At 45.8% G+C, this 127,854-nt stretch overlaps 3 protein-coding genes, 1 long non-coding RNA gene and 1 pseudogene across 5 annotated transcripts; 3 read left to right on the top strand and 2 right to left on the bottom strand.

Annotated features, from left to right (window-relative positions):
- Positions 1-2,154: 2,154 nt before the first annotated feature.
- On the bottom strand, positions 2,155-4,923 carry LOC118025892 (annotated as a pseudogene).
- A 2,049-nt stretch (positions 4,924-6,972) lies between these two features.
- Positions 6,973-41,527, top strand: OGT (O-linked N-acetylglucosamine (GlcNAc) transferase). Of its 2 annotated transcripts, none has more exons than XM_035028740.1 (22): positions 6,973-7,224; positions 10,058-10,238; positions 11,107-11,350; positions 17,468-17,536; positions 20,847-20,963; positions 23,126-23,205; positions 23,772-23,967; positions 24,220-24,360; positions 24,954-25,054; positions 25,221-25,374; positions 25,460-25,561; positions 25,979-26,158; positions 26,827-26,985; positions 27,745-27,834; positions 29,481-29,606; positions 30,029-30,199; positions 30,314-30,430; positions 30,523-30,693; positions 32,764-32,916; positions 34,642-34,894; positions 35,154-35,277; positions 39,231-41,527. In XM_035028740.1, the coding sequence occupies exons 1-22, from the start codon at positions 7,188-7,190 to the stop codon at positions 39,403-39,405; spliced, it is 3,141 nt and encodes a 1,046-aa protein (XP_034884631.1). In that variant the 5' UTR covers positions 6,973-7,187; the 3' UTR covers positions 39,406-41,527. The 2 variants fall into 2 exon arrangements, with proteins under 2 accessions (XP_034884631.1, XP_034884632.1); XM_035028741.1 differs by having other exon boundaries at positions 6,974-7,224; positions 10,088-10,238; positions 39,231-39,466.
- A 4,887-nt stretch (positions 41,528-46,414) lies between these two features.
- Positions 46,415-53,022, top strand: LOC118025929. Its single transcript, XR_004683436.1, has 3 exons — positions 46,415-46,455; positions 52,545-52,591; positions 53,010-53,022. It is a non-coding gene; the product is annotated as an uncharacterized LOC118025929 (long non-coding RNA).
- Positions 53,023-54,916: 1,894 nt separating this feature from the next.
- Positions 54,917-67,338, top strand: GCNA (germ cell nuclear acidic peptidase). The gene is made up of 7 exons (XM_035028638.1): positions 54,917-55,051; positions 59,102-59,467; positions 60,698-60,773; positions 63,687-63,831; positions 65,217-65,355; positions 66,121-66,325; positions 66,589-67,338. Exons 2-7 carry the CDS (start codon positions 59,260-59,262, stop codon positions 66,833-66,835), a joined length of 1,020 nt encoding a protein of 339 aa, XP_034884529.1. The 5' UTR covers positions 54,917-55,051; positions 59,102-59,259; the 3' UTR covers positions 66,836-67,338.
- A 2,279-nt stretch (positions 67,339-69,617) lies between these two features.
- Positions 69,618-70,838, bottom strand: CXCR3 (C-X-C motif chemokine receptor 3). The gene has a single exon (XM_035028639.1). It carries the CDS (start codon positions 70,764-70,766, stop codon positions 69,675-69,677), a length of 1,092 nt encoding a protein of 363 aa, XP_034884530.1. The 5' UTR covers positions 70,767-70,838; the 3' UTR covers positions 69,618-69,674.
- Between the last annotated feature and the right edge of the window lie 57,016 nt (positions 70,839-127,854).

Consider the following 127,854-nt stretch of genomic DNA (forward strand, 5'->3'; position numbering starts at 1 on the left):
ATCCAAATAGTTTACAGTGAAACCTTAAATTATATTATTACAATATTCCATGGTCAATCCTATTAGGTGAAAATATATCAGAAAATGAAAAAGGAGCCTTCTTAACAAGGTACAATCAATGCTCCACCAAAATTAATTAATTACCTTTTCCCCTTTTAGTACAAACACATAGTACCATGATATTATGGCTTTGTGTCTTTCCTTGGTAATATCTCAATTCTGACTTTAAGAACACAAATAGAGAAAAAAGTGGGGATACAGATATGTTTGAATGACAAAGTCACGGGTTTGACTTAAGACTTCTACCCTTGCGTTCACGTGAGGATAAGTAACAAAGGAAGAAACATCTTGAATTACATCTTTCATCTTAGATAGAAACATTTTCCTTTAAGGCTGTGTAACTGGAAACATGTTCTGTACTGGGTAATCTCAAAACACTGTATTATAGCATTGTGCAATGAATACACATTCTGCATTTCAAAATAACTAAAAAATATTAGGGATAACCCCCCCCCACTACTGAATCAGAGGTAAAATGATTAACCAATGATTCCAAATTAACCAAGACTTAGCTAAATTAAAAAGAAACAAAAAACTTTTTTTTTTAAAGATTTTATTTGCCAGAGAGAGACACAGTGAGAGAGGGAACACAAGCAGGGGGAGTGGGAGAGGGAGAAGCAGGCTTCCCGCTGAGTAGGGAGCCTGACGCGGGACTCGATCCCAGGGCCCTGAGATCATGACCTGAGCTGAAGGCAGACGCTTAACAACTGAGCCACCCAGGCGCCCCAACAAAAAACTTTTTAAAAATGGCACTATATACGGTAGGCAATAAGACTTCCACATATCTGATATGGTTTTAGTATTTTTCTTATAATGCTTCACATTTTCCACATTTTTTGAACTAGAGTATTCGGTGGGGGCAGGGGTCAAATCTAGCACATTTTACTAGTGACTACATTAATGAAAAATATGAATCCAACTGCAAAACAATGTTCTCCTTATATCTAAATCAATTAAAAACTTGATAAAAAGTTTAATGTTGTAAGAGAATCAAATCTGTTTATGAAAGTGAGTTGTACAATCAGGTTCCACCCAAGAAATTGTTGATTAAGTTGAAGAAATTAAGAGAAAATGTTTGCCAAAGGAAAGCGACACAAAAATTTGCTACCATAGGAATCTAACATCATGTAATATTTCTTTAATAATAGTTCTAGTTCCATGGGTCTTTATATGTTATGCCAATTTGTTTAATGACAGAAAAGGCAACAATTTCTAAATTGGTGCATACATTTCTTTAAGATTTTTTAAAATGTAAGGTCATTAAAAAATATACAAACAACTAGATGAAAATGAAGGCAACGGAAAAATTCTCAACTTTTCACAACCAGAAAATTCGCACAATCTTAAAAATAGAGAAAAGAGCGTTATTAATTCACTACGAGATTAAAAATCATTTTCAGTGTTTATGTAAACTCTGCATTTTTGTCACATGTCTCTTTAACACTATCTTTTTGAAAATAAGCCATTTAAGGAGACAACAATTTTCATCCTAAAACTTTCATTCAACTTTACTTTGGGTTGAATACATGTGCAATGTGTTCTCAATGCATAGAAATCACAGCGGCCAGCAGCACAGGATGGTGGGGGGGGGTGGATTAAGGAGAATCTGATAATTCACATGGCAATTTTTTTTTTTTTGCCCATGGTGGATGATAATTCACACCTCTAAAATCTCAAGACTTTCCTTTTTAAAGAACCAAAAGCAAACTCAGGACACCTTGCTGACACTTCCCCACCTCTAAACAAATGGATTACCCTTTTCGTCAAAAAACTCTGAGAGTTGGGGCGCCTGGGTGGCTCAGTCATTAAGCGTCCGCCTTCAGTTCAGGTCATGATCCCAGGGTCCTGGGATCGAGCCCTGCATTGGGCTCCCTGCTCAGCGGGAAGTCTGCTTCTCCCTCTCCCACTCCCCCTCCTTGTGCTCCCTCTCTCGCTGTGTCTCTCTCTGTCAAATAAATAAATAAGAATCTTAAAAAACAAAACAAAACTCAGAGTTGTAGCAGCAAAAGATTTTAATAGCAATGGAAGTTTGTAAACTGGATTTCAAATTTTTTTCTTGAACACAAAGTACAAGATGCAGGGTTCTCCTCATTTTCATGAATGCTTCTCCTGTCACTAATCCTTCATTTTGTTTGGCAAAGGCAGTTTTTGAATTAAGTCTATTCTGGTATACAGAAACATAACAAAATGAGACAGGTATTACAAAGAACGCACCTGCATGAATCATGATACTCAACTGGTAAGTCTGACGGGGTGAATTGCAGATTCAGGCAACGAAGGCCCTGAATAAGACAAAGCTCTGTTTTCAGAGTCCCTGGTTGAATGTTTAATTAGATCAGGAATTGTCCATCCACACATCTGGTTGTTCATCAAAGAGAAACCTACTGTTTGAGTGCTCAATTCTAGTGTGAAGTGTTTTTACCATGGGAGCGAAAGCTCGAGCTTAAAAGATAACAGTCATCAGAACTATCCAGAACAAGAAAAGAACCATCTGGCACATTTACTAGATTCCCTTCTGCCTCCCAGCATGTGACTGGTTCCCAGTACCATCTTTATTTCACAAGTTTTTTTTTTTTTTTTCAGCAACTCTGTAAGGCTTGTCACAACCATAAGACCACTACTTTTCATTGAGTCATAAGCTCTTGCAATCCCAGGAGCGGAGTCAGGATCAAAATTCAAATGGTAGCACATACTTTTATTTTATTAAATATTTTTTTTTTATTTATTTGAGAGTGAGAGAGTGTGTGCACGGGTGGGGGGAGTGGCAGAGGGGGAGGGAGAAGCAGACTTCCCGCTGAGCAGGGAGCCAGACGCAGGGCTTGAACCCAGGACCCTGAGATCATGACCTGAGCTGAAGGCAGCTGCTTAACCAATTGAGCCACCCAGGCGCTCTGATAGCACCTAATTTTAGACACAAGGACATCTGTGCCGGTGAGTCCGCTGAAGTTCCTTTGGATTTGATTATTCTGCATTGGAGGTAGCAATGGTGAGCGTGGGGGGACACCATCATGTCTTGTTCTTGGGCTCTGCAATGTGATGCCTATGGTGTCAACAAGCCATTCACAGACTGATGCACAAAGATCTCTGGGGCAATGACTGTAGGGCTCTGGTCTACCTGACTTCCATTTTCAGAGAAAGAGTCCCCTGCCTCCCCCACGCACTTGAGAAAGAACTGCAGAGGGGCGCCTGGGTGGCTCAGATGGTTAAGCGGCTGCCTTCAGCTTGGGTCATGATCTCCAGGTCCTGGGATCCAGCCCCATGTTGGCTCCCTGCTCAGCGGGGAGTCTGCTTCTCCCTCTCCCTTTGCCTCTCCCCCTGCTTGTACTCTCTCTGTCTCTGTCTCTCTCTCTCAAATAAATAAATAAAATCCTAAAAAAAAAAAAAAAAAGAGAGAGAGAGAGAGAGAAGGAACTGCAGAAACTTCCATGGGAGAAGAACTAACCAGACAATAGTTAGATGATCCTTCCACCTTTGGAAGGATCCAGAATACCAAATACAGTATTGAGGTGTGTGTCCACTAATTACAGACACGTTTTCATTGAGGTGACATTGCAGGTCTCCATTTGGGGATTCTGAACTCCTTTATGAATTATTTTGTTCTTGGCAGACGGTGCCAGGCTGAAGACTGTGAAAATCTTTTCAAACACCATTCCGTGCTGGACTTGGATTGGAAGAAGGAACCAAAGCTGTGACTCTCGCCTCCTCCATTTTGATACCCCTCTCCTCAGAGTTCGTGGGTCAAGAGGCCACAGGGTAGGACTATAGTGATGATTGCTAAGGGCAGTGGACCTCATTGGTCTTTTTTTTTTTTTTTTAAAGATTTTATTTATTTATTTGACAGAGAGATAGAGAGAGAGAGAACAAGTAGGCAGAGAGGCAGGCAGAGGGAGAGGGAGAAGCAGGCTCCCCGCTGGCAGAGGGAGAGGGAGAAGCAGGCTCCCCGCTGAGCAGGGAGCCGGACGCGGGGCTCGATCCCAGGACCCTGGGGTCATGACCTAAGCCGAAGGCAGCCGCTTAACCGACTGAGCCACCCAGGCGCCCCTGACCTCATTGGTCTTTGAGCTCTCACATCTTTAAAGACTATGGGTGCTGAAGAGAGGAAAAGGTATCCTCATCTGGCAGAGCTCCCAGAGGGTGGGCTCCCCTTGTCTTTCTGCTTTTTGTTCTGCAGAAAGCAGCCCTTTTCATGTATCCGTTAAGCTTTGACTCTTTGATCCCCCCCCCCCTTTTTCATCTCCACTGGTGACAGCACAGCCGGTCATATCTCCACCTTAGCAGCTACCAAATAAGGAATCGTGGTTTCCAAACACTGGCTAGGGATGGTTATTGTCCTACCATGAAGTCAGTGTCTCGTCTACTTTGATTCAGGTTCAAAGATTTCTGGAAGGTTTTAAGACTACTTTTCTTCGTGATGACTAGTCCTCTAATCCGCGGGGGCTCAATCTCTTTCTGGAATGTTATTCCCGAACATCTGGAGACGCCTGCGGTGCTACATCCCTCCATGTGTGTTTCTCCAGCTTCCTTTAACCCTTGGAGCCATTTTCCAGCGGCGGCGGGCGGCGACAGCGGCCAGATCGTGACTCCCGCTCCGTCGCCCAAAGCCCGCGCCAGGGCTGCGAAATGCGTGCCGTTGTAAGCCGCGAAATGTGTGGCACTTTGCGGCACGGTAACCACAACCTAATACGCCATTAGCGATGTTAGCACGCAGGCAAAGTTTGGGGCTGGGGTGGAAGACGGGGCTGATTTATTTCAGATGATTCTGAATTTAGAATCGCTGCCCATGAAAGGGAGGGGGGAAAAATAACCAGAAATCAGGGCGGAAGAGAATACACAAAAGCCCCCTCTTCCATGCCCAGGTCGGGCCTCCAGCCTGAAGTGACTGTTCCCTCCCCAGATATTTATAGACCTTAATGTATTTTATCGCCTAAATAATACCCTTCCGTTTTATGCTCCAGGGGCTTTTTTGTGTCTGCCTAACTGGGCTTCAAGTTCCTTGGGGGCAAAGATCTCGTCTTGTTGATTTCTGTGTCCCCCACCGTGCCTTGCACGAAGGGGTGTGCTAGTAAATGTTACCTGACTGGCCAAAGAAGGTGTGTTTGTCCAATGAGTAAGTCCTTCAGACTAAACCTTCCGGGTGCTATGCCCGGAAGGTACCTGGAGGGGGTCTTGAGCCTTCAGCTGGGGTTTTTTCCTGATTGAACCACTGTGAGCCTCACCATCCAGCTTCTCACAGCAGTAAAATGTACCATAATATCCCCTGACTCTTCTCTCTCCCCATAAGGAAACTTAGACCACAAGTAGGGATATGCCCAATAGCCGGCCTGACAGGGAACATGACCTGACATTGAACAACAAAAAGAGTTTTACTTAATTAGCTAGCACCGGCTAATGAGTGAGGCCTAAACATCTGCCAGTGGAATCTGAGAAGTCTGTTCTAAAAGCTGAAAAGCTGAGTTTATTTGCCACAGATGGGGCACCTGTAATGAGAAGGGGGAGAAAAGGTCTTCCCAGTTAAATCAATCTGAGAGACGAGGTTGGTACCCAATTTCCAGAGAGAGTCTGTGGAGTGAACTTTGTCTTTTTCATTGCCTGTGACTATTAATCATCAGATGTGATGGGAGAAATTATCAACAGGAATTTTCTCTGTGCACATATCCGTAATTAACAGTTTGTGAACTGTGCTGAAGAAATTGAAGCAGAACTCGAGGGCTTAGGGTTTTTGTTTTTGGTTTTTTTTTTAATGTAGTCCAATGAAAAGGTAGTAGAAACGTTTTTGAAGAAATTCACTGACCTGTTTTCTTAGATCAAGGATGAGTTTTTGAAATAAAAAGGCTCTGAGAGATCCAACTTGTTGCCTCCATGGGCTTATAAAAATTTCTTGCTGACGTGGCAAGGTACCTTAAATCCTTTCTACAAGGAGGTATAAATTAATACTTACGTTACAAAATATCTGAACAATGGACTTCAGACTACAGGACGATCACAGGAGTTGATTTGTTCAGGGAAGTGGAGGCAAATCAGACTCAATCTGGATGTGTGGTTTTAGGTAGATGGCAAGTGAATTCATCTGTCATCGTTGAACTGCCTTGAGCTAAATGGAATCGTCGATCGTTAGGATCTGCAAAGCTATCTGAGGGAAGCGAAGTTACAACTCAGAAGAGAGTCAAGGATTTTGACGAATATGAATCATCTTTAACATTTTTTATGGTTGCCTTTGGAATGCAAACTCTCAGCATGAAGCATTTTGCCCTAAGACCGTGGGCAGAACTATGCTGAACACCAAAACGATTTTGAAATTTCGGACTATATGGCTACGATCTGAGATGTTGGGGTTCATTTAGCCCGGTGAAAGTATCAGGGTTTTTCATCAAAAGTGCTTAAATCAGTGGGTGGGATCAGAATTGAGACTCGTTCAAATTATAACCTTCTCCGCCATCGTTTTGAACAACAGCTCAGTCTTTGAAATATAAACATTGACATTCACTTGCTCAGACTGATCCATCGACCTTGTAACTATCAATTTTTTTACACGAATAAAGTTGATGGAATTTTTTAGACGCCTCTGGCATCGGTACTAAAAATCTCCATGACCGGCTAGGTAAGAGACCGTACAAGTCCGACAAAAATGTGCCCGTCGTGTAGACGGGTTTCTTTTTAACCCTCCGCTTCGCTATTGAAAAACTTGGCCGCTCCTGCCCCAGCCAGTGCCCTAAGCGCGAGTAGGGTTGACAGGGTTGCTCGCATGCGCTTTCGACACAATCGCGTTTGTCGCAATGAGCCCTGGGCGGAAGGTTACAGAAGAGCTGGCGACTTTGATTATAGTCATTTTGTCGGTAGCGCTGGTTACCGCGCTACCTCCGCGCTGGTACTTGATTGTAACAGAAAGTAGTTCCGGCCCGTGTTGTTTCGGCCGAGGAGCCGTCGCCGCCATTTCAAGACCGTGAGAGGTAGATGGCCACCCCGAGTTCCTAAGGTTCGAAGCCTGTAACTGCTGCCGCCGCTTAAGCCTGCCACAACACTGGTACGGCTGCCGCCCTCTTACTACTACTACCTCTAGAAACATTCTTGCCAGTAGCGGCGGCAGCGGGTCAGTTACCCTCCTCTCGTTCTCCGTCAAGAAGCTCCAGATGGCGTCTTCCGTGGGCAACGTGGCCGACAGCACAGGTACCGGTGTCCGTTCTACCTTGGCAGACGCCCCGTCGGGGTCTCGCGCCGTCCTCTACCTCTCATCACCCCCTTCCTTCCCCCCTAGCCATCCCCATTACGTCCGTGGCATTGCTGAGCTTTTCGTCGTCTCCCGGCATCTGTTCGGGTTTTCCGCTGTCGTCCGCTCCTCGAACATTTCCTCTTCTCTTGCTTGCTTTCTGCTTCCATTTTTGCTTTTTTAATCCCATCAATTTTCTAGCTTCCGACTCTCTCGGGACGCCTCTGCCACACGTGCGCGCTTGGAATGTCTCGGAATGGACTGCATTGGAATCCCTGCCCTTTCACTCGCCTTCGCAGTCGTTTTCTCCCCTAATTCAGCCCACCGCCCCCTCCTCTGCCCCCTCCCGGCCCCCCTCCAGCCCTTTCCCCTTAGCCAGATTTGGTTCTTCTCTGTCAGTCGGGGGGGGGGGGGTGCCATTCCGATGTAATCATGTCCTCACTTTACATCACCCGAGGACGAGCAGAAAAGCTCCTTGGTGTGCTGTAAGTAATCTCGAGAAGAGGGGCTACTGAGCAGCACCCCGCTGGGCAGCGCCTTTCTGGTGGTGTTTCGGTCGAGCGGCCCCGGTTTAGACTGGAAATTTCCAGGGGTTCCTTTTGCCATCGCCCAATTCCACCCGCTGCCCCCAGCCTGGATTTCCCATCCCGTCTTCCCTCCCCTCCCGCGGGGGAACCACACCCTTTCCTTCGCGAGGTTGCCAGCCCTGCGGTCCACTTCCTATCCTTGGGGGGAAACCACCCTGGTGCTGGTGCTTTGGCGTTGACCACCCTGCCCGCCGAGTTCCTGCTTTGTGTTACTTTCTCCCTGTATTCCTCCGCCGCTGCCTCTGGGTCTTCCATCCCCATTCTTTAGCTTAGTGTCTCTTTATTCATAGGGTGTGTATTTTTTTAAGTTTTCATCCTTGCTTGAAGAGTTTGTAAAGCAACTGGAGTGTAGCTGCACAAGTGCAAGGCGGTTGCCCTTTTAGACAATTCAGTCGAGAGCATTCGGTACTAAAAATACGAGAACCAAATTATAGGAGTGTCCTTCAGCTGCCTTTCCATATTGAGGCTATTTGGGGCGGAAGGGGGGGGGGGGGACTGGGCTGCGGTTCTAAGGTTTCCCACGAGGTTATTTTGTTGTTTCTCAGTTGAGATGTATCAAGGCTTTTATTATTTTCGGACATTGTGCAGGAAGTTATAGCCGAATCTTCCGTTGCATCTTAATCCGTGAGATTGTGGGTAGTGGGATTTAATAATTAGTGTTCCCCTTCCTTCCACAGATTCCTAAAGATGTAAGATTCTGAACTAGCTTGCCCTTTTCTGTGTGTTATTTTGTTTGAGGAAGTTGCCATTTCAAGTGTTAATATTACCTAAGGGGCTTTGAAAAGTTGATAGTGTCTTAAAATGAGGAGCTAGGAAGTTACAGAGATTTGTCTGAAATGTAATTAATTCACCAGTTTCTACTTGAGATACCACCTCACCCAGATTTGGATGCAAGTCTCTGTGCTTCTGTAGTGGTCAGCTTTACGTTCTCTCAGGACATTTACTTTGCTTTCCTGAGTATACAGATCACTTCTCAGCTCTAACGGTTGGGGAGCAGGGCTCAAATTGGAGCTTGTCACTGTGACCTTGGTAGAATTTAAGTAATTTGTACATGGTTTCGCATTCCAACCTCCTAATGCAAGTGCTATGATCAAATTCCTAGTAATGTATCATTGTTTAAGTAAGGGTTTACAATTGAGACTTAGGCAGTCTGTGGTTGTTTTTCTCCCCCTCTCTGGGCTTTAGCGATACCGTGTATCTTTTAATGTATCTGAATTAAGTCACACGGAGCGAAGTGCTTTCATTTGTTACTCGTTCTGCCCCACTTTATCGAATGGTCTTATATTTGAGCATTTCCCCAGTCCTTCTCAAAATCATTGCAGTTGTAGGTAACTGCTTAGTTTATATAGGGTTGTTTGCAATGTCTTAATCCTTTAGTCAGTGTCAGAGCTCTTGGAAAATGCTAGTCTTGAACCAGCGTGGGTGGGATTTAGCTAATTTGGTCTCCATTGTGAATTTGGGATAATAGAGGAGCAATGTAATTTTGGGTCTTTACTTAAAACGTTTGATGACCCTTTAAATATTTTGGCTCCTGAGAGACTAATTCATCTTGTTTATCAGCTGTTTTAAAAATAGCACCTTGATTTTTAGGGTTTTCCCCTTCCTATGCTGGTTTCTAGTGTATCCCTTAATAAAAAACGAAGTTGAGAAATCTACAAATGCAGCATTGTAATTTCAAGAGTTAAAAACACATCTGGTGCTCCCACTCAGATGAAGTGAGAGATTGTTACCAATATCCACCCCCCCCGCAGTCCAACCTGAAACATGGGACGGAGTATTACGTTTCCAGTAGGTCATTCTGACATTACATCTTTGTGACCTTGCAACTCACGTTGTATATTTTGTTTCTGTATGTTAACTAAGGTATAGGGAATAATGTTTGGTGACTCTTTAGATGCTACCTCTGACTTATGATTTAAAAGTCCAAAGTATTTTTGTTCACAAAATGTAATCTTATTTGGAAGTAAATGTTTCTATCTGGTCTAGGAAAGAAAAGTTAATGGTGAATTCTAAAAATGCCAAATCTGCACCTGATGTTTAACTTGGAGGTATAAATAACGCGCAGAACACTCACTCTAGTGCTTTACATAGTTTCAAGCGTTTTCATCTTTGAGTTTAATATACCATATTTTTACATTTTTTGGTTTGCATTTCTAACTTTTTGTTTTCCCCCCTCCTTCCCTCAAATGTTTTGATGATTCTCCAGAACCAACGAAACGTATGCTTTCCTTCCAAGGGTTAGCTGAGTTGGCACATCGAGAATATCAGGCAGGAGATTTTGAGGCAGCTGAGAGACACTGCATGCAGCTCTGGAGACAAGAGCCAGACAATACTGGTGTGCTTTTATTACTTTCATCTATACACTTCCAGTGTCGAAGGCTGGACAGGTAGGAGATGTGGGGGTACCTGCTGGTGATTGCTGCCTCTGGGTGCTGAGCTTAAAAAAATGATACTTAAATATTTGAATTTGAAATTTTTCCAGTACTGGGTTTCAACTAAGCCACCAACGCACATCTGCTCTTTTGCCCACTTGGGACATGCCCAGCTGCCAGTTTTTCTCCTTTCTTTTGTGGTGGTGTTTGTATTATCAGTATGACTAGGGACCTTTTCTAGATTTTTCCACCTACATCTGCCTTCTTAACTCTGTTCAGGTATACTAAGATTAATTTATTCCGTCTGAGCATCCTGTCTCACCTTTGTAAGGTGTGTCAGTTTGAGGAATGGAAATGCTCAGAAATGATGGTGTATATTGCTGTGGTAGGAGGGTGCATATGTGGTTCAAGTTGCAAATGCACAAATCCTTATGATATGCTACTGTCAGCTAATCAGTTGAATTAATCAAAAGGGAAGAATCTGTGTTCTTATCCTCTTAATAAATTGCCATTCTGGCTTACTTAGACATTTAAAGATGAGTGTCATTACCTTTTATCAACAAATGGAAAGTGAAGGTCATGCACATAGCGTTTTCATTCTTGATCTTAGTGTTCATGTCTTACAATGTGGCAGTTTGGTAAGAAGACTTTAGCAAGAATTTTATCTCATAAGAAAACATTCCAATTTGAAATCTGGGATACCTCTACTTTTGGAAAAGTTTGATTTCCAAAATTTTTCCTACCGTATGGCAGTTAAAAGATAATGTCTTGTTCTACAGTTAGCAGTAATAGCGCAGGAACTTCAGAAACTGAGTTGCATATGGGCCATACCTTCTCTCTCTAACACGCATACCCACGTATCAACACTTTTCGCTTTTTCCAGATCTGCTCACTTTAGCACTCTGGCAATTAAACAGAACCCCCTTCTGGCAGAAGCCTATTCGAATTTGGGGAATGTGTACAAGGAAAGAGGGCAGTTGCAGGAAGCAATTGAGCATTACCGGCATGCATTGCGTCTCAAACCAGATTTCATCGATGGTTATATTAACCTGGCAGCCGCATTGGTAGCAGCAGGTGACATGGAAGGGGCAGTTCAAGCTTACGTCTCTGCTCTTCAGTACAATCCTGTGAGTAACATTTTAATGGTTATTATTTCCCTTTACAAAAGCCCAGAAAGAAACAGCCTGCTACTTCAGACATTAAATAGGTTTTTGCATGGAATAAAGTTAAGAATTTAGAAATGTTTGTTGACTTAAAATTGTGAAATTGCTTGGACCAGGTCTGCATTATGTTTTTAAAAATTCGTTTTATCTAGCAAGGTACATTTAAAAAGCACAAAAATTACCCTTATAGCAAGAAGTTCTACATCTATTTTTATAATGCCTGTAAAAGTGCAGAACATATGACATTGTTTCTTTGGGTTGTTTTGATTAAATTTGGATATGTTCTGATAGGTATTTGTAACGGTTAATTGATTTTCAAGGAGTAGTGGATAAAGGGCCTTAATCTGTAATAGGAAATAGTTATAACAAGATGCCACTATGTGGATCAGTGACATGAAAACCAGGCTGTGAAATTTGTTCCTCAGTAGCTTATTCTTTTTTCGTTCAACATAATTAAAAGTGGTAGAATTGAGGCGATAGTATCCAAACCAGGTTTTTGATTAGTTTTTCAATTTTTTGGTCTGAATTGCAGATGTTTTCTGGTGAACAAGTGAGGCCTAGCTGGCAGAAGTTAAGGTCACACTGTGGTAGGGTCTCTGAAAGATTCATAAAAGACGTAAGACTGGCCCTCAGAACTTTTGATGTAGTTAGGGAAAGAAGATAGATATAAACTTAAGAGGTAATGATAGAAGGAGTGTAGGTCTCTAGAAAAAATGAGGAATACATAACCAAGCTAAGTGGTCAGCATTTAGTTTTGCAACAAGTCTGGAAGTGGTTAATAAGTAATTATGTTAGCTACCATTTATTGAAAATCCGCTATGTGCTCAGATACTACTGTGCCAGTTGTTTCAGATGTTGGTCTTACTTAATGCTTACGATGATCCTTTGGAGTAGATGGTATTATTGTCAGTTTTACCAGTTAAAAAAAAGAAGTCAGGGGTCATGTAACTTTCTTGGGATTACACAGGTAGTAATAGAGAAGTAAGATATTAAAACCTGAGCCTGAATATAACTTTTTTCTCTTGGTAACTGTTTTCTTCTTTTAATGCAAATGTAATTAACATACAGTGTTATATTAGTTTCAGGTGTACAATATAGTGACTCAGCAATTCTATACATTACTCAGTGCTCATCAGGATAAGTGTATCTTAATCCCCTTCACCTATTCCACCCACCCACCTCCCCCCTTGCAACCACCGCTTTGTTCTCTGTATTTTTAAGAGTCTGGTTTTTTCCGTCTCTTTTTTTCTTTGTTCCTTTCTTTTGAGATTGAATATCTTGAAAGTAGCCACAGAAGAGAGAAGAAATAAAAGATTAAAAAAGGCACCCATCTCTCAAGGCAGCTCTTGAGTACAGTTTGAAAACCATTGATCATATCCTACTATCCCTTAATCCCTATTTTACAGGTTTGGAAACTGCAGCTTAATTTAGTAGTTTGTGCAAAAGATCTGAAATCACTTTTTATCATGACATCTGTTAATGATTATTTTTCCAGTTAATTTTAAGAGTTTAATATTTATTATTTGTTCATTGCTTTTTGTACAGATACAGTGAAAAGGTCTCCCCGCTACTCTTCTTGGAGGTAGCCGATGAAACTAATTTCTTATATGCATTGAGTATCTCTGAAAGGATACATAATATGTAGATTTGAGTGGCTTTTTGTGATTTTTATTGCAGTATTATCTAGCTAGTTACCACCAAAAATTATGGGGGGAACCCTGTACTGCCTGCCACTGGGGCTTGGACCCTGTTCTTAAGAGCCAGGGCTCAGAGTTCACTTGTGCACCTAGTTGTCGGAGGAAGTCCTTACCCTTTATTAATCAGGGTTGGTTCCACCCTTCTCTTGTTGATTCAGTATAAACTCACTTGTGCCCTCTTATATAGCTATGGCTCCACATCTTGAACTCTGATCCCCTTGGCTCAGGTCTTCGATTGTTTACATGTGTAGCAGGGCAGTCACTGCTGCTGACCTTATACCAGACTGTAGGAGTAGAAAAACTGAAGGAGAAGGGAAAACTGAAGTGGGAGACAGAACCATGTTTTTCAATATCTAACCTGTTAACAGAAAGCTTGTCATTGTACCCTCCCAAAGAAGTAAAAATGGTCCTAAAATACTTCGTGGGGCTACCCCCTTAAAGACATTGAACCAGCTGTGCATTCCCATCTGGTTCTGTTTCTACTAGTGGAAGGTGCTGTTTTATTTCTGTGCCTTCACCAGTGTAGAGTGTAGAAAGGACTGTGCAGACTGCTTCGATTTCACCTTAAATATACTATACCAGTAATGTTTTAACTTGTTTCAGGATATCTAGTCTTAACTAGATTTCACTTACTGCCAAATGCCTTTGTCAGTTCAGTACTCACAGAGTCTTGAGTCTGTTCCTAAGTTGTGCTCTTGTTAGCAGTGCACTGTTGTCCTGAATCATAGATGTAGTTGGCCTTCTATGAAAAATAGTTAAAATCAGGTTATTTTGGTTTTGCAGCAGTGAAAAGGCAAAAGGTGATGGTAGTATTCTTGGTTATCTGTTTTCAGCAGTGTTTATCCTTTCCAGTTAATGACAGAAGTTATTCTGTGACTTGATTATAGAAATTTTAAGGCCTAGAGCTGTTTCATATTTTTATGTTCTGAACTGTCTTCTGTAATGTTGGATGATTTAATAATCTCACTGAAATTTTAATCCGTTGTATTTGAAGGTGCTATTACACCTGGTAGTCTACATGATGGTTCACTAGAGTTGCCTCCTACCCAGCAGTCCCTTTTATGAATTCTGTATAAAATTGTCCTTTGTAAAATGGCTGTAACCCCTGCTTGCTCTAAGGAGCTCTGTTGGTTGAAACGTTGCTTTGGCTTTGATTGTGGATGCATAATGCTGAGAGCTACTGGCATCCTGACCATCACATGTTATAGTCACGTTATTTGTTACTGTTGTGAGCTAAGCTGTGGAAAACCATATATTTCTAGTTCTCTCTGCTTTTTATTATGTTTGCTGTGCAAATGTCACATTTAAATATTTGAGTGCTTACTGTGTGTGCAGTGCTTTATTAGGAATTGGGGTGATGTGCTGGGGAGAAAAAGTTGAGGATTATAATATGAGATAGGACCTGACCCGTAAAGAGAAAAAGGGCGTAAGTTCTTTGGATGATTATTGTTAGAGAGTATTAAATCAGAAGATTTTCTTGAGTGGGTACTTATAACCTAAGCATTCTGTAGGAAGGTAAATAGCAAGTAGACTTCCTTGGCTGAAGTGGTGAGTCAAGTAGTAACAAGAAGTGAGTGTAGTAGAGGAGAGTCAATTTGAAGATTTAGAAAGAATAGAGGCTGAGGAGTTTAAATTTAAATTGAGAGGCAATTGAGAACTACTGTAGGTTTTTATCAACCTGATTTTACTTCATGTGTATGTGTGTATATAGATGTGGGTAGGGGTGGGGGCTCTAGGAACAAAGGCAGGAAATAATAAGTGCTGTTTTAGGAGGGGTGGTTATATAGGAAATTCTTACTTATTTTGAAGCAGTCTTAGGTTTTGACCTTTTGGGAGAATAGTGGTATCCTTGAATTCCCTAGAAATCTGCTGTGCGTGCATAAACGTTTGGATTCCCAAATGGGAGAATGGGATTTCAGTATTATATTTAATAGGAAATGTTTTACCTTTTTCTAAAACTGCCTTGTTGATTATCTTCTAGTGATCTTGAAGATAATCTATTTTTAACTGTGGGCATTGTGTTAACTTGATTTAGTATGCTTTAATGGATCAAGGTGATATTACTAAATGTAGGTGGGCACTGTCAGCACTTGGATGCCATCTGTCCACGAGTTTATAGAATTAGAAAGTATAGAAAGTATGCAACAGTTGGCTAAAATACATAGCCCGTTAGGGTCACTGTTGGAGAATTATTGCAAGATTTTGATTATTATGGCTCAGAAAAGGCATAGGAATTGGTAAAAGTCCAAAGATAAATAACTGCAATAATCAGGTATAGTAGAAGAGCTTGTATGAACAGATTGGATTGTACGGTTAATGGTTAGCCAAAACCGAAGGGTAACCCTTAAAGTTGAGGAAGAAAAATTATACAAAGTAGATAGCAAGATTATAGAATCATTACTTCTGAGTATAAATAGGGTTAAAAATGCTTAGACTCATTAGAGGAGGATAAATTTGTAGTAAGATTAATGATACCTGTGTTTTTTTTGAGGATTGGTATTAGCCTTTTGTACTTGAGGTCATGGGAGACTGTCATTCTCTCCCAAAACACCATTCATTGCTCAAAGGAGAGGACAGATCAGGTAGATCATGGTACTGAGCCAATATGGTCAACCATAAGGGTATTCTGTGGCAGCCTGTTCTTTGCTGGCTGACTTTTGGTTCACCTGATGGATGATAGTATACAATCACAAAAGCTGTTTATCAGTAAAATTAACCACCTGATTCTGGAAACCGTAATACAGTTGTGCGTAGAATAATATATATGATGATACTTCGGCACAGTTGGCAAAATTTCCCTTACTGGGACTTAATAAGGCTCTTTTCCCCCGTGGAACAGTTTGGAATGATAAGCTTACTCCCTATTGCCATTGTCTGTGCTTGTTGACTGATAGATTTGAATGACAAAGGCAAACAAGGACAAATAAAAATTTAAGCTCACTGTTCTGACGAGTCTTTCATACTGATGAACGGACTGGTGAGTCAGATGACTAACAACACAATTGTGCTGCTAATAAAAAGCAGAGTCAACTGCTTTTCATTATTCACCCACTCAATTCTAATGGCACTTAATACTAATGAGTAATCTAGTGGCAGGTGCCAGGATTGAAGCTTTGGTTGGATGGTAATCCTTCTGTCTAATACTGAAATGAAGTCAAGGTTTCTAAATAGGCCTGACAGCCTAAGGGTAGGTTTGCTGATAGCCGGTCACAGCTAAATACTTTTTTTTCACTGTGGAGAAGTTTTGGCCCTTGATACTGGAGTGATTCATCATAACCTTTGAACAAAATAGTTGAACAAATATTTGGTGCCTTTTTTTTTTTTTAAGGCAACTGACATTTAGGGAGAGGAGAAGCTATAGTAAGGTCCATAGTCTTTTTTCCCCCCCATTTTTAAAAATTTAAATTCAATTAACATATAATGTATTATTAGTATCAGAGGTAGAGGTAGAGTTCAGTGATTCATCAGTCTTACGTAACACCCACTGCTCATCACATCATGTGCCCTCCTTAATGTCCATCACCCAGTTTCTCCATCCTCCCCCCCGCCCCAGCAACCCTCAGTTTGTTTCCTGTGTTTAAGAGTCTCTTAATGGTTTGTGTCCTGCTCTGATTTCATCTTGCTTTATTTTTCCCTCTCTCCCTGTATGAGCCTCTGTTTTGTTTCTTAAATTCCACGTATGAGTGAGATCATAGGATAATTGTCTTTCTCTGATTGACTTATTTCGCTTAGCATAATACTCTCTAGTTCCAAGGCCCATAGTCTTTTATCTGAAACTGGTGGGATCAAATGCATTTCAAAATTCAGAATTTTTAGGATTTTAGAAAGATGGTAATACCATGTATAAAACTCAGGTGAGTCTGGAGCAGCACCTTCTAGTAAAACACATATATTTCTGCAGCAGAAGGTATGAGTATTCCCACTAAGTGGGATCAATAAATTCTGTAAATAGCTTTGTGTCAGTTCTGGTCAGGTTTAATCATCAGATAAGCTTTTGGAACTTCTTGGAATTGGAATTGAGGATGTGGGATTGTGGTTCTGTACTTTATTTTTATTTATTTTTTAAAGATTTTATTTATTTATTTGACAGAGAGAGAGAGCACAAGTAGGCAGAGAGGCAGGCAGAGGGACAGGGAGAAGCAGGCTCCCCGCTGAGCAGGGAGACTGATGTGGGGCTCGATCCCAGGACCCTGGGATCATGACCTGAGCCGAAGGCAGCCGCTCAACCAACTGAGCCACCCAGGCGCCCCTGGTTCTGTACTTTAATTTGTCAAGCAGTATCTTTAATTGGCAGAATAAAAGGACAGCGAGCTAGATGCATAAAAGTAATTTCAAGGTGTTTTTTGGTTGACAGTATAATTAAGGAGTATCTCTCGGTTTCTAGGATTTGTACTGTGTTCGCAGTGACCTGGGGAACCTGCTCAAAGCCCTGGGTCGCTTGGAAGAAGCCAAGGTAGGTGTTTGATAGAACACATTTAAACATCAGTGTTATGAAAACTTGTACTTTTTGCCAAGTCTTCAACTCTTCATTGAGCTATCTCCAAAAAACAGTCCTGTGAAACTGAGGAAAACTGACGGCATGAATCACCTCAGACTAGAGCAGGGCCAGGCTTTGGCATATCTGTTCTAAATCTGGGGGTAAAGCAAGAACCTGAACATTTTGGAGCCTTTCTGCTGAGCTAGATCATCTTTATAACAATGGGCTCCGTCGTGATCTTATGTGGGAATAAGTAACATTCCTTTAAATCTGAGGCTTGCCTGCTGGTGACAAGCAGAGCGCCTGTGATTTGGCTCAAGACTCCTATAGGATGCAGGTGCCATTGAAAATGCTGCTCTTCTAAGTCCTTTGTGGCTTGTAAGTGGAGAAGAATTTCATCCAAATGTTACCCTGTAATACTGGCATTTAAAATTCTTATTTAACCTTCCTCCCTTCATCTTCCTTACCCTTTTTACAGTGGAAGAAAGGCTGTTAAAATGATTGTAAATTCATAATTGGAACATCCTGCCCCTTGTCCCCCACTCCCTCCCCGAAGTTCCTTTTTCCTCTTTTCCAACCCTTAGTTGTCTGCCTTCTTTTCTTCCTTACTTCCTTCTTTTATTCCTCCCCGCCCTACCTCCTTTAAAAAAAAAAAGTCAGAAGGACAAAAAAGCTGGTTTGTTTGGGAAATGGACTGATCGAAAGAAAACTTGCCAAAGTGGAAAGGTGGCTTTTAGCATTCTGTGTTTCCAAATAATGAATTTGAACACCAGGTTGGGTTATTAAAGCTTTTGGTATAATTGTAAATTAAATTGACAAATGAAATTGTCTTGTTACAAGCCACCTTACGCAACCGCGCTGCAGGGGTGAGGAGTGGGGAGAAACCAGAATGCTTCTGAAACTCCCACCTGTTGCTCTGAGCCCCACGCGCATGCTAATGCGTGGAGTGTATGCGCAGCGTAGCTGTCTGTTTGACTGCTTTATCCAGGGAGGGCGAAGGCTTTTCAGCACCATCTAATGTTAAAAGGCACTAGTTTTAAGTGCATAGCTCATAAATTCTGCTGACACTTTGGATTAACCTTTATGTAGGTTTCCAGCTAATGAATTGTAATGGATTTCAATCTTAGCTGATAAATCTAATTGGTAATTTATAGAACAAATATTTGATAAGCTCCTATTAATTGTCACCCCACCAAGCGGACAGCTAACATGAATTGCACTTCACTGCAGCTTTAGAGATCGGTTTAGGCTGAGACATTGCGCCTGCCTTAGGTTGCTGACTTCTTTATTTCAGAGCTCTGGAGACACCTAGTTTGAAAAATGTTTATTCTGTTTTTGTGAGAACTTAGTGAACAAGAATATACTCTTGAGTGAAATGCAATGTATTTCTTTTGTAATCAGTGCATTTGAAAATTCAAGCCAGCATATTCCTAGTAGATGGAAGCAAAATTAAGTTGTCTTTGTAGAAAATGAAGAGCCTTTCTTCCAGCAAAAATCCCTGCTGTATGCAATAGCCCTGATTAACCCTCTCCCTTCTGCATGTTTCCCATGTTACAGACTTGAGACTGTCCTCATTCCCATATGTAATAGACATCCAAAGAATTTCAATTGCTTTGTTGAACTTTTACTAATGATCTTGTTTTTATTTTCTCTCTTGTTTTTGGTTTTTCACCATTGATATTGTATTTAGAAGGTTTCAGGTGGGTGAAACCTCCTATTCCATGCGTAAGGTGCCTCGCTGAAGGGAGCTCGAGGCCTGGATCTAGGGCAGACACACACCTCCTCCTCTTCCAGCAAGGAACGCACCGAAAAGTCACATGATGAGAAATATGGTAACGGGTTTGTAACTGCCACAGCCAAACAATTTGCCTCCATGCCTGAATCTTCTGTCTTGTGGCTTCAGAAACAGCTTAAAATAATTTTATTTACGAGCAAGTTATGTAAGAGAATGTTTTATACTATAGCCACAATTCTGTCAAAGATAAGTAAAAGTTAATTGATATTAAAAATTATTAGAGATAATTTACTAGTAAAAGCTTCTAACTCTCCTTGTTGTTCATTTTTTTCCTTTTTTCTTCTTTGTTTGGATTGCAGCATTCTGCTCTTCTGATGATGCGCTGTGACCCTGCAGTAGCGCAAAGGCTGCGCGGCGTTAATGCGCAATGCGTGCAAATGAGCCCCTGTGAACGGTTGACTAGATGAGTAATCTGATTGACTGGCTCCCTCAGTCCTATCGTGTAGCCTTTTTGGATAAAATTGGGTTTTAACGTACCTCGAGTCCAACTAATCTCATTAAACAAATATTCTCTCTGGGCCTGTCTAGTAGATTAATGGATCTGGTTGGCCGTTTGCTGCGTCTGGGGGTGTTCTACGTAGCGCAGCAGTCCGCAGCGATGGCGCAGTGCGATGCTGTTAGGTTGCGCAAGCGATGTTTGCGCTCGCATTACAGGGACCTCAACCTAGGTGCAATCCTGTCATATGAGGTTTCAGCTTCGGTCCCCCTTGGGAGTCAGGGGGGTGGCGAGGATGGATAGCCTGGCTTTCTCATACCTGACACGGCGGAAGGGCGTTCTTCTCCTCAGTAGCACAGTTTTGATGTTAGTGAGGAACGGTATTGTTTAGGGCAGCGTTTCCCAAAGTGTGTTTCATGGTATTCTAAGAAAATGGTCAATGAAAAAGAGTTCCATGGTCAACTAAGGTGAGGGAGGAGCCCCCCCCCCCCCGCCCCGTATAAACTGTTAGAGGCTTAGGCAAGTTCTGTAGCAAAGAAACCTGTTTTCTGTTTTCCTCATTTATTTGATCATGAAACCCTTTTTTTCCCAGTGATCTCTATTAACATTTTGTATAACACGCTTTGGGAAACTAGTGGGGGTGGCATGGGGTGGGAAAGCTTGGCTCTGCGTGGCACCCTCTAGCTCTGACTTGAAAACGTCGCAGCGGCCCTTAGGGGTTCAGATAAGAGACGTCCAGCATGGAGTCTTCAGGCAGCTGACTTCCCAGATAAGTGCCGGTGTAAAGGGCTGGTTATCGGCTGGCAGAACTGAACATGGTGGTTTGCACTTGGGTTCCGGTGGCGCAGGCGCAGGAGCAGCCAGCTGTGGCAGCGCATTAGTTTTGGCGCAAGCGAGCCTATGCTGCAGGGTCACTTTTGGCTGGTCAGAGAAGGAATAATGATATCACCTTCTTCCCCCCCCCCCCGATCTTTTTTTTTTTTTCCCCTTTACAAATTTTCCCTTTTCCCTTTACCTCCTTCCCCTCCCATCTTCTTTCATTAACCCCTCCTAAGGCATGTTATTTGAAAGCAATTGAGACGCAACCGAACTTTGCAGTAGCTTGGAGTAATCTTGGCTGTGTTTTCAATGCACAAGGAGAGATTTGGCTTGCAATTCATCACTTTGAAAAGGTTAGTCATTAAATTAATAATTGGTACTTGTGACGTGCTTATGTGTGCAGGGTGTTTTTACTTAGAACCAAGTAATAGGCCTTTACTTCATCCGTCACTTAATCTTTGTTTCTCTGACAGTATTACAGCATTTGCTGGATGGCATATGTTAGGGCAGTTTCCAGTTTTGTTGGTTTATTTTAAAAGATTAAGAAACAATCTCTGTACCCAACATGGGCCTCGAACTCACTCATGATCCCAAGATCAAGAGTCGCACGTGGCTCCATCGACTGAGCCAGCCAGGTGCCCTCCCACCCCCCGGGCTGTTTCCAGTTTTGCATTGAAAATGTACTTTAATTAAATATCCTTTTTTAAGATGGGCCGCTTTAAAGAAGCAGGGTTTCTTGGTCAAAGGCTGATTCCAGATTGGGGTAGGAAATGTACAGAATTAATCTGGAGTGCCCAGAAAGTAAGGCAGCTTTGATATATATTATGTCGAAAGGACTCAAAAGGCAACTGGAAGAGGCTCACGCTGGCTAAAGATGGGACTTGAACATTTAGCAGGAATACTAACTGAGATATATTGAAACTTGTCAAATGTGTTAAATCCGTGAGTTTATAAATATACTAAGAGGATACTCATTTGTTACCTTTGGAAGATAAGGAGTAGTTCCTTTTGAAAACTGGTTAAAAGTGGGGAGAACAAAGCATTTGTCTTCCTTCTCCTGTATGAACTGGACGTCAGGGTAACCCAGTAGTTGGTAGGGGGAAGTTTCTATTTATAGCAGTGTTCCAGCTAGTAAATGAAAAGGGAATGATAAAATCAGAGTATCACCATTAATAGATTTAGGCATTTATCAGTGGCAAAGAAGACACAACCAGACACTATGTACTTTGTGATAGAAGTAAAGACAAGTGAAGAGGAAGTGTTCTTTAGGACTTCAGTATGTTCACAATTACTCATTTACCTTCACCTTTTCAGTATTTCAGTTAAAGTTTGCATTTATTACACTGTGCTCCCTTGCTCAGTGGTTCTCTACCTTGATTGCGTGGGAGGGGCTTATAAAAGATAGGAATTCCTGGTCCCATCTTCAGAGGGTCTAATTTAACTGGTACGTGAGAGAGCCCAGGCACCCTTTAGTAGGTGGATTCTTAATACTATGGCCAGGGTTGAGAATCCCTGCTCTGGGTATATCTGGCCATATTTTAAGACAACTTCAGATTTATTTGGATGAAACCATTTAATGGTTAGTATCTCCTTAAGTATCTTACTGAGTGTACAGCTCTAATTACATATTTTACTAAGGTCTTACTGAATATGTAGTTTAATGTATATTAATGTATATTAAATATATATACATATATAGATATATATTTCCTACTGCTGCTTCTTGCCATTATGTTTTAGAAGAGTTAGGCTTTTTTTTTTTTTTTTTTTTAAGATTCTATTTAATTTTTTTTGAGGTGGGGAGGGGCAGATGGAGAGGGAGAGAATCTTAAGCAGGCTCCAAGCCCAGTGCAGAGCCCGATGCAGGGCTCGATCTCACGACCCTGAGATCATGACCTGAGCCAAAATCAAGAGTTGGACACTTAACTGACTAAGCCACCCGGGCGCCCCTTTAAGATTTTATTTTTAAGTAATCTCTACACCCAACACCGGGGCTCAAACCCACAGTCCTGAGATCAAGAGACACATGTTCCACAGACTAAGCCAGCCAGGCATCCCTAGAAGAGTTAGGCTTATTAATCTTGAATAAAATAGGGCCAACCATTAGAAGTTTTTAGCTCAGTAAAATTGGAGCCGACCTAGTTTAAAATTTTTCCCTTCAGGACACATTTTGCTCTCACATAACACAAGTTATCTTGATAACATTGAGGTTTGTGACTGAGTGGGTACTAAAATAACGGGGGTTATTAAAGTTTATTTGTTTAGTAATCTCTACACTCAGTATGGTGCTCAAACCCACAACCCCCAGATCAAAAGTTGCACGCTTCTCCGACTGAGCCAGCCAGGCACCCCATCTGGGTGTTTTGTTTTTTTTTTTTAATGAAAGAAATAAGATTTAACTATACTAGAATATGTAAAATTTGAGGTCTAAAATTATCTCAGAATAAAAAATTGTAATTGGCAAATTAATCTGAAATCCTAACTTGGCTCTAAGTAGCTGTCTTGTAATTTTTAGGCTGTCACCCTTGACCCCAATTTTCTGGATGCTTATATCAATTTAGGAAATGTCTTGAAAGAGGCACGGATATTTGACAGGTGAGAGAATGTTCTATTTGATACATTTTCTTGAGTGTTTGTTGTATTGGCACTTGAGACTTTGGACTAAAATTATGACAGTGGTCCATTGAAATACATTTTCCTTTTCTAGTATGTTGCTTTTCCTTCATCATGTCTGCTGTGTGTTACCTTTTATTTAGAGGCCTTGTTGCCTGACTTCGTTGTTGGCTTTCCTCCAAGCCATTATCCTTCTCAGTGGGAATTTAATTGAAATTTCTTTTATTGTAAAGCTGTTGAAATGGTTATCTTCTAGACTAAATTATTTCTTTGATCTGATTCAGAAAGCTGAGTAAATCCTGACTTTTGACTTTTTTTTGTTGTTGTTAGGGGGGAGCTGATTTTCTTATGTGGAAATAGAAAATTTTTCAGTGTAAAAGTACATGTTTTATTAAGGTGGAATTTTGATGTGAGGTTAAGTATAGTATAGCATGAATTAATTATAATTGATCTACTTTGGCATAGTATAGCTTGAATTAATTGTAACAAAGCATCCATTAAAAGTTAGTTGCATTGTGTGTGTGTGTGTGTGTGTTTTTTATTTACAGAGCTGTGGCAGCTTACCTTCGTGCCCTAAGCTTGAGTCCAAATCATGCAGTGGTGCACGGCAACCTGGCTTGTGTATACTACGAGCAAGGCCTGATAGATCTGGCAATAGACACCTACAGGCGAGCTATTGAACTGCAACCACATTTCCCTGATGCCTACTGCAACCTAGCCAATGCACTCAAAGAGAAGGGCAGTGTAAGGACATTTATTCAGTCTATTTCTTTGTTACCTGGTAGGATTAAAAAAATTGTTTTTGTACCTCTTGTTATTGAGTATCAAAGTGGTAAATTGTTTTACTTTCAAGTTTTGGTTGAGAGAAGAGCAAAAATACCTATTTTCTAGAACATTACCAGCCATTAGGCTTAACTAAGCAGTTGTTAGAATAACATCTGTGGTGACTCTGTGATTCTTCCATATAAGTGTTGAGTAATTTGTTTTGTTTTCTAGGTTGCCGAAGCAGAAGATTGTTATAATACAGCTCTCCGGCTGTGTCCCACCCATGCAGACTCTCTGAATAACCTAGCCAATATCAAACGAGAACAGGGAAACATTGAAGAGGCCGTTCGCTTATATCGTAAAGCATTGGAAGTATGTTCAGGGTGGTGTGGCTGGATATTTTTTCTATGTGATAATAGAGGAAAGGCAGTTAAAGTTTGCCATGTCAACCACCTCTTTTGTAAAAACGGTGGTTGAATCATTCATTGAACCAGTAATTGAATATCTAAGGTATGAGTGAAGTCCTGTGTGACATTCAAGAAAGTCTCTACGTTGAGTTCATTATTTTATGGGTAGATAAGATCTGCATGGAAAAGTTGAACAGTGAGTTACAGTTCAAGAGCGGTTACCAATAAGTGTATAATTTTAGTGCCTGATGGCTGTAATGGTGGTTGGTGGGTGTGGTAGGAGTTTACGAGAGATTGCAGGAGAGGGAGATGCTGGAGTAATTGGCATAAGCTAGGATGAAGAGAGGTCTTACTTCCTCACCTTTTGAAACGAGGAGGGTTATAAAATAAAGAGGTAGACTGTGAGACACTCGACGTGGAAGAATGAGGAGACTTGGAGAACGTAGACAGAAGTGTGGGGACATAAAGATATTTGAGCAAAGTTCTTACCGTGGTTAAGTTATTGCTGCTGGTTCAGAAGTTTCTTTTTAAACCTTGGATGTCATCTTGACTCCGTAGGTCTTCCCAGAGTTTGCTGCTGCTCATTCAAATTTAGCAAGTGTCCTGCAGCAGCAGGGAAAACTTCAGGAAGCTCTGATGCATTATAAGGAGGCTATTCGGTAAGATCCTCACTGTCTGTAATTTTTCTTTCCTTTACATTTTGAAATGTTTGGCCTGCGGCACATTTGGCTTGTGTTAAGATGACTTTTAATAACCACAGACTAACATTACAGGGAGTTGAAGGTTTTTGTACTAGACGAAGAAAATCTTTGTTTGCTCTTTTAGAATTAGTCCTACCTTTGCTGATGCCTACTCGAACATGGGAAACACTCTAAAGGAGATGCAGGATGTTCAGGGAGCCTTGCAGTGTTACACTCGTGCCATTCAGATTAACCCTGCATTTGCAGATGCCCATAGCAATTTGGCTTCCATTCATAAGGTACCACTCTTTATTATAATATGTGTGTCTAAGCACCTAATGTTTAGTTGTGGGACAACTTTTAACCATCCCGCTTTATTTCCAGGATTCAGGGAACATTCCAGAAGCAATAGCTTCCTATCGCACTGCTCTGAAACTGAAGCCTGACTTTCCCGATGCTTATTGTAACTTGGCTCATTGCCTGCAGGTAAAGAGTAACAGGCCAGTAATTGGCTTTCGGTGTTGCAATCACTTTTTAATTGTTATGTGCCACGTTAATCCAGGCCTGGCTGGAGACGTGTTTTTTAAAGGGTTACCTGACGTTACATTAGACCAAAGACACAAAATGTTAAATCTTGGAATAGGGTTTTCTGGGTAATAACTTTTTTTCTTTTTTCTCAAGACTTTATTTATTTGACAGAGCGAGCCAGAGAGCATAAGCTGGGGGCTGGGGAGGGTGGGGGTGGCAGAGGGAGAAGGAGAAGCAGGCTCCCCACCGAGCAGAGAGCCCGACACGGGGCTCAGTCCCAGGACCCCAGGATCACGATTTGAGCTGAAAGCAGACGCTCAGTCGCCTGAGCCACCCAGGCACCCCTGGGTAATAACTTCTTTTTGCCTCCTCTAGATTGTCTGTGATTGGACAGACTATGATGAGCGAATGAAGAAGTTGGTCAGTATTGTGGCTGACCAGTTAGAGAAGAATAGGTTGCCTTCTGTGCATCCTCATCATAGTATGCTATATCCTCTTTCTCATGGCTTCAGGAAGGCTATTGCTGAGAGGCATGGGAACCTCTGCTTGGATAAGGTGCGGTTGTTTTGTTTTAATCTGTTTCAGAGTAAAATACAGATAAAGAAAATGATGCAGTTCATTATGTATGTGGTTTAATGAGTTACCGTAAGGTGAACAGCACCCACGTTGAGAAATGAGACTTTGTCAGCCACCCCAGAAGCCCTTTCCATTGTGTCTGTCTCGATCATGACCCCTTCCATCCCCTAAGTTGGAATCCTAACAAGAGATGGGTGGTGTTTGAAAACCATAGTGTTTAATAAAAGTGTTTGGTATTTTATACTCTGAGAATTAGAGCACTATTTGATCAAAGGTGGGAATTTGCTCAGCAGAATAGAATGGATTGGAGTGCTAGATGTAATTCTGTGTTTTAAAAATGCTTCCCTACAGAATTTTCTAAAATGCAGGGTTTGTCGTGCTCTGTCCACACTGCCTGGGGCTTTCTCCAAGTTTGAGATTTGCTCAGGCTACTTCTTAGGCCTCAGGAATAGGTCAGAGTATGAAGCATATTTATATAAACTGCTAAGATTGCTTTGAATTGGCTGTATGACTTAAATGAAGTATTCTGGGCAAACCATTCCCAACAGATGGGAAGTACAGGCTTGTTTTGTTTTTAGTTAATTTTCCTAGATGAAGATTTATGTATAGATTCAACTGTACTAACAAGCATTGGCTTCCATTGGTAGATTAATGTCCTTCATAAACCACCATATGAACATCCAAAAGACTTGAAGCTTAGTGATGGTCGACTGCGTGTAGGATATGTGAGTTCTGACTTTGGGAATCATCCTACTTCTCACCTTATGCAGTCTATTCCAGGCATGCACAATCCTGATAAATTTGAGGTAAGACTAGTATTTCCCTAGAGACACTTGTCTGTTTTATTATTAAAAAAACCCACAAACATTTCTGACTTTATCATCACCATTAGGTGTTAAGCCCAGTGTGTCTTTTTGAAAGGTCTGAACCAAGGTTTTTACTTAGTTTTACATTTAATTTTAATTTTTTAATTGAAATACAGTTGACATATGATATTACATTAGTTTCAGGTGTACAACAGAGTGATTTCACAATTCTGTTCATTATGAAATGCTCACCACAGTAAGTGTAGTTACTGTCTGTTGCCGTACGAAGTTATTAAGTATTTTTGACTATATTCCCTATGCTGTACTTTTCATCCCTGTGACTTATTTTATAACTGGAAGTTTGTACATCTTAATCCCCTTCACCTGTTTCACCCATTCTCCTCACCCCCTCCCTTCTTTCTGGCAGCCACCAGTTTGTTCTCTGTACTTAGGAGTCTGTTTCTGTGTATTTTTTGTTTGTTCGTTTGTTTTGTTTTATAATTCCGTATATAAATGAAATCATATGGTATTTGTCTTTTTCTGTCTATTTCACTTAGCATAATATTCTCTGGGCCCATCCATGTTGTTGTTAACGGCAAGATTTCATTCTTTTTTATGGTTCCATTGTGTGTCTGCATGTGTGTGTACACACACCCTCTGCGTATTCATTATCCGTTCATCTCTTGATGGACACATAGGAGGTTGCTTCCGTATCTTGTTGAGCCAAGGTTTTTAAATATATCGTCTGCTGCCTTTCAGGTATTCTGTTACGCCCTGAGCCCAGATGATGGCACAAACTTCAGAGTGAAAGTGATGGCAGAAGCCAATCATTTCATCGATCTCTCTCAGGTAGGTGAAACTCTTATACTTCAAGCTTCTAATTTTGAACAAATAGTGAAGGAAACTATTGGTGGTGTGTAGCTTGTATTTTTCATGACAGGTATTTAACATCAGCCATTACATATGGGCAATTACTTTGATCTTATTTCCCTGATCATTTACATTTATAATCAGCGTGGATTGTGCTGACGTTGCAGATGAAATCCAAATGGGGTCTATTTGTGCTTGGACATAAAACTCTTCTAGGAAGTGCTGGCTAGGAAGAGGAATAAATAGGTTATTTAAAGAAAATAGAGGAACTAGGGTTCTTCATCATGGTTCATCTGTGTTTGTGGGCCTTTGCCTTTGGTTATCTTTATTTCTGTACTTGCTCTGTTGCTATTTCTAGGAGCATAAATTTTATGATAAGATTGAAACCTGTGGAGGAATTAATTTGCTGAGTCTAGAGGTTTTTCTTTATAGATTCTGTGGGCCACTTTGGTGACTAAAAGGGATATGCAATGTATGTGATGTATCTAGTAATTGATATATGAATCATTGAAGTTCCAGCAGAAGGGTTGTGAGATCCTTGTCATTTAATAAATAGTATGTACCAACATCTTTGGCAATGTAGCTGTTGCTTTGGGAGTATAGTTAACCATTTTTGATACAGGGTTTGGACTCTGTGACCAGGAAGCATATTGCCCTCCACTTCTGAGACGTTCAGGGACCCACTGCTTATTGACTGGAGTCTAAACTCTTCAGCATGGCCTTCACAGTCTTTTTTATTTTTAATATTTATTTTAGAGAGAGAGGGCTTGAGTGTGTGTTTGTGTTGCGGGAGAGAGGCAGAGGAAGAGAATCTTAAGCAGACTCTGTGCTGAGTGTGGAGCCTGACACAGGGCTCGCTCTCATGACCCTGAGATGGTGACCTGAGCCGAAATCAAGTCTGACGCTTAACTGACTGAGCCACCCAGGCGCCCCCGCCTTCACAGTCTAAGTCTGAGTACAATCTTCTTTGCCAATACTTTTCACCCACCATTTGTCCTCATACGTACCTTGTGCCAAATAGAAGGGATCTATTAACCATTTTTAAAATCTACCATACACTTTACTCTGGTTCTTTATTTGTACTGTTCTCTATTGAGATTCTATTCTGTCCAACTGCCTCAAGCTCTTCTCCATCTTTGAAGGCCTATTTCAAATGCCAACTCCTCTATGAAGCCTTGTTTTTTTTTTTTTTAAAGATTTTATTTATTTGACAGAGACACAGTGAGAGAGGGAACACAAGCAGGGGGAGTGGGAGGGGGAGTGGGTGGGGGAGCAGGCTTCCGGCTGAGCAGGGAGCCCGATGTGGGCCTCGATCCCAGGACCCTGGGATCATGACCTGAGCCCAAGGCAGACGCTCAACGACTGAGCCACCCAGGCGCCCTTGAAGCCTTGTTATTCATACTTTCAATCTAGAAGTAAACTCTCCTTCCTGTATATTCTGTTTCTGTAATGTTTGGGGCCCATTTTAATGGCACTTAACCATATTTTTATGCTACATTAATGTAATTTGTGTTCTTCTCATGTTATGCACCTGTGACTCTGAATTCTATTTGATGCCATTAAAACTAATTGAATTAGTTTGAGATTATACATAGTGAGTTCTTATTTTTTTTTTTATTCCATAGATTCCATGCAATGGAAAAGCAGCTGATCGCATCCATCAGGATGGTATACACATCCTTGTAAATATGAATGGTTATACCAAGGGTGCTCGGAATGAACTCTTTGCTCTCAGGCCTGCTCCTATTCAGGTAAAGGAATTAATAGTAATTGCTCACAGTGTTTACTGAGCTAAAAAGACAGTGATTCCCCACCCCCCTCTGGTTACCTGGCATTTGAAACAATAGGGCAGACATGCTTGACTTAAGAAAAAAAGTATAGTTCTTGAAATGTACAGGGACAGAGAATTTTGAGTGTAAAACATAATGCCCACAGGTACATGTGTATAAAGGTACGCAATTCATAGTTGAGTGCAAACAGTTGTTTGGTCTTGTAAATTAGAAAAATGTTAAACACTTAGAAAGGTTAGTCTGAAATACTACGTCATTCCTCTTGGCTAAAGAAGTCAACCCTCCTAGTTTGTTTATTTAATTAATTTTGAACTCTTCTGATGAAAATTTTTAGGTTTTGGCCTGATTTTTTTTTTTTTTTTTTTTTTTTTTTTTTTAAATAGGCGATGTGGCTGGGATACCCTGGGACTAGTGGTGCGCTTTTCATGGATTATATCATCACGGATCAGGAAACTTCTCCAGCTGAAGTTGCTGAGCAGTATTCCGAGAAACTGGCTTATATGCCCCATACTTTCTTTATTGGTGATCATGCTAATATGTTCCCTCACTTGAAGGTAGGTAGAAAAACAGTGCTATGTGGACATGGCGAAGAACTGTAGTCATTTATTTCCTTGGTATTGTCCCTATGCATCCTGAAAGATTTGTCTCAAACTTTTTTTTTTAATTAGAAAAAAGCAGTCATCGATTTTAAGTCCAATGGCCACATCTATGACAATCGGATTGTTCTTAATGGCATCGACCTCAAAGCATTTCTTGATAGTCTGCCGGATGTGAAAATTGTCAAGGTCAGAACCTGATCAATATTGTCATTGAAATAAAGTTATCTGCATTTGGGATCTTTTCCCTAATGATACATTTTGTCATTTTTTTCTTAAAGATGAAGTGTCCTGATGGAGGAGACAATGGGGACAGCAGTAATACAGCTCTTAATATGCCTGTTATTCCTATGAATACTATTGCAGAAGCAGTTATCGAGATGATTAACAGAGGGCAAATTCAGATAACAATTAATGGATTCAGTATTAGCAATGGACTAGCAACTACCCAGGTGAGAAGAGAATAATAGAGCATAATACGTACCACCAAGTATTCATTTGGCTGGGATACCCTGGGAATGGTGGTGTGGTCCATAATAACTCCAGGAGGTGTAAGTCATTATCCCTGTTTTAGAGCTGAGGAAATGAGTTCGGTGGAAATTGGTGTCTTACATAGATTTGTCTTACTTTAAAAGTCTCTTGGATTCAGCCAGTAGGTCACTTAATGAGGGTCTACTGGGTTAACAGTATGGTTTTTTTTTTTTTAAAGAATTTATTTGACAGAGAGAGAGACAGACAGGGAACACAAGCAGGGGGAGTGGGAGAGGGAGAAGCAGGCTTCCCGCAGAGCCGGGAGCCCGATGCGGGGCTTGATCCCAGGACCCTGGGATCATGACCTGAGCTGAAGGCAGAGGCTTAACGACTGAGCCACCCAGGCGCCCCTAACAATAGGTTCTTATTCCTTGCCTGTGGCTTTCCTCTTATCAACTGTGAATTATCTGTAGACTTCATACAGTTTCTTACTTCTGTAACTCATTCTTTCCCTAGTTAAATCTTACTCCCTTTTAAGACTTTCCAGTTCAGACAGCTCCTCGAGGAATCCATTCCTGTCCTTATCACTAATCTCGCCTTTCCTGTTCTGTTGGTGCCTGTCTTTTCTGCTTCTATAATATCTGGGATGTATTTTACATCCAGCACAGCATGTTCTAATTCCCTGTGTTTGTGTATTCTCTGCTGAATTGAATTACTTTAGGGTCCATGTCTTAGCCACAGTAATGTAGTATGTGTTCAATAAATATATATTGCATATTGAAGTAAGTGAATATGTAGTTCCGTCGAGATTACAAGGCAAGGATCTCTCTCTTAGGAGTTAACAGTTTTAGTTGTGTAAGTTTATACCAAGGGTGCTCAGAATGAACTCTTTTCTCTCAGCCAGCTCCTGTTAAGGTAAAGGAATTAATAGTAATCACTTAACAATGTATTGGGCTTAAAAGACAAGTGGTGTGTTTTTTCTTAATCTCTGATTAACTGTCATTTGGAATAGGACAGACATGTTTGACTTAAGAAAAAAAACAGTATATATATAGTTCTTGAAATACACAGGGAGAAAGAATTTTGAGTGTAGAACACAATGCCCAAATGTATGAAATGTCTGTACATACCTGGAAGAGTTATGTAACAATTTAAGGCAGTACCCAGATGTATGGGAATTGCAAGGTAAGACTATAATTGATTGTGTCCGTAGATACTTAAAAATAGTGGTGATCAATGTGAGAGGAGATGCAGTAGAGATCGTTTGGAGGAATAATTTAAGTTTAGCCTTCAAGGATGGGGTGTGATTTAGAAAAGGCCATTTCATTCATTAAAAAATGAGCAAAAGCTTGATGTTGGATTAATAGGGTTTTAAAAAGAACTTTTTGGTTTGGACACCTGGGTGGCTCAGTTGGTTGAGCAGCTGCCTTTGGCTCAGGTCATGATCCTGGAGTCCCTGGATCGAGTCCCCCATCGGGCTCCCTGCTTGGCGGGGAGTCTGCTTCGTCCTCTGACCCTCCCCCCTCTCATGTGCTCGCTCTCTCTCATCCTCTCTCTCTCAAATAAACAAAATCTTTAAAAAAATAAAAAATAAAAACTTTTTGGCTTGAGTGGTAAGTTTCAAGGTGGAGTCTCCCCCCCCCCCCCATTAAGGTAATGGTGTAACATTTTTCCGTTTTTTAACTTAATATGTCATGAGTATTTTCTCATAGTTCAAATGACGTGACTTTTAATGGCTATACTATTTGGCATCTTAAGGATTTTTTTTTTTTTAAGATTTAGTTATTAGAGAGAGTGAGCGCTTGTGTGTGAACAAGTGGGGGGAGGGGCAGAGGGAGAGAGAGAAAATTCTCAAGCAGACTCACCACTAGCCATGGAGCCTGACGCAGGACTTGATCCCACAACCCCTAGATCACAACCTGAGTTGAAACCAGGAGTCAGACGCCCAACCAACTGAGCCACCCAGGCACCCTAAGGATTCTTTATTAGTTCAAAAATGTCAGATGCTGCTGACTTTAAATATAAACACCATATTGTTTTTTGTGTTCCAGATCAACAATAAAGCTGCCACTGGAGAGGAGGTTCCTCGTACCATTATCGTAACCACACGTTCTCAGTATGGATTACCAGAAGATGCCATTGTGTACTGTAATTTTAATCAGTTGTACAAAATCGACCCTTCCACTTTGCAGATGTGGGCAAATGTGAGTATGGGTAGATTCGTTATTTATGTCTAGAGACTGGTAGAGATTATGTAGACCGTCTTGCTGAGGCTGCCCTCCACCCCCATTCAGGAGCTGTTGTGCTCATTTCTACAAAAGAGTAGTAGATTTTTCAGCCATTTTTTATTTCTCCTTCCAGTGTCTACATATCATGTTATGAACCTTTTTGATTTATGTATTCAAAACCAGGGATCAGCAAACTTTTTCTTCAAGGGCCAGATGGTAAATATTTTTGGTTTTGCAGTCCATACTCTGTCACATTTGCTTAACTCTGCCACTGGAGCAGGCAAACACCATAGACAGTTTGTAAATGTAGGAGTATAGATGTGTGTTCCAGTAAAGTTTTACTTATCGAAACAGGCAACATGCCAGATTTGGCTTACAGGTTATATTTGTCAACCCCTGGCCTAAACTGATAGCAAAAGCATCACGTCCACATCCACCCAATGTGTAACAGTCTTGCAATAACTGTAGAGTTGTAATCATGAAGGAATCGGTTTATGCCATTATCTCTCAGTTGGTTCATCGGACCAGTTTGCATAATAAGCAGGACCTCTGAAAGCTCTAAACTTGACTATCCATAACTGGCTCTTACTCCATTGGGCTAAAATAGAGATAATTCTTGGTTGATTTTCTTTTCCATATTGGGGTGGGGTTTTTCTTTTTGTATTTTTTGGGGTTTTTTTTTTTTTGAAGGAGAAGTATGGGTGGAAGAGGAAGGAGATATACAGGCTTACTATCCCTTAACCTTTACTTCCCAGTGTTCAAAAAAGCCCAAGTATCAAAAGCTTTTTTTCAGAAGTTTGTGGCAAATTTATTTGGCGGCAAAACTACCTGAACTGATGTTAGGCTGTCTTTTGGTCTTTTATCTCTTCCATTCAGTATGAATATTCCTACATCTCAAAGCAGAGGTACTAATGTGTGTGTTTACAGGGAGTTGTTGCTGAGAGTGCTAGACGATATATATGCGCTGTACTGTTTTTTAAAAATCTGAAGTATCCCAGATTCGGAAATTCATCTGTTCTCATGCCTTTCCGGGAAGGGATGGTAAACTTGTGTGGTAACACTGAATAGATGGAGATCTAAACCAGGGCTTGGCAAAACTGCGGCCTATGGACCAAATCTGGCACACTGCCTGTTTTTGTACATTTTATACACACAGTCATGCCTACTTGTTTACATACTGTCTATGGTTGTTTTCCAGTGACAAGGGCAGAATTGAGCAGTTATGACAGAGTCCATGTGGTTACAAAGCCAAAAATATTTGTTCTCTGGTCCTTTACAGAAAGTCTGCTGACACCTGATCTTGATTAGGCACATAAAGTCAGGCGAGTGTGAGCTAACCTTATTTGTTGTGTCATGCTGGGGGATTTAAAAATTGAAATGGAAAATTTCTCGCTCATCGACAAAAACCACCGTCAGTAACGATCCCCACAGGACACAGCTGCCTCAGATTTTGCCAATTAGTAACTTGTTTTGTGTCTTACGTCGGTCTTCTCTTTCTTTGAGCTCTGGGGACCGCTAAGCAGAACAGGCACCTCTAATTGAGTTGATCGAAGTCCTCTATGAGGGAAAGACAAAGTTCACAGCAGGCTGCTATCTGGGTGACAAGAACAGACTGGTAGAATTATTAGAGCTCTACGGGAGCCTTTCTTGAGAGGGGCAGAGCTGCTATTAAAAATTACTCTCTTATTTTTCCCGTTTTAGATTCTGAAGCGTGTTCCCAACAGTGTGCTGTGGCTGTTGCGCTTTCCAGCCGTAGGAGAACCAAATATTCAACAGTACGCGCAAAACATGGGCCTTCCCCAGAACCGTATCATATTCTCACCTGTTGCTCCTAAAGAGGAACATGTCAGGAGAGGCCAGCTGGCTGATGTCTGCCTGGACACTCCCCTCTGTAATGGACACACCACAGGGATGGATGTACTCTGGGCAGGAACACCCATGGTGACTATGCCAGGTGAGTGGCTCATCAATCATTGGAATCTTCCTTGTTCTTTTTAAAACCTCCTTTGGGGGAAACATTTTTTAGGTGAACTTGTATGGTACTAGCAGCGGCACTTAGGGCAAGGTGATAGGATAATGAGCTTTGTTCAAGTCTAAGCACTCTGCTCCATTCTTCTCATCTGCATTGTGTGGATACTTAGCATAAATAACATTAGTAACTGTGCTATTTACATTCTCAGATGTCCAGTTTGTTCTCTCTTTTTTTATTGCAGGAGAGACTCTTGCTTCTCGAGTTGCAGCTTCCCAGCTCACTTGTTTAGGTTGTCTTGAGCTTATTGCTAAAAATAGACAAGAATATGAAGACATAGCTGTGAAACTGGGAACTGACCTAGAATAGTAAGTAAACTTTTCCATGAACAAATTTTATGGTAAAGGAGATAGATAAGGAAAATTGGAGAGAATATAGATGTTACAAAATGAAATCATAAATAAGGATAATATGAAATAGGTGATTTAGTTGTATGATCTCTAGATGAGAGAACTTTCTAAACTTCCATAAATGCCGTGACCAATAGGTGTGGCTGTGTAAAGAGTAAATGGCTGAATAAAAGTGAGTCAAGAAAATTAAAAGGCAAGCAAAGAGGGAAAGAAAATCTTTGTTTCTATGTCAAAGATACAGCTTGGCTATATAAAGACCGAAGAATATTCACATCTTAAATTCCTTAAAAGGAAACTAAACACGGAAATAAATGAACAGACAACTCACTAAGTAGAAATACAAATTGTTAATAAGAAAAAGTTTCAACCTCTGTAGTAGAAATGTAAATATAAAATAACATTGTGGTATAGCCATTATTTGCCTAGAAAATAAAATATTTTTAGTATGATACCAGTGATGAGGGAGCATTGAGGTACTGGCCTTTTCATACCTTTCAGACAGTGAGTAAATTGGTACAACCCTTCCTCCAAGTTTTAAGAGCCTTAAAGAAAACAGCCAGACCTTTGACCCTGTTAGGGTACTACATCTTCATTGGTGCATTAGGGGAAAAAAACCAGCATAACTTCAGTGCCCTAAGTGGGTGGGAATTAGAGGGGCGGTGCTTAGATAAGCAATGCTTTAGCCATACAATGAAGTAGTGTTTATCTCTTAAATGAGGCTTTTCTTTGGGTGTTAGGGGTGATTTTTTTCTTTGTGTTTTTCTGAGAAGTAGCATATTCTAGAGAGTCAGACTGCCTGGGGGTTTGAATCCACGCTCTCCCACTTACAAGCTTTGTGACTTTGGGCAAGTTAGTCTCTATGTGCCTTGCTTTTTCCATCTGTAAAATGGGGATGAATGATAGTACCTACCTTGCAGAGATGTGAGGATTAAAAAAGGTGTTCCATGTAAAGCACTTAACAAAAGTTCTTGGTAAGCATTCAGAAAATGTTCAGCATTTATTATTTTCAAAATTTTCTCCATTGAACCTCATATACATCTAAGAAGAATGAGTGAAAATTTTGAGCTCAGCCATTAAAAAAATTAAGGTTTGTGTCCATCATTCCAGAGATAACTACAGTAAATATTTTAGTGTATTTAAAAAATTTTTTTGGAGCTTAGTTGATTTCCTACAATACTTCCCCCCCCCCCAACATTTTGTTATAAAAATTTTCAATCTTATAACACTTCTGTACCTACTGCCTAGATTTTACCACTAACACTTCACTATCCTTGCTTTATGACATATCTGTCCATCTATTTATTCCTTTATCCATCTAGCAATCCATCTTATTTGATATATTTTGCAGTAAATTGCAGACATCCGTACTCCTGAGTACTTCAGAATGGACATCGTTAACTAGAGTTTAATATTTATTTATTTATTTTGGAGACAGAATTTATATACAGTGGAAGGCACAAATCTTAAATTTGAGTTTTGAGACCTACCTTTATAACCCAAACCCTGTAGCAGTATATAGAAACATTCTCATCATTCTAGAAAGTTCCTTCATGTTCCTTCACAGTTGGTCCTCCACACCAACCGTCAGGACAACTACCACTGTCATAAATTTTTTTCCCCATAACTTAGTTTTGCCTTTCTAGAGTGTTATACAAACCATACAGTATGCACTCTAAAGGTTTTTTTCTTTTTCTTTTTTTTTAAATTTTTTTTTTTTTAAAGATTTTATTTATTTATTTGAGAGAGAGAGAATGAGAGAGAGCACATGAGAGGGGGGAGGGCCAGAGGGAGAAGCAGACTCCCTGCCGAGCAGGGAGCCTGATGCGGGACTCGACCCAGGACTCCAGGATCATGACCTGAGCCGAAGGCAGTCGCTTAACCAACTGAGCCACCCAGGCGCCCTAAAGGTTTTTTTCACTTAGTATAATGTTGTGAGATTTATCCATGATGTTGGCTTATATCAGTACTTCATTCTTTTTTTATTGCTGAGTAGTATTTCATTGTATGGATGTACCACAGTTCAACCATTCTCCCGTTGACATAGAGAACTTGGAAAATAGAGCACAGAAGTAACGTTTATTTGGAAGGTAGCATTAATCCGGTCATGGTTGGGTTGAGGCCCACATAATGTGTAGCCATTTTACTAGTTCTGTCACAACAAATGTTCAAACTTTTTTTATTGCTTTTTATTTATTTATTTATTTATTTATTTATTTATTTATTTATTTATTTATTTGACAGACACAGCGAGAGAGGGAACACAAGCAGGGGGAGTGGGAGAGGGAGAAGCAGGCTCCCCGCAGAGCAGGGAGCCCGATACGGGACTCAATCCCAGGACCCTGGGATCATGACCTGAGCTGAAGGCAGTCGCTTAACCAACTGAGCCACCCAGGCGCCCCTTTTTTTATTGCTTTTTAAAAATGCACAGGAGTGTTCCAGCTTCTCGCTCTAAAGTAGTAATTCTCTCCATAGAAGAAGAATCTCATGACAAATTATATATTCAGAAGAGGAATTGAGAAGTCTTTCCCCCTCTGTTCCCAGAAGAATTAATTGCTTCTTTTCCCTATTTTGAACAGAACCATGGTCTTGGTGATACCGGGAACACTTTTTGTTAATATCTTAGTAATTCATGTGTAAGTGGAAAATTATGGCAGTAGACATAGTACATTTCTTTTTTTTTTTTTTTAAAGATTTTATTTATTTATTTGAGAGAGAATGAGAGAGCAAGCACATGAGGGGGGGAGGGTCAGAGGGAGAAGCAGACTCCCTGCCGAGCAGGGAGCCTGATGCGGGACTCGATCCAGGGACTCCAGGATCATGACCTGAGCCGAAGGCAGTCGCTTAACCAACTGAGCCACCCAGGCGCCCAACGTAGTACATTTCTGATCCCCTGGGGTATTTTTCCTATTTCATTAAAATATTCATAAACTGAATACTTCATCTTACATTCGTGCCTTAGCTATTGTAAATGATGCCTCAGTGAACATCTGTGCATGGCCAGGTTTGCCTGCAACTCTGTTTCCTTTTGAATAGATTTAAAAGCGTTACTGATCAGAGGGTTGTGAACATTTAAGTTTCTTAACACACACATTGCTAAATTACGAAAAGGGTAAGCAGTGTACATTCCAACTGGTAGTACATAGGAATAGATACATGTGACTGCCAATTCTTTTGCTTATTTATTTATTAAGGTTTTATTTATTTATTTGAGAGAGAGAGAGCACAAGCCAGGGGCAGAGGCAGAAGGAAAGGGAGAAGCAGACTCCCCGCCGAGCAGGGAGCCCGACGCGGGGCTCGATCCCAGGACCCCAGGATCATGACCTGAGCTGAAGGCAGACGGTTAACCGACTGAGCCACCCAGGCGCCCGCCAATTCTTTCTTTTTTCTTTTCTTTTCTTTTCTTTTCTTTCTTTTCTTTCATTTAAAGATTTTATTTATTTGAGAGAGAGAATAAGAGAGAGAGAGCATGAGAAGGGGGAGGGTCAGAGGGAGAAGCAGACTCCCTGCCGAGCAGGGAACCCAATGCGGGACTCGATCCCGGGACTCCAGGATCATGACCTGAGCCAAAGGCAGTCGCCCAACCAACTGAGCCACCCAGGTGCCCCCAGTTCTTTCTTTTAAAGGTAGAAGTGAGCTGAAATGGAGAAGGCATGGGATCTCGTGGATATACTTCTTTAGGAAAGAACTGAATGTTTTCAGAGGACGTGGAGGCGACCTTGATTCTAAGTGTCAGCATTATATGTGACCCTTCCCTTGTTCAGCGTTGAGGTCAGGGTGGCCAGTCGGAAGAGAAACCTGTGAAGTCCAGTCATGTATTTTACCACAAAGGTGACCGGGAATTTGTGAGGGGCTAGTTCTGAGTTTTTCTGCTCTGATTTGTAAACTTGGTTCTTTTTTGTTTTGTTACCTAGCCTGAAGAAAATTCGTGGCAAAGTCTGGAAGCAGAGAATATCTAGCCCTCTGTTCAACACCAAACAATACACAATGGAACTAGAGCGGCTCTATCTACAGATGTGGGAGCACTACGCAGCTGGCAACAAACCTGATCACATGATTAAGCCTGTTGAAGTCACTGAGTCGGCCTAAATAAAGACTGAATGCACAGGAGAATGCCCCTATACCTGAGCCTCAACCTTCTGGGGAAAGGGAACTAGATAACGTACTTTTTACTTATCTGTACGGTATCATGTTGCAGATGGGTGACAAACGATAATAGAATAGCACAGCCAGACTTGCTTCCTGCATGATAGGGAGAGACACAAGAGATGGGAAACTGCTGTTCCACAAGGAATCTCCACAGAATTTTGCAGCAACCAGGTGGTGCATAGGTCTGGAAGGTCTGATCTCCCTTGGTCTTCCATGGGATGGTTAGTGTGGAGGGGAGATATAGATTGTCCAGCCGTTTTGTGATTCCATGGATTGATTGAGTCTTCTAAATTAATTTTTTTCTTTATATTTTGGGTATTGGAGCTTTTAAAAATGTTTGGTTTCAGGTATTTTTATTCATGTGAAGTGTATATGATTCTCTTGAGATAAGGTTTTAAGCTAAAATGTTGCTCCTTGTTTTAGTTTCTGAACTCTACAGATTAATGGGGACTTTGCTGGTGTAGTCTTTTTATAGGTTTTATAAACCACTTGAGCCTATATCAGTCGTTTTAGTGTCTGACCTAATGTTTGGAGCTATCAGTGCTTTGTTGGTTTAGATGATGACTCAAAATTTTTTTCTGGTCCGTTTCCCATTTCCTTCTCTTCCCTTCCCCTACTTTAAAGTTTCTCCTGTAACTCAGCTAACAAAACGAAGTCTGATTTTAAATATCCCAGAGTGTTTCTCTTGAACACATCATCTGGTGCCAAATGAAAATTCTTAGGAGTGATTATTAATTATGCAGGGCGTAGTTGTGGTACTGTCATTGATGATAATAATATAGATTTTTTTGGGCCTAGTGTTGACCTATTTCACCAGTGTTTTACCTTTGACTGCCCCTCTATGCTGCTTCCAAAAGTGATAGTGTGTGGTAAGATTTTTACCTTCCTTTCTCAAGTTTTTTTTTTTTTTTTTTTTAAGTGAGTCCTGTTCTTCCTATTTCTTTCAGCAGAAATGAAATCCCAGGTAAGTATAAGTATTCACGTATTTGATCAGTAAGTCACAGTTATCTTCAATACATTAAATACCTTTCATCAAAAAACATGTTAGAGGTAAAAAGCTCTGAAGGACCAGCTATGTAAATGAGTAATTATTTTTCAGACCTTCTTGGGTATTATATAATAACTGTCTTCTGGACTTGGTCTTGAAGTCTGTACGGATCAGCCTCAGTGGTAGCAAACGGCTTTGCTACTTGGTTTGGAGTACAAATTAGACTTTAGCCCTCCTGGAGCTTGAGTTCTTGGTATTAAAACCCATAGGAATAAAATTATTGAATTTCGACAAAGGATCGAGGGCTTGAGGCTTAAACAAGCCAACATATGAATATATGTTTTGTGTTGCTGTACTGTACTTACGCTATCCAGTAACAGATAATTTTTTGTCTGCTAGTAGTGTTCTAGATTATAATGTCTTTCCAAAGCGCTGAGGCAGTGCACCTATTCTGTAGTTGCAGCTGATGCCTGAATGTATCCTAGCTGACAAATTATTGATTAATAAGAACTTGAATTTCTGAAAGATTCTTACTGTTAACCAAAATCGGAGCAAGGAGTCTCAAATGTAATTCTTGCCAGAATTACATGTTAATGAACTGTGTACCTTTTAACAATGTAAATCGAGAAACATCAGTTTAGGGATTTAATTTATTTTTTACCCGATTGAACTACCAGTCAAAGGTTGCCAGCATGGTTGCAGATAAACTGATGTTTGAAATTCACCAAACTACTTACTGTGGAATAGGAGAATAGACTTCCAGTGCCCTCAAGGCTGTGACCCTACAGCCATCTTACATAGCACATCATTCCTCCTATAGGGATGAACTTTTTTTCCTGGCACGAAAAGTAGCCGCTCTGGTTGAAGCTTTGCTTATTGTAATAGGCTTTTGTTTCCAGGTAACATGTCTGTGGAAGATTTAATTCTGAATAGAGATATAGATATTACTGGAAACTAATTGTTTTTTTCTATTATACTCTGCTTTATCAAAAAAGTAAAACATTTAAATTGTGCTACAGAAATCCAGATGTTGTCTTGCGATCTTTAAACAATAAATGAATGATTTGCCCTTAATGTGGCTGACGTATTTTGTGTTCTGTGAAATTGTGCATTGGACAGAATAACAGGGTCACCTGATGATGAAACTTCTGTTTGAATGCCTCCAAATGACTGGAGGACCACATTTCCCTAGTGGAGCTGTATGATCTTAAGAACTATTCTGTTTTCTCAGCCAGGTGTGGAAGAGGGGTGGGGTTGGGATCCGATCCATTAAGAGGTCGCTGAAGCCTGTGACTCCCAGCACACCTCTTCATGATGGGTTTTGTTTGGCCTATGACTGCGACTGCTCTGGCTTCATATACCGCTGTAGTCTTCCTCTTCGTGTGAACTGTTCACGTTCTGTGTGGTGGTTGAACTCAGCCACAGGTATGAGGGAGGGTATCAGTGCAGCGGGTACCAGAACAGGCTGTTTAGCTGCCTGTTTTCTCAGAGATGATAAATTGAGAAAAAAAATTTTCAATATAATTTCAGGGGCGCCTGGCTGGCTCAGTCTAGGTAGAGCATGCAACTTGATCTCGGGGCCGTGAGTTCAAGCCCCATATTGGGCATAGAGCTTTACATTAAAAAAATAAAATAATATTTCAGCTAATTTACCTCCCAAGCTCTGTGGGTTGTGCCCCTCAAAGCCCTGATGTGGATTGGTGTTTGTTTCCTAAAAGGTGGTGGGGGAAGAAAGGTGTCCGGTAGCCTATTCAAAGGTTCTCACCCCTACCCTCTTTGTATGTTAAGAATCTGCCTTCCGGGGGCACCTGGGTGGCTCAGTCGTTAAGCGTCTGCCTTCGGCTCGGGTCGTGGTCCCGGGGTCCTGGCATCGAGCCCCGCATCGGGCTCCCTGCTCGGCCAGGAGGCTGCTTCTCCCTCTCCCACTCCCCCTGCTTGTGTTCCCTCTCTAGCTGTCTCTCTCTCTCTCTCTCTCAAATAAATAAAATCTTAAAAAAAAAAAGAATCTGCCTTCCGTCCTTTGCAGTCCACTTCAGCTCCTCCTGCCTAAATGCTAAAGGAGTTGCTTGTGCATTTGGAATAAGCTTGGGTTAACATGATTCGATTCCAGTCCTAACCCACTTTTTACTTGAAGCCCATGCTTCTTAATATTAACCACCGCTAACATTCAGGTTCTTTGCCCAAACCTCTGAGGCACGCAGTTATGTAACCCCCATTTTTATAGAAGAAGGGGCTTGTAGAGGTAAACTTTGAAGTTTGTTGTAGAGATCAGGGTTATAATGATAAGCCCCTTTTATCCAATTCCCAATCCATTCAGAAAGTACCTTTCTATATGTAGGCAGTTTGGTGCTTAAGAGTTTAGATTTTTTTTTTTTAAGATTGATTTTATTTATTTGAGAGGGAGAGGGAGAACGCACGAGCAGGGGGGATGGGCGGGAGAGGGAGAAGCAGGCTCCCCGCTGAGCAGGGAGCCCGATTTTCGGGGGCGGGGGGGGCTCGCTCCCAGGACCATGACCTGAGCGAAGGCAGACGCTTAACCGCCGGAGCCAGTCAGCCGCCTCTTAAGATTTTATTTTTGAGTAATCTGTAACGCGGGGCTCGAGCTCCAGTGCGGCGCTGCTGGAGTTTGAATCCCAGCGCTGGCGCTTTCTAGCCATGTGACCTTTGTAAAATGAGTGGTTAACATTGTCTACTTTTTAAGGTGTCTTTAAGATTAAATCCACATAAAACACTTGGAACAGTGCCCAGCATGAAGTAAACAATATTATTAATATCTTTAAATGCAGAGGTTTTATTTGTGTTCTGTTGGCCACATACTTAAATCATGAAACGTACCGGTGTCTGCCGGAGAAACGGCACCGTCTAGGAAGCATTTACTTCCCCGGTTGGTTTTTCTTGGTGTGTTTGGAGCGAGTGCCAAGAAGCTTCAAGTAACCAACCCCTCTATCTCCAGGGTTTGGAGGGTTCTGGAAGCAAGCGTCATAGTTCAGTGTTGCCAGGCACTGTCGGATTGATGCCTTATTCTTATCTAGGGGTCTAGGTGGCCTGCCCCCAGCCCCCAGCTCCCCTAGCTCAGAGTAGTTGCGGGGGTGGGGGGGGGGTGGCAGGCAAACAGGCTCAGAGGTTTGGGCGATTCCGGCAAGGAACGGAGCTTGCTTATCCACATTCTCACAAAGATGAAACTTGAGGGAGAGTCAGCCTAGTTCTTCCCTGTCACCCAAAGTTAATTTGGGCATCGGCAAACTACAGAAACCGGCTCTGGTACCAGAGCTCTGCGTGAAATGGCGCTTTCCATGACAAGCAGCACCCGTGGAAGTGATAGACCCGACTCCGAAAGCACTGCGGCTGCGCGCCAAATTTGAGTTCCTAGCTGCGAAGTTTAAATTTGCCCCGTGAGCATCCTGTGATAGGTGGGTACGGGGAGCACGAGAACGCGTCAGTTCCTATCTCCCCCATCCGTGGAGCCCGGGCTCTATAAAAGGTCTCCCGCCCGGCGCCCCCTCGCAGTTGCTCAGGAGCTCCCACACCGTGCACGGCCGGTTGGAGGTGAGCAACGGTCGGCCACGCTAGAGGCGGCCGGAGCAGGTAGGCACTGGTGGGGCTGAAGTGGGCACTGAAGCGGGAACGGTCTTGAAGCTCAGCCTAGTCAAGCGGACTTAATTAAAATCAGGACCGCCACAAGCCCTGACTGACCATGAACCTTGGGACGGAGATTATGGCAAAATATTTTGCCGGCTTCCACTTTTAAAAAAGGCTTTTGGAAGAAGCAATTTTAATTTTTTTTTAGCGATATTAACTCCGCTAAAGCAAAGATGAGGAATGGGGGCGTGGAGATCCCAGTGGGGGCATGAGGGAGAAGGGGCCTGGGGGAGGTGGCTTGCCGTTGGGGGGGGTCGTCTAGGCCTGAGCAGTGGAAGGAGGACTAGCTGAGATTGCGGCGTGGGGGTGTTAGATGCCTGATCTCAGAAGGCCGTTGGGCAGACTGAGGTCAGAATAGGGGGTGGTAATGTGGGCAAATGGAGGGTGGGTAGGAGTGCGTGTGGGGGGTGTCTGATCCGCTAGCTGAGGTGAGAGGGTTGTAAGGGCCCGGTGAGTGGAGGTTTTGAGCCCGGATTGGTGTACGACTGTGGCGGGGGGGGGGGGGGGAGGGGGGGCGGGGGGCGGGAGCTGGGAGGGGTGTCTGGGCCTGTGGGTCTAAGACCTGGGATTGTGAGGGAGGAGGGGGAGTGGAGGGGGGAGCCTGTGGTGAGTGGCGGTTTCGAGGCCTGATTGGTGCAACACTGGCTGGGGGTGGGGTCTGCGCCTGCTGGTCTAAGACTTCCTGGGGTTGGGGGGGGAGAGGGGGAGTGGGGGGTGGTGAGTGGCAGTGTCGAGGCCTGATTGGTACAAGACTGGTTGGGGGCAGGGTCTGGGCCTCTTGGTCCAAGTCTTCCTGGGGTTGGGGGAGGTGGAGGGGGTGTGGTGGAGGGTGAGTGGCGGTGTCGAGGCCTGATTGGTGCAGGACTGGCTGGGGGCGGAGCCTGGGCCTGGTGGTCTGACTTCCTGGGGTTGGGGGAGGTGGAGAGGAAGTGGGGGGGGTGAGTGGCGGTGTTGAGGCCTGATTGGTGCAAGATTGGCTGGGGGTAGGGTCTGGGCCTGTTGGTCTAAGACCTCGTGGGGTTGGTGGAGGTGTCGAGACCTGACTGCAAGATGGATTGGTGTCGGAAGTGTTGGAGGTGGGGTCTGGGCCTGCTGGTCCAAGACCTCGTGGGTTGGGGGAGGTGCAGGCGGGAGGGTGGGTGTGGCGAGTGGTGTCGAGACCCAATTGGTGCAAGATTGGTTGGCGGCGGAAGTGTTGGGGGCGGGGTCTGGGCCTGTCGGTGTAAGGTCTCCTGAGGACCAGAAGGGGGCGCAGGGGGGTGGGGGCGGGGGTGAGTGGAGGTTTTGAGGCCTGATTGGTGCAAGATTGGCTGGCTGCGGAAGTGTTGGGGGCGGGGTCTGGGCCTGTTGGTGTAAGGCCTCCTGGGGACCAGAAGGGGGAGCACGGGGGCGGGGGTGAGTGGAGGTTTCAAGGCCATATTCATGCAAGACAGGCTGAGGCAGAAAGCGAGTATAGGGAGATAAAGGCATTGGGGGAGGGTGGAGAACGGTTGGAGGTGGAGGTGACCTGATCCCGTGTAAGACCAGCGGGAGGTGGATACTGTAGGGGGATGGGGAGAGTAGAGGTTGGATAGCGGTATGTAGTGGCCTGATCTGTGTAAGACTGCCTGGGAATAGGAGTAGAGAGGTGGAGGGGTGGCGGAGTAGAGGGGTCAAAGCCTGATAGGTGGAAGACTTCTGGGGCTTAAGGCAGGAGTAGGGAGAGTACAGGTGTGGGGAGAATGGCGGGCCAGCAGGGATGTGGGGAGTGGGAATCCCTTTTGAGAGAAGCTGTCCCTGGGCCAGGGACTGAATAGGAGTTAGTACATTATAAATCCTTACAGTGGGGAGAAAATTTCTCTGGGGGTTAATAAATGAATGATTGGATTGTCCTTGCACATCTTATAATGTGGTGGTTGAGGTGACCACCATGTGCTTTGGGCTTTCTGACTGATCTGCAAAGAATCTTTGCGGGGCATGGTGGGAGAGGGTGTCTCTCTAGTTTTCTCCATCCAGGAAAAGCCTGCAACAAACATTTAAATACGTTTCGCAGAGCAAAGCTTTGGCCTAAAATTAGGGTGAGTAAGCTGCTCAAAAGATAAATGCAGATTGTAGAAATGTTGGTTCTGGGGGCACCTGGGTGGCTCAGTTGGTTAAGTGCTGGACTCTTGATCTCGGCTCAGATCTTGGTATCAGGGTCGTGAGTTCAAACCCTCCTGCACTGGGCTCCATGCTGGGCATGGGGTCTACTAACAAAAGAAAAAAGAAAAGAAATGTTGGTTCTGGGTTTTGGTTTTCTTTAAAGAGTATATTTTTGTCTTGACTATAGACATGGACATGTCGGAAGAAGCAGCTGGCCAGTCTAAGATCCAGGATGATGATTGGTGAGACCTGAAAAATTGTTTTCTTTTAGTTTAGTCCTTCTTGTGTTGGCAAAATGACTTTCTCAAAAAGCGTATGTTTCTTTCATTTCGAGTTTGCAGAGTTAGTCATAAAATGAGAATTGTAAAAGGGATCTTAGAATCATATAGGAGTCCAGCCTCTTACTCAGTGCACGAATCCTCTATATAACGTCTCTCTCAGTGGCCAGGAGCACACAACTCCATGAAGCAACACAGTGCATTGTTGAACGTGTAATTTCTAGAAAGTTCTTCATTCTAATGAACTTAAAAACTTAGGTTACTTCCATCCCATTGATCACAGTGCTGTCCTCTAGAGGTACACAGATGAAGTGTTTTTCTTCTCCATGATAAGGGGGTATTTTAAGATAGTTGTCTCATCTCTTAAGTCTTCTCTTTCCTGGGGCACCTGGGTGGCTCAGTTGGTTGAGCGACTGCCTTAGGCTCAGGTCATGATCCTGGAGTCCCACATCGGGCTCCCTGCTCAGCAGGGAGTCCGCTTCTCCCCCTGACCCTTCCCCCCTCTCATGCTCTATCTCATTCTCTCTCTCAAATAAATAAATAAAATCTTTAAAAAAAAAAAAAAAAGTCTTCTCTCTCCTGGAACACTGCCCTGATTGCCTCCTTCACAGATAAAAGTGTGTAAGCATATAATATGGGAGAAAGTAGAAACCATAGAACAGAGAGTCTGGAAATAGACCCAAATACCCAAATGTGAAAATTGAGTTCATGATTAAAAAATGACATTTCAAATCAGTGGGGAAAAGATGGATTCATCAACAAATAATTTGAAGATAATTGCCTAACCATTTGGAAAAAAATAAGAATTGGATTCTTACCTCCTCTCTCCTTACAACAAAAGCAATGACACATGGATAAAATATTTAAAAATAAAAAAAGAAATCATTTAAAAAATGTTAAAAAACAGGTGGATTTCGTTTCTAATAATTTTGGAGTGGGGGAAGCCTCAGTTTGATATCAAACAAAAGTATAAAAATGACAAACTGGAAAAGTATTCACATTACTCATGATAAAAGGCTATTTTTCTTAATCTACAAAGAACTTTTACAGGTCAACAATTAAAAAAAGGCGAACCACACACATGAAAACTGGGCAAAAGATATCAGAAGGAAGTTCTTAGGAACAGTTGACCCATAGACATTAAAATTTATTCAGTTTTACATTACTTATATATGAAGAAATGAAAAAAATTTTCATGAGATACCATTTTTCATAGATCAGATTGGCAAAGATTAAAAAAATTGGTAATAACTGGAGTTGGCAAATTTGTAGGAGAACAGGCAATTTCTTACAGCCATCGTGGGAATATAAATCGGTGCAACCTTTTTGGAGGGCAATCTGGAAATACCCACATTGTAAATGCCCATGTCCTTTGACCCAGTAATTACTAGGACTTTTTCTTTCCCTGTTAGAACAATTTTATTTAATTTCTCTGTGTGTGTGTGTGTGTGTATATATATATTCACATATACTGAAATGCATAAATGTGGTTATGTCATACATTCTTTCTGTGTATTCACTCTTACTTGTTCTTGACTCCTTTGCCCCTTCTCCCATGTCCCTTTTCCCTATAACTCATTTATTTCATCACATATGGACATGTACAGGCTGATTTGGTCTTTGTTCAGTTCTGGGGAAGAAGGATGAATGACTTAATTACTAGTCCACAGAGAAATACATACAAGGATGTTCATTGCAGCATTGTTTGTAATAGCACAAATTTGGAAAGAGTTTAAGTGTCTTAAGGGTGTAGTTGAATGGATTATGGTTCATCCAAAAAAGTGTGGTAAGAAATGTTGTTCTGGTAACGGAAAGGTAAAGTTAAACATGAAGTTAAAAACTACCAGTGGCTGAACAATCCATGTAGCACAGTACTATTTATTTTAAAAGATGTGTGCACTTGACTTGTGCTGGTATGTGCTTATGTTTAAGAGCTTTCTAGAAGAATAAATAAGACACATTGTTTATTCCTGGTGAGTGGGACTCTTGGAGGAACAGGGACAAAGTGTTCCTCTCCCTCACTCCTCTTTTCAGTGTTCTTTATCACTCAGAAAGCTATCTGGTGAACATAACACTGATAGTCATTAAAATGGAAGGGGGGATTAGCAAAAGAATGCAGCAAACAAACATTGGAAAATACACATCTTAAGTAATAAAAAGAAATGCGAATTTCAATGTTATTTACCTACTAAATTAGCAAATGAAAAAAATTATCCTATTATAGTAATGTTGAACTGTATACTGCTCTAACCCTTTGGAAACGATTAAGCAAATGTATCAAGAGCTATAAAATTGGTCATACCTTTGATGAATTTGACTTTTGGGAATTAACTTTGGGGAGATCCACTTTATAAAAGTAATTAAATGCACAAAGATGCTCGTTGCAGCATTCAACTGAAAAATTAATGTGTGTTATCAAAAATGCAGAGGGTAAAATTCCAAACTCTCTCCCTGACCCTCAGGCACTTGCCCCAAATAGTGCCCTTGGTGGATGGTTGGCATTAGTTCTCCTGAGAAGTAAACAGGCAGTCTGTTTTATTAGCCCCTTGCAAATCTGATTGACAGGAGTCCTTCCTCTAGCATTTGATGAAGCATTGAGAGACCCCAGTTCCCGAAGCTACAGCTGCGAAGACCAGATCCTAGAGTTCTGGGTGGAAGATGGCTCTTGAGGCTGGATAGTGACCGGCCAGGCTCTCCACCCACCCCCACTGCAAGTCGGGACCATTAACGTTTCAAGATCTGGGCACTGTGTTTTCATCAGTGCAGATGATGCTGTTTTTTTGTGTGTTCGTTTTTACTTTGGGCTCACTCTGTACCTCACATAACCTTCACATAAGGCTCACATAAACTGGTCATGTGTAATTTTTTAAATGGAGAACATTTAAAGAGATCTTTAAATGGTGAGATCTCGTAGGCAAAGTCTTTTAAAAACAAGGTTCTACGGGGGTGTGAGTGGGAGGGTAGAAAATAATAAAAGGGGTCCTCGGAACCACTTTTTGAGATTCGTTCATTCTATTATTCAGCCAGATAGTCGAGTACTGACTTTGCACTGAACAGTGTGAAACAGGTATACTTCCAAATCCTTGTATGGCTTACTGTCTGGGATGGGAGATAGAAACATGTAAGCAAGCAGTTACGGTGTAGTGTGATAAATGCTGTGATGTGGGAGAGGTATGTGATTCTGTAGGAGGGCAGACATTATCTTATTTTTCGCAGTAGCCCTATGAGATAAGTGGTTCTTTTTTTTAAAGATATGTTTATTTTAGAGAGAGAGTGGGGGGAGGAGCAGAGGGAGAGGGAGAGAGAAAGAATCTCAAGCAGACGCCCCTCTGAGCGCAGAGCCCAACAGGGGCTCGATCTCAACGACCCCAAGAGCATGACCTGAGCCGAAATTAAGAGCTTAACTGACTGAGCCACCCAGGCACCCCAATTCTGAGACTTTTTTCCCACAGTTTCGAAATTGGGATCCATCACACATTTGATAGCATGTCATCCCTTCCTAGTGTTTTTTTTTTTTTCTTTCTTGGAGGTACATAGGTCTCAGATGAGATGGAATGTATTCTAGAAGTAGAGCCAACAGGTCTTGCTGATGGATTGGATGTGGGAGGTGAGCGAAAAAGAGAGGAATCAAGGATGACTCCTCTAAGTTTTTGGTTTGTGTTACTGGGTGGATGGTGGTGCCATTGACCGAGATTGGTAAGTCTCCTATAGGAACAGGATTGAGGGAGGAAATCAAGAATTCTGTACTGGCTATGTGACGTTTCAAATGCTTAGTAAATGTCCAAGAGGTCACGCAAACAGTTGGAGCTCAGTGAAGAGTTTGAGGCTGGAAATAGAAAATTGGGGGATTTGGGGTCTTAGAATAGTAGAATGAATGATCCGGGAGAGAGGGGACAATAGTGCAACACAGAATGGAAAATTGCAGGAATAAAATCCTTGAGAAGGCGGGAGGGGGATGAGATCCAAAGTGCAGGGGAGGGTTTGGCCAGAGACAGGGGTAGGAACATTGTGTTCATTGTTAACTGTAAAGACATAAGAGAATCGGGTGTAGTTGCAGATAGGACAGTAGATTCCCTGGTGGGAGGACGTGGCAGTTCCTGTCTGATGGCTTTATTTTCCCGGTGACTTATGAGACAAGGTCGTTAACAGAGTGAAGGAGGTTTCCACAGTTTGAAGGCAGAAGGACGGCTGAAACGCACAATGCAAGGGGGAGGAGACGGGTTTTCATTGATCAACGAAAGTCCAGTTAGTAGGCTCTGGTGGCCTGGCCACTGACTAGCCTTTTTTCAGCCCAAGATGCGTTGTTTTGTTAATACTACAAGACGGATGAGCAGAAATACCGTATTTTAAAAATTACCAGGGGCGCCTGAGTGTCTCAGTCAGTTGAGCCTCCAACTCTTGGTTTCAGCTCAGGTTATGATCTCAGGGTCCTGGGATCGATCCCCACGTCGGGCTCTGTGCTCAATGTGGAGCCTGCTTAAGATTCTCTTCTCCCTCTGCCCCTCTCCACCCACCCCCCACCATGCGCACACACTCTCTCTCAAATATATAGATAAATAAAATCTTTAAAGAAAGAGAACCAAGGTCACGTTTTGACCAGTACCTGGGAAACCTCACACCCAGCAAGAGTTTTCTTTGCTGATTAAGAAAAAATTTTGATGCTGAAACCAATAATACATTATATGTTAACTAATTAAATTTAAATTTTAAGTAATTGGAAAAAATTTGACGTCCACTCCTGAGTAAGTCCAGTGTACAGTGACAGATACATGAACAGGAAATTGAACCAAGGGGGTGAGTCAGCATGTGTCTTGAAAAACTGAAAAATAGTATCGATCCAATATTATAACCCAATATAAAAATATTATCAATCCAATATATTATCAATCTAATAACCAACCTCAAGGTTAAAATGAATGCCCTGAAGAAGTGGTGAAAGTTAACTTGATATATGTAAGACCTTATACATAAATCCTTATAACTATTAGGTTCACCTTTAGTACTTCTGGTTTCCTCTCTGAGCTCTGTGTCACGCTAACTAATGCTAAGATAACCTGTGATTAGGTCCTAGATTGTAGCCCGGTGCATTATTGGGGGGCAGAGAAGCAAGAGGTCCCAGCATCATGGTTCACTGCAGGGAGCAGCTGTAGCTGGGCAATCACCCTTCGTTTGCTTCCCAAGAAATGGATTTCAGCATTTGCCCATTTAGCTAGACAGCAGTCCCAATAAATAGGCCCTCTTCAAGCCAGTAAAGCCCTAAAAGGTGTCCTTGCTCTTTTGTCCTTCTGATTTTTAGCTGTAATCTCTTCATCCTCGAGTCCTTTCACGTGTGGCCCCTTTCTCAGAATTCACTTTCATATCTTTCTTTTCCTCCTTTTCTTAAAGACTTATTTAGTTATTTTAGAGACAGAGTGCGGATGGGAAGGAGCTGAGGGAGAGAGAGAGAGAATCTCCGGCAGACTCCCCACTGAGCATGGCGCTCGACTCATGGGCCAGATCTCACGACCCTGAGATCATGACCTGAGCCGAAACCAAGAGTTGGACGCTTTTTTTTTTTTTTTAAGATTTTATTTATTTATTTGACAGAGAGAGACACAGTGAGAGAGGGAACACAAACAGGGGGAGCGGGAGAGGGAGAAGCAGGCTCCCCGCGGAGCAGGGAGCCCGAGGCTGGACTTGAGCCCAGGACCCTGGGATCATGACCTGAGCCAAAGGCAGACGCTTAACGACTGAGCCACCCAGGCGCCCCCTCACTTTCATGTCTTTAAATAGAAATAAATCACTTGGCACAAAACAGGCTTCTCCCTGGTGCTGACGGTACTCAACTAACATTCTTCCCCTGTCTTCGATTCTGCAGTAAAGACTGAGCAGCTTGTTGCTCCTTTTTCTTCACCTCCCCTACTGTGATCTTAATTTCATAACTCCCTAAAACTTTTTATGCATATCAGAAAGTCTGATGGGTGGTTGTCTCCGTGTGAGATTCTGCCTGTGGGCTTGCATACGCTATGTTTAGTGGCCTTCCTTTATAACAGTGTGTATCTCATTTTTTGCAGTTGCATTCTTACTGTGGACTCAAGCGGTGATGAAGAATTTGAGCCCTGTAAGTAGCGTCCCCCCAAAGCAGTAATTTCCGTTTCAAGGCGTAACTTAACCCTGTCTTTGTGGAGATGACTGAAATGTGGTTTGGGACAGCTGGTGTGAGCCGGTCCTGGGTTTGTCTCCTGTAGGGACTCTCTCCAGATTGATGAGACAAAGACCATTTCCCTGCTGTTAGGAGCAGAGACAGTTCTTTGGGCTTGTTTTGCAGTTTGCTACCTTGACCTTTTTCATGCTAGGCCTCCTGACTTTTATTTCCTCTCTAGCTCACATGGGGCAGGGTTGGGGGTATATAAGTCTCCCATGGATTTTAACCAGCCCTAACTTCTGGACTTGGGCTTGAGGGAGTTAAAGATGTGGGTAATTAGGTTTTTATCCTCCTTCAGATGCTTCCTGAGACCCTCTTTCTTTCTCTGATTTAGTTGGAACCAAAAAGAAGGAGCAGAAAGGGAACACGAGGTGAGTAGGAAAATTAGCGAAATTTGACGTTTGTTGAAGAATGATGTTGTGGGTAAGAAGTTTTATGAATGAACGTCACATTTCCTCTCTGAGCACTATGTTCAGGGTCATAGTGGGTATCTGATCTCACAGCCGGATTCAGAGTATTAGATCTTTATGCCAGGCGCGTTATCTAATTGTTCAGTTTCTTCCTCGGAACGTCTTTGTGATTGATTCGTCCTCTAATTTCCACTCTCCACTCTTCAGGCCCTTATAGACCCACGTGCCAGACTGTAGGAGGTGCTAAGAAAATTGACTGGAATAAATCCAAAATAGGATGTTAGTTAACTGATGTTTCCACATTGACTCCTTGAATTACCATAGTGGGTTTGTTGAGGTATGATTTACATAATGGCAAAGTTCACCCTTTTAGGTGTACGGTTTGATGAAATTTGACGAAGCTATATGGTAGTGTAAACATTACCACAATCAGAGAGGCAATGCAGGATATTTTCCTCACCGTCATTTACATTTTATTTTATTCTTTAATTTTTAAAAAAAGTTTTGTGTTTTGACAATACTTTTATTTTTATCTTTATTTATTTATTTTTGTGAGTAAAGCAATAGAAGTTTATTAAGTGAAGACAGAAAAAGCTCTCAAGAGTGAGAGGACTCCCCACAGGGTTGCCCTATATTTTTATTTTTTATTTTTATCTTTTTTAAGACTTTATTTTTTTTTTAAGTGATCTCTACACACAACGTGGGGCTTGAACTTACAACCCCAAGATCAAGAGTCGCTCGCTCCTTCGACTGAGCCAGCCAGGTGCCTCTATAGTACTTTTTGTTTGTAATTTTTTAATTTTTAATTTTAATTCCAACATAGTTAACATACGGTGTAATATTAGTTTCAGGGGTACAGTGTAGTGAGTTGGACTTCCGTATGTCACCCGGTGCTCATCACGTTCGTCATTTACATTTCAAATGCTTTATCGTGGTTTCTTAGTGGTTTCCAGTGTTATACATAATAAAGTCCTTATTTGATATAATAAAGTCCTTATTTGATAATACATTTAAATGTCCCATTTTTAAATGGAAAAATTGGTTTCTTCCTGCCTCCACTAGATAGATGTCGAACAAATACATTGAGAAAATCTGTTTTAATGGGCCTGCTGGGAATGCCCACAGGTCTTGGTCCAGTCCCTGGAAGCTACTATAGTGGGATATTGGAGGAAGGGTGGAACTGGGGAGGAAGGGGAAGAGTTCAGTTTTGGGCATGTGGAAGTGGAGGGGCCCATAGGCAGGGCCGATACTCAAGACATTTAACGACCAGTAGAGTACAGATGGGGACAGTCAAGATGACTGCCCGACCCGTTGGAACAGACCCCATCAGTAAACAGCAGCTAAGGCTATTCCTGAGCGTGCTGCCAGTCAGCCCTACCCATAGGATACCCAGGTAGGAAGCTGGAACTGTGGAGCTGGAAGTCAGGTGCACGGTTGGGCTGGATATAATGGCTTGTGCTGGCGGATAGGTGACGGCCACGCAGTCCTTAGGAATTGATCAGCTTGGTGTGAAGGCACTGTGGAGAAAGCCTGGGAGTGAGCTGAGGAGGAGTGGTGAGTGAGAAGGAGTGGATGGAGGGCGGGAAGAGAACCGAAACGGAACAGTAACTTGGAAATCCAGAAAAGAGTTTTCAGGAGGGAATGACCAACAGGAGAGCCAAGGCCCCTCAACCTGGCAGCTTAAACGTGGTGAAGATGAAAAACGGAAAACCAGGAACAACGATTGAGTAGTTCCGAAGAAGGGGAACAGAGTTACTGTGGGGAATAAGCCAACAGAACATTTCCAGGTGCTCATGTTCATGGTAGAGGAGTCAGGAAAGGCTGTGAACAGAAGACCGTGGTGCTGACGTTTCTCTTTTGTTTTTCCCTGTCTCCTCACTCAGCTATGTGGTGATTGACTCGGACTCTGAAGACGAATACTGCAGTGATAAAGTCAGAGCTTACATATCTGACATAAGCAGCAAAGGCAAGTATACTAGTAACCGAGGGAAGTAGCTGAGCTTGCAGCCCCATCACGTGGTGGCGTCGGGTTACGCGTCAGCAAACGTTTGATTCCGGCACCCACTTAGGAGCAGGTGCTGCCATTTCTTCCCTCGTGGGTGCTGGATGTGGTTATGGCCGGATTCCCCACACACACCCCCTCCCTGGTGAATTTCCAAAGACAGCAGCAACTGTTCTCGGCGCTTTAGACCTTGACCATCCCCCTCCATAGAGTTCTGACCTGCCTATATATAGGGTCCCCCCCCCCCCCCGCCACCTATACATAGGGATCGGTGGGGGAAGAAAGTCAGGAACTGACACTAGGAAGGTATGAACGCTACTCTGCTACTCCACCCCCCCCCCCCCCCCCATCCCTGCCACTCTTTTCCTCCTTCTCTGTGTGGGAATGACAAAGAGAGGGAAGGTGAGAGGCTTGAGCTCATTCTTTCCAGCCTGGTGGAGACTTAGGTGGGTGATGGTGCTGAGTCAGCCCACAGTGACTTCTCCGGGAAACCCTTGCTTTCTCCAGCTAGCTGTGAGTCTTTGCCTTTCACCATTCTCCGCCTATTTTCTAGAGATTTCTGTTCTTCTCAGAGCCCATCGCCCACAGCTGATCTTTGCACCTTTGGCTTCAGAGGCTCTTTTAAAAACCTTTCCAGAGGCATGAAGCTATACTCGTAGTTCAGAACCTGTTCAGTGGGGGTGAAACGTAGGAAGACTAGGAGCTGCTGCTTTTTTTTTTTTTTAAGATTTTATTTATTTAATTATTTGAGAGAGAGCGAGAGCAGGGGAGGAGCAGAGGGAGAGGGACAAGCAGACTCCTCGCTAGTGTGGAGCCTGATGCGGGGCTCGATCTCACAACCCCTGAGATCATGACCTGAGCCAAAATCAAGAGTCGGATGCTTCACCCATTGAGCCACCCAGGCGCCCGAAGACTAGGAGCTTCTTAACCCTCAGGGATGGTACTTTTTTGATCCTTGTTTGCTTAGTACCACATATAGGGCATGATACCTAGGCCTTTCACTAAGGTATCAGCACCTTGAAGGTACTGGCGACTTCTTTAGTAACTACCAAAGAGCTACCATTGGCCAGATTCCTGGCTAACCTGGGTTATCAGAGCAGGGAAAGGAGAGGTGGCTTGGAACCCTAGTCTGCTGTTTCACTACCTGTCCCCTCTCATTGATTTTTCCTCTCCTCTCTAGCTCGGAGTGATTGTGCCTGAGTAGGACAGAGGTCCAGGTGCAGAGTAGGGGGCATGACATGACGAGCCACTGTAAGGGGCCAAAGGGAGCCCTAAGAGAGGTAGCTTTAGAGTAGGGCATGAGACGGGACGCCTGGGTGGCTCAGTTGGTAAAGCGTCTGCCTTCGAATCAGGTCATGGTCCCAGGGTCCTGGGATCGAGTCTCACATCAGGCTCCTTGCTGAGTGGGGAGCCTGCTTCTCCCTCTGCCGGCCACTTCCCCTGCGAGTACTCTCTCTCTCTCTCTCTCTCTCTCTCTGTTAAATAAATAAATAAATAAATAAAATCTTAAGAAAAAAATAGAGTAGGGCATGAGAGACAGCCAGAAAGCAGTTCATCACCATAGGTGACCACTTGCTGACTCGTTTCATCAGAAAATCCTTATTTTTTTTTTTTTAAAGATTATATTTATTTATTTGACAGAGAGAGACACAGCGAGAGAGGGAACACAAGCAGGGGGAGTGGGAGAGGGAGAAGCAGGCTCCCTGCAGAGCAGGGAGCCCGATGTGGGACTCGATCCCAGGACCCTGGGATCATGACCTGAGCCGAAGGCAGTCACTCAACCGACTGAGCCACCCAGGCGCCCCTATCCTTATTTTTTTTGAGGAGGAACTTTGACCTGAGGCTGCTCTTACCTTTCTGACTGGTGGACTCTTACCTGTGGGCGTTTATCCCCGTAAAGGAGAGCTGGAGAATGCTCCAGTAGGACTGTCTTTGTAGGTCTCCCTACTGTTCTCCACATGCCACTTCTTTCCTTCTTGTCATGAATTGAGGTGATGTTACAGAAAAAGGGCTTGAACACAACACTTCTGAGGTCACTTCTAACCTTTGTCAATGTGTAGTCATTGTTCTTTTGTAGATTATAAGCAGTGGGCCCCTCCCCCTCCCCCTCTCTGTTTAAAATTTCAACTTCAGTTGAGAAATCTTTAAAATTTCTAGGAAGGATGACTTTTTACCATAGCAACACGCACTCCTTTCTCTTTCTTTATTGCATATCCGAAGTTCTTTGATAATGAAGTGATAGATGAGACTCTCAAAGTTTGTGATCCCAAATCTGCAAGTGCAGGATAAAGACTTTTTGCACCGTAAATATATTGTCACATCTTGCCTGTGCCATGGTTTGTATATATATTTTTAAAGATTTTATTTGTTTATTTGACAGAGAGAGAGAAAGAGAACAAGTAGGCAGAGAGGCAGGCAGAGGGAGAAACAGGCTCCCCGCCGAGCAGCGAGCCAGATGCTGGAGCTCGGTCCCAGGACCCCGGGATCATGACCTGAGCCAAAGGCAGCCGCTTAACCGACTGAGCCACCCAGGTGCCCCGGTTTATATATTTTTTTACATCCAGAACCCAAGGAACCTGGAAGGTGAGCTCTGAGCAGACTCCAGAGAGCGTGTGTGGTGGTAGATATACCACGCCTCATTTCTAGGTGAAGGGACCCTTGGCGAACATTCCAAATGTTCCCAAGGCTTCTCAGTGCTGGCATGAGGACTGACCTCCTCACGCTTACATCAGTGGCTCTGAGAGCTTTGCATTTGTGGACTAGTTAGAAAATTAAATTTTGGTCGCTATCATAGAGTTGCCACTTTTTCATTTGTCTAACGATGGGAATAAATTCTAACTAACATGTGCTATCGCCATAATTTCATAAGGTAAAGAAACCAAAAGTTTAGGGAGGATATACTCTCAAAATAAAGGACAGTCCTTTAAATTATAGAGATTGAACTTGATAGGGGAAAAAAAAAACCACTTTGTTTTTCTGATTTATTTTTCTGTGGACCAGAGAAAACATACAAGTCTGCAGAGCTGTGTTTGGGAACTACTGAGCACCTGCAGTGTGCGACTTAGAGAATGTGATTTGAAAATTGCCACTGGGCTTGGATTGCTATTTTATCTGTTACTGCTCTCAGTAAAGTAAAAAAGTTATGGAGCGAAAACAATCTGAAATAATTGATTCTTCTTTTAATTTTAATTTTTAAAATTTTTTTAAGAAGATCTTATTTGAGAGGGCGAGAGAGAGAGCACGAGCACGGGGAGCGGCAGGCAGAGGAAGAAGCAGGCTCCCCGATGAGCAGGGAGCCCGATGCAGGACTCGATCGCGGGACCCCGGGATCATGATCTGAGCCGAAGGCAGACTTGTAACTGACTAAGCCTCCCAGGCGCCCCTATTTTTATTTTCTTATTTTAAATTTTAGTTAGTTAACATACAGTGCACTATTGGTTTCAGGAGTAGAATTGAGTGATTCATCACTTACATACAGCACCCAGTGCTCATCCCAACAAGTGCCCTCCGTAATACCCATCCCCCCACGCACCTCCCTCCATCAATCCTCAGTTTCTTCTCTATCCTTAAGAGTCTCTTACGGTTTGTCTCCGTCTCTCCTTTTTTTTCTTTTTCCCCTTCCCATTTGTTCATCTGTGTTCTTTAATTCCTCATGTGAGTGAAATCATATGGTATATTTCTTTCTCTGACTGACTTGTTTCACTTAGCATGATACGCTCTAACTCCATCCACGTCAGAGAACAGTATGGAGGTTCCTCAAAAAGTTAAAAATAGGCCTGCCCCATGACTCAGCTATGGTATTTACCCAAAGGATACAAAAATACGGATTCGAAGGGGTACGTGCACCCCAATGTTTATAGCAGCCTTCTCAACAATAAAATAACTGATTCCTAACTGTGATTCGTGATGTCACCATTTCCAGCTTGTTTAATTTGTGCTCAGTAATCTGAAGTTGAGTGTATGGGGTGGGCGGAGGGAGTATATTTATGTGTGGTTGTGTCTCTTGAATTTCAGATGAGATTCTGGATGTGTTATCCAATACTGAGGAGCAGCCTCCTACCAAGGAGCCTCCAATACTTATCACTGATGATGATAGTGATTTTGAGGGCCCTGTGCTCATAATAGACGAGGATTCGTGTGATCAGGGCCCAACTGCCCCAAAGGAAAAAGAGATGGAGGTCTTCGATGTCTCCCAGCGCAATTCATCTCACGACGTTGGTGAGCCGAATCTTGGTGAAAATGTCGGCCAGCCTGCGAACGGCACTGAGGCTGCAGTGGAGATTGCCGATGAAGAGCCTGCACCTGTGGTGGAACAACCACAGAAGAGGAAGAGTAAGACCAAGAACGTATGTGTGACACCCAGTAAGCCGGGCATATCAGGTAGGCCCGACCTCCTGAATCCGCCCCGCCCACCCCGCGTGCCAGCCACGCCTGCCTCGCCCTTTGCCCTGGACATGTCTGTCCGGTCAGGTCGGCCTGTCCTGCCTACCGACCTCGGGCCATCTCAGCAGCTTCCTAGTGGCTAAGGGAGACAGCCATCCCAGGGAAAATGATCTTCTGGAAATGGGGAAGGAACACCCGTGTCTTAGGAGTCGCACTTCCCTCGTCCTGGCATGCTTTCTCTCTGTGCTTTTTGTCCTGAGGAGATCCTGTTCTTCTTGGGACCCAGCCCAGTTGTCGGTTCCTGTGGGAAGCCGGACGTCAAGAGACGCTCCTCCCTCCTGGGTCCTCATAATTCTCAGACCCCGTCTCTGCTAAAGCACTTACCCAGCTGTCTGACAATATGTTTCTGAATCTGCACCCCGCCCCCCCCCCCCCCAGTGGACAATGAGCCTCTTGATGGGAGGACTCTTCATTTTTAAGTCTCTCCCAGGGTCTAGCCTGCTATCCGGCACATAGTAGATGTTTAATACTTCTTGTTTTTCAATAAGTCAATGGATGACACTACTCTTACGGAAGTCTCTGACTAGAGGAGTGAACAGTATATGGAGGCTAAGCAAAGATGGATAGACTGGGCGTGTATATCGAGTGAAGGTCCTGCCTAGGATCTGAGCCACTTCCTTCTTATTTTTTTTTAAAGATTTAATTTGTTTGGGAGGGAGAGAGGGTGAGGGAGAGACAGCAGCAGCAGAGGCAGAGGGAGAAGCAGACTCCCCAGATGAGCAGGGAGCCCGACGCGGGGCTCGATCCCAGGACCTCGGGATCACGACCCAAGCCGAAGGCAGATGCTTAACCGACTGGGCCCCCCAGGCGCCCCTGAGCCACTTCCTTAGAGCTAGTGTGTGAGCTTTGCCACACTGTTCCTTATGCCACCCGTGCCTCAGTTGCCCCCACAATCTAACCTCTAGCGGCAGGCTCACATAACCTCGTTATATAGTCCTTGTACCTATGACAGACTCCTACCCAGCTTATTCTGCTGGCAGCCCTGGGATTCACGTAGGGAGACTCTGTCTCACGGACCGATGGAGAGTTTGCAGGCTTTAGACAGGCAGTTACCTTTTCTAGATGGTGCTCTGGGTGTGGCTGTGGGGGCTCCCCCTGGGTGCACCTTTCTGCCAGTTGCTGGGTGGGCCCAATTTTCAGGGTCCAAACAAACTATTCTCTTTTCAGCTGTGAGAGTCTCCAAAAGGTGTGCGCCTTCAAAGAAGAAGCCAGGTGCGGGGAAAATTGAAAAATGCAAGACCGGGTACGTGCTGTCCGTGTTCAACTGCACGGGAATTGATGGTACCGTTGTCCCGTCTGTGTTAAGCGGCCCACGGGGCATGTGGGAGGGTCTTCAAGGGCATGAAGGAGTCCGGTGGGGGAGAGGGAGAAGGCTTCCACCCCCGACTTGGGAGGGCATAAGTTGGAGAGGGAGGAGGAGGAGGCACCCCACTGCTCCCCACCTCCCTCCGCCTCAGCAGAGCCCTGCGTGGGCACCCCACAGCAGCCCACGGCAATCCCCGCGCTTCCCCGGGCTGGCCGGAGCCCTTTGGCCCCCACGTCGGCTCTGGCCTTTCCTTGGTCCTTAAACTCAGATCTGCCTTGTTGCCAACAGTTGGCACGAAACCAAAGCAATCCCAGCGGAGATTGAGGGCGGGGCGGACACGTCCCCATCCGTTGGAACTGGGGGGAGGGCAGTCAAGATGGTCCTCCAGGTTTTTGCGGTGCTTTGGCTGCATCCAGTTACTCCTACAGCTTGTAGATGTTCTTGCACATTTCAAAAGCTTAAACATTAGCGTGAAATAGATGGCTCGGGGTTCCTTTATTTTATATTTAGCTACACGGAATTGATCCTGAGGACAGCAGGTCATTTAGACAAAAGACATGTCCATTCTTTAAAGGACGCCAAAAACTGACGCTTGTTTTCATTCAGATTGCAGGAAGTTCTGACCTTTCCGCTTAAAAAGACGATGTAGTAGGGCATAATTTTCTTCATTCTTCCTTGCACTCAGGAGTAATATATACTTACATCAGAATTATCTTATAAGACAAGGAACGTATTTGAAGGACTGTCTATTTGGGTTTGTTTGGTTGGTTTTTTTTTTACCTGTACTTCGGAGCAATAAATGCACCTTAAGGGGAGCAGAAGAACGATGTGTCAGGCATGGGGGCAACAGAACCCCTCGAACCTGAGCTGAGAGGCTCTCTGCTTCTGCACTTCTTGGCTCGGTGAGGTAGCTCACGTAGTTCAGTGTGTTCTCTCGCAGGTGGATCCCCGGTCAGCCAAGGGTCTTCTCTGGGTTCCTGCCTTTGCCTCGGTGTCTTGGGTAGCTCCCAGGTCGCTTTGCTGTGGTGTGACAGAAGAAGGCCCATGAGCCGCCCCGTGTGTCGTCGTCCTCCGCATCATCCAAAGGGGGCTAATGTGTCTGGACTCCGCACAGTTGCCTTGGCGCTTCCTGTGGCAGTCTGTGGGCTTCCTGTTGTGCTTCGCCTTGTTCCTGTGTAGGCTGCTCGCTGGTCATGGTGTTTGATGTACCCATTTGGGGTCTTGCTTGTTCCTCTGATGTGGAGATGCTCTGCCTGCAAGCGAAGTGGCACAGACATCGAGGGGAAGGCGGGCCAAGCCACAGGGCCTGCTTGACATAAGTGCAAACGAGGGGGGGTCCCCCTTCTCTGCTGAGGTCTGCAGATGGTTTGGGTTTTCATCTGCTACCTTTTTGGATGCAAATTTGCTTTCAGAACGAAGTAATTTGAGGCAGACCGTGTTAGTCACCAGTCTGAGGCTCTGGGGGTGAGGACCCTAACTTTAGCTGCCTTGGCCTGGTTTTGTTCTGATTTCCTCTCCCCACCCCAGCCCCCTCACTGATGGCTTATTTTGTGACTTCGGGGTTCATGAGTGTCCCGGCAAAATCCCCATCTCAGGAGTTCTGTGAAGTCAGAAACTCAGCTTATGTGTGTTTGCTCCTGTTTTTATCTTTCCAGCTCGGTAGGCTCATCTCTTGGGACCTGTGGGTGGTTGTAGCCAGGATAAAAGGGTGAAATGAATTATTATAAAAGCGTGAGTCCTCCGTGTGCTTAGCACTGTCCTTTGTGCAGTGGAATTAGGCCTTGAAAGATGGGGCAGCGGTAGGGGTCTAATGGGAAGACCCCGAGATTTGGGTCCAAAGATCCAGGGTCTCTGTGAACTTTGGGGAAGTCGCCTAACCTCGGACCTCTGGTTTCCTCATCTAGCCAAGTGGAGATCATGAGAAGAGTAATCGCTTCTTTGGAGGGGGGTTGTGAGGATTAAACAGGATAGTGCAACAAGAAGTTCTCTGCAAAGGAGAAAGCGCTACACGGATGGTGGTTCTCAGGAGACCTGGAGACGTGGTCATTCTAGGGCTCAGGGGCAAATCGGTTGTGCCCAGGCACGAACGGACTGCAGAGAATCACAGTTCTGTCCAGAGAACGTTTAACTTGCCCACCTTGGCCGCAGTGGAAATGGTACCTGGAGACAGAGGTTGGGGCCCGATTGACCTGGGCCTTGAATGGCCAGGCCACACAGTGCCAAGTCGGGGAGGGACGGAATTGGGATGTGACCTAGGAAAATGAATCGGAAGTGTGGGGTGGGGGAGAAAGAAAGAAAAAGGGCCTGGAGGGAAGGAACACAGGGGAATGCTGTAGCAGCAAGGCCTCGAGGGGAGGAGATGAACTTGAACTAGGCTGGTGACCGTGGGGTGCGAAGGAGGGCTGGCTGGAAGAGATGTGAAGGAGATCGCCGTCTTTGAGCCTGTTTGAATATGGGGCGAGGGAGAAAATGGACTTTAAGATGTCTCTGAGGTTTTCAGCCCGGTATAACAGAAGTCCGATAACTAAACAAACTGAATGGAGGTCGTACTCAGGTTAATCAGTTGGCAGCTCGGACCCGGATCCCCCGGGAGAGAGATCGAGACTGTGGATACAGGAGTGGGATCACTCCTGCTGAGGTTGAAGCCACAGGCTTCATATCTCTGAGAAGGCAAATAGCGAAAAGAAAAAGGCTATGCGTGGAACTTTGGGGAATGCTCTTCTACAAGGAGCTGGAAGGAAGAGGGACCAGCACGTTTTCTGAGTCTCTCTGGATATGACCCGTGTGTGTGCATTTCTCTTACCTCTTCCTCCATAGCTGCACGTAACTCAGCTGAACTTACCTTTGCAGGAAAGTGATGTGCAAAATACCTGGATGTTTCCTGCATGACCTGGAAAACGCAAAGCAGTATTCTGGAAGGAAATTCAAGCAAAATAAGGACAGCCTGGTTCAGAAAATCTACGCCCTGTTTAACAGCTCGGTGTTTGATAAAAAGGTACCGTTGACGAATAAGCATTGGATGAGCACCTGCTGTATGTCTGGCACTCTTGGGTGCTGTGAGGTGTGCGGATGTGTTAGCTGTGTATTTCCTGCTCTGGAGAAGTGTCAATTTGGATGGAGAGGTGATGCATGCGTAGGTGAAAGAAATAGAGCATGTTTGTGGGTAATCACCTATGGTACAGACTGTTACCAGCACAGGAGATCAGCAGAGGCAGAAAAAAACCACTGAGAGCCTGAGTGGTCAGGAAATAAGGTTGCCTGCAGGGAGTAAGACTTCTGGCTCTTGAGGGATGGTAGGCAGAGAGAGCAGCAATGGGCGGGCGTGGAGAGGGCATGTGTTGATCCTTGACTATCTGGAAAGAGAGGCTTTATGTTGAAGAATAATGGGAAGGAGCTCTGTGAGCCTGGACAAGTTACTTGGCCCTTCTCTGCCTCAGTTTCCTCATCTGCAAAATGGGAACGATAATAGTACCCACTACTTCATAGAATTATTGTTTTTTTTTTTAAGATTTTATTTATTTGTCAGAGAGAAAGAGCACAGGCAGGGCGAGGGGCAGAGGGAGAGGGAGAAGCAGGCTCCCCACGGAGCAGGGAGCCCGACGCGGGGCTCGATCCCAGGACCCCGGGATCATGACCCGAGCCGAAGGCAGACGCTTAACTGCCTGAGCCACCCAGGCGCCCCCACAGAATCATTGTTAGGCTTAGGGAGGGTAATACACGTAAAGTGCCTAGAACAGAGCCTCGGCGGTTCTTGGGGTTTTCAGACTCTATTATTTCCGCTGACACAACCTTCTGCAGGGAAAGTTCTTAGATCTTTCTGAGGTTCCCCAGCCTTTGGGGATGTCACTCCTCATGACAGTTGGTGTTACATCACATGGCTGATGAGGGGACTGAGGTGCACGTGCAATTGCACCTCCACGCTCTTATGCTCAGGGGGAGGGGGGAGGAGGGGGCTCCAGCTCCCGCCTTAGCAGGTCTGCACCTCTCTCTTTGGCTGCCCCTGACTTGGGTCCTGCATGCGTGCGCTCTCATCCGTCTCCCTTGTATCCTGATGGCCTGTGTGTTGTTTTCGCCTGGGCTTCAGCCTGGCTTTTATTCTCCCCAGAATGTTTAGATTTGCAGAACTCTTTTCTTAAGGTTTTATTTATTTATTTGAGAGAGAGCGAGCATGAGGAGGGGCTGAGGGAGAAGTGGACTCCCCACCGAGCAGGGAGCCCGATGCGGGGCTCGATCCCAGGACCCCGGGATCACGACCTGAGCCGAAGGCAGACGCCCAATGGATGGAGCCACGCGGGCACCCCTGCAGAGCTCTTGAGTGAGCAGTCTTTGGTCTCCTTGAAGCTGCTTGCTGACTCACTCTGCTGGCTGTTTTGTCCTCAGCTGCCGGAGAAAATAGATATCGGCTGGAATAAAAAGATGCTGAGAACTGCTGGCTTATGCACCACCGGCGAGACCCGTTACCCGAAGAAGCAGCGTTACGCGAAGATCGAGATTTCGCTGAAAGTCTGCGACTCTGCAGGTGACGGTAGCTTCCCTCCTGTGCCCTTTCCTTGTGTGGTGACTCGTAGGGACTGCTATTTTCTTGGCAGCCTCTGCCACAGCTTTACCTGTCCTTCCTGGGTAGATAGGCCTTCTGCGCCTTGCTCGGGGGACATGATCTTTTTTTTTTTTTTAGAATTTTTGGAAAGCATTTATTTATTTCTTTTAGAGAGAGTGATTTATTTCTTTTAGAGAGAGAGAGAGCACGAGCAGGGGGAGAGGGAGAGAGAGACTCTGAAGCAGACCACGCTGAGCACAGAGCCCGACGTGGGGCTCGATCTCATGACCCCGAGATCGAGACCTGAGCCAAAATCAAGAGACCGACTGAGCCACCCAGGCGCCTCTGCTCAGAGGACATGATTATCAGATGTCTCTCCAGCCCCGAGAATCCAGCGTGGCCGTCTTTCCGTTAGGCTAACTGTCTCTCAGCAGGTAGCTCCCTGTTGCTGGTGGCAATGTCTGCATTCACCCGGTAACTGAGGTTCAAGGTTCCCCCCCCAAAAGCTAGCCAATCACCAAATCTTCCAAATGACCCTCCTGTCCTCGGTCCTTTGCCTCCGCCCAGGTGTGGGGCCCTGTCACCTCACTCTTCATCTCCATTCAGTCTCCAGCGCGCCACCATGCCGCTTCCTGCTAAGCCACCTGGGGCTGGTGTGTGGTGGGGCGAGAGTCTGGGGGTGGTTGAGTGGCAGACCGGAGGGAATTGGTTCAGGTGCTCATGATTTCTTTCCATCCCTCTTCCAAGACCGTCTCCGGGATACTTTGATCCATGAGATCTGCCACGCAGCCTCCTGGCTTCTCGACGGCATCCGTGATTCTCATGGTGACGCATGGAAGTATTATGCCAAGAAATCGAATGTGGTGCACCCGGAGCTGCCCATGGTCACTCGTTGCCATAATTACAAGATTAACTACAGGATCCATTATGAGTGTACTCAGTGCAAAACCAGGTAAGACCCTCCGCCTCCGACTTTCTTCGGTTACTTTTCTGTTACGGCCTCCAGCCCAATGGCCCTTTGTGATTTTGTAAGTCCATGGCTGGCCGACGTGAGGAGTAAACCTTCTCTGCTCCTTTCCACGTCTTCTTTCTCCATGCTCTCCTACTTGGAGCCGGCCAGAGAGTCTTGCTTTGGGCCCAAGGCCAGCAGCTCTGAGAGCACGCTGAGGTACAGTGACTGATCTCTTTGCTGTGTGGTGTCTCTTTCCTCATTAGGGTCGGCCGCTATACCAGATCCTTGAACACCGATCACTTTATCTGTGCCAACTGCAAGGGGCCTCTGGTCATGCTGCCACTAACTCGCAAGGATGGAAGCCCCATTGCACCCCATGTGAGGCCCTTTGCTAAGTATGTGCAGGAGAATTATAGAACGATTAAGCATGAGACGGATGGGATAAGCCATGGGGATGTGATGAGGCAGCTGAGCAAGGATTATGCCGATAAGCAAAGGCAGGATCGTTGAGGTTATCTGGGGGTGTATTTCTGTGGGCTGAGCCCCCCCGCCCGCTAAGAAGTTTCAGAAAAATATCTCTGTTTCTGATAAGCGATGAATATTAGGAATAATAGGATTTAAACTGTTTCTTTATAGCCTCATACTGTTAATGATGATTGTTCTTAAGAAAGGATTCTGTTGCTAAGCGATTTTGTGCCCTTGACGGTACTCACAAGCCCTTTGGATCCACTCTGGGTATCAGTTAGTTTTAACATAGTTCTAACACGTAGAACACAATGCAGACACAAACTGTGTTTTCAAGAGGGGCAGGTGGAGAGAAGGAGAAGGATGCTGGGAGGTGAACCAGTTTTAAAGGCAGCACTCCAAGACCAGGGCTGCCGGCAGGTGGAACCTGCGAAATTTACCTAGACATAAAAGACAAGCATATTTCATGAATTCAGCTGCTCTTGAGATTGAATAAAGCCGCACTGAGCCAATGTAGTTGTTACTAAGACAAAAAAAATAAAATGTTTTCTGCGATTTGCTTATTAACGGGGTCTGTTCATTGACAACCTGTGCCTCACGTAGAACCGGCCCTCAGGTCTTTCGTCCAAGACCCCAGACCTTGGAAGTGCTCCAGAGTGTGTCTGCAAGAGCACTCTCCATTCTGGGCTTGTCTAGGAATTTTGTGACTGCCCGTAAGCACTTCGGCAGCCTCCCCACTCCTGGGAGATAGCCGGGATGCAGACTGGGGTCAACGTTGTATGCATTTCCTACTGCTGCCCTAACAAATTACCACAAGCTTAGTGACTTAAAACAACACAGATGGGTCATCTTACAGCTTGGGAGGTCAGCAGTCAGACGCGGACCACACTGGACTGAAGTCGAGGTGTGGGCAGGGCTGTGTTTCTCTCTGGAGGCCCTGGGGTTTGGGGATCCATTTCCTCGTCTTGTCCAACATCTAGAGGTCACCTGCATTCTTTGGTTTGTGGCCCCCTTCCATCCTTCAAGCCAGCAACATCTCCCTCTCTCTCTGTGTCTCTCTCTCACCCTCCCTCTCCCTCCTCCTCCCTTTCTTTCACTTTTAAGGACCCTTGTGAGGCCATTGGGCCCACCTGGATAATCCAAGAGAATCTTATTTTAAGGTTTGCTTCTCAGCCACGTTTTTGCCATGGAAGGTTAGCCTATTCACGAGTTCTGGGGATTCGAGGGTGGACATCTTGCTCGGCCTGCCACAAACATCGAGACTAATCTAGCATCACTGGACATCACTGATACCTTCTGTCCTTCTTCCTTCCTTCCATCCTCCCGTTATTTCGCAGATGCTTCATCTTTTCGTGGCTGCGAACTGAAGCCTAACCGCAAGTTTAAGGGATTGGATGTGGGCCCAGGGTACTATGAGCTTCCCTAGCTAAATCCTCAGGTTCCTCCTTACCAGGCCTGCTGCCTCCAGCCACGTTTGCAGTCTTGGCAAAGGCCCAGCTGACCCATGAAACTGGATCATGGCACGTTGGTGGCTTAATGAGGGGGAACTGACAGCGCAGTGGTTCCTACTCTTGCAAAGGGAAGGTCTTAACCCACTAGCCCTGCCGCCTACCTTTCTGGGGAGCCCCGGTCATTTCCTCTACGTGCTTCCACCTCAGCTGTAGTGCCCCCCCAATGCCCCCAGGTGGCTTGTGTGCTAATGACTGTTAGCAAGCCATATCCGACCTGGGTGCTTTGCTTCGATCCAATGTCATTATCCCCGAAGGAGCCCGTACCCCCTCTCACGTGAACAGCTGGCTGCGGCCTTCTAGCAGGATCCTCGGATACCATCACTTGATCCCAGACCAACTTGGAGTCTCATTATTTTCAACCCTTCCCTTACCTGAACCCCTAACTCTAGCCAGTTGGGAGCACTTCCCGGTCTGGTAAGCTTTGCAGTTTTCAGCCTGCCCACGTTTTGCCAGTGCCTTCCCTTCTGCCCAGAAATACCGTCTTCCCTTCTCTTTGCCCTTGGCCCCACCGCGTGTCCCTTCAGGTCTGCTCATTTCTGTCTTCAGGAAGCCTTCCTCAGTGGCTGCAGCCACAGGGCTCTGAGCGCCAGGCTCATGGTCCGTGAGCCACTCCTTTGCCTCGTGGCCTAGACTGACCCCGTTGTCCCTGCTGGCCTAAGCTTCCGGAGTGCGGGGACTAGGTCTTCATGTGTGAAGGCCCATCCCCAAATTATGCCTCTACAGTGGCCGGCCAGTCCGGGTAACAGCGCACAGCCACGCAGCCGGGTGCTTCCCCGTGAGGGGCAGGGGCACCCAGGAGGGCCCAGAGGAGGCTCGACGTAGACATTAACGCAAGCAGCGCTGGCTGGCACAGATCTGGGGCCAGGCGAGGAAAGCAGGAAACTCATCCCCGAAGCCTGGGCCGGGCTGGCTGTAATGATGCGCGACGAACACGCCCTGGGCCTGATTACCTTGTTTATTGCAACCTTGTAAGCAGACTTTAGGCATCAAAAAATAAACCAGGAGCAAATACACAGGTCTTGGGGACCACAGCTACAGTCGCTGCTGAGTTGGAGGCCCGGGCCAAGGCCCCATAGGGGCAGCCCTCTACTATGCTTTCCGCTTCGTGCTCCCCGAACATGGGGAAGGCCGAGGTCTAGTTAGCGGATAAGAAGGGCCGTGGGGCTCTGGGCAGCCGCCTCCGAAGCGGCGGTGGGGCGTGGCAGCTAAGGAGCAGCAAGGGCGGCGGCGGGGGTGGGGGTGGGGAGGAGGGCCGCCTCCCTGGGAGGCCCCGGAGCGCGCGTGGGGCGTGAGGCCACGGGGCGAGGGAGGGCGGAGCCGGGGCTGTGGGGGAGGCCGGGGCCGCGTGGCGAAAGGAGAGCCCGCATCCGGCCTCACAGGCCCGAGTAGGAGGCCTCCGTGGTCTCGGACCAGGACGACTCCCGGCGGAAGGACGACGGCTGCCGCTGGTGCCCTCTCCGGCCGGGGCGGCGCAGGCGCGCGAGCAGCCCCCACATGCGCTCTCGGAACTTGACGCCCACAAAGGCGTAGAGCAGCGGGTTGAGGCAGCAGTGCAGGTAGCCCAGGCCAGCCGTGACCGACTTGGCCACGTCCACGCGGCTCTCCCGGCCACAGTTGCGGCCCAAGGCCCCCAGGTCCATGAGGGTGTCCAGCAGCACCACCAGGTGGTAGGGGGTCCAGCAGAGGGCAAAGGCCGCCACGACGGCCACGACCAGCCGCATGGCGCGCAGCCGTCGCTGGCCCCGGGAGACGAGCAGCACGGCCAGGATGCGGGCGTAGCAGTAGGCCATGACCAGCAAGGGCAGCAGGAAGCCCGCGACCAGCTGCAGGACGCGCAGGGCCGTGCGGCCCCCCTGCGGGAAGTCGTACTGACAGTGGGTGGCGTCGAGGCGCTCGTCGCGGTGGGCCGACAGGAAGATGAAGTCGGGGATGGCGAAGAAGAGGCAGAGCCCCCAGACGAGCACGCAGGTGACGCTCACGCGGCCCGGGGGCCCCCGGCGGTACAGCTGCGTGGCGTGCACGATGCTCAGGTAGCGGTCGAAGCTGATGCAGGCCAGCAGCAGGGCCCCGGCGTAGAAGTTGATGTTGAAGAGGGCCCCGGCCACCTTGCAGAGGCCAGACCCGAAGACCCACTGGCTGGCGGCGTCCACGGCCCACAGGGGCAGGGTCAGCACGAGCAGTATGTCGGCCGCGGCCAGGTGGAGCAGGAAGGTGTCGGTGGTGCTCCGCGCCGTCCGCTGGCTCAGCAGCACGGCCGCCACGGCGCCGTTGCCCAGCAGCCCCAGCACGAAGAGGAGGCCGTACAGGGCCGGCTGGAAGGCGCGGTCGAAGCTCAGGCTGAAGTCCTGCGGGCACGGCGGGGACGGGCAGCAGGACTCGCTCTCGTTCTCCCCGTAGTCATAGGAGGAGCTGCAGTTTTCCAGGAAGGTGAGCTCGGACGCGTAGAACACTTGGCGTTCGCTCATCTGCGGACGGAGGCAGGGAGCGGACCACGTGAAGGCCTGGCACTCACCGTTGGAGCGTTGCTCCGAGCGGCCCCTCTGTCAGGCAGGCCCCGCGCCGGGGCCGTCCCCCGTCACCGGTCCTGCCTTTCTTCCGAGGCCTCGCCTGCGGAACTCAGAGCTTCGTCTGCCGGGCCTTGGCCATCACCGGCCCCCGCCCCCCGCCCCCCGCAACCCCGACCTCCGTGGCTGGGGGGGCGGGGTACATTCTCATCTCGAAGCCAGCTTCTCTCTCACCCTTCTGGGCCACCCCATCAGCCGGGGCATTGTGCGCCCGAGGGAAAGCTGCCCTCCCATGCCAAGCGCCCTCCCTGCCCCCTCTCCCCTCTCCTGGCTCTTCCTTCACCACTCACCCTTCTGTTTCCCCGGCCACGCCTAGTTCTACCACCTTCCTCCCCAGGCACCTCCCCACAGTCCCCTCTCTTAGTCAGTCGCTGGCCCTCTACTTCCCTCCTCAGCCCTTGCCTAGGGACCCCAACTTCCTGCTCCCCAGGGGGCCCCTCCACAAATCACTGAAGCCCCCTCCGCCCGCCCCCCCATCACATGCTTTCGGCTCCTGTTCTTCCCTTCCCAAACGCGGAGGCCACCTGCCACCCACTGGGGGTTGCCCCAGCCCAACTCTAGTAGAACTACTCCTTACCCCATCAGCCTGCAAACCACCCCAGAGCCGCGAGCCTTCTCGGTGCCAATTCAGTCCCGCATGGAAGAGTAAGTTCTAACTCAGAGCTGAAGGCAGCCTTGGAGGCCGTCGGGGGTGAGCCTCTACGGCCCGCATTTTGCAGATGAGGCGCCAGAGCCAGACAGGACAGGGGACTCGTCCGCGGTCCCGCACAAGGCGGGGGGCCACGGTGAGCTCCCAATTCCCCGGCCCCGGGCTCCTTCTACCACAACCCCTGCCTTGTCTGTCTACTCACCCAACCCCCAGGTGGCCCCGGCTCGGGGTGCGGGGTTGGGGGGTGGGCAGCCCTGACTTTTCCCCTAGTATCCCGGGCTCTGCGCTCTGAGCGGCGTACCTGTGTCCCTCCCGGCCTGCTGGGGCAGCGCTTACCTCCGGGACCGTCGCGGGGCCGGTACTCTGGCTGCTGGGCTGTGTGCTGCCTGCCCCTCTGCTTTGGTGCTTGTGGTCAGGAACTCGCGCTACACAGAGGAAGTGAGGGTTTCACATGATTCTCGGCAGCAGCCTCTTCCATGGGGTTGTCTGTACCAGACCTCCCCAGACCCAAGGCCGCAGGAGTTTCTACTCCAGCCATTCCCCCAAGGCCAGGGGAAGCTGCTCTGGAGGAACTGGCTGCCAGCCTGGAACCAGACAGCCTGGGGTCTGGGGAAGGGCAGGGCCTCTGAGGGGAGAGATCCGAAGGAGAAGCGGCGTGTCTGGGAAGTGGGGGGGGGAGCCCCGCTGCCAGGGGCACGGACCGCTGCTCCCACACTGGGATAGTCAATGCTCGATGCACCTGGACTCGCCTTCATCGGCCCCGGGCTGGAGCGGATCCGTGCGTGACTGTAGATTGCATGGCTAAACGTCTTCAGTCTGTAAAAGAGATGAACCTTCCCGATAAATGAAAATATTTACTTATTTTTAAAGGTTTTATTTATTTGTTTGAGAGAGAGAGAGAGAGCACGCACGGGGGGAGGGGTGCAGGGGCAGAGAGAGAGAGAGAAGCAGGTTTCCCACCAAGCCAGGGAGCCCGATGTGGGGCTCGATCCCAGGACCCCGGGATCATGACCTGAGCCGAAGGCAGACGCCCAGCGGACTGAGCCACCCAGGCGCCCCTAAAAATGAAAATATTTTAAAGCACTCCATCACATTGAATCTAGTCTTCCACTGTTGCCCCTCCCTGCTAGTCAACAGGGGCCGAAGAAAGGGAACTACTAGTAATGAACTTGGTATGTGCTAGACAGTGCTTTAGGTGCTTTCTCTGACACTGCCTCATTCAAACCACACAACGCCCCTGTGAGGTGGGGGGTTATCCCCAAGGCTAATCCAGAACCGGGGTGGGGGGTGGGGGAAGGCCTTCAGCAGACGCAGCAAGTAAGGCTGGGTGCTGGGAATGAAACCACGGCTGTCTCTCTTTTTACCACTCATCCCATTGCCTTCAGTCTTTTTACGTGGATAAGCTAGGATATATTTATGCAGTTAAAAATAAATGACCTGCTGGGACACCCGGGTGGCTCAGTGGGTTAAGCGTCTGCCTTCGGCTCAGGTCATGATCCCGGGGTCCTGGGATCGAGCCCCGCATCGGACTCCCGCTCAGCGGGGAGCCTGCTTCTCCCTCTGCCTCTGCCTGCCGCTGCTCCTGCTTTTCTCTCTCTCAAATAAATAAACAAAATCTTTTAAAAAAATGACCCAACGCTCTATATTTTGACGTGGCTGTGGCTAGAAAAATCCAATGACCACACGGTGGAAAAGGCCAGTTAATAGAATACATCATGTAGACCTGGACACCACTTATGCAAATTCTAGAAATCACACACAAGAAACAATACCATGTTGTTTTGGAGGCAGCTATTTGTTCTAGAAGTTTAGAATGGGCTGGAGGGGCGGCCTGGCTGGCTCAGTCGGTAGAACGCGCAACTCTTGATCTCGGGGGTGTGAGTCCGAGCCCCACATTTTCTTAACAAAAAATTTTAAAAATAAAACAGGGACTGGAGACACTAACAAATTCATGAGAGTAGTCGCTTCTGGGGCGAGAGGGAGGAGGATAGGGTTGGGGAAGAATTCACTGGGGCTGCACCAGTTTCTCTCCCCTCCTGGCCCTTGGCCCTCTGCCCCCTTCTCCCCTCCCTATTGCCCTGTTCTCCTTATCCGCAGGGAAAGGCTGCCCCTAGCTTGCGTCTTGTTAAGCAGTTTCCTCTTTCCCTCTCTCCCACTCAGACGAAAAGGAGAGGCACAGAGAGAGAGAGAGAGAGATTGAGGCAAAGCCAGTCCTTTGGGGTCTAGTTTTCAGTCAGAGGGCTTCGCCAGAGCCTCCAGGCTCAGGCCTGGAATTTGCCTCAAACTTCTTGACAAGACACACGCTTGCAAGGCAGCGGGCCCTTTCTCCACCCTCTGTAGACAAAAGCTGGGACTCTTCTTGCTCTAAACAGCTTGTCGCCTGCAAGGTCCGGGCCAGCAGGAGCTGAGGGCCCGGGGGATGTCGGAAGGAGCAGTGCGGGTGGGCGGGACTGGTGATTCCAGGAGCCTCGGCAGCTAGGACAGGCTGGACTTGGCAGTTGACTGCCTGCAGAATGAGGAAGAAGGGTAGGAGCTGGGACCCCCGTTTCTGGCTGCCGGCCCGTGAGCAAGAAGTGAGGCTAACAAAAATCTCTGTTTGACTGAAAGGAGGGTCTCGTATTCTGCAATGAGGTCCTTCATCCCCTTTTTGGTATTAAAAGGATCTTTTTGGTATGAAACGGTGAGGGAAAATAGCCGACGGATTCGGAAACAGCTTGTGTTGGCCAAAGTGGACCACCCGCTGTGGGGCCTCCAAACAGAGGTTGGGAAGTCACGGGGCCGCGTGCCATTTCAAAGTCTAGGCATCCCTGGCCCCCTTCCTGTGCCCCCAGTCCCCATTGGTCACGTGGGGGCCATGCTCCCCACCTTCCCAGGCTGCTGGCGAGGAGAAATGAGAGAAGGTCGGGCACAAGGTTTGAAAAGGTGCGGAGAGCTTTTCTGAGTTGGGCCGTAGCCTCCTGCGTGGCCATGATGGAGTGGGAAGAAGCCCGAACTTGTCTGGCTCCAGCTCGGACTCGCCCCTGCTCCAGCCGGGGGACCTTGGACAAATGACACACCCATTTTCGCGCCGGCCCCTTCAGCAGGGCTGTTCATGGGATGAACAGAGCTCACAGGGGCTGGAAGGTCCCTGCCGGGGCCTAGCACGTGCGTGGTAGGAGCACAGCGGAGAATGCTGAGCGATGGGGAGGTTGGCTACACCCTCGGAGGGACTGGGAGCCTCATCGGGTCGAGGGAGCCCCCGGGGTGCAGTGCGCTGCCCTGCGGGGCCTGCGGCGGGGTGGCCTCCAGAAAGGGCGGCCCTCGCCTAACCCGCTGGCTTCTGTGCTGTGTCATGTCAGGCAAATCATGCCCCTTCTCTGCCTCAGGTTCCTCCTCTGAGAAGCAGCGACAAACCCAGTTCGCGTGTGTGATAGGCAGGGCTGCCATGTGGCCGGCTAGGCATACGCAGGTGCGTGGCCCGGGCCAGGTGCCCGGTGAGCGGCGGGTCCCTTCCCGCAGTGGCGCCTCCCGGGCCTCACAAGGGCAGGTGCGCGCTGGACGGCTGCTTTCCTTCCAAGCTCAGACGCCTCGGGGGCCGGCCCTGGGCTTCGGTCCGCTCCTGTCCCAAGCAGCCTGCAGAGCAAGTCAGGGGCGGGCCCAGCCCTCGGGGAGACCCACCTAGCCTGCACCCAGAGTTCTGCCTCTGCCCTCCCGAGCAGCCAGTGGGGAAGCTTGAGGAGGAAGTTAGTCAGAGCGAAGCTGCTCCGGGCCCCACCTGTGGTCAAGGTGTGAAATGTGCACCTGTCTCTTCTCTGCCACCCATCCCCCTGTTTTTTTTTCTTTCTTTCACACCTCTGGGCTGTGGTTTGGGGAGATGGGAGGCTCCGAGGTCTGAGCCCTGGGCCCAGGCCCTCACAGGAAGGAGGGCCTCTACAGCTCTCTGTCGGGCCGGCCAGGGAAGGGGGCCATTTCCTCTTCCTTCCCCTCAGTGTCTGCTGCCTCGCCATGCCCCTTGGGACCCTGCTCCAAAAGCCCCGGGCTGGCGGGGGGATCAGGCTCAGCGAGGCCCGAGCTTCTTGTGGGGCTCAGGCAGTGGCCTCGGCTGTGGTTGGGCCTTTCTTACACGCAGTTAAGAGGAGTCCTAGCTAGCCCCAGGAAGGGGTGTGGGTCCGCCCCAGATGGGGCTGGGACTTGGGGATTCCTTCGGCTGGCCCTTCTCCCCAGAGAAGAAGAGCTTAAGTCACAAGGAGGCCCCGGGACTTCGGACCAGCCCCCCTCTCTGACCCTCTTCCACGGCTGTCTCCTGCAGGTCTGAGCCCTACTGGGAGGCAAGAACATTCTGAGTGCTGGGGCCGTGGGCTGGGGTGAACGCAGTCCGGGCCCGTGAGGGTGACTTCCCAAGCTTCGGGGGCCCTCATCCTTTTTGGGACCAGGGCAAGAGGATGTTGCCGTCATTTGTCAAGGCGATTCAGGTGGTGGGAACAGCAGGTGTGCAGGTAAGGAAGTCAGGAAGAGGCTGTCAGCCCAGGCGCAGTCAGTCTGGCTGGGAACGCAGGCACGTGTGAGAGCAGGAGGGTGGTGGGAGGAGGCTGGAGAACCGCTCAGGACCCAAGCACAATGACCTTCCCATCATCCCAGCCGCAGCAGTGCCTGGCAACTGGTACGTGAAATATCTCCCATTCAGCAAACCTTTACTTTCATACACACGTGTCTTTTATTTTTATTTTTTAGAAGCAGGGGAGAGGGACAGAGGGAGAGGGAGGGAGAGAATCTTAAGCAGGCTCCACACTCAGTGTGCAGCCCAACGTGGGGCTCAACCTCACGACCCTGAGATCCCGGCCTGAGCCGAAACCAAGAGTCAGACGCTTCACCGACAGAGCCCCCCGGGTGCCCCCACATGACCTCCCCTGAGGAATGGAGATGGTGGTTCAGAGAGGCGAAGTGACTTGTCCCAGGCTGGTTGGCCAGTAGGCTTGGTGACAAGATTCCTATCCAGGCTTCTTTCTAATATGCTCTTCTGCTTTTTGGGGCTGAAGGCCCCTGCCCGCAGCCCCCCAACCCCCAGAAAGCACACTGCTGCCCAAGGACTGGTTCTTTTGTTGTTGTTGTTCTTAAAATTTTAGAGTGTGACCACATGAAATTTTTGTTTGTAGGCATGTCAGAAGAAAGCTGAATATTCTTCTAGCTTTAAATGCTTTCAGACTCTGGCTGATGCCTGGTTTTTTAATTTGTTCCTTGGATTCTCTTTCTCTTTTTTTTTTTTTTTTTAAGATTTTATTTATTTGTCAGAGAGAGAGAGAGAGAGAGAGAGCACAAGCAGGGGGAGCGGCAGGCAGAGGGAGAAGCAGGCTCCCTGCCGAGCAGGGAGCCCAATGCGGGGCTCGATCCCAGGACCCCCAAGATCATGACCTGAGTCGAAGGCAGACGCTTAACCGACTGAGGCACCCAGTCGCCCTCAAGGACTGGTTCTTCTGAGAGCCACGCCTTCCTCACCGAACGTCCCAACCAGGCATCTTGTGTCCTCGAGTGAGCTTTGGTAAAGCTCACCACATCCCCATTCTTCTCACCCTGTTCCTCCCCACTTACCAGGGAGAAGGAACGTCAGAATCTCCACGATGAGAGGCCCGGAGGACCAAGCAAACATCTGCCACGGGTCAGACTCCTTTTGCAACGCCCCCAGGAGAGGCTGTGTGGCTCCCAGAACTCGCCGCCCTATTGCAGGCCAGCCCTGGAAGGCCTGGCTTGGAAACTTCCCCACGCGTGGGCTCAGCGTGCATCTGTCTCCATCCCGCCCCGTGCCCGGGATGCCCACCTCAGCAGAGGTACTGGTGGCAACGTTAATGCCCACAGATCCGACTATGGAAGCCTGACCTCGAGGGCTGCTTGAGTCCCGGGTGCTCCCCTCGTGAACAGTTGGGGGATGTCCCTCTGCACCGGGGAGCTGGGCTGCCCCTTGGAAACAAAGCCATTGGCAGGCCTGCCGTTTGGTGGTTGCGTTCCCCTGGGTTGCCCCACAGAGTAAGGTCAGACAGGAGGAGAAGAACAGCCGACCTGTACTGATTACATAACCCCGTGCCAGGTGCTATTCTAGGAGCTTTGTTGGGGTGAATTACTTTGATCACCATAATCACGTAGTAGCTTTGACATTATTACTCTTTTCATCCCCATTTACAGATGACAGAAGCACAAAGTTTAAGGAACTCGCTCAAAGCCGCAAAGCCAGTAAGTGGCAGAGACTTCATGCTCTTATTTTTCTTTAAGATTTTATTTATGGGGTGCCTGGGTGGCTCAGCTGTTAAGTGTCTGCCTTCGGCTCAGGTCATGATCCCGGGGGTCCTGGGATCGAGCCCTGCATCAGGCTCCCTACTCAGTGGGGAGCCTGCTTCTTAAATCTTAAAAACAAAAAACAAAACAAAACAAAACAAAAAAACGCTTAAAAAAGATTTTATTTATTTATTTGAGAGAGAGAGCACACGAGCAGGGGGGAGCGGCAGGCAGAGGGAGAAGTAGCCTGCAGACGCTTAACCGACTGAGCCACCCGGGCGCCCAAGACCTCATGCTCTTATCCATTACGACACTATAATACCTTTTAAGGTTTGAGGGTCGGGGATCGAGGGTGGTGGGCCAAGAGGACTACTTTGGCTTTACCTGTAAGGTTTTACACAGAGACTATTCACGTCTTAGCTGAGGGATTAATTTCTTATTTCCAAAAGGAAAATAAAATTAAGCTAAAAGCCTGGGACAGTCAGTGAAACTTGAATATGGCCCGGAGATGAGAGAAAAACCTTATATCCGTGCTATTTTGCTGATTTTGACAATGTAAAAAAAAAGGCTCTGTTTGTAGGTAATACACATTGCGATATTTAGGGGTAAAGGGCTATCACGTGTGCAACCTGGAAAACGAATACGCAGAGCGAGAGAAGGCGCACAAAGAATAAAGCAAACAAGGCAAGACGCGAATAATCGCTGATATGGGTATCAGGGAGTTCTCTGTGCTCTCCTGGCAGCTTTTCTCTCAGTGTGATATTCTATCGATATAAAAGTTACTGAAGGAATCTCCCTCAAGCAGGATGGGTTTGGCATCCGATGCTATTCCCATGAGCGGCTTAGAAATCTTGCGTGAAGACAGTGGGGGGCCAAGGCTGCCTGGGGAAAAAAGGCTCCCTGGCTGTGGCCAGTGGCCTCCTTCCCAAATGGAAGGAGGCCTGCCAAACTGGGCGAGGCCGCTGCCGGGAAGGTGGACTCCGCTCTCCCTGGAGTCTGGGCTGGGGCTCTTGGCTGCTGCTGGGCTCCCACGGGGAGGAAAAGATGCACCCTGGAAACTCCGGTGCGCCCACCCCAAAGGTAGCCTGAGCAAACACTACTGACTAGTGTCCCTCCTTGGCTCCTTACCTCGGAGGGTACCCAGTTGGGCCTGAAGCTGCCCTCCTCCTGGGAGCCTGCACCAGGCCCCTTGGTGATGGGCCCCATCCGGTCAGGACTCCACCCGCCCAGACTCTTGGGCCTTCTGGAAAATTCCTCAGCTAGCCAAAGAGATCTCCTAAAATCCCAACAGGGTGTGGCATTGGCCTCGGGGGCTTTTCCCACATGTCCTGGGCAGGGCTGCTGCGGGTCCGGACCCTGCCTCCTCTTAGTGTTGAGCCCACAGCTCTCCGCCCGGGCACCGAGGCCCGTACGCAGGCGCAGCCATCGGTGCGGGATGGTCAGAGCTGAACTGGCCCCGCGCGAGGCAGTGTGGCGGAGCAGGTGAGCACGCGGACCGTGGCACAGACTGGACTGGAGTCCCGGCTCTGCCATTTGCTGGCCGTGTGAGCCTGGGCGGGTCATTTCCCTTCTCTGTGCTTCGGTCTCCTCTGGGGATGAAAGGAGGCTGTCTGGGTACATGGGCTCACACCCCTGCCTGGCGCGCGGTGAGTGCGAGGTGTGACTCGTTAGCTCCCCGCCTCGCTGTGGCTCCCAGCCTCCCACACCTATGGGGGCAGCTTCATTTGCATGGAGGTACTGCACACCCCAAACTGGAATGCCCGAGCCTTGGCCCTGCCTTAGTTGCAGAATTGGTCAAAGTGCTGATGTCTTTGACTGCGGGGCCAGGGAGCCAGTTTTGAACCCCGTGCCCAAGTCTTCATGGGTGATGGGGTGAGCGGTCCCTTCCAGAAGAAGAGCCTGCCTAGGTGGGCTGTCTACTCGGAGCTGTGGGTGCGGCGTGTGCCGGGCCTCCAAGTCCGGCCCGGCTTCCGGGGGTCAGGCCTTTAAAGGAGCTTGAGGGGGACACCAGATAGCCTCTGTGGTACCCACAGTTTCCTCGCTCACACAATACCACGTTAATTGCTGACTTAGCCGAAATACCTGTCAACGATGACACAGACGGGCACCAATGATATTAAGCAGTCACTTAGGTAACAGGACGTGCCAGGTGCTGTTTTATTTTTATTTTTTAAATTTTTATTTATGTGAGAGCGAGAGAGAGTGAACACGAGCAGGGGGAGAAGCAGAGGGAGAGGGAGCAGCAGACTCCTCGCTGAGCAGGGAGCCCGATGCGGGGCTCGATCCCAGGACCCCGAGATCATGACCTGAGCCGAAGGCAGACGCTTAACGACTGAGCCCCCCAGGCGCCCCGCCAGGCACTGTTCAAAGCACCATTACACATACATATCCTCATAATAAGTCTTTCACATTGGTTCTATTTATATTCCTGTTTTAAAGATGAGGAAACAGACGTAACTAAGTTAAGTAACCGGCCCACGGTTCAATGACTAAAAAGTGACGGAGCCTGGATTTCAAACCAAGCAGTCTGGCTTCAAAGTCCACGCTTTCAAGCACCCTCCTCTATGCCTCGGGTTTGAAGAGGCCATGATGTGAATTTAAGAGGAGCAGAGGAGCCTGAAGCTGACGCCCCAGCTGGGCCCGGCGGAAGGGATGTGCTGCTCATGATGCAAACCCCCAGCCGAAGTTCCAGAGTGGCTGAGCCCCTGGCAGGGACTGGGGTGGGGTGGGGGAGGAACCAAGGCAGGGCCCCTTCCCGGAACAAGGGAGCAAGCACCTCGGGCACACCACAGCTGGCTGCTAGCACAGAAAATGAAGGACAGGAGTCTGGAACCAGTGGTGGTTACCATGGAAACCAACTGTGTGGTAAACTCAAAGCTGAGCCTGTCTGGGTCTTAAAAAAAAAAAAAAAAAGAGGCAAATGATATTTAAAAAAAATTCTAGATTGTTTTGGAGGATGGCTTAGGACAAACCCTCTGTGGAATTCAGATGAATGTTTAGCATATTTGCTAGTGAATAGAGGTCTTTCACACAACTGCCCAGAGTATCTGTAAGTTACTGTAGCTTCTAGTATAGCTGGAGAAGGACTTGCATAGGAGGGAGCCCGGGGTGGGACACGTGAGGAGGAGGAGGGAGGCGGTGGGGTTAGCAAGTGAGTTGCAAGAGGAGAGAGAGTTTGGGGGCAGGTAGGTGCAGGGAAACAGGTTGGAGGGAGAGTGTTAGCCGAAGTGGGGGTGGCAGGGGTGGCAGGGAGGGGACAGAAGGTGATTCAGAGCTGGAGTCCACAGCATTGACTCGCCACCTGCAGCCCAGTCTGCCTCCAGTGGGTCTCTGTCCACCTTCACCACGAGGATGGCATCCACGGCGGCCTCTCCGCTTGCCCTCTGCCCTCGTGTCAAGTCTGGGAAGTCCGGCGTAGAAGAGGTCTGTTGAGGGGCGCCTGGGCGGCGCAGTCGGTTAAGCGTTGACTCTTCGTTTTGGCTCAGGTCGCGATCTCATGGGTCCTGGGATCGAGCCCCACATCAGGCCCCACGCTCAACACGGAGTCTGCTTGAGATTCTCTCTCTCCCTCTCCCTCTGCCCCTACCCCAACCCCTGCTGCCGCCCTCAAATAAATAAATAAGTAAATCTTTTTTAAAAAGGAGATCTGTCTAGTCTCTTTGAACTCCACCTTCCTGGCAAGGAACCTTTATTTTCTCACATAACGCCTCTTCCTGTCACTGCTATTACTATATCCCAAACCACGAGTTGTCTGCCGCACATGCTTTGGCAAACGCCAGCCCAGAGAATGAGGCTGTTCCGTGATCTGGCCCCAGCCTCCTGCCCAGCCCGATTCTTCACTCTACTTTGGGCCTTCCGTATCCCAGCCAAACCGGGCCACGTGCACACCCCAAGTTTCCAATGCTTGGCTGGTCTCTGCCGGCATCCTACCCACCATCCAGGACCCAGAAGTGCAGTCCAGAGCCCTGAAGCCATAAAAACTCAAAACTCCCTTTATCTCGGTCCCATGGCCCTGCCCCGAGGGCTACAGCTGATGGGGCAGGACACAAAGGAGAGGTGAGAAGACCCAGGGGAGCGAGCAGGAAGTTTTAGTACCCCGTGCCTACCTTCCCAACACAGAAACAGACTGAAAGGGTCCCTGGGTGCCTCAGTCGGTTAAGAGACGGCCTTCGGCTCAGGTCATGATCCTGGAGTCCCGGGATCGAGTCCCGCATCGGGCTCCCTGCTCAGCAGGGAGCCTGCTTCTCCCTCTGACCCTCACCCCACTGGTGCTCTCTCTCTCTCTCTCTCATTCGCTCTCTCTCAAATAAATAAATAAAATCTTAAAAAAGAGAAAGAAACAGACTGAAGGAATTCTGCAAGGCAAGTCTCTGACGAGAAGTACCCGTTGCCAATCCAATCTCCAGGCTTCTCACCGTACTGGTGTAGAAAGGTCCATGCAGTTTCTGGAGGATCTCACTGGGAGTCCAGCTGAGTACAGACACGATGTAGCATGCTACTGGTAAGTGGACCTTAAAGGCAGTCATAGGTGTCTGTCAGGCCTGGGTTTCAGGCCCGTAGTAGTCACGTGACAACTGGATGCTCTGGGCAGGTCACTTCACCTCCCTGAGCCTCAGTTTCCTCATTGGCGAAATGGACCTACCACACATGGGAAAGATAAATTGGTTCTTGAGAGGATCCATGCGATTAATGTAGGGAATCACCTAGTGAAACGCTTTACCCGCTCTAAAGGAGCCACCCCCATCCCTCTCTACCCTTTCAGCTCATTTTATGTTCTTTATAGCATTAGTCACTGCCTGTTACTTATTTGCTTCTTTGTTTATTGACTGATTGTTCCGTTAGAATATACTTTTCACAAGAGACATGATTTTCGCCTTTTACTTTTATCAATGTTTTTAGTTTTGCTATTTCTTTATTTTTAAAGATTGATTTATTTGAGAGAGAGAGCGAGAGTGTGAGTGGGGGAAGGGGCAGAGGGAGAGACTATCCAAGCAGACTCCTGCTGAGCGCAGAGCCCGACGACGCGGGGCTCCATCTCACGACCCTGAGATCATGACCTGAGCTGAAACCAAGAGTCAGACGCTTAACCGACTGAGCCACCTGGTGCCCCTATTTTTGCTTTTAAAATCACTATATTGTTCGTGGCTTGAATAATTTCTGATACATTAGTAGGTGCTCATAAACATTTATTGAATGAGTTTATAATAAGCGAATGCATAGTAGGTTCACACATGATGCATGTGTGTGTGGCTATAACTCATGCATAAACGTCTTGCACACACACGCAGCCTGCCATGCTGTGGGTTCCGTTCACCGCTGCTTGGCTAGCATGTGACCTAGCACAAGGCGCATTCTGGGGAGCACTCGTCCAGGGCCTGTGCTTGGGAAACAATGCCTGTTGGCATAGGAAACGTGTTTCAGCTATAAAGACAAGAGTTACCAAACTTATTCGGTCTCTGTATCAGCTTCCCAGGGCCACCATAACGAATGACCACACACCGTGGGGCTTAAAAACAACAGAAATTTATTCTCCCGCATTCTGAAGGCCAGAAGTCCAAAGTCAAGGTGTCGGCAGGGCCACACTCCCTCCAGAGGCCCTAGGGGAGAATCCATTCTTTGCCTCTTCCAGCCTCTGGTGGTTGCTGGCCAATATCACTCTAATCTCTGCTTCCATCTTCATATGGCCCCCTCTTCTGTGGGTCTAACCTCCCTCTGTCTCTCTCTTATACCGACACTTGTGATGGCATTTGATGCCCACCCAGATAATCTAGGAGAGTCTCCTTGTCTCAAAATTTTCTTTTTAAAATTAAAGATTTTATTTATTTATTTGAGAGAGAGAGCAAGCGTGAGAAAGAGAGAGAAAGCATGAGCGGTGGGGAGAGGGAGAAGCAGGCTTCCCGCCGAGCAGGGAGCCGGACGTGGGGCTCGATCCCAGGACCCCGGGATCATGACCTGAGCCGAAGGCGGACGCTTCACCGACTGAGCCACCCAGGTCCCCCTCATCTCAAAATTTCGAACTTAATTACATCATAAAGACCCCATTGCCAGGTAAGATAATGTTCACAAGTTCCAGGGTTTGGGACTGGACATTCGGTTTCCCACAACTCCCCTGCTATCACTATAGAGTATTTTGAGAAATGATGACTTGTGAAGAATGCGCTTCTGGAAAGAATGGGGGTGGAGGCGGGAGTAGAGTACAGGAAGAAACAACTTCTTGACATTTTTTAAAGTATACTACAGCTTGTCAGACCCTCCTCAGCACGGGAGGGATGGGGCTGGATATCGACCGAGCTCTCCTGCTAATTCTTTTTGTGGGTCAAGGACTGGGACCCACTGCTTACAAAGACGTGGAGAGGTAATTAGCCTGATGGAGAGTAATGACTGCGCTGTGCTTCGCATTTAATTAGCCTGGGGAGGGTGTCTGGGTATGGGTGGCTTTCGAGAGCTCTCCAGGTAATTGTAATGCATAGCGAGAGTGGAAAACCACTAGACGATAGTGTTGAGGAGATGCGCATTTCAAACAACGCTGTTAATGAACATTATCTTGAAGAGTGGTAACAAAGTTCACAATGTTGACATCAATTATTAACCCTCTTGACCTTCTCAGTGAGATAATAACAGATGTGAAAAGTGCCAGGAACACTAGCTGCCTGGGGGGAGTGGGGACCGTGGGGTGGGATGGGTTAGGGGGGATGCTCGGCAAGGGGGAGGTGCGGAGAGAAAGCAGAAAGCAAGGCTGGAGCCACCAATGGTCAAGAGCCTCAGTCCCCAGATGGAGACTACAGGGCCGAGGCTGGTGGGTGGAAATAGGGAACCAGCAGAGAGCTGCCAGGACTTGCGAGGAAGAAAGAGGAGGTGGTGTTTATTTAAAAACTTTTTTTTTTTTTTTTTTAGAGAGAAAGCCCTTGGGCTGCTCCCAGTGGTCAGTGGTCTCTATTCCTTCCTGGCCCAGTAGGATAGGGCAACCCGGCCATGGCTGCTGAGGTCGGAGTAGGGGGTGGTCAGCAACTCTGCTGGCTCTCAGAGAGAGAAGCCGGCCTTTAGGAGAGGCCAAATGCTTTTGGTGCCCAAGTTTTTTTTTCAAGTATTAAATGTGAGGTTCAAGCCAACTGATCTGAGGCCTTACAAAGGATACCTGAGCCCTTTTTGAGGTTGGGGCTGCCAAAAAGGAACATTCTTCCCTTTCTCGATGGGGTCTCTCTCCAGGGCTATCTCCTATCTCCTATCTCCCTAAACTCCCCAGGTCCCTGGGGAGATAAGCCAGGTAGGTATTACTGTTATTTTTTTTTTTCTCATTGTAAAAATTACAGAAAACTTGCCATTTTAACCAGTTTGGGGGACAAAGAATCACAGATACCTTTTTATGCTAGGCAATGCATTCCTCACATAGAGAATATCACATTAACTTCAACATGTCCAATCATTTCGGTATGTTGGAAGGATAAAATGGGATGATGGCTTTGAAGCTAGTTTGTGTAAACTTTAAAGTTCTAGAATAGGGCACCTGGGTGGCTCAGTTGGTTAAGCGACTGCCTTCGGCTCAGGTCATGATCCTGGAGTCCCGGGATCGAGTCCCGCATCGGGCTCTCTGCTCGGCAGGGAGTCTGCTTCTCCCTCTGACCCTCCTCCCCCTCATGCTCTCTGTCTCTCATTCTCTCTCTCTCAAATAAATAAATAAAATCTTAAAAAAAAATAAAGTTCTAGAATATGTTGAATACTTATAAATACCAAGAAGAATACACTATTACCTGTCATGTCCCTCAGCCTTCTTCCCCCACAACGATGGGGTGGAGCAAGACCTGTATGTCAACGTGGAATCAGGCTCTTTGAGGCCTTTAATTGAGACACTTAACGATTTTAATGTGAGTGCTTTTACTTTAGTAGCCGGCATGCAATTTTTAAAAACTATGGCAAAATACCTATCACTTAAAGTTTACCATCGTAACCATTTTTTCTAAAGATTTTAAGTAATCTCCACACCCGACGTGGGGCTCAAACTCCAACCCTGAGATCAAGAGTCGCACGCTCCACCGACCAAGCCGGCCGGGAGCCCCTCATCTGAACCATTTTTTTTTTTTTTTAAGATTTTATTTATTTATTTGACAGAGAGGGATACAGTGAGAGAGGGAACACAAGCAGGGGGAGTGGGAGAGGGAGAAGCAGGCTTCCTGCAGAGCAGGGAGCCTGATGTGGGGCTCGATCCCAGGACCCTGGGATCATGACCTGAGCTGAAGGCAGATGCTTAACCGCCTGAGCCACCCAGGCGCCCCCATCTGAACCATTTTTAAGAGCGCAGCTCAGCGGCCTTAAGTATATTCACAATTTTGTGCAACCATCACCACATCCATCTCTAGAGTCCTTTTCATCTTCCTCAGCTGAGACTCTGCACCCATTAAACACACATTCGCATTCCTGTCTCCCCCCAGCCCCTGGCAAACGTCATTCTACTTTCTGTCTCTATGCATTGGACTCGTCTAGGTGCCTCATGTAAGTGGAATCATGTAGTCTTTGACCTTTTGTGACTGCTTTATTTCACTTAGCAGGTCTTCAAGGTTCATTCATGTTGTAGCATGTGATAGGATCTCCTTCTCTTTTATGGTTGAATAATATTCCCTTGTGTGGGTAGACCACGTTTTCTTTATCCATTGGTCCATCGATGGACACTTGAGTTGTTGCTACCTTTTGGTTGGTATGAATACTGCTGCTGGGAGCAGGGATTATTAGTTTTCAGGAGAGTAGAGTGAGGTTCGGAATGATCACACAGCAAATAAAGGGCAGCGCCAGGATTCAAATGCAAATCCTCCTCCTTGGCTGGGTACATGGTCCCCAAAGACACAGTTGCCCTGCTCTCCACCCTTCCACACCCAACAGCCCTAGCAATCTTGCTTTCTTTTGAGCTGGCCGTTTATACCCCCTGGGAGGTTGGAATGCTCCCCCCACCCCCCCAGACTCTCCTGGAAAAATCCTTCTCTTTATCTTGCAGAAGCCCCAGGGGCCAGATAGCTGGGTGTCTCTCTGTGGGTGACATTTGTGCCTGTTTCCAGCCAAAAGGAAGATGTTGGGGCCTCCTTGCCCAGTCTGTGTCCTGCATCCTAAGGCTTCCTAACACTCCGGTCTCCTGCAGGGCCCATTTATTCTTGAACAAGCATCACCAAAACAGCCCCCAGGAGGTGCTGGAGAGAGGAAGAGCTGGCCAGTGCCTGCCTGGAATTTTCTGTCCAGTCTATGTCTGAGAAGCCAATCTCTTACAAGCCCTATAGCCCTCCTTCCGCCCGCCCCCTCTGCTGCTACCCCACAAGTAGAAAGCACAACTTTGCAGGACGCTTTTGAAAGCTCCGTCGCATTTAACGTGTGGGCAAACTCCCTATCTTTCTTGGCTGCCTCTAAGGAACGCCAGCCTCCCCAACAAGCTCAGCAGTTAGAGGCATCAACCTTCTCTAAGGCTTGGCATTAAACCTTCATTTGAGTGGCGTTTCAGACACGGAGCTCGCTCCGTTGTGTGTTGTGGCTGCACCATAACCCAGGGGGTCATCGGACCAGGAGTGTGGGCAGGAGGGAAAGACCCACAACTCCGAGTGAATCCAAGTGTCACAGCTGGGGCGGGAGGAAGCAAGATACTCAGCTCACAATGCTCTCGTGGAGCTGCAGGGCTAAAGCTTGGGCAGATGGTGGCTCTGGCACACTGTTCGTTGTCTGCCTGACAGCCATGCCCTCCTCCTTCTTTTCCACTAGAAAACCCTTTCTCCCACAATGGAGGTTGACAATGTCAGGTACTCACTTTCCCCGACTCCCTTGTAGGCAGGAGTAACCACGGATGACGACCGAGTTCTGGACCATGCTATGTAAGGAGAAATCAGCTGGATGGCTTTAGGGAAAGGGTTCCCCTGTCTTAAAAAAGAGAAATAGGTAGAGTAACGTTTCTCCTTAGCTTGTTGTCTTTAGACATGGCTGGAAGGAGGACCTGTTTGCAGATCCAACAGCTGTCAGCACTCCTCTTTGGTCAAGACTTGGCTTCTAGATGGCTTGGAGGGCAAAGAGAGGACACCGATTCCTTAAAAAAAATTTTTTTTTTTTAAAAACATTTATTTATTTGAGGGAGAGAGAGAGCGATAGTGAGAAAGAGAGCATGAGCAGGGTGGAGAGGGAGAAGGAGGCTCCCCGCTGAGCAGGGAGCCCGATGCGGGACTCAATCCCAGGACTCTGGGATCACGACCTGAGCCGAAGGCAGATGCCAAACCGACTGAGCCACCCAGGCGCCCCTAAAATGACACAATTTTATCTTACACTTTTGGAGGCCAAAAGTCCGAAATGCATCCCACTGTACTAAAATCAAGGTCTTGGCAGGAGGCCCTTCTGGAGGCTCTAAGGAAGAATCTGTTTCCAGCTTCTAGAACCACCCACATTCCTTGGTTCATGATCCCTTCCTCTACCTTCAAAGCTGGCAATGTCAGGCTGAGTCCTTTTCAGGCTGCCATCTCTCTGGTTCCTTCACTCTGGCTCCCTCTTACACTTAGAAAAATCCACGTGAGGGGCGCCTGGGTGGCTCAGTCGGTTAAACATCTGCTTTCCACTCAGGTCATGATCCCGGGGGCCTGGGATCCAGCCCCTCGTCGGGTTCCCTGCTCAGCGGAGAGCCTGCTTCTCCCTCTCCCTCTGCCCCTCCCCCTGCTTGTGCTCTCACTCACTCTCTCTCTGTCAAATCAATAAATAAAATCTTAAAAAAAGAGAGAAAATTCCATGTGATTGTATTGGCCCACCCAGATAATCCAAGAGAATCTCCCCATCTCAAAGTCAGCTAATCAGCAGCCTTAATTCCATCTGCAAACCTTAAGTACCCTTTGACATGTAATATAACATATTCACAAATTCTGGGGAGTAGGACGTGGTCATCTTACTTCATCCACCACACAGGCTTAGGAAGAAAAGTGTCTCCCTCTTAGGAGCAAAAGTGGATGTCCCATGAGTACATGATATGGGGCTAGAAGCCACTTTAAATGTTTTAAAGTTGGACTGCATGCTGGAATTTTCAAATTATTTTTTAAATCCTAAGCTCCCGTATCACTTTACTCTGATATTGTATCAGTTTTCATAAGCCCACTCAGCAGCTAATCGGCTCATCTCTGTAGGCACCTTAGGCTCAAGGGTGGATTTTTCCCTCTTGTATTTTTCCCCTTTCTCCCCACACCCCACCAAAGTGAAGCCAGCTCTGCTTCTCGCAGCCTCACTGCTTTGATACCTCAGGAAAGGTATTTAGCCTGGCAGGCGAGGAGAGAGAGCACCGTGGGTCCCCAGACCCTGCTTCCTAGCAGTGCTCTGAGGAGCTGGTGATTCCCCAAAGTGTAGTGCCCGCCCCCGCCCCGTTCACACAGAAACACAAGGGCTCCCAGCTGTCTGGCAGATTTCCTTAGCTGTCCGCAGAAGCAGCCACGGACAGGGACAATGAAAGGCTTAGTGGCAATTTACAGAGTACAGACAATCGATGACTAGGTGGGGCTTCCTCAGATGTCAGGCACTGTGGAAGTTTCCAAGACCTAGTCTTGATCTCGGGGAGGCAGGAACTGCAAGAATGACTCAGGTAGAATTTCCCAACACTCTGCTGAGATGGGGTGCCGAATCGAAATTGAGTTGATTTAGAAAAACAAGAGAGAGGGGCACCCGGGTGGCTCAGTTGGTTGAGCGGCTGCCTTCGGCTCAGGTCGTGATCCCAGGAGCCCCGCATCGGGCTCCCTGCTCAGCAGGGAGTCTGCTTCTCCCTCTGCCCCTCCCCCCTGCTCGTGCTCTCTCTCCCTCTCTCAAATAAATAATATCTTTTTTAAAAAAAAAAAGAAAAACAGGAGAGAGGGGTAATATTTATTGCATACCTAAATTTATGGACCGGGACTAATAACAAGCAAGAAACATGCCTTTCAATCTGCCAAAGAGCTTGGGCACACAGTTACATGGGAAATCACATGCTTAAAATGAAGCTTTTGAGTTTCTTCATCCACAATCAGAGAATAGGATCTCCTTCATGGAGCAGCGTATACGAACAAGCATTCTAGGAAGACTGAGGGAGGATGGAAGAGCATTGGGGTGCTCTAAAGAACTTGCCTGCATACACTGGCCAGTGTTTTTGGAGAGCAGTTGGGCCGTATCCACTAAACAGGGGCATCTTCTGTGATTCCGCAACCCAGACAGCACGAGAGCTCAAAAATACATGTACAAGATGTTCTCAGATCGGTTTCCTCCTCTCTAGCCTTCCTCACATGGCTCAAGCCAGCATCTCTCACCTGGCCCACTGTGGACAGCCTCCTCTCTGATTTTCCTGGGTCCAGACTTGCCTCTCCATGGAAAAGATTGTTGAGAATACAAACCTAATCCTATCACCTTCCTGTTCAAAACTCTACAGGACTCTTCTCCACTGCCCTCTGTAAATAGGCCGATGTTCTGAGCTTGCCACACAAGGCCCTGTGACCTGGCTTCTTTTTTCTTTTTTTAGACTTATTTACTTATTTGAGAGAGAGATTGGGAGAAGCAGACCCCCCGCAGAGCGGGGAGCCCGGGGTGGGACTTGATCCCATAACCCTGGGATCATGACCTGGGCCGAAGGCAGATGCTTAACCGACTGAGCCACCCAGGTGCCCCTGTGTCGTGGCTTCTTAACAGTGACCCAGTTTTGCAAGCATGCTGCAAGGTTTGTTCACCAAATGAGTCTGCAGGCTCCTGTCTGTGTCTCTGGGCGCACTGTTCCCATCTGTTATGCCCGAGCTCAGTTGCCTTCTTACCCATCAGGGGGCTCTTCCTGCCAGAAGCTGGCCTTCAAGGCCCAGCTTGGGAGTGGTTGTTTCTCCTTGGGGCTCCCAGAGTACAGCGTCTACCAGGATGGAATAGAAGTTAGCATACTGGATTGCAATTTTAAAGACACTTCCGTCTCCACCTCTACGCTGATGAGTTCTTTGAAGGTACCGGTTATGCTGTTATGTCTGTGGTTCTGCCATTTTAGAAGATTCTCAAAAGTTCTCTGCAAGGATATGGTCTCAGGCATGCAGGCCTCCTCATTTTCCTAGACCACCCCCTTCTGGTCCCAGACAATTCAGGCTGAAGTTGCTCGAGCTAGACTTTTCTTCAACACGTAAGGGATGGTGTGGGGGTGGGGGGGCAGTAAATCCTACTTTCAACACAGTGTCTGGACTGCACGCCTTCATCTGTCACTTCCTGTGTGATCATGGGCAAATCACAGTCTTCGAGCTTCTGTTTCTCCCCAGGAAAGCGAGCATAATAATGCTAGCTACCCTCAGAGACTGTCGTGAAGGCGCTGAGCAATGAAGTGAAAGTGCTCTGCAATTGTCATGTGCTACACGCCGATAACCTCCAAAGAACCGCTTTTGTTAAAAGTGGCCCAGGGGAAAAAAAAAAAAGAAAGCTATAAAAAAATGAAGTCCCAAGTTTAGGAACCTGGTTCATACAGATGAAATCTTTCTTTTTCTTTTTAATTTTATTTACTTTTTTATTATTTATTTATTTATTTATTTATTTATTTATTTATTTATTTATTTATTTAAGAGAGAGAGAGAAAGCACAAGAGGGGGCAGGGGGGAGGAGCAGAGAGAGAGAGAGAGAGAGAGAAGCAGACTTCCCCGCTGAGCAAGGAGCCCGACGTGGGACTCAATCCCAGGACCCCGAGATCATGAGCTTAACCGACTGAGCCACCCAGGCGCCCCCAGGCGAAACCTTCCTATTCCTTTTCCATTGTCTGGACTAACTTTGTGCTTAACTCTGCCTTCACCTGCCCTCACATGTGGGACATCGTCCTCCCTCCATGCCATCTGTTTTACTCCAATTCCCGGTTGGTGACAGAAGAGCACTGGGTCCCTTTCATGACGGCAAGTCATAGAGTCACTGATCTGGGTTCAAGTCCCAACCCCGCCACTTCTTTGCTGCAGGACTCTGGACCGGCCGCCTCACCTCTTCAGGCCCGAGTTTTGTCACCTTCTGCGTCCTAGGTATGTGATGGGCAGTAAATGACACTGTATAACTGTTCCTTTCAATTTCAGTAATTTCCACCTCTACTCTTATTTAGCCTCCCACGGGTTTAATCACACCTAGGATGCCTTCTTGACTCAACTCAAGTTTCAGGTTTCATTTTCAAATATTTAAACTTGGAAATCCTCTTTTCGGAGTACCACCTCTGGTTTTTTTGTTTTTCAGTTCTCTTCCTTCTGCTGAAGTCACTCTGCCTTCAGCTTGGCTTCTAGCCCCCTCAATCCAACCTCGTTTTCCCAGACAGCCTCGGGCTGGCCTCAGTCACCTCTCTGCCCGGCCAGAACCTGAAGGCTTAGCCGCATCACCGTGCCCTCAAGGGCCGCCTCGCATTTCCACACTCCCTTTCCCTGGATGTCTTCCGGGCCCAGATAACGTTCTGCTTACTGTTTCAGCTTCCAAATGTTCAAGTTTGCAACAAACAGGTTTTTTCCTCCTCTGCTGGGGGAGCACCCTCATCAGCAGAAAGCCCGTCTGCCTCTCCCTGACCTCCTCTTGCCAGCGCTGAGGAAGAGTCGCCTCCCCCCTTCCCCGCCAACAGTCTCCTCTGACAGGCACCCTGGCTCCCACCCCGAGGCACCTCCTCCAGACCTTGATCCAGAATGATCCCCTCTATCACTTGCCTCTCCAGTTCTTCTCTCTCCCTCTCCTCTCCTTCAGCATATAGCAAACCCAGATCTCCCCCATTCCAAAATGACCTTCTCGGCCTTCCACTCCAGATACCACCTTATATGCACCCAAAGTACAGGTTCTTCTATGTGGCCATGGATTTACCGCCACCAGAGAGGCTTCCATTTTGACACGGCTTCACGTAGCTGTTTACCATCCCTTGGTTTCATCTTGAAGGTCTCCTTTTTAGCACATTTTATACAGCAGGTCTCATAGTAAGAAACTCCCTCAGCTTTTGCTTATCAGGAAAAGTCTTCCAGCCTTGTCGATGTGGGGGGCCAGGACCTGAGATGACTGTGCAAGGGCAGTAAGGGCCACCGTAGGGGCGAGGGTAGCTTCCTTTCGTCTCGCTCGCTCTCTCCAGTATCTGCTTGGATGATTGACCCTTCTGTGTGGACAGGTTAAAAAACACATACACCTGTTTATTTATTTATTTTTAAGATTTTATTTATTTATTAGAGAGAGAGGAGAGAGAGAGAGAACACGAGCAGGGGGAGGAGCAGAGGCAGAGGGAGAAACAGACTGTCCGCTGAGCCGGCAGCCAGACGCGGAGCTCGATCCCAGGACCCCGGGATCATGACCTGAGCCGAAGGCAGATGCTTAACCGACTGAGCCACCCAGGTGCCCCCACATACACTTTTTTATTTTTATTTTTATTATTATTATTATTTTAAAGATTTTATTTATTTGACACAGAGAGAGAGACAGTGAGAGAGGGAACACAAGCAGGGGGAGTGGGAGAGGGAGAAGCAGGCTTCCCGCAGAGCAGGGAGCCCGATGCGGGGCTCGATCCCAGGACCCTGAGATCACGACCTGAGCCGAAGGCAGTCGCTTAACCGACTGAGCCACCCAGGTGCCCCCCCCCCACATACATTTTTTAAAAAAAGATTTATTTATTTATTTGAGAGAGAGTGAGAGAGCGGGGCCGGGGGGAGGTGGGGGTGGGGATGGGGCAGAGGGAGAGGGAGAGAGAATCTCAAGCAGACTCCATGCTGAGCATGGAGCCTGACGTGGGGCTGGATCTCACAACCCTCAGATCATGACCGGAGGCGAAATCAAGAGAGTCAGACACCCAGCCACTGAGCCACCCAGGTGCCCCACATACAGCTTTAAAAATAACCTAACTGCCCTATCCTACAGCTTTGGGTGGTACAGAGCCCACTTTCTGAAATACCACAGGCAACATTATTTGACCAAATGTTTCACCACCAAATAACTAAGTGTGACAACTTTCTAGTCTGTCATAGTTTTACCATTATGACTCCAAGCCTAACCCTATTTATTTATTTATTTATTTATATATTTTTCCTTTTTATTAACATATAATGTATTATTTGTTTCAGGGGTACGGGTCTGTGATTGATCAGTCTGACACAATTCACAGCGCTCCCCATAGCACATACCCTTCCCAGTGTCCATCACCCAGCCACCCCACCCCTCCCAACCCCCCTCCACTCCAGCAACCCTTGGTTTGCTTCCTGAGATTAAGAGTCTCTTATCTAACCCTCCTTATTGAGCCAATTCTAAAACTTTAGATTTTGTACCTTGCAGCTCCTACTTTGAGGTACTCCATTCCAAATCAATTAGAATCTGAACTTAGCTCCAATAATTGGAACTCCAAAAACTGGCTCCAATTACATAAAAAAATATCTTCCCAACTAAGGAAAAGTCCCAAGGCGGGTAATCAAGGGCTGGAATGGCATCTTCGTGATGTTTTCAGAAATTCAGACTCCTTTTGTATTTCTGCTCAGACAATGTTAGAACGGTCATTTAACCTTCACAAGATGGCTGCCTGACCGCCAGACTTCACATCTGCCTTCAAAGCAGCAGAGAAGAAGAGAAGTTAATGACACAAGGAGATGGGTCAACTGATTCAGCTCTCCCACCCATGTTTTTTTGCTACAAAACATATTTGTGTGAGCATTCAGTCACTGTTAGGTGGGAAAGATGATACTCAGATTTCACTGCTAGGTTCGGCAGAATATAATGTCAAAGAATGACATATCCAATGTGACACATTGAAAAGAATGTTGAATAAAGAGCACTTAATCTTCAAAAAAATTTATAAAAATAATTTAAAGCTTCATGAATTAGGAATATGCCAATTTAAAACACTAAGAAATAGGACTATCATGAGAAACAAAATCAACCTCTGAGGGTATGAAAAGGGATGTAGGGCAAACAAGAAAGTTAGCATTTGTTGAGTTATGAATATGAGCTGTTCATATGATGAATATTAATTATTATTCAATGGTAAACCTTGCAAATACAAAATAAAATCCAAATTAGTGGTTACACAGCAAAAAAATCTACTTGCAATAAAAGCAAGGTTATAGATTCAGGTTCTGGCTTGTCAGACATTTCTTGCACTAACATTGTCTCCAGAAGCATCTGGCCAATTTGTACCCAGCGACTCCTTTTTTTAAAAAATATTTTATTTATTTGAGAGAGAGAGAACTTGAGAGTGAGAGAGAGAGCACAAGCAGGGGTGGGGCAGAGGGAGAGGGAGAAGCAGACTTCCTGCTGACCAGGCAGCCTGATGCGGGGCTCGATGCGGGGCTCAATGAGGGGCTTGATCCCAGTACCCTGGGATCATGACCTGAGCCGAAGGCAGACCGTTAACCGACTGAGCCACCCAGACGCCTCCGTACCTAGTGACTCCTTATGCACGCTGAATGGGATTCAGGTAAAATCCCACTGTGTACAGAGCTGAAAGAGTGTTTTCCATTCCCTGGGGGAATGATCAGTATACAGCAAGAGGTCTAAGGGTTCATATCTTTGTTGCCTTATCGTAATTCAAATGCATTTTAGGGTGTGATTTTCATTTTGCCCAAATGAATATGTGCCTTGAATATGTGCCCTATGGTCACACTTAGCAACAAGAAGAAAACAGAACTCCAGCTTTGAGGAGCTGTCGCACAGCACCCCAGCTGCAAGACATTACCTTGTGGGACATACTGAGGTCACCTTGCTTCCTGAGGAATTTTCCCAAAAGCTCTATGCACCAACTTCTACTTCCGCTTCCAAATGTTCAAGTTTGCATCAAACAGGTTTTTTCCTCCTCTGGCCAGAATTTAGCCATGTGGTTATTTCTCTTTGAGGGAGCTTGGGCAATGTAGCTTTCTAGCTGGCACGTGTTGCTGCCCCAAACAAAATTAGGGTTTGCTAACGAGGAAGGAGGAAAGAAAAGATCTCAGGTGGACTCTAACTAGTTGGGGCAGAAAGAAATTTATCCCCTGCAGAAATGTGAGAAGAGCTGTAGAAGCAGGTCTAGGTAAAGCTCTCAGAAACAACACTGCTTAATTAGTCTGATTAACCTCAGAAACACTGCCTCTCCTGCCTTCCATGCCCGCAAGGCCAGTGACCTCTGCCCAGCCGTGTCCCCCTGGCAATTCCGAATCAAAGCCTTCCATGCGGGCATCTTATTGGTAAGAACTACATCACAGGCCCGCAAGGGATGTTGGGGAATGTAGTTCTACCTGAAGAAGTGGTATTCACAGTAGTGGTGAGTGGCATATTTCATTGATTCTAAGACACGCATTTTTCCACATTTTTATGCTTCTGAAATTAGCATACGTTTGACAGGTCTGTGATGGCTGTTGGCCATCTGGCAGTTTTGTGACGTGGCTGTCATTGTTTGTATGCACATGACACCCCCTTATAAGAATGAGAAAGCATTGCCATCGAAAGGGTACAAATGGGGGTCTCAGTAGCTTGGAAGGAAATCCTGGACCCAAGAGCGAAGCGTTTGGTTTAACTGTTGTCCCGCCAAAGAATCCCATAGGGTCCAAAATCAGCAACACAGACAACTCTGAGGTCATAAGAGTTCTACACTAACTATAAAGCACTTCTAGAAATAAGTTAACTGATTTCTTTTGCTTTTTAATGTATTCACAAGAGATTGACACCTAAACCAAATAAAAATTCTAAAATGATAAGAAAAAAATAGACTATTGACCCAGTTACACCACTCTCAGGAATTTAGCCCGAGAAAATCATTTAAAAGAAGAAAATTCTCGGGGCACCTGGGTGGCTCAGTCAGTTAAGCGTCTGCCTTTGGCTCAGGTCATGACCCCAGCGTCCTGGGATCGAGCCCCGTGTTAGGCTCCCTGCTTAGCGCGGAGTCTGCTTGTCTCCCTCTCCCTCTGCCCCTCCCCACCACTCGTGCTCTCTCTCTCAAATAAATAAAAAAATCTTAAAAAAGGAAAAAAATCCTGTATGTACAAGGAAGTTTGTTCACAGCCATGTGATTTATAAGGGCAAAGCAGACTGATAACAACTTAAGTGTTCAACAATGACAACAATAAGACCTACTAATATCTGTTGATATACTCTGTGCCAGGCCCTCGACATACATTATTTCATCTGATTCTCATCACAGCCGTTATGAGGTAGATTCTAACCTTATCCCCATTGTGTAGACGAGGCACAAACTCATGGTAACTTGTCCAAGGTCAAACAGCTAGTAGGTGGTAGAATCTGGATTTAAACTCTGGTCTGTGGATTTATATAGATTCAAACCTGTGCCATGTAATGATTAGAAAATGAAGCACGCTGTCATAAATATGTTGCACCGTTCTGGGCAGATAAAAGGAAAACAAATTTGTGTACACACTATAATCACAACTCTGTAAAATATGTGTATGAAAGGTTAGAAACTCAAGAAGCCTGCGAAATAGCTAGAGTATGTTGCAGTAAAACATGAATGTCCAGGATGGGTTTCTGGGGACCAGTGGGTCTATTGGCTCTGAATCTTTTTTGTACTATGAGACCTGTATTAGTCTCTTCAGGCCACCAAAACAAAATACCATGGGCCAGGTGGCTTAAATAATTTATTTTCTCATAGTTCCAGCAAATTCAATTCCTGGTTAGGCTCTCTTCTTGGCTTGCAGATGGCCCCCTGCTTTGCTGTGTCGTCACATGGCATTTTCTCTGTATGTTTTGGAGAGAGAGATCTCTGGTATCTCTTTCTCTTCTTTTAAAGATATCAATCCCGGGCGCCTGGGTGGCTCAGTCGTTAAGCGTCTGCCTTCAGCTCAGGTCATGATCCCAGGGTCCTGGGATCGAGTCCCACATCGGGCTCCCTGCTCGGCAGGAAGCCTGCTTCTCGCTCTCCCACTCCTCCTGCTTGTGTTCCTGCTCTCGCTATCTCTCTCTCTGTCAAATAAATAAATAAAATCTTTAAACTTTTTTTTTTTATTTGAGAGAGAGAGAATGAGAGACAGAGAGCATGAGAGGGAGGAGGGTCAGAGGGAGAAGCAGACTCCCCGCCGAGCAGGGAGCCCGATGCGGGACTCGATCCCGGGACTCCAGGATCATGACCTGAGCCGAAGGCAGTCGCTTAACCAACTGAGCCACCCAGGCACCCCATAAATAAAATCTTTAAATAAAGATACCAATCCCATCAGATTGGGGCTCCACCCATATGACCTCATTTAACTTTCTATTTCTTTTTAAAGATTTTATGTATTTATTTGAGAGAGAGAGCGAGCGAGAGAGAGCGCATGAGCTGAGGGAGAGGCAGATGGAGAAGGAGAGGCAGACTCTCCGCTGAGCAGGGAGCCCGATGCGGAGCTCGATCCCAGAACCCCGAGATCATGACCTGAGCAGAAGGCAGACACTTAACCAACTGAGCCACCCAGGCACCCCCTCATTGAACTTTCTGAAGGCCCTATCTCCAAATACAGTCACAATGAGGGTTAGGGCTTCAACACAGGAATTTTTGAGGCAACATGATTCAGTCCATAACAGGACCCCTTTGAGAACCTGATGAAAAGCTCTGTGTACCCTCTCCGGAGCCTGCCTACATCACCTCCCACAACGTTGCACACCATTTCAGGAAGTTGATGGACCCCAGATTGAGAACTGCTGTTCCAGGCCAACTTCCTCTTTCCACAGATGGAGAAACAGTGGTTCAGAAAAGGGAAGTGATTTTCCACAGATTTGGAGAGAGCCAAGTCTCATGATTCCTCATCTAGTGCTTGCCCAAGTTTACTCTGCCTTCTTCTAAGTCTGTTGGATCAACCATCCAGGGTGATGCCAGCACACCACAGGTCCTCTGGACAGTAGCTTGGAAGGAAAGCCTGGACCCAAGAGTGAAGTGCTCGGTTTAAATGCTGTCCCGCCGAAGAAGCCCATAGGGTACAAAATCAGTAACAAAAGGTGCAGCCACTTCTTCACCTGGGATGCTCACATGGGTTAACAAGGCTCTAGCTATAATCGACAGCAAGGGGGATGGATTTCAGTGCCTTAAACTAGTCAGGACATTGTGAGGGAGCTGCGCCAACTTCAACATCCATCCACAAGAGACCTGAGGGTGAGGAGATGGAGGGGCTCCCGTCTTGCTGAAGGACAAAGTGGAGACTGAAGAGGCACAGCCTTGAACTATCTGGTGGCCGTGACGCGGCATTGTCCCGCTAGCTCTGATTCCTCACCTGCACACTGCCCAGGAGTTGGGCTGTTTGATTTCTCCAAGAGTTCTTCTAGCTCTCATATTCTGTACTTCTGTGATACTGGGGCAGGAAGCATGGGGAAAAATGAGTTGAGGCATTTGGGTCCTAGAATTATGGGCAAAATAATTTTTTTTTTCAAAATGTCTTCTAATGGTATCATAGAATTAGAATAAAGAAAATGTTGTTTGGGGGCGCTTGGATGGCACAGTTCGTTAAGCATCTGACTCTTGATTTCGGCTCAGGTCCTGATCTCAGGGTCGGGAGATCGAGCCACCTGTCGGGCTCTATGCTTAGTGGAGAGTCTGCTTAAGACTCTCTCTCCCTCTGCCCCTCGCCCCCTCTCTAAAATACATAAATCTTTAAAAAGAAAATGTCGTTTAAAGAGATGAAAACGCCCTAAGGAGAATCTGAAAAGACCCTTTAAATACTTAGTCACTTAAGGTAAAGTTTTGACATAAATGTTTCCTTTATTTCTGCTTCAGGCCCATCCTTAAGTAAGAGAGGTGAATTAGTGTAGCTGGACTTCTAAGTAAAGGTGTCAAGAGAATGGAGAAGTATTTAGAATGGGAAATTCTATTTATCTTTAGGCAGAGGTGGTGGCCCAGAGAATCATTTCGTTTCATTTCATCGGTCAATGAAATAAATAACCATGACATTCTTCCTACTGACGCTCTCAATGCCATAAGGCAGTGTGGAGCCTAAACTTGGGCCACTTTGGGGGGACACAAGACTAGAAACAAAAGCAGGGGAAGCTCATGGGGTGAGGTCTAACTTTTCAGGAAAATTCTTCTAGCTTTGCTCCCTATCAACAATAAGGCCCTGAAGGGCTGCACACACCCACTTGCTGTTTCTTCTGCCTGTCAGTGCCCCACGCCCAGTCGTCTAACACATCAGTTTCTGTCTAGGGAGAAGAAAGAGGAAGAAAAGAGCTGCTGATGCTGGGGAGCAGGGGTGAAGGCTGGTGTTAAGAGGGAAGTGTCAAACAGGCAAGGGAGATGCAGTGCACCAAAACCACCACCACCACCACCACCACCACCACCACCATCACCACCACCATCACCACCACCACCACCATCACCACCACCACCACCATCACCACCACCATCACCACCACCATCATCACCACCACCATCATCACCACCACCATCACCACCACCATCACCACCATCATCACCACCACCACCACCACCACCACCACCACCTTTATTGGCATGAATAACCCCTTCAGTCCCAGTGGCCAATTGGCTAATTACAAAGAACAGGAGGAACTCCAAAGGCGTGGCATCCACCCCTTACTTCCCAAAAAACAGCCTTGAACGGCACTGCCCTCAGCTGGACAGATCAGCGTATTACAATGCACATCTTTTTGTTGTGGATTTTTGGCCTTCATTTCGTTTCTCTCAGGTTCTTTGTCCTCCACCTCTGAGAGGAAGTGGATGGGGAAGGTAGAAATCTCTGAAAAGCTGTAACCATAGTGCAACACCTTTGTGGGTTTTCAGCACAAATTCACAATTAGATTCTGAATGAAAACATACCACTCAAATATGGAATACTTGTAAAAAACAGATTGATATTATAATTATGTAAACATCATTCCCAACATTTTTAGTAAAATCTATGAAATTTTGAACATAAGGCTATTAATAGAAATGAAATGAGATTACTAATCTTAATGAGGCCCGTTGTAAATAAAGGAAATAATTTCAGTTTTACTTCTGGTTATAACAGAATTACAATATGTTCATACTACTATTTTATTTCTCTCTTTGTTTTTTAAGATTTTATTTATTTGACAGAGAGAGACACAGTGAGAGAGGGAACACAAGCAGGGGGAGTGGGAGAGTTGGAGAAGCAGGCTTCCGCTGAGCAGGGAGCCCAATGCGGGGCTCGATCCCAGGACCCTGGGATCACGACCCGAGCCGAAGGCAGATGCTTAATGGCTGAGCCACCCAGGCACCCTTATACTACTATGTTACTTCTCTTAGTGTTATTTCCCCCCATTTATAGTGAAAGGTAACATAGATAGGGAAAATGTCACAATTGTATGCATATTTTAATAAATGATTATCAAGGGAATGTCTATTGTAAACTCCCCGGGTCACAGAAGAGAACGCTGTCAATATCCTCCAAAGCTCTTGAGGTTGCCCCATCTGGTTTCAGCCCCATTTCCTCCTCCAAAGAGGAAATCCACAACCTTACTTCTGTGGCCACCCTTTCCTCACGCTTCCTCATGGTTTTACACATAATACATGCAGCTTTATTTTGTTTTATTTCTCGGGAGTGGGGGAAGAGGGAGAGAGAAAGAATCTTAAGAAAGCTACACGCTCAGCATGGAGCCCGACACGGATCTCAATCTCACAAACCTGAGATCATGTCCTGAGCAGAAATCAAGAGTTGGACCCTTAACCAACTGAGCCACCCAGGTGCCCCTATATATGCATCTTTAAATGATCCATTAGTGCTGCCTGTTATTTACAGTTATATAAATGGAATCATTCAATATGTCAGTATTGGAGAGGTTGTGGAGAAGCGGGAACCCTCTTATACTGTTGGTGGGAATGCAAGTTGGTACAGTCATTTTGGAAAACAGTGTGGAGGTGCCTCAAAAAATTAAAAATAGGGGTGCCTGGGTGGCTCAGTTGGTTAAGCGACTGCCTTCGGCTCAGGTCATGATCCTGGAGTCCCGGGATCGAGTCCCGCATCGGGCTCCCTGCTCGGCAGGGAGTCTGCTTCTCCCTCTGACCCTCCTCCCTCTCGTGCTCTCTGTCTCTCATTCTCTCTGTCTCAAATAAATAAATAAAATCTTTTAAAAAAAAATTAAAAATAGAGCTACTCTATGACCCAGTAATTGCACTACTGGGTGTTTCCCCCAAAGACACAGATGTAGTGAAAAGAAGGGCCATATACACCCCAATGTTCATAGCAGCAATGTCCGTAATAGCCAAACTGTGGAAAGAGCCGAGATGCCCTTCAACAGACTAATGGATCAAGAAGATGTGGTCCATATATACAATGGAATATTACTCAGCCATCAGAAAGGATGGATACCCAACTTTTACATCGACATGGATGGGACTGGAGGAGATTACGCTAAGTGAAATAAGTCAAGCAGAGAAAGTCAATCATCATATGGTTTCACTTATTTGTGGAACATAAGGAAGAACATGGAGGACATTAGGAGAAGGAAGGGAAAAATGAAGGGGGGGAATCGGAAGGAGAGACGAAGCGTGAGAGACTATGGACTCTGAGAAACAAACTGAAGGTTTTAGAGGGGAGGGGGGAGGGAGGATGGGTTAGTCTGGTGATGGGTATTAAAGAGGGCACGTACTGCATGGAGCACTGGGCGTTATACGAAAACAATGGATCATGGATCACCACATCAAAAACTAATGATGTATTGTATCGTGACTAACGTAACATAATAAAATAAAATTTAAAAAAATATGTCAGTATTTTCTTGCTTTTTTTTATTCACTCATATTTGTAAGACTCATTCTTATTATCCTGTGTAGTGGTACTTCGTGCATTTTTGCTGATGAAAAAGTATTCTCTCATATAAATGTGCCACAAATCATTGATCCTGTCCACAGAATTGGAAATTTGTGTGGTTCCCCTATTTGTAACAAAACGATAACAAAAATACTACTCATAAAACTTTCTGTGATGCCATTAAAGGGGTATTTGTAATGCATATATTTAAAAGAGGATAGTTGAAAGTTGATGAGAATAGTTAGAAAAAAACAAGCTCAAGAAAAGATGAAGGAAGTAATAAAGGTAAAAGAAATTAGTGAAAGAGGAAACAAGTATACAAGAGACAGGATCACAAAGGCAGGAGTTGGTTCTTTGGAAAAAGAATAAAATTGGTGAAACTCTAATGAGATTGGTCAAGGAAACAAGGGAGCAAAACACCGACATTGGAAAAGAGAGGGTAGAAATAACCACAAAACCAAATGATCAAAATTAAGTTGTGGGACAACTGACATCAAGACTATCCTGATGTCATGCACCGAGAAGGACTGAACATCACCTGTATGGTATTCCTGCCCAACATGTTTAACCTGAAATTAAACAGGAGAAAGCAATCAGACAAATCCAACCTGAGAAGCTTTCTGAACACTTGGACCAGATCTTCAAAAGGCAATGTCATGCAAGACCAAAAAAACGTCTGGGAAAATATGTTAGTTTAAATACTAAAGAGACTTGACAACTGAAATGCAACGCATGATCTTTACTTGGAAAGATGAGGGTTTTGTTTTTGTTTTAGAGATCAGGTACAAAGAACAATATCGGGACAATGGGAAATTTTGAGTGAGGATTTATACTAGGTATTGTATTGTCTCAAAATTAAATTTTCAGAGTGTGATAACTGCATTAAGATTTTGTAGCAGACCATGATTTTTCTTAAGAAATACATGATGAGTATTTAGGGACGATATACCGTAATTTCTTCAAGTAACTTAAATGAATCAATGAAACATTTAAAACACACACACACAGAGGGGAGGGACAGAAAATGACACATGTGACAAATAATAATGGGGGAATCCAGGTGAAGGATATATAACTGTTCCTTACAATTTTCTTGCAACTATCTGTAGGAGAGACATTTTCAAAAGTAAAATTTGAGGAAAAAGAAGATATTACACACCACTTTATGCCTGTCGGTTTGAAAACTCAGAAAAAGGTGACCAATTTCTAGAAAAAAATAACTCGCCAAAAGTCACTCAAGAAGGAAAAGCCAACATGAATTGTTCTATAACCCTATAGAAATATATCACTAGTCAAAAAGTTTTTTTAAAAAAAATCCAGGCTCCTCCAAAAACTTTGGACAAACACCTTAGGCAAAAACATTTTTAATGTGACATGAATTCATAGAAAAACTGGAAAAAGAAGGACACTCCCCAAAACATTTTGTGAGGATACAATAACCTGGATAATAAATCCTGTCAAGGACAAGTTGAGAAAGGAAAATCACAGGTCAATCACACATTCATGACAAAGAAGCAAGAATCAGAAACAGAATATTAGCAAACCGAACCCTACAGGATATAAGAAGGAAAATAGAGAATGTGCTCTGAAGAAACTGGACTCATCTCAGACACACAAACTTGATTTAACTTCAGAAGATAAAGTACTACAATATTCCACGTTCACACATTATAGGAGATCATTGTGAACCTCAAATTCAGAAAAATAATTGTAAGACCCAGTATCCATTCATAATGTATCTTTCACAATTCTTTAAAAGTTTAAGATTATTGAGATAGAATTTACATCAAGGTCTGAGTCCTTACAAACTCATACTGTTAGGGAACCACCACCACGATCAAACTACAAAAAATTTTCATCACCCGCCAAAACCCGTCATGCTCTGATAGTTAAACCCCTTCTCTCAACCCCCAGACACTAGCAACCACCGATCTGTTCTCTGTCCCTATGGTTTGGACTTTGCGAGAATGTCACGGAAATGGAACCCTGTGGGGGCTCCTGGGTGGCTCAGTCGGTTAAGTGTCTGACTCTTGGTTTCCTCTCAGGTCACAATCTCATGGGTGGTGGGATCGAGGCTTGCGTTGGGCTCCACGCTCAGCAGGGAGTCTGCTTGATGATTCTCTTCCTCTATCCCTCCCCCCAACTCATGTGTCAGTGCTCTCTCTCTCTCTCCCCCTAAAATAAATAAATAAATCGTAAAAAAAAAAAAAAAGAAAGAAATGGAATCCTGTGATATGTAGCTTTTGCACTTTGATGTCCTTCACAAAAAGGGCCACACACAATATGGCACGTCTGGAGGTGCAATGTACTGTTCCTCACCTGGGTAGTAGTTACATGGCTTGATCACTTCCTATCCATTTGTCAAATTGTAGGCTTTCTACAATTGTGTATACATACAGTGTTTCATAAATATAATTAATACTTGGGACATCTGTGTGGTTCAATTGCTTGAGCGTCTGCCTTTGGCTCAGGTCATGATCCTGGGGAACTGGGATTGAGACCCACATTGGGCTCTCCACTCAGCAGGAAGCCTGCTTCACCCTCTCCGTCTACCTGCTGCTACCCCTGCTTGGGCTCTCTCTCTTTCTCTGTCAAATGAATAAATAAAAAAATCTATAAAAAAAATATAGAATTAATACGTACTTTCCTGTAATTTATCCTATCTTTGTAAAGGTTACTTATTAAATAGCGATTGTTATCCTTTAAAAGAAAGTGGAAAAGTCAAGACAGCAGTCATCTCAAGAAAACTGAGGAGATAAGTGACTGGCACGGGGCAAAAGGAGGGTTTCAACTTACTGTCAAGTTTCTCTAAATCTGGTAGGTAGTTACCTACCTGGCAGGTAGTTACCAGGACTACAAGCTGGCAGGAGCACAGGGCCGCCGAGCACCCTCCAGTCATGTGAAGGGTGCACCCGGGATCACGCACGTAACAGCTCACATGGCCACCTGACACCCCCAACGTGCGGGCCAGCCAAACCCAGCAAACACGGGCGACAGTCTCCCCACCTTAAGGTCAGCTGAGTAGCAAGCGGAATTACATCTGCAACCTTCACCCCATCGCCACCATGCAAGGTAACATACGAGCGGATTCCAGGAACTAGGACGTGGACACCTCTGGGGACCATTCCTCTGCCCACCACGCCCAGCTCCGTGTCCAGGGCTCACCTCCTCCTGCCCTCCTTGGGTGTGCCCATCCCCCCCCAAGCATCTGCAGAGAAAGGCTGGCCGCTGGTGGGCGTGGCGCTGGTGCTGGAGCTGGAGGTGGTAGAGAGGGAGGCATCTGGCCCGGAGCTGGGCAGGCAGCAGAACGAGGCAGGACGGGGCCTAGGGCTCCCCAGGCCAGCCGCCACTGCCTCCCTGGCTAGAGAGGAGGCGTGAGGGGGAAGGCAAAAGGGGCACACTACAGGAGGGCGGGGGACCCACCTCCTCCTTCCCCCTGGGACCCACATGTCCTCCCTTAATCTGCCCCTCACTGTCTCCACTCACTTCCTCCTGGGACGGGAAGGTGGCCAGCCACAGCCCGCGATATATATGTTTACAGCAACATGACCTGGGGCTGCTTGGTCTGAATATGCGACCGGGATCATGTGCTCAGAGGAGGGAAGGGAGGCCAGCAAAACTGGTCAGCCAAGATTGCGATCATGTCCTCCCCGGTCCCCTTCTCCCCTTCCTCACGCTGGCCACCATGGCTCTGTGGTCCCTGGGGGGTGTGGGCGCTGGACTTCTCCCCAGTCACAACCTGCCCGCCTGTCTGCCCGCGGACACCCCGGCTGAAGGTCTCTCCCAAACACATTCAGTCAGACCACAGCGCGCCATGATACCCCGCCAAGAGAGAACCACAGGGTCCAGGTGAAGGCTGGAGCCTCAGCATCCAAGCCCACCTTCTCAAGTGAGGGGTTTGGAGGGGAAGATTGAGTCCCACGAATGTCCTTTTCCAGGCTGAGCTCTGTGCTTGTCCCACCCCGTGCGGGATGGTCTGGCCACCTGAGTTCATGGCACAGGGCCCCGAGGAAGGCAGGCTGAGAAGGGGGGGGTGTGTGGGGAACCAGGTCGGCCCAATTTTCCGTGGGGAAGCCACTCTCTACTTCCCATCCTCACTGCGCCCATCCTGCCCCTGTCCCCGTTAGCTCCTGGCAGAGCAGTCTCCTGAACGAGCTCCCTGCTGCTAAGATGAGGCCTGCGCCAGCCCCTCTGAGGCAGCCTTCCCTGCCACTGTCCTTCCTTCAACACACACGGGAGGGCTCAGAGCTCAGAGGATCACAGAGTCGGATCCACAGCCTCCTCTGCGGGCTCCCAATTGAGCATCCCCGCACCCTGTCCGGGGTCTGGGGACTTCCACGACAGTCCCCTCCTGATGAGGGAATGTAACAGCACCCCCTGAAAGGTAGATCCGCCCCTTGCTTCTGCTCATTCAGTATCTTACCGGTTCTTGACCACAGTCTCCCCCCTTTACTCCCTGACTCACACCGCTCTCCCCCCAGGGACATTATCCCTGATTAATTTTATTCACACACACTCACACCCACAGGTGAACAAACGCACACACCAACCTTGACTGTTCTGGGGACCATCGACCCTCCCCCCACCCCGGCTTCTGTGCGTGAAACACCCGGTCTCTCGGGAAGGGTGTCTGGTCTGGCAGAAGCGACCCTCACCTCCCTCAGACCCAGATCTGTCCCTCTGAGTCTCAGGCCAGCACAGCCCTGGGTCCCGGCTGAAGGAAGGAAGCCATCCCCACCCGTCAGCGAGGGGGAAATGGAACACGGAGTCAGACGAAATCTCCCGTGGCCTGAAGGGGCAGTCAGGGAGCCGGAGCGGGGACACGGAAATAGCGCTTCCGGAAAAACCTGGGTCATGGTGGTGGTCGAACAGCATTGGAAGGGGACCAGGCAGGCACATCGAGACCCATCAGGCACCCTTGCCATGGAAGCGGGCGGCCACTTTCCGACCAAGGGTCCGGAGACGAGCAGGCAGGAGGCGGGGGGTGGGGGGGAGGTGGCTTGCACACGAGGGATAGGAGGACTCTGATGGCTAGACCATCCGTTTCCGGCCGCTGGTGGGCAGTTTGCCCCAGGGTGGCCCAGAGCCCCCACAAGCCTCGACGCACCCACCTCCAGCCCAGAGACCGACCTGTGCTTTTGCCCTGTTCCCCGTAGCTCCCCTCTGGCTCTGCACCCCACTGGGCTGTGACTTCTGTGACTTCTCCCTCCTTGGGTTCGGTGGCGGTGGCGGGGTGGAGGCAGAAGTCACAGAAGTCACAGCCCAGTGGGGTGCAGAGCCAGAGGGGAGCTACGGGGAACAGGGCAAAAGCACAGGTCGGTCTCTGGGCTGGAGGTGGGTGCGTCGAGGCTTGTGGGGGCTCTGGGCCACCCTGGGGCAAACTGCCCACCAGCGGCCGGAAACGGATGGTCTAGCCATCAGAGTCCTCCTATCCCTCGTGTGCAAGCCACCTCCCCCCCACCCCCCGCCTCCTGCCTGCTCGTCTCCGGACCCTTGGTCGGAAAGTGGCCGCCCGCTTCCATGGCAAGGGTGCCTGATGGGTCTCGATGTGCCTGCCTGGTCCCCTTCCAATGCTGTTCGACCACCACCATGACCCAGGTTTTTCCGGAAGCGCTATTTCCGTGTCCCCGCTCCGGCTCCCTGACTGCCCCTTCAGGCCACGGGAGATTTCGTCTGACTCCGTGTTCCATTTCCCCCTCGCTGACGGGTGGGGATGGCTTCCTTCCTTCAGCCGGGACCCAGGGCTGTGCTGGCCTGAGACTCAGAGGGACAGATCTGGGTCTGAGGGAGGTGAGGGTCGCTTCTGCCAGACCAGACACCCTTCCCGAGAGACCGGGTGTTTCACGCACAGAAGCCGGGGTGGGGGGAGGGTCGATGGTCCCCAGAACAGTCAAGGTTGGTGTGTGCGTTTGTTCACCTGTGGGTGTGAGTGTGTGTGAATAAAATTAATCAGGGATAATGTCCCTGGGGGGAGAGCGGTGTGAGTCAGGGAGTAAAGGGGGGAGACTGTGGTCAAGAACCGGTAAGATACTGAATGAGCAGAAGCAAGGGGCGGATCTACCTTTCAGGGGGTGCTGTTACATTCCCTCATCAGGAGGGGACTGTCGTGGAAGTCCCCAGACCCCGGACAGGGTGCGGGGATGCTCAATTGGGAGCCCGCAGAGGAGGCTGTGGATCCGACTCTGTGATCCTCTGAGCTCTGAGCCCTCCCGTGTGTGTTGAAGGAAGGACAGTGGCAGGGAAGGCTGCCTCAGAGGGGCTGGCGCAGGCCTCATCTTAGCAGCAGGGAGCTCGTTCAGGAGACTGCTCTGCCAGGAGCTAACGGGGACAGGGGCAGGATGGGCGCAGTGAGGATGGGAAGTAGAGAGTGGCTTCCCCACGGAAAATTGGGCCGACCTGGTTCCCCACACACCCCCCCCTTCTCAGCCTGCCTTCCTCGGGGCCCTGTGCCATGAACTCAGGTGGCCAGACCATCCCGCACGGGGTGGGACAAGCACAGAGCTCAGCCTGGAAAAGGACATTCGTGGGACTCAATCTTCCCCTCCAAACCCCTCACTTGAGAAGGTGGGCTTGGATGCTGAGGCTCCAGCCTTCACCTGGACCCTGTGGTTCTCTCTTGGCGGGGTATCATGGCGTGCTGTGGTCTGACTGAATGTGTTTGGGAGAGACCTTCAGCCGGGGTGTCCGCGGGCAGACAGGCGGGCAAGTTGTGACTGGGGAGAAGTCCAGCACCCACACCCCCCAGGGACCACAGAGCCATGGTGGCCAGCGTGAGGAAGGGGAGAAGGGGACCGGGGAGGACATGATCGCAATCTTGGCTGACCAGTTTTGCTGGCCTCCCTTCCCTCCTCTGAGCACATGATCCCGGTCGCATATTCAGACCAAGCAGCCCCAGGTCATGTTGCTGTAAACATATATATCGCGGGCTGTGGCTGGCCACCTTCCCGTCCCAGGAGGAAGTGAGTGGAGACAGTGAGGGGCAGATTAAGGGAGGACATGTGGGTCCCAGGGGGAAGGAGGAGGTGGGTCCCCCGCCCTCCTGTAGTGTGCCCCTTTTGCCTTCCCCCTCACGCCTCCTCTCTAGCCAGGGAGGCAGTGGCGGCTGGCCTGGGGAGCCCTAGGCTCCGTCCTGCCTCGTTCTGCTGCCTGCCCAGCTCCGGGCCAGATGCCTCCCTCTCTACCACCTCCAGCTCCAGCACCAGCGCCACGCCCACCAGCGGCCAGCCTTTCTCTGCAGATGCTTGGGGGGGATGGGCACACCCAAGGAGGGCAGGAGGAGGTGAGCCCTGGACACGGAGCTGGGCGTGGTGGGCAGAGGAATGGTCCCCAGAGGTGTCCACGTCCTAGTTCCTGGAATCCGCTCGTATGTTACCTTGCATGGTGGCGATGGGGTGAAGGTTGCAGATGCAATTCCGCTTGCTACTCAGCTGACCTTAAGGTGGGGAGACTGTCGCCCGTGTTTGCTGGGTTTGGCTGGCCCGCACGTTGGGGGTGTCAGGTGGCCATGTGAGCTGTTACGTGCGTGATCCCGGGTGCACCCTTCACATGACTGGAGGGTGCTCGGCGGCCCTGTGCTCCTGCCAGCTTGTAGTCCTGGTAACTACCTGCCAGGTAGGTAACTACCTACCAGATTTAGAGAAACTTGACAGTAAGTTGAAACCCTCCTTTTGCCCCATGCCAGTCACTTATCTCCTCAGTTTTCTTGAGATGACTGTTGTCTTGACTTTTCCACTTTCTTTTAAAGGATAACAATCGCTATTTAATAAGTAATGTTTAAAATGATTGGATAAATTACAGGAAAGTTATTGTTAACTATATTTATGAAACAGCATATGTATACACAATGTAGAAAGCCTATAATTCAACAGATGGATAGGATGTGATCAAGCCATGTAACTACTACCTGGCTGAGGAGCAGTACCTTGTACCTCCAGACGTGCCATATGTGTGTGGCCCTTTCTGTGAAGGACACCAAGTGCAAAAGTTACATACCGTAGGATTCCATTTTTTAAAAAGATTTATTTGTTTATTTTAGGGGGAGAGAGAGAGAGCAGTCATGCATGAATGGGGGGAGGGTTAGCGGGAGAGAATCTTTTTTTTTTTTTTTTAAAGATTTATTTGTTTAACAGAGAGAGAGACAGCGAGAGAGAGGGAACGCAAGCAGGGGGAGTGGGAGAGGGAGAAGCAGGCTTCCCGCCGAGCAGGGCGCCCGATGCGGGGCTCGATCCCAGGACCCTGGGATCATGACCTGAGCCGAAGGCAGATGCTTAACGACTGAGCCACCCAGGCGCCCCAGCGGGAGAGAATCTTGAGGCAGACTCCCTACTGAGCGTGGGGCCCATCGCAGGGTTGCCTCCCACCACCCATGAGATTGTTATCTGAATGGAGATAACCAAGGGGAGACCAAGAGTCAGACGCTTAACGGACTGAGCCACCCAGGTGCCCCCACAGGATTCCATTTCGATGACATTCTCACAAAGTTCAAACCATAGGGACAGAGAACAGATCGGTGGTTGCCAGTGCCTGGGTGTTGAGAGAAGGGGTTTAACTATCAGAGCATGACGGGTTTTGGCGGGTGATGAAAATTTTTTGTAGTTTGGTTGTGGTGGTGGTTCCCTAACAGTATGAGTTTGTAAGGATTCATAGATCTTGATGTAAATTTTATCTCAATAATCAAATTAAAAAAATTTTTTGAAAAGTACATCATGAATGGGTATTGATACTTAACTAATTATTTGTTCTGAATTCGAGGATCATAATTTTGTTTTTTACTGTCTGTATGATCTATCCATTGCTCAGAGTGGGGTATTGAAATGTTGTACTATTTTTGTATTGTTGTCAGTATTTGCTCAATATATATTGAGCTCCATCAAGTAAAACAGTAAGAAACATAAATGAACTAATTGATAACAATATAATAATAGTAAGGACTTTAACACCTCACTTACACAATGGACAGATCATCCAAACAGAACAAGAAGGAAATAATGGCTTTGAATGACACACTGGAATAGATGGATTTAACAGTTATAACAAAACATTTCATCCTAAAATGAGAATATGCATTCTTCTCAAGTGCACATGGAGCCTTCTTCAGAATAGATCACATATTAGCCCATAAAACAAACCTCAACAAATTCACAAAGACTGAAATCATACCATGCATATCTCATGACCTCAGTGCTATGAAACTAGCAGTCAACCACAATAAAATGTCTGTATAGACAACATATACTTTGAGGTTAAATAACATCCTACCAAACATGGAATGGGTCAACCAGGAAATCAATGAAGACATAAAAAATATATGAAACAAATGAAAATGAAATCACAATGGCCCAAAACCTCTGGGATGCAGCAAAAGCGGTTCTAAGGGGGAAGTTTGTAGCAATGCAGGCCTACCTCAAGAAGGAAGAAAAATCTCAAACAACATAACCTTGCACCTAAAGGAGTTAGTAAAAGAACAACAAACAATCTAAAACCAGGTGAAGGAGGGGCGCCTGGGTGGCTCAGTCAGTTGGGCATCTGCCTTTGGCTCAGGTCATGATCCCAGAGTCCTGGGATTGAGCCCTGCATCAGGCTCCCTGCTCAGTGGGGAGTCTGCTTCTCCTTCTCCCTCTCCCCCCATTCATACTCTTGCTCTATCTCAAATAAATGAATAAAATCTTTAAACAAAATAAAAATTAAAACCAGGAGAAGGAACGAAGTAATAAAGATCAGAGCAGAAATAAATGATATAGAAACAAAAAAAACAATAGAATTGATCAATGAAGCCAGGAATTTGTTCTTCGAAAAACTCAATAAAATTGATAACTTCTCTCCAGTCTTATCATGAAAAAAAGAGAAAGGACTCAAATAAAATCACAAATGAGAGAGGAGACATGAATAACTCCACAGAAATACAAACAAATATATGAGAATATTATGAAAAACTATGCCAACAAAATGGACAACCTAGAAGAAATGGATAAATTCCCAGAGACATATAAACTACCAAAACTGAAACAGGAGGAAATAGAAAATTTGAACAGACTGATAACCAGGAAAGAAATTGAGTTAGTAGTCAAAAAACTCCTAACAAGCAAAAGTTCAGGAGCAGAAGTCCTCACAGGTAAGTTCTACCAAACATTTAAAGAAGAGTTAATACCTGTTCTTCTTAGACTATTCCAAAAAGGAAGGAAAACTTCCAAGTTCCTTCTGTGAGGCCAGAATTACCCTGATACTAAAACCAGATAAAGATGCCACCATAAAAGAGTACTATAGGTAATATCCCTGATGAACATGGATGCAGAAATTCTTAATAAAATACTAACAAACTTTATTGAACAATACATTAAATAAATCATTCACCACAATCAAGTGGGATTTATTCCTGGGTTGCAAGGATGGCACAATATTCACAAATCAGTGTGATACATCACATCAATAGGAGAAAAGATAAGAACCATGTGATCATTTCTATAGATGCCGAAAAAACATTTGACCTAGTACAACATCCATTCGTGATAAAAACCCTCAACAGAGTAAGTTTAGAGGGAACACACCTCAATGTAATAAAGGCCATATATGAAAAACCCACAGCTAACATCATCCTTAATGGGGAATATCTGAGAACTTTTCCCCTAAGGCCAGGAACAAGACAGGATGTCCATTCTCACCACTTTTATTCAACATAGTACTGGAAGTCCTAGCCACAACAATCAGACAACAAAAAGAAATGGAAGGCATCCAAATTGGTAAGGAAGAAGTAAAGCTTTAACTATTTGCAGATGATGTGATACTACATATAGAAAACCCGAGGGGCAGTTGGGCGGCTCAGCTGGTTAAGCATCTGACTTCAGCTCCAGTCATGATCTCAGGGTCCTGGGATCAAGCTGTGTGTGGGACTCTGCACTCAGTGAGGAGTCTGTTTGTCCCTCTCCCCTCCGCCCACTTGTGCACGCTCTCTCTCTCTCAAACAAATAAATAAAAATTAAAAAAAAAGAAAACCCAAAAGACTCCACCAAAAAGCTGCTAAACCAATACCTGAATTCAGTAAAGTCTCAGGATACAAAATCAATGTACAGAAATCTGTTGCATTTTTATACACCAATAATGAAGCAGCAAAAGGAGAAATTAAGGAAGCATCCCATTTATATTTGCAACCAAAATAATAAGATACCTAGAAACAAACCTAACCAAAGAGGTAAAAGACCTGAACTCTGAAAACTATAAAACACCGATGAAAGAAATTGAAGACAACAAAAACAATCATGGAACACTACATCAAAAACTAATGATGTAATGTATGGTGACTAACATAACATAATAAAAAAAATAAATCTTTCCAGATAATACAATTACATCTAAAAAAAAAAAAAAAGAAATTGAAGACAACAAAAGAAAACGGAAAGACATTCCGTGCTCATGGATTGCAAGAACAAATATTGTTAAAACGTCTATACTACCCAAAGCAATCTATACATTCAATGCAACCCTTATCAAAATACCAATAGCACTTTTCACAGAACTAGAACAATCCTAAAATTTGTATGCAAACACAAAGACCCTTAATGCCAAAGCAATCTTGGAAAAGAAAAGGAACGCTGGAGGCATCACAATTTTGAACTTCAAGTTATATTACAAAGCTATAGCAAACAAAGCAGTATGCTACTTGCACAAAAATAGATCAATGGAGCAGAATAGAAAACCCAGGAATAAACCCACAATTATATGGTCAATCAATCTTCGACAAAGCAGGAAAGAATGTCCAATGGAAAAAAGACAGTTTCTTCAACATATGGTGTTGGGAAAACTGGACGGTAATATGCAAAAGAATGAAAGTGGACCACTTTCTTACATCATACACAAAAATAAATTCAAAATGGATTAAACACCTAAGTGTGAGACCTGACCCCATAAAAATCCTAGAAGAGAACACAGGTAGTAACTTCTGAAATTGACTGTAGTAACTTTTTTTCTAGAGAGGTCCCTTGAGGCAAGGGGAAAAAAACCAAAAATAAACTATTAGGAATACATCTAAATAAAACGCTTGTGCACAGCAAAGGAAACAATCAACAGAACTAAAAGGCAACCTATGGAATGGGAGAAGATACTTGCAAATGACATATCCAATAAAAGATTAATATCCAAAATATATAAGAAACTTATAAGACTAACACCCAAACAACAAATAATCCAGTTAAGAAATGGGCAGAAGACATGAATGACATTTTTTCAAAGAAGACATACAGATGGCCAACAATGAAAAGATGCTCAACATCACAGATAATCAGGGAAATACAAATCAAAACCACGATGAGATATTACCCACACTTGTTAGAATGTCTAAAATCAACCACACAGGAAATAGCAGGTGTGAGGATGTGGAGAAAGGGGAACCTTCTTATACTGTTGGTGGGAATGTAAACTGGTGCAGCCACTCTGGAAAACAGTATGGAGGTTCCTCAAAAAGGTAAAAGTAGAACTACCCTGCGATCCAGCAATTGCACTACTACATACTTACCCAAAGAATAAAAAATACTAATTCAAAGGGATATGTGTACCCCTGAGTTTATAGCAGCATTGTCAACAATAGCAAGTGTCCAGCAACTGATGAATGGATAAATAAGATATGGTATATTTATACAATGAAATATTATTCAGCCAAAAGAATGAAATCTTGCCACTTGCAATGACATGGATGGAGCAAGAGAGTATTATACTAAGCGAAATAAGTCAGTCAGAGAGGGACAGATAACATATGATTTCACTCATATGTGGAATTTAAGAAACAAAACATATGGGCAAAGGGGAAATAAAAGAGAGAGAGAAAAACCAAGAAACAGATTCTTAACTATAGAGAACAAACTGATGGTTACCAGAAGGGAGGTGGGTGGGGTGATGTGTTAAATAGATGATGGGAATTAAGGATTGCATTTGTGATGAGCACTGGGTGATGTATCGAAGTGTTGAATCATTATATCGCTCACCCTAAACTAGTATTACACTATATGTTAATTAGCTGGAATTCAAATAAAATCTTAAAAAAACAAAGAAGATTACGAACTACATCTCAACATCAAAAAACCCCCCAAACAATCCACTTAAAAATGGGCAGAAGACATGAACAGACATTTATCCAAAGAAGACATACAGGTGGCCAACAAACACATGAGAAGATGCTCAATATCATTCATCATCAGGGAAATGCCAATGAAAACCATAGTGAGATATCACCTCATACCTGTCAGAATGGCTAAAATCAAAAACACAAGAAACAGCAAGTGTTGGCAAAGATGCAGAGAAAAAGGAACACTTGTGCACTGTTGGTAGTAATGCAAACCAGTGCAGCCACTGTGGAAAACAGTGTGGAGATTCCTCAAAAAATTAAAAATAGAACTACCAGGGCACCTGGGGGGTGCAGTCGGTTGAGTGACTCTTGGTTTTGGCTCAGGTCATGATCTCAGGGCCATGAGGTGGAGCCCCCCATTGGGATCTAGGCTCAGCACAGAGTCTACTTGAGTTTCTCTCTCCCTCTCCCTCTCCCCCACCACCCCACTCTCTGTCTCTAAAATCAATCAATCAATCAATCAATCAATCTTTAAAAAATATAGCTACCATAAATCTAGTAATTCCATGACTGGGTGTATACCCAAAGAATACAAAAACACTAATTCAAAAAGATATATGCACCCCTATGTTTATACTGCATTATTTATAATAGCCAAGATATGGAAGCAGGCCAAGTGTACATCAATAGATGAATGGATAAAGAAGATGTGGTACATATATATAATGGAATATTAGCCACAAAAAAGAATTAAATCTTGCCAGTTGCAACAACATGGATGGATCTAGAGAGTAAAGTGAGGCAGGGAAAGACAAATACTATATGATTTCACTGGTATGTGGAATTTAAGAAACAAAACAAATGATCAAAGCAAAAAGACAAATACAAAGTAACAGAGTCTTAACTTTAGAGAACAAAATGATGATGACCAAGGGAGAGGTGGGGGGGGGTGAAATAGGTGAGTGGGACTAAGAGCACACTTACCATGATGAGCACTGAGTAATGTATAGAATTGTTGAATCAGGATATTGTACACCTGAAACTAATATGACACTGAATGTTAACTATACTGGGGGAAAAAAAAAAAAAGACCTGCTCATCCACCCTGAGAGGGTACAGAGGACACATATTTCACCACAACTGAAAGACATAAATTTGTGAGAAGGGCCCCAGAATCCTTAAAGAGCTGTATAGGTCAGAAACCACAATGGAAACTGCTACCACTGAATTGGGAAACCTAAATGCAGTGCGTGTTATCGGATCCAAGAGTGGCATGGGCCAAGTGATGCCACTTATTACCAAAGACAAAGCGGGCATGGTTACTGGAATGGGCTGCAGAGTCCAAGCAGCAGTCAGAACCGTACAACTAGCAAGGTCTACGGCACTGGCTAGATGACCATGGTGCTCCTAGGAAGGAAATAGATGGGAAGTCTACTAAGTTATTACTTGATTTGTATAAGTGGAAAAGTTCTAGGTCAGGTGAACAAGTATAATTTGAATCATAAAAACAGAGTCATAGCCTCTTAATCAGTTCCCAGATTTGAGCCAGCTTATAGACCCATAACCCCTTAAGTGAAGAGAAGGCTGGGTCCCCTTGAGAAAGGGTCCAGGTACAGTGTCAAAAATTTTTACCACTAATCTTTTTCCCAGCCTCCCCCAAAGTGACCTATGGCTTTTTAACCGGGGTGACCGCACACTGGGGAAAAGGAAATAATCAGACCTTTCAGGGATGATTGGATATGGCCTTTGAGCTGACACTAATTCCAAGAGACCCAAAATGTCACTGTATTCTACCGATCAGAATAGGGACTTATGAAGGTCAGATGATCAATGGAGTTTTAGCTCAGGTCCAACTCACAGTGTGTCCTGTGGGTCCCTGAATCCATCCTGTGGTTATTTCCCCAGTTCTGGAAGGCATAATTGGAATAGACATACTCAGTAGCTTGTAGAATCTCTGTATTGTTTCCCTGACCTGTGGAATGAGAGCTATTATGAGGGGAAATGCCAAGTGGAAGCCACTAGAACTGCTTCTTCCTAGGAAAAGAGTAAGCCAAAAGCAATACTGCACAACTAGACAGATTGCAGAGGTTAGTGCCACCATCAAAGACTTGAAGGATGCAGGGGTGGTGATTCCTACCACATCCCCCATTCAACCTGCCTATTTAGCCTGTGCAGAAAAACAGATGGGGCTTGGAAAATCATAGTGGATTATCATAACTTTAATCAGGTGATGACCCCAGTTGCAGCTACTATACCAGATATGAAGTCATTGCTTGAGCAAAGTAACACATCCCCTGGTATCTGGTATACAGCTATTGATCTGGCAAATGCTTTTTTTTTTTTTTTTTTTTATCCATACCTGTTAGTAAAGACCACTAGAAGCAGTTTGTTTTCAGCTAGCAAGGCAAGCAATTCACCCTCACTGTCCTACCTCAGGGATAAATCGGCTCTTCATCCCTATGTCATAATTTAATTTGAAGGAATCTTGATAGCCTTTGCTTCCCGACATCACACTGATCTGTTTACACTGATGACATTATGCTGATTGGGCTAGTAAACAGGAAGTAGCAACTACTCTAGACTCATTGACTTATTGTCAGAGGGTAGAAAATAAATCTGACAGAAATCAGAGGGTTTCCACCTTGGTGAAATTTCTAGGGGTCCAGTCATATGGGGCATGTCAAGATATTCCATCTAAGGTGAAGGATAAGTTGTTGGATCTGGTCCCTCCAACAATGAAAAAGAGGCATATCGCCTAGTGGGCCCGTTTGGATTTTAGAAGCAACATATTCTGCATTTGAGTGTGGTACCCTGATCCGTTTAATGAGCCACCTGAAAAGCTGCTAGTTTTGAATGGGGCCCGAACAAGACGACGCTCTGCAACAGACCATACGATCTGAGGGATCCAATAGTGCTTGAAGTCTCGGTGGCAGACGGCGATACTGTTTAGAGCCTTTGGCAGTCCACTCTAGGTGAATCAGAGTGTAGGCCTTTGGGATTTTGGAGCAAAGCCCTGCTATCTTCTATGGATAACTACTGTTCTTTTGAGAGACAGCTTTTGGCTTGTTATTAGGCCTTAGTAGGGAATGAAAGCTTAACCACGGGCCACCAACTTACTCTGCAACCTGAGCTGCCTATCGTGAATTGAATGTCTTACCTACCAAGCCATAAAGTTGGGCATGCACAGCAGTATTCCATTATCAAGTGGAGGTGGTGTATACTAGAATGGGATCAAGCAACCCTTCATGTAAGTTACAGGAAGAGGTGGCCCAAATGCCCGTGATCCCTACTCCTGCTACACTATCACCTCTCTCCCAGTCCCCTATAGTCAGTTGAAAGAGCAGAGAGGGCTTGAGCCTGGTTAACAAATGGTTCTGTACAATATGAAGATATTACCAGAAAGTGGGCTGTTATAGCACAATAGCCCCTTTTGGGACATCTCTGAAAGATAGTGGTGAAAGAAAAGGCTTCCAGTGGGAAGAATGTTGAGCAACCTTGTTGTTCACTTTGCTTGGAAGGAGAAAGGGCCAGACAGGCAACTACATCCCAATTCATGAGCTATGGTCAATGGCTTGGCTGGATGGTCAGGGATTTGGAAAGAATATTTTTTTTTAGAGATTTTATTTATTTATTTGAGAGAGAGAATGAGATAGAGAGAGCATGAGAGGGGGGAGGGTCAGAGGGAGAAGCAGACTCCCTGCTGAGCAGGGAGCCCGATGCAGGATTCGATCCCGGGACTCCAGGATCATGACCTGAGCAGAAGGCAGTCGCTCAACCAACTGAGCCACCCAGGCGCCCCTGGAAAGAATATTATTGGAAAAATTAGTGACAAGGAAATTTGGGGAAGAGGTACATGATAGACCTCTCTGGCAAAAAAAAAAAAAAAGTGAAGATTTGTGTCCTGTGTGAATTCTGACTAAGGGATGACCCCAGCAGAGGAAGATTTTAATAATCAAGTGGCCAGGATGGCCTGTTCTGTGCATTATCAGTCTCTTTCTGCATCCACTTTTTTCATTTCCCGATAGGTTCATGATCAAAGTGTTCATGGTGGCAGGGATGGAGATTATTCATAGGCTAAGCAACATGGACTTCCACTCACCATGGCCAACCTGGCTATAGCCTCTGCTGAATGCCCAATTTCTTGGTAGCGGAGACCAACACTGAGACCTGGTATGGCACTATTTAACAGGGTGATCAGCCAGTTACCCTGTGGCAGATTGGTTACACTGGACGACTTCCATCATAAAAGGGACAACACTTTGTTCTTAGTGAAATAGACATTACTCTTGGTGTGATTTGTCTTCCTTGCATGCAGTGCTCTGTCAAAACTTCCATTCATGGTCTTACAGACTGCTTTAGTCACCATCATAATATTCCTCATTGCTTCTGATCAAGGAACTCATTTCACAGCAGATGAAAGGGAGCAATGGGCCCATGTTCATGGAATTCACTGGTATTACCATGTTCTCCACCATCCTGAAACAGCTGGCTTGCTTTTTGAAGTTACAGTGCCAGTTAGGTGGCAATACTTTGTGGGGCTGGGCAAGATTCTCCAGCATGTTATGTATGCTCTGAGTCAGCATCCAGTATATGATACGGTCTCTCCCACTGCTAGGATCCATGAGTCCAGCAATCAAAATGTGGTAGTGGGAGTGGCACCACTGACTGTTACCCCGAGTGTTTGCTTCCTTTCCTTGTAACCTTATTCTCTCTGCTGGCCTAGTGGCCTTAGTTGCAAAGGGAAGAATGTTTCCACCAGAAGACCAACAATGGGTCCATTAACCTGGAAGTTAAGGCTGTCACGTGGTTATTTTGGGCTCCTCATATCTCTGAACCAACAGACAAAGAAAGAAGGGACTTTCTGTGCTGTCTGGGGTGGTTGATCCTGATCACTAAGGGGGAAAATTGGACTACTACTCTACAATGGAGGTAAGGAAGAGTATGTCTGGAATACAGGATATCCTTTGGGGTGTCTCTTGCTATTACCATGCCTTGTGATTAAGTCAATGGAAAACTACAACAACCTGGTTGTTCTGTAGTTCTGGCAGGACTACTAATGACCCAGATCCTTTAGAAATGAAGTTGTCAGTCACTCAAATAAAGAACTACAACCAGCTGAGGAACTTGCTGAGGGCAAAGGGAATATGAAATGGGTAGTGGAAGAAGGTAGTTATAAATACTTGCTATGGGGGTGCCTGAGTGGCTTAGTTGGTTAAGCATCCGATTCAGGGTTTCAGCTCAGGTGATAATCTCAGGGTCCTGAGATCGGGCCCCTCATCTGACTACTCACTCAGTGCAGTCTGCTTGGGTTTCTCTCCCTCTCCCTCATGCTCTCTCTCTCAAATAAATAAAATATTTTAAAAATTAAAAAATAAATAAATAAATACCAGCTATGACCATGTGACCAGTTATAGAAATGAGCAGCAATGAGGACTGTAATTGTCATGAGTATTTTGTTACGAATATGTTTGTGTGTATATACACAAATATGTATTAATACACACACATGTTAATATGTGTTAATTTACCTATATATTAATGTATGGTAATACATATATTTTATAATTATAATTATATTGTAATGTTTAATTTTTTTTTAGAGAGGGAAGGGGGAGGGGAGGGCCAGAGGGAGAGAGAGAATCTTTTTTTTTTTTTTTTTAAGATTTTATTTGTGAGACAGAGAGAGAACACAATCAGGCAGAGTGACAGGCAGAGGAAGAAGCAGGCTCCCCGCTGAGTAAGGAGCCCGATACAGGACTCGATCCCAGCACCCTGGGATCATGACCTGGGCTGAAGGCAGATGCTTAACCGACTGAGCCACCCAGGTGTCCCGGAGAGACAGAATCTTAAGCAGGCTCCATGCCCAGCACAGAGCCCGACATGGGGCTTAATCTCATGACCGTGAGATCATGACCTGAGCCAAAATCAAGAGTCAGACGCTTAACCAACTGAGCCACCCAGGCGCCCCTGTGATGGTTAATTTTTTTTTTTTAATTTTTTTTAAAGATTTTATTTATTTATTTGCAAGAGAGACAATGAGAGACAGAGAGCATGAGAGGGAGGAGGGTCAGAGGGAGAAGCAGACTCCCTGCCGAGCAGGGAGCCCGATGCGGGACTCGATCCCGGGACTCCAGGATCATGACCTGAGCCAAAGGCAGTCGCTTAACCAACTGAGCCACCCAGGTGCCCCGCTGTGATGGTTAATTTTATGTGTCAACTCGACTGGACCATGAGGTGCCCAGATATTTGGCCAAACATTATTCTGGGTGTTTCTATGAGGATGTTTTTGGATGAGGTTAGCATAAGTCAGTAGACTAAGTATAGCAGATCTCCCTCCCCAATGTGGGTAGGCCTCATCCAATCAGTTGAAGGCCTGAATAGAAAAAAAAAAAGGCTGAGCCTCCCTTGAGTAAGAGAATTCTTCCTGCCTGATTGCTTTTGAACTGAGACATCGGCATTTTCCTAACTTTGGCCTTGAAGTGAAATATTGGCTCTTCTTGGGTCTGGAGCCAGTCAGCCTTCAGATAGGAACTACAACCATGGCTCTAATGGTTCTTGAGCCTTCTGACTTGGATTGGAACTAAACCATTAGCTTTCCTGTGTCTCCAACTTGCTGACTCACTCAGATTATTATGGGATTTGCCTGCCTCCATAAGAGTGTGATCCAGTTCCTTATAATAAATCTCCTTATAAGACACAAAGAAATGGCAAAAATTCCATTCTCATGGATTCAAAGAACAAAGAGTGTTAAAATGTCTATACAACTCAAAGCAATCTACACATTTAATGCAATCCCTATCAAAATGCCAACAGCATTTTTCACAGAGTTAGAACAATCCTAAAATTTGTATGGAACTACAAAAGACCCCAAATAGCCAAAGCAATCCTGAAAAAAAGGATGTCTCTTACTATTGGGGTGTCTCTTACTGGAGGCACTGCAGCCTAGCCAAGTTGGAGGCATCACGATTCTGGACCCTAAAGCTATATTACAAAGCTGTCGTCATCATCAAGACAGTGTGGCACTGGCACAAAAACAGACACTTAGATCAATGGAACAGAATAGAAAACCCAGAAATGGACCCATAACTATATGGTCAACTAATCTTCAGCAAAGCAGGAAAGAATATCCTTTGGAAAAAGAGACCATCTCTCCAATAAATAGTGTTGGGAAAACTGGACAGCAACATGCAGAAGAATGAAACTGGACCACTTTCTTACACCATTCCATTATATATGGTGGACTATTACTCAGGTAACAAAAAAGAATGAAATTTTGCCATTTGCAATGATGCAGATGGAGCTAGAGTATATTATGCTAAGTGAAATAAATCAGAGAAAGAAAAATACCATATGATTTCACTCATGTGAAATTTAAGAAACAGAACAGATGAACATATGGGAAAGGTTAAAAAAAGAGAGGAGGCAAACCATAAAAGAGACTCTTAAGGATAGAGAACAACCTGAGGGTTGATGGAGGGAAGTGGGTAGGGGAATGGCCTAGATGGTGATGGGTTTTAAGGAGGGCACTTATTATGATGAGCACTGGGTATTATATGTAAGTGATGAATCACTAAATCCTACTCCTAAAACCAATATAACACTATATGTTAACTAACTAGAATTTAGATAAAAACCTGGAAGAAAAAAAAATCTTTTTTTTTTTAAAGATTTTATTTATTTGACAGAGAGAGATACAGCGAGAGAGGGAACACAAGCAGGGGGAGTGGGAGAGGGAGAAGCAGGCTTCCCGCTGAGCGGGGAGCCCGATGCGGGGCTCGATCCCAGGACCCTGGGATCATGACCTGAGCCGAAGGCAGCCGCTTAACGACTGAGCCACCCAGGCGCCCCCCCAAAAAATCTCTTTTTATACATATATATATATTTTTTTTCTTCCTTCTCTTCCCCCTTATCATATAACATAAGATATATTGACTTTACAACATAGTATGTAAGTATTGTTACCTTGATTATTTTTCCTCTTTTATTAAGATATAACTGGCATATAACATTGTATAAGTTTAAGGCACACAACATAATGGCTTGATATATGTATATATTGTGAAATGATTACCACAATAAGTTAACATCCATCACCTCACATAGTTACACATTTTTTTCTTGTGATGAGAACCTTTAAGATCTACTCTCTTAGCAACTTTCAAATATACAACACATTGTTTTATTGTTAGTTATAGTCATCCTGCTGTGCATTACATCCTCAGAACTTATTTCTCTTAGAACTGGAAGTTTATACCTTTTGACCACCTTCACCCAATTCCCCACCCCCACCCCTAAGTATTGCTAACTTTATATCATAGTATTTAAGTTACAGGAGATCAAGGAGAAGAGTGCCCATCACTCAAGAGCTATGCTTTCTCTTTTGGGCAAAGGGTTAGTGTATTTTTGGTTGTACGCAGGACAGTTGTATCATGTCAGGCAGAAGTATGACCTTGTTTTATTGTCTTTATTTGGAGATTAAATATGGTTTAAGGAGATCTGTGTTAGTGCCAAGTTGACAAGGGCTGGACAATATGACGGTTAATTTTACGTGTCAACTTGGCTAGGCTGCAGTGCCCAAATATTTGGTCAAACACTAGTCTAGATGTATTGTAAAGGTATTTTAGATGAGATTAACATTTAAATCAGTAGACTTTGAGTAAAGCAGGTTATCCTTTATAATGTGTATGGTTCTCATCCAGCCAGCTGAAGGCCTTAAGGGAAAAAGACTGAGGTCCCCAAGGAAGAGGGAATTCTGCCTCCAGACTGCTTTCAGACTTAAGCTGCTGCAATGTCAACTTTTCCCTCAGTCTCCAGTCTTCCAGCCTGCAATTACATAGGGCAATTCCTTAAAAATTTCTCTCTCTCTCTCTCTCTCTCTCTCACACACACCTCTGTCCCTATCTTCTCTCTTTCTCTGCATATACATATATCCTATTTGTTCTGTTTCTTTGGAGAACTTGGATTAATATACTGGGAGGGGAATATTCAGTGGATGAATTTCCTGATCATTATAAAGCCAATTCACCATGCATATGAATGACATTATTCACCAATGCATATGAAGTACATTAGCCACCACATCTGGGGTGTTCCACTTGACACTTATAGGAAGAGAAGATATATAGTTTTTTTTCCCCAAGGTAAATAAACTTTACAGCAGCTTTTATCCAGTCCACTCGGCTGTTACCTTGGAAATAATCTGCTGTGTCTAGATCATGTATAACTAACTGTATGTGATTGTTTAGTATGATCTGTGAGTCCTGTATCAACCAAAGCATGCTCTTTCACTCTGATCTGAAACCAAAGATACTACACTTAAATTAGTCACAATACACCATCTGTTGTAGTAAATGCTCTTCAAGGAAGCTAATTATACTGATCCACAAAATTAGATAACTTCTTGACACTATATCCCCTGCTTCCAGTAGTTTCTTGGTTTTGCCTGCCCTCCCTAGACTACCTTCTTGGTGAACAGAGGTCAAAAATATACTGTCTGTTGTCTCAATACAATTTTTCCTTTTAGGGGCAGCTCTGAGGCTAGCGTCATAGCTCAAACTGACCCAAATCTGAGCTTGGCTCAGTGTCAGGATCTACCTTAGCACTCTCTTTTACTTTCTTTTTAATTATTACAGAAAACAATAACCAATTATGTATTTAGTGTGTTTCTTATTATTCTGCATTTCTTTTTTTTATTATGTTCAGCTGGCCAGCATATAGTACATCATTAGTTTTTGCTGTACTGTTCAACGATTCATCAGTTGCGCATAACACCCAGTGCTCATCACCACACGTGCCCTCCTTAATACCCATCACCCGGTACCCCATCCCCCCACCCCCCTCCCTTCTGTAACCCTCAGATTGTTTCCCGGAGTCCAGAGTCTCTCATGGTTTGTCTCCCTCACTGATTTCTTCCCCTTGAGTTTTCCCTCCCTTCCCCTGTGGTCCTCCGCACTATTCCTTATGTTCCACATATGAGTGAAACCATATGATAATTGTCTTTCTCTGTTTGACTTATTTCACTTAGCATAATCCCCTCCAGTTCCATCCATGTCCATGCAAATGGTGGGTATTCATCCTTTCTGTTGGCTGAGTAATATTCCATTGTATACATTGTACCACATCTTTTTATTTTTAAGATTTTATTTATTCATTTGAGACACAGAGATACAGAGAGAGAGAGAACATGAGCAGGGAGAGAGGCAGAGGGAGAGGGAGAAGCAGGCTCCCCGCTGAGCCAGGAGCCCGATGCGGGGCTCCATCCCAGGACCCTGGGATCATGACCTGAGCCGAAGGCAGACGCTTAACCATCTGAGCCACCCAGGCGCCCCTGTACCACATCTTCTTTATCCGTTCATCTGTTAAAGGGCATCTCAGCTCCTTCCATAGTGCATTTCTTTATGTATCTAGTCAGCCAACACCTGGAGAGTTGGGTCTATAATATCTAGATTCCATTGGCAATTTTTACCTTTAGTAACCGGTAATATTGCAGCTACAGTTTCCTACTATGGGTGAATAGAAAGTCATCCAGGTTTTTGTTTTGTTTTGTTTTTATGTTCAGTTAGCTAGCATATAGTACATCATTAGTTTTTGATGTAGTGTTCAACGATTCATTAGTTGTGTATAACACCCAGTGCTCATCACAACATGTACCCTCCTTAAAAACCATCCAGGTTTAAAAAAAAAAGAAAAGACCGGGGCGCCTGGGTGGCTCAGTTGTTAAGCGTCTGCCTTCGGCTCAGGTCATGATCTCAGGGTCCTGGGATTGAGCCCCGCATCGGGCTCCCTGCTCGGCGGGAAGCCTGCTTCTCCCTCTCCCTCTCCCCCCTGCTTGTGCTCCCTCTCTCGCTGTGTCTCTCTCTGTCAAATAAATAAATAAAATCTTTAAAAAAAAAAAAAGAAAAGAAAAGAAAAGAAAAGAAAGCCATCCAGGAATCAAAGACTCCTCATTCTCCCACCCTTTCATCTTTTTTCTTCCCAAACCACATGTTTCAGTAATTCAGAGATGTTTCAATAAGTCTTTTTTTCTTTTTTTTCCTGACACCTGCTACCTGGAGCAAGGCCACACTTCACAGGTGAAGTGCGCAGTTCTCCATAAAACTGCTCTCACTTCAGACACTAGCCACAGATTTGGGGGTTCTCAGGTCATCCTCACTTCTGACCAGCTGGCTACAAGTTCAGGGGTCCCTACTATCCCTTCAGTTTCAGTAATTTGCTAGAATAACTAACACAATGCAGGAAAACACTGTATTTGTGATTTTAGTTTTTATTACAACAAAAGGTTAAAAATCAGAACCAGCCAAAAGGAGAGATGCATAGGGCGAGATATGGGAAGGTCCTAAACACTAAGCTTCTGTCTCCCCAGTGATGTTTTACCCTCCCAGCACATCAATGTGTGACAATACACAGAATGTTGTCAATCAGGGAATCTCACCTGAGTTTTGGTGTCCCAAGTTTTTATTGGGGTTTAATTATGTAGGCATGATAGATTAAATCATTGGTCATGTGGTTGAACTCAGTCTCCAGCCCCTTCTTTCTCTGGTGATTGGGTTGATATCACAAGGCTCAAAGCCCCAACCCTCTAGTCACATGGTTGTTTTTCTAGCATGACCAGCCCCCATTCTGAGCCATCTTATTAGCATAAACAATCTAGGGGCCCACCATGAATCACCTTGTTAACATAAATTATGAGATGTGATCTGTGGGGTCCACCATGAATAACAAAGACACTCCTATCACTTGGAAAATCACAAGGTTTTACAAGTTATCTCCTGAGAGCTGGGGACAAAGGTCAGTCAAATTCTTTATTACATGCTAAATAACAGAAAAGGCACATCATAAAAAATTCACCTTACTGGAATATTTCTAAATCTCTGGAATATAGAAAATGTACAGACAAATAGGGAAAAAGATGTTGTAACGAACAATTCAATGTAAATTTAACAACTTAGACAAAATGAACCAATTCTTTTAAAGCCCCAAATTACCAAAACTCAACCAATATGAAATAGATAACTTAAATAGTTCTTGAAAGAAACTGAATTTATCATTAATTACCTTCTATAAAAGAGGTATCTCCAGGCCCAGATGATTTCACTGGCAAATTCCACTATGCATTTAAAGAAGAATTAACACAAATTCTACAATATCTCTTTCCAAAAATGGAATAGGAAGGAACACTTCCCAACTGATTTTATGAGACCACCATTACCTTGACAACAAAACCAAAGATACTGTTTTTTAACAGTACAAAAAGAATCAAGTAAGAAACTACAGACCAATAAACTTCATGAACAAAAATGAAAAAATCATTTAAAAATTAGCAAATTGAATCTAGCAATGTCCAAAAAGAAAAAAATATAGTTTATGTGAGGTTAAAATTTAATCCATTAATTTAATCCATTATGTTAATTGCCAATA

The sequence above is a fragment of the Mirounga leonina genome, unplaced genomic scaffold (assembly GCF_011800145.1).
Source record: "Mirounga leonina isolate KUSES-001 unplaced genomic scaffold, KU_Mleo_1.0 Mir_204, whole genome shotgun sequence".
NCBI classification, from domain to species: Eukaryota; Metazoa; Chordata; class Mammalia; order Carnivora; family Phocidae; genus Mirounga; species Mirounga leonina.

What these genes read in the sequence shown, in the direction of transcription:
- OGT (XM_035028740.1), top strand. Translation starts at nt 7,188, where the DNA reads ATGGCGTCTTCCGTGGGCAACGTGGCCGACAGCACAG. An exon ending in CATTATAAGGAGGCTATTCG is followed by an intron (nt 25,055 to 25,220) that starts GTAAGATCCTCA and finishes TTGCTCTTTTAG; the next exon opens with AATTAGTCCTACCTTTGCTG. An exon ending in ATTTCATCGATCTCTCTCAG is followed by an intron (nt 27,835 to 29,480) that starts GTAGGTGAAACT and finishes TTTATTCCATAG; the next exon opens with ATTCCATGCAATGGAAAAGC.
- GCNA (XM_035028638.1), top strand. Translation starts at nt 59,260, where the DNA reads ATGGAGGTCTTCGATGTCTCCCAGCGCAATTCATCTCACGACGTTGGT. An exon ending in CAGTAAGCCGGGCATATCAG is followed by an intron (nt 59,468 to 60,697) that starts GTAGGCCCGACC and finishes TTCTCTTTTCAG; the next exon opens with CTGTGAGAGTCTCCAAAAGG. An exon ending in GAAAGTCTGCGACTCTGCAG is followed by an intron (nt 65,356 to 66,120) that starts GTGACGGTAGCT and finishes CCCTCTTCCAAG; the next exon opens with ACCGTCTCCGGGATACTTTG.
- CXCR3 (XM_035028639.1), bottom strand. Translation starts at nt 70,766, where the DNA reads ATGAGCGAACGCCAAGTGTTCTACGCGTCCGAGCTCACCTTCCTGGAA.